This window comes from Daucus carota, chromosome 6 (genome assembly GCF_001625215.2).
Source record: "Daucus carota subsp. sativus chromosome 6, DH1 v3.0, whole genome shotgun sequence".
NCBI classification, from domain to species: Eukaryota; Viridiplantae; Streptophyta; class Magnoliopsida; order Apiales; family Apiaceae; genus Daucus; species Daucus carota.
The window spans coordinates 4,398,686-4,542,181 of NC_030386.2; the positions used below are offsets into that span (position 1 = coordinate 4,398,686).

At 34.2% G+C, this 143,496-nt stretch overlaps 13 protein-coding genes, 1 long non-coding RNA gene and 1 pseudogene across 19 annotated transcripts; 7 read left to right on the forward strand and 8 right to left on the reverse strand.

Moving 5' to 3' along the window:
* Positions 1-366: 366 nt before the first annotated feature.
* Positions 367-4,918, reverse strand: LOC108225650 (receptor kinase-like protein Xa21). Its single transcript, XM_017400577.2, has 4 exons — positions 3,996-4,918; positions 3,132-3,494; positions 1,016-3,019; positions 367-807 (listed from the first exon to the last, which is right to left on the reverse strand). The coding sequence occupies exons 1-4, from the start codon at positions 4,909-4,911 to the stop codon at positions 458-460; spliced, it is 3,633 nt and encodes a 1,210-aa protein (XP_017256066.1). The 5' UTR covers positions 4,912-4,918; the 3' UTR covers positions 367-457.
* A 1,632-nt stretch (positions 4,919-6,550) lies between these two features.
* Positions 6,551-10,383, reverse strand: LOC108225651 (probable LRR receptor-like serine/threonine-protein kinase At3g47570). Its single transcript, XM_017400578.2, has 3 exons — positions 9,429-10,383; positions 7,340-9,340; positions 6,551-7,141 (listed from the first exon to the last, which is right to left on the reverse strand). Exons 1-3 carry the CDS (start codon positions 10,330-10,332, stop codon positions 6,759-6,761), a joined length of 3,288 nt encoding a protein of 1,095 aa, XP_017256067.2. The 5' UTR covers positions 10,333-10,383; the 3' UTR covers positions 6,551-6,758.
* Positions 10,384-15,040: 4,657 nt separating this feature from the next.
* Positions 15,041-15,999, forward strand: LOC108227067 (inactive RHOMBOID-like protein 8). Its single transcript, XM_064079558.1, has 4 exons — positions 15,041-15,194; positions 15,296-15,459; positions 15,679-15,809; positions 15,927-15,999. Exons 1-4 carry the CDS (start codon positions 15,041-15,043, stop codon positions 15,997-15,999), a joined length of 522 nt encoding a protein of 173 aa, XP_063935628.1.
* Positions 16,000-16,844: 845 nt separating this feature from the next.
* On the reverse strand, positions 16,845-26,608 carry LOC108227460 (putative 1-phosphatidylinositol-3-phosphate 5-kinase FAB1D). The gene is made up of 13 exons (XM_017402605.2): positions 26,384-26,608; positions 25,258-25,356; positions 25,133-25,166; positions 24,371-25,045; positions 23,856-24,000; positions 23,430-23,771; positions 22,049-22,876; positions 21,589-21,923; positions 20,707-20,833; positions 20,200-20,364; positions 18,134-19,543; positions 17,796-18,059; positions 16,845-17,508 (listed from the first exon to the last, which is right to left on the reverse strand). Exons 2-13 carry the CDS (start codon positions 25,307-25,309, stop codon positions 17,212-17,214), a joined length of 4,674 nt encoding a protein of 1,557 aa, XP_017258094.1. The 5' UTR covers positions 25,310-25,356; positions 26,384-26,608; the 3' UTR covers positions 16,845-17,211.
* Positions 26,609-37,287: 10,679 nt separating this feature from the next.
* On the reverse strand, positions 37,288-38,736 carry LOC108225652 (uncharacterized). The gene is made up of 2 exons (XM_064079559.1): positions 38,731-38,736; positions 37,288-37,749 (listed from the first exon to the last, which is right to left on the reverse strand). The coding sequence occupies exons 1-2, from the start codon at positions 38,734-38,736 to the stop codon at positions 37,483-37,485; spliced, it is 273 nt and encodes a 90-aa protein (XP_063935629.1). The 3' UTR covers positions 37,288-37,482.
* Positions 38,737-46,639: 7,903 nt separating this feature from the next.
* On the reverse strand, positions 46,640-53,046 carry LOC108224460 (uncharacterized). 3 transcript variants are annotated; one of them, XM_017399094.2, is made up of 9 exons: positions 52,844-53,046; positions 50,388-50,506; positions 50,187-50,315; positions 49,622-49,737; positions 49,247-49,328; positions 48,817-48,876; positions 48,624-48,731; positions 48,296-48,341; positions 46,640-47,084 (listed from the first exon to the last, which is right to left on the reverse strand). In XM_017399094.2, the coding sequence occupies exons 2-9, from the start codon at positions 50,451-50,453 to the stop codon at positions 46,876-46,878; spliced, it is 816 nt and encodes a 271-aa protein (XP_017254583.1). In that variant the 5' UTR covers positions 50,454-50,506; positions 52,844-53,046; the 3' UTR covers positions 46,640-46,875. The 3 variants fall into 3 exon arrangements, with proteins under 3 accessions (XP_017254583.1, XP_063936045.1, XP_017254584.1); XM_064079975.1 differs by lacking the exon at positions 52,844-53,046 and adding an exon at positions 51,177-51,215; XM_017399095.2 differs by lacking the exon at positions 52,844-53,046 and adding an exon at positions 50,818-51,078.
* Positions 53,047-70,959: 17,913 nt separating this feature from the next.
* LOC108226576 (uncharacterized) lies at positions 70,960-73,625 on the reverse strand. Its single transcript, XR_001807681.2, has 3 exons — positions 71,847-73,625; positions 71,458-71,766; positions 70,960-71,385 (listed from the first exon to the last, which is right to left on the reverse strand). It is a non-coding gene; the product is annotated as an uncharacterized LOC108226576 (long non-coding RNA).
* A 4,719-nt stretch (positions 73,626-78,344) lies between these two features.
* Positions 78,345-80,447, forward strand: LOC108226522 (GDSL esterase/lipase At1g29670). The gene is made up of 4 exons (XM_017401491.2): positions 78,345-78,908; positions 79,290-79,523; positions 79,747-80,005; positions 80,088-80,447. Exons 1-4 carry the CDS (start codon positions 78,489-78,491, stop codon positions 80,333-80,335), a joined length of 1,161 nt encoding a protein of 386 aa, XP_017256980.2. The 5' UTR covers positions 78,345-78,488; the 3' UTR covers positions 80,336-80,447.
* Positions 80,448-81,123: 676 nt separating this feature from the next.
* On the forward strand, positions 81,124-102,899 carry LOC108225654 (GDSL esterase/lipase At1g29670). The gene is made up of 6 exons (XM_017400580.2): positions 81,124-81,543; positions 82,554-82,787; positions 83,041-83,299; positions 83,381-83,503; positions 101,269-101,359; positions 102,442-102,899. Exons 1-6 carry the CDS (start codon positions 81,124-81,126, stop codon positions 102,458-102,460), a joined length of 1,146 nt encoding a protein of 381 aa, XP_017256069.2. The 3' UTR covers positions 102,461-102,899.
* Positions 87,001-88,880, forward strand: LOC108226683 (GDSL esterase/lipase At1g29670). Its single transcript, XM_017401678.2, has 4 exons — positions 87,001-87,464; positions 87,667-87,888; positions 88,166-88,421; positions 88,522-88,880. Exons 1-4 carry the CDS (start codon positions 87,048-87,050, stop codon positions 88,752-88,754), a joined length of 1,128 nt encoding a protein of 375 aa, XP_017257167.1. The 5' UTR covers positions 87,001-87,047; the 3' UTR covers positions 88,755-88,880.
* Positions 92,638-99,788, forward strand: LOC108227608 (protein WHAT'S THIS FACTOR 1, chloroplastic). 3 transcript variants are annotated; one of them, XM_064079242.1, is made up of 3 exons: positions 92,638-94,902; positions 95,645-95,803; positions 99,548-99,788. In XM_064079242.1, the coding sequence occupies exon 1, from the start codon at positions 92,708-92,710 to the stop codon at positions 94,841-94,843; it is 2,136 nt and encodes a 711-aa protein (XP_063935312.1). In that variant the 5' UTR covers positions 92,638-92,707; the 3' UTR covers positions 94,844-94,902; positions 95,645-95,803; positions 99,548-99,788. The 3 variants fall into 3 exon arrangements, with proteins under 3 accessions (XP_063935312.1, XP_017258340.1, XP_017258341.1); XM_017402851.2 differs by having other exon boundaries at positions 95,675-95,803; positions 99,548-99,787; XM_017402852.2 differs by lacking the exon at positions 95,645-95,803 and having other exon boundaries at positions 99,548-99,785.
* A 258-nt stretch (positions 102,900-103,157) lies between the features above and the next one.
* LOC108224849 (disease resistance protein RUN1) lies at positions 103,158-109,345 on the reverse strand. Of its 2 annotated transcripts, none has more exons than XM_017399587.2 (5): positions 108,591-109,345; positions 105,962-107,075; positions 105,519-105,806; positions 104,205-105,425; positions 103,158-104,083 (listed from the first exon to the last, which is right to left on the reverse strand). In XM_017399587.2, the coding sequence occupies exons 1-5, from the start codon at positions 109,121-109,123 to the stop codon at positions 103,634-103,636; spliced, it is 3,606 nt and encodes a 1,201-aa protein (XP_017255076.1). In that variant the 5' UTR covers positions 109,124-109,345; the 3' UTR covers positions 103,158-103,633. The 2 variants fall into 2 exon arrangements, with proteins under 2 accessions (XP_017255076.1, XP_063936368.1); XM_064080298.1 differs by lacking the exon at positions 108,591-109,345 and adding an exon at positions 107,876-108,584.
* A 9,669-nt stretch (positions 109,346-119,014) lies between these two features.
* On the forward strand, positions 119,015-120,161 carry LOC108225655 (GDSL esterase/lipase At1g71250-like; annotated as a pseudogene).
* Positions 120,162-121,252: 1,091 nt separating this feature from the next.
* LOC108225656 (GDSL esterase/lipase At1g29670) lies at positions 121,253-123,147 on the forward strand. Its single transcript, XM_017400582.2, has 4 exons — positions 121,253-121,728; positions 122,066-122,299; positions 122,490-122,742; positions 122,835-123,147. The coding sequence occupies exons 1-4, from the start codon at positions 121,306-121,308 to the stop codon at positions 123,065-123,067; spliced, it is 1,143 nt and encodes a 380-aa protein (XP_017256071.2). The 5' UTR covers positions 121,253-121,305; the 3' UTR covers positions 123,068-123,147.
* Positions 123,148-128,411: 5,264 nt separating this feature from the next.
* Positions 128,412-132,088, reverse strand: LOC108225305 (protein DETOXIFICATION 54). The gene is made up of 3 exons (XM_017400141.2): positions 131,769-132,088; positions 130,641-131,507; positions 128,412-129,267 (listed from the first exon to the last, which is right to left on the reverse strand). The coding sequence occupies exons 1-3, from the start codon at positions 131,820-131,822 to the stop codon at positions 128,719-128,721; spliced, it is 1,470 nt and encodes a 489-aa protein (XP_017255630.1). The 5' UTR covers positions 131,823-132,088; the 3' UTR covers positions 128,412-128,718.
* Between the last annotated feature and the right edge of the window lie 11,408 nt (positions 132,089-143,496).

Sequence of the window (143,496 nt, forward strand, 5' to 3'; positions counted from 1 at the left end):
TAAAAACATATTAGGACTAATTAATGTTAGAGTGAAGACGGACGAATAGATATAAACAAGAGATAACTCCTCTTGTCCCAATACTTCACTGAGAATTTTCTTAATGTCCCATGGCTATTACAACTCCCTGCTTATATAGAATAGAATACCAGACTATTTATGGACAATAGGAATCATCTTCCCTGACATATGGGATTTGATTCTATCTCCATATTAACTAGTATCTCCACATTTATTTATTTATATCTACGTACTTAATAAAAGATCATATAGCAAGCGCAATCTTTACATATCTTTCTTAGGGCGTCTCTGATAAACTAGAACTTTCTTTCCTGTAGTTTCGCCATTAGCTGTAACAGTTAAGCAGTTAGAAAGTCATTAAACAATTAATGAACTTATGAAGAATCTTCAAATAAATTTAACATTGTCTATGAAGCTAGTCTGTATGCAGAACTCATCACATCATCACTACCTGGATAAACTCTCTAGGGAATAGTGTTCTGATTTTCTGGAGCCTAAAGATAACTTCTTCCATAGTCGGCCTCTCAGCTGCATAAAATGCCGTACAATCCAAAGCCAAAGACAAGATAGAAGATGAACAATGTTTTTTCATAGGCAAATGTTCATCATCACTTGCTAACATATTCTTATCCACCACATCATATATGGAACCATGTAATGCAGCATTAACCCAATTCCTCAGGCTCATTTCATCAGTTGGCTTCTTTCTTGTAAATGTTTCCATCAATACGACGCCATAACTGTAGACGTCCCCTTTTGCAGACACTAGCCCTTCCCGTCCATATTCTGCATGGATATTAGTCATATATTAACATTCACTTCGCCAGAACATTCTCATCAAACTTTAAGTAGAAAATGACAGTATCTAGTACGAAATGTCTGGCTTATTCTGTCAATTTCATTCTGTAATCAAACTTTATTTTTTTCATTTACTATTAGTCATGGCAAATTTATCGAATGAAATATTATGACATGTATTAATTTGTGAGTGTACCTGGTGCCATATACCCTACTGTCGCCAAGGTTACAGTTCGTTCCATAAACTCTTCTTCACCCAATATTTTAGCAAGACCAAAATCACCAACATGTGCAACCATATCTTCATCAAGCAAGATATTACTAGGCTTTAAATCGCAATGGAGCATCGGTGTTACCTGACCATGATGTAGATACTCTATGGCTAAACCAACATCGATCATGATGTTTAAACGCTGAATCATATCCAGGTAATTGTTATGAGAGTACAACCACTTCTCAAGGTTTCCATTAGGCATGTATTCGAGTACTAAGGCACTGAAATCCAAGTTGGTGCAGCTGCTGATGATTTGGACAATATTTCTATGACGGATTTGATGCAATACATCGCATTCAGCCTTAAAACTTTTCATTGCTCCTTCGTGCTCCAGGTTCAGCACTTTTATCGCAACTATATTTCCATCTGAAAGAATTCCTCTGAATACAGATCCAAAACCACCAGTACCAAGTAAGTTGCTTTCACTAAAAGATTCTGTTGCTCGAAGAAGCTCAATGTATGACACCCTTCTCCATTCCAGTAGCATGGATTCTCCTGTGGTCAATGGCCTAATATTTCTTGCTGGAGAATTTAGTACAAAAATTATAAGTATTGCAATAAGTAAGGCCAGTGCTGTAAAAGGTAAGATATATTTGAGTAAAGGCACAAATTTGGATTGGGATCTATTGGCAGTTCTTGCTCTGCACAGAGGGACTTCTAGCCAGGGTGGGCCACAAAGTGCACGATTTCCTTTGAATGATAAAGCTGTAAAGTTCACAAAGCTTCCTCTGCTAGGAATTTCTCCTTGAAGTCTGTTCAAGGACACATTCAGATATTGGAGATACCTCAGCTTCTCCATAGATTTTGGAATACTTCCTGACAACTTGTTATCCGAGAGATCCAAGAATTCCAAGCCAATCAAGTTTCCCACTGATTCAGGGATATCTCCGCCAAATTTGTTATTAGACAAAAATAGAGAACTTAATTGTTGGGCACCTCCAATGCTTCTTGGAATATAACCTGATAATTGATTATAAGACAAGTCCAAAAGAGTCAATTCTTTAAAATCAGTTCCAATAGTTGATGGCAGCTCTCCACCGAAGAAATTCCTTGACAGATTTAAAAGGACCAGATCTTTTAGGCTCCATAATGCGGATGGTATCGTAGAAGTTAATTTGTTGGAATCCAGGTATAGCCTTTGCAAAGATTTGAGTCCACCCAAGCATGCTGGTATAGATCCATTTAGTCCATTCTGGCTAACATACAAGTCTCCCAAGTTTTCTAATGCACAAATATCATCAGGTATGTGGCCTTTCAGTTTATTTTGTTCGAGGTACAAAACTTCAAGATTGTGTAATCTTCCTATTGTTCTTGGAACTGGTCCAGTCAAATCATTGTCATCTAAACCAAGATACCATAAGCCGCTCAAGTTTCCTATTCCAATGGGAATGCTACCTATAATTTTGCTTCCGAACGCTTGAATTAGTTGGAGAGAGGAAGAGAAATTTCCTAATGAAGATGGAAGAAACCCGCCTAATGGATTCAATGCTAATACCACCAGTTTCAGGTTTCTGCAATTTGTTAACGAAGAGAGAAACCTTAACTCCGGAGTCAATTTTTCACATGTCAAATTGTTTACTCCAAGTAGCAGGCGCTCTAGGAATTCTAACTCCCCGAGATTATTTGGAACAGATCCAGAGAATGAGTTGCTACTCAAGTTTATTGTAACAAGCTTGGATGCATTTTTTGTAGACTCTGGAATTTTACCACTAAAGTTATTATGATTTAGAACGAGGCTTTTAAGATTAGGAAGCCAGTGACCCATGCTTGAAGGGAGATGGCCACAAAACTCATTTCTGTACAAATCAATTATCTCCAATGTTGATATATTGAAAAGATCACCTGGAAGTGGACCACTGAATCTACCTTCACGCAAATTTAGTTCCTTAAGATTTGTCAGGCAACCAATCTCGTCAGGAATTCCACCTGCAGTCACAGAAAACATCTCATACTCTTCATTCAATACAAGATATTGAGTCATCATTCCAAGCATTTCAGTATTTTATGCATTAAACATGCTTGGTTGTCTAATAGAAACCTGTCAAGTTGGTTGCCCCGAGATAAAGATACTTGAGCATAGTTAAGTTTCCAATCTCTTTTGGTAAGCTTCCAATCCATCCATTATATGATAGTGATAATCTCTCTAAGCTTCTCACTTTCCATATGCTGGAGGGAATTTGACCAGTGAATTGATTGGACGACAGATATATTTCCTTAAGATTTGAGTGCTCGTAATCAATCATGTCCTCCGGGAGACTTCCAGACAATTTATTGTTTGTGAGATCAATACTTCTCAAAGAAGAGATATTGAATGTGGTAGGTGACACAGCTGTTAAAAAGCAATTCGAGATGTGCAAATCTTGCAGATTGACAAGGTTGCCTAGCTCCATAGGAACTTGACCTGCAAACTCAGCACAATTTATATGTACCTTCTTGAGTCATTACATTTAACTAATCAAGTCTTTAATAAACTCAGCACAAGCAAGAAAATTTCTGTAAGTAACCCGCAGGCCAGTAAGTTCTTACGATCATTGAACAATCACGCAGATGCAGATAGAAAGGTAAGGCCTTATACATCTCTAGATTTGGAACAGAGGATGTAGTAGTTATAAAGGAAAGTACAAAGGAGAGGGTTTAGCTAAAAAGATTTCTGAATTTCAAGTCAGAAATTCACTGTCGAAAGTACTTTTTATCAGCGTTAATCTATGTTGGCCAAACATTATACTAGCTATATAGTCAAAACTTGCAGTTAGAAGTACTTTTTAGCTATATTTAAGAAAGAGATTGGAGAAAATGTGCTTATTTACGTTGTCTTTGTTGCCAGAAGTACTTTCTAGCTATTTTTAAATCTGTTAAAAAGTTTACTCAAGCGTGCTAATCTACATACTAGATGAATCCATACCTTGAAACTGATTATATCCCAGATACAAGGACTTCAGTGTTGTCACATTTCCGATCTCTCTTGGTATGCTTCCCTGAAATTCATTAATAGCCAAGGACAAGTACTGAAGCTTCTTGCAGTTCTTTATCGTAGAAGGAATTTTCCCAGAGAAATGATTCTGAGAAAGATTTAGCCTTTCCAGCTGAGGAAGACGATCACAAATATCTACTTGCAGAGTATCTGACAACTTATTAGCTGCAAGTTCAATTATTTGTAAGGAAGACATGTTGAAAATAGCCAATGGTAGTGAACCTGATAACTGATTATTCGTCAAGGATAAATGTTTAAGGCTCGAAAGTCTGCCGATGTCTTCTGGGATATTTCCTTGCAGAAAGTTAAAACTTATGTTCAACACTTCTAGCTTTGAGATATTACCAATTGAATTCAGAACTAGACCAGTAAAATTATTGTTCTCTAGATGCAAGTCCCGAAGATCAAACAGTCCACCAAACGATGACAGAATATCTCCATTGAATTCGTTATCATCCAAGTATAACCTCTTTAGGTTACATAAACAAGCCAGCTCCTCCGGGATTTTGCCATAGAATTTGTTCTGACCGATATCAAGTGAAGCAAGAGACGAAAGGTTTCCAATTTGTGGAGCTAGTGTTCCCCTGAGACCCATGTTGTGGAGATTTAGTGACACCACTCTATCATTGTCACGACTACAATACACACCATGCCAGTAGCAAATATCGGAGTTGCTAGACCAGTTAGTTGCCAAGATGCCATAGGGATCAGAAGTTATACGAGATTTTATGGCGACAAGAGCATCATGATCAGTACTTGAGCTCGAACCAGTCACAGCTAAGCACACCACCAAACAGATAAGCAACAGCACTTGAATGTTCAGTTTTGCCATATTGTGTTTCGGCATTCTAGAGTGTAAGGCTTGCAAAGAAAGAACATGTACGTAAAACATCGGGGCTGTTTGGGAACCAGAAGCAATTTCTGCTTCTGGCTTTTCTTGACCCGTTTGTGTAAAGAAGTAGAAGCACTTTTAAGAAACTGAGAATGCTAGCTTCTCTCTCCCAGCTTTTGCTTATTTTCGAAATACTTATTAACTTATTTACTTCTACTCCACTTCTTTACCTTAAGCACAAAAGCATCCACTTCTTTACCTTAACCACGAAAGCATTTTTTTTTTTAAGTTTGGCCAAACGGCACCATTGTAGTAGTATAGTGGTTATTTGAATCCCTTCTCTTGATAAGGTTACAAGAGTGAGTAACAGGGCTGCTCAAGAGATCTCGGGACCTTAGACCAATCATAAAAGTTAGGCTTGACTTTTAAAAAAAAAAATCTAATATTTTATTAATAATACAAATACATAAGTTTATAATATTTAAACATTACAAACATAAAATCACTCTCAACACAGTATTCAAAATTTAATTTTAGGGTTTTGATGTTAATTGTTAAATACATATTAATTTTTTTTGAAGTTAATAAATAAGATGTATGAATTAAAAAAAATTGGAGATGATTTGATTAAATAGTTTACATAAGTCCTGATAATGAAAATAAATTGTATTATTAAAATCAAAATTTAAAAAGTAAATAAGCTAAGGTGAAAACTGGAAATAAAATCTATAATTTTTCTTGACAACTAAAATTTATGTTCACGAAAACAGGTTACTGCTAGAATTTATGTTCAGCATAACCAAAACATGACTAATACTTCTAATATTAATATTTTAATATTATTTTTTTAGAAAAAGTTGATCACACAGAAATTTTTCAATTTTTCTACAAAATTTAGATATTAATTTTTTTTTGATAAAAAGACATTAATTCATTAATTAAAAGCCATACGGCATCTACAAATACAATCGAAATTGAAAAGACGCTAAAGAATATCATTGTTGAATCCTCCCTTCTTGAAGAGGCAACTAAGCGATTTGAATATTTGAATATACACACTTGTTTCGATCTTATTGGCTTTCACCTGACTGTTCTGAACAATCAACCATAGATGCGATCTCATAATAACCTTCAAACTTGAATCAAACTCATGAAAATCATACCGATCCATAAACTCGTTCATGAAGAACATCAAAATACACCAAAACAAAACAACCCAACTCTTACAAGAACGAGACACTAACAAAACCCAAATAAATTGAAAACTTATTAAATGAGAAATAAGATTTCAAAATAAGAAAATAGGAAAAGGGAATTAAGGCTTTCCACCCGTGAAAATTGATGTAAGCTCTCAAAAAATCTTTGATGGAGGCTAGGATTTTGAGGGAGAGGGGTGAGGGCGCTGAGGTTTGTTTGTATGAAAATTTCTCATGTCAGATATTAATTCCAATTCTTTTTTAATTTTTCTATTAATATCATGAAACTATTTTCCCCCCTACATATACGTCAAAATTATGGGCTTCTTATAAATGGGGTCTCAGGCCATCGCCTATATGTCCTGTACTATCAACCTGGCGAGTAATTGCATGCATTATTTTTCAAAAGTGACAATCAATTTCAATAATAGAGAAGTTATCACTTATGACACCGGTAATGAGTCAATGCACATATAATTGATGGCGGCTACATGCCAAAAACTTGATACTCTTTTGAAAATTAATATCCTTTCCAGAAGTTTGTTTACAGTTCTTCAAAATTTCACCAGGCCGCCAACAAGGTGTTGGTGCGGTGGTTGAGCTCTAGTACCTTTTTCGGGAGGTAAGGAGTTCGACTCTCTGATTTTCTGAAGCCTAACGACAACGTCATCCATACTCGGCCAGTTGAGCTCTAGTACCCCTTGCGGGAGGTAACGAGTTCGACTCTCTGATTTTCTGAAGCCTAACGACAACATCATCCATACTCGGCCTCTCAGCTGCATAAATCACCGTACAATCCAAAGCCAAAGACAAGATAGAGGACAAACATTGCTCTTTGGCAGCCAAATGTTCAGCATCACCTGCTAACAGATTCATATCCACCACACCATATATGGAACCATGTAATGCAGTATTAACCCAATTCCTCAGGCTCATTTCATCAGAGAACGTCTCGTCAGTTGGCTTCTTTCTTGTAAATGTTTCCATCAATACGATACCATAACTGTACACGTCGCCACTTGTAGATACCAGTCCTTCCTGTCCATATTCTGCAGAGAGAAAAGAAAATATTTTGTTTGTCAGAAAATTCTGTTTTCTATTAGTATTTCTTTTCTGTATGTTCAGATTGTTAGATTTTAATCATGCATGAAAGATTCATTAATTTTGGGTATATAACAGCAGTATTTGTATCAGCAAATTTCTTAAATGAATTATTCTGAAACTTTCTTGATAATCTCTGAGCTTACCTGGTGCCATATAACCAATCGACGCCAAGGTCACAGTACGTTCCATAAACTCTTCTTGGCCTAATATTTTTGCAAGACCAAAATCACTGACATGTGCAACCATATCTTCATCAAGCAAGACATTACTAGGCTTCAAATCGCAATGAATAATAGGTGTGCCCTGACCATGATGTAGATACTCCAAGGCTAATCCAACGTCGATCATGATGTTTAAACGCTGAATCATATCCAAGTAATTGTTGTGAGAATATAACCACTTCTCAAGGCACCCATTAGGCATATATTCGAGTACTAAGGCTCTGAAGTCCAAGTTAGTGCAGCTGCTGATGATTGGGACAATATTTCTATGACGAATTTGCTGCAATACATCGCATTCAGCCTTAAAACTTTTCATTGCTCCTTCATGCTCCAGGTTCAGCACTTTTATCGCAACTATAATTCCATCTGAAAGAGTTCCCCTGAATACAGATCCAAAACCACCAGTCCCAAGTAAGTTGCTTTCACTAAAAAACTCTGTTGCTCGGAGAAGATCATTATATGATACCCTTCTCCATTCGAGTAGCATGGAATCTCCTGTGGTCGATTGCCTAATATTTCTGTTTCGAGTTCTCAGTAAAGTAATTGTAAGTGCTGCAAGAATTAAGGCTAGTACCACAAAAGGTATGATATATTTGGATAAAGAAACGAATTCTGACACAAAGGTACTTGTAGTTCTAGATTTGCACCGCGGGACTTCCAGTCGGGGTGTGCCACAAAGTGCATCATTTCCCATGAACGATAGGGCTGTGAAGTTCCTAAAGCTCCCTCCTCCAGGAATTTCCCCTTGAAGTCTGTTCAAGGACACATTAAGATATCGGAGATACCTCAGTTTCTCTATAGATTTTGGAATACTTCCTGACAACTTGTTATCCGAGAGATCCAGGAATTCCAAGCCAATCAAGCTTCCCACTGATTCTGGGATATATCCTTGAATTTTATTATGAGACAAATATAGAGAACTCAACTGTTGGGCACCTCCGATGCTTCTTGGAATATAACCTGATAACTGATTATACGACAAGTCCAAAAGAGTTAAGACCTTGAAATTTTCAATAGCTGATTGCAACTCTCCACTTAAAGAGTTCCTTGACAGATTTAGAAGGACCAGATATTTTAAGCTCCATAGCGTTGATGGTATCGTAGAAGTTAATTTGTTTGAGTCCAAGTAAAGCCTCTGCAAAGATTTGAGTCCACCCAAACATGCTGGTATAGATCCGTTGAGTCCATTCTGGCTAACATACAAGTCTCCCAAGTTTTTTAAAGCACAAAGATCGTCGGGTATGTGGCCTTTAAGTTTATTTTTCTCAAGATACAAAACTTCGAGTTTGTGTAGGCTTCCTATTGAGCTTGGAATTGGTCCTGTCAACTCATTGTTATCTAGACCAAGATAACTCAAGTTACTCCAGTTTCCTACTCCGATGGGAATGGTACCTCTAATTTTGCTTCCGAATGCTTGAAGTAGTTGGAGAGAAGAAGAGAAGTTTCCCACTAAAGCTGGAAGAAAACCATCTAATGGATTTAAAGCAATCCCCAACATTTTCAGGCTTCTGCAATTTGTTAATGAGGAGAGAAACCTCAATTCTGGAGTAAAATATTCACGGCTCAAATTGTTTCCTCCAAGTAGCAGGCGCTCTAGGAACTCTAACTCCCCGAGACTATTAGGAACAGGTCCAGAAAAAGAGTTACTAGTCAAGTTGATTGTAACAAGCTTGGATGCATTTTTAGTAGACTCTGGAATTTTTCCACTAAAGTTATTGTAACTTAAAACGAGGCTTCTTGGATTTGGAAGCCAACGACCCATGCTTGACGGAAGATGGCCACAAAACTCATTTCTATACAAGTCAAGTATCTCCAATGTTGATATATTGAAAAGACTGAATGGAAGTGGACCATTGAATCTACCTTCATGGAGATTTAGTTCCTTTAGATTTATCAGACGTCCGATCTCATTAGGTAGTCCCCCTGCAGTCACAACGAACAGTATACTCTACATCAGATATACAATATCAAGTCAATGTATTACGGATGCTTGGTTGTTCAACATACATACCTGTCAAATTGGTAGCCCCGAGAGAAAGATACTTGAGCATAGTTAAGTTTCCAATCTCTCTCGGTATGTTGCCAGAGAATCCATTTTTGGCCAGGGACAAGTATTCAAGCTTTTGGCAGTTCTTTACTGCAGCCCAAATTTTCCCAGAAAATTTATTTTGAGAAAGAACTAGCCTTTTGAGCTGAGGAAGACGATCACACATATCTTCTGATAGAGTACCTAATAAGTTATTAACCGAAAGATCAATCTCTTGCAATGAAGACATGTTGAGGATAGCCAAAGGCATTGAACCCGAGAGCCGATTAGACATCAAAGATAAACTTTTTAGGCCAGAAAGTCTGCCAATACCTTCCGGTATACCTCCTTGCAGAAAGTTAAAACTTAAATTCAGCACCTCAAGCTTCGACATATTACCAACTGAAGAAGGAACTACACCACTAAAACTATTATTCTCAAGATGCAAGTACTGCAGATTAAACAAGTCCCCCAACGACGACAGAATTTCTCCATCAAATTCGTTTTCATCCAAATATAGCCTCTCTAAATTACTCAAATGAACCAGCTCTTCTGGCATTTTGCCATGGAATTTGTTCTGGCCAACGTCGAGTGAAGCCAGAGCCGAAAGGTTTCCTACATGAGGCGCAATTGTTCCCTCAAGACCCATGTCGCGGAGGCTCAAGGACACTACTCTTTCGACATTTCTGCTACAATACACACCATGCCAGCAGCAAACAGAGGTGTTACTAGACCAGTTAGCTGCCAAGATGCCATAAGGATCCGAAGTTATACTAGATTTGATCGCGAGAAGAGCATCACGATCAGTACTAATCGAGCTAGAATCAGTTACAGACAAGCACATCAGCAGACAGAGCAACATTGTTATTGTAAAGTTTGCATTTTCCATGATTTTATTTTTTTCGGAGTTCAAAGATTTACTCAGAAAGAAATGCAAAGAAACGAGATGGAGTGATGGACAATAACAATGATTTTTCATTGTTACGTTGTCTTTAGTCTAACGGATACCTCTCTTCTCGACAATGCGAGTTGCCAATCACTTAAAAAATGAAAAATGATTTGACTGCTTATTTGAACTAATAAATGTTTCTGTTAGTTGTGGAGCTACTCTGTAGTCATTACAATTATTACATTGTACGCTCCAGAATCAAAGCTCCAGACAATAAGGCAAAGTATGCACGCCATGTAACCTCCGGAATTCGACAAATATTACTCCCTCCGTCCCCTTTTACATGTCCTGGTCTTCCTGACCAGTCAAGTTGACTATATTTTGACTGAATTTTTTTTTTTTTTTTTTTTGCTAAATGAAAAACTATAGAAAACAAAGATTACAGAAATAGGGGCATACCCCGTCGGAGGAGACTAGATAGAAGCATCATAGTCTCAGGGAAAACTTACATAAAAGTAATACTAAACCCAGGCTAGACTAGCAGGCACTAAATAACTAGACAAAGTTAATAAAGCAGACAGATAAGGGTTGGGTCGTCCCGCACCCATTTTCTAAAAGCCCTACAGGTGAATAATTTTTCACGAGCAATAGTCTTCAGGTTGACAATAATAGAATGAGTAGCATGGGTGGAACCAGGGTGGTGCACTCTAAAGTTGCGCTCTTTCCAAGTGAGATAAACAGCCACAGTTAGATATAAACTTCCAATGAGATGAAGTTTACGATCAATACTTGCAGCAAAAATCTGGCCATCTTGACACATAGCCCAGTTAGAACAGAATTTAATAGGGCAAGCCCTCCGAATTAAATCAAAGAACGGACAATCCGAAAAAAGATGATGAGTACTCTCCAAGTTCGAGCAAAATAGACAATGCGGGTCAGTGTGCATCTGCCAAAGGATCATTTTATCTCTAGTAAGAAGGCGATCTTTCAATGCCAGCCAAGAGATGAATGAACATTTAGGGATGGTAAAGATGTTCCAAGTACAGTCAGACCATGGGATAGCAGGCTTCCTACATCGAATCGAATAGTATTGTATAGAGCAGAGTAAGATGCAAAATTGCTCTGTATACCATCCCATGTCACATGATCGCAGCTGTGAATCTGAGTACTACGAGCAAGGTCCTGAATTACCCTTACCTCCAACAAATTAGATGAAGGGAGGACCCAGGAACGATCATGAAGAAACACATTGATAGGGGCCGTTGCGTCAGATTCCATACTGCCAATAACATGAGCATTGTAATCCCAAATTAGTGGTCTATTTCTTACCCACGGATCAAGCCAAAATTTAAAATCAGAACTTGGGCCAATATGATACTTTATATACTGAAGCGCAGAATGGCGATAGTTCATAATTTGCCGAGTACTCCAAGAGAGTTTGTAAGGGAGTTTAGCCGTCCAGAACCCCTTGTTTTTAAGCAACACAGACTTGAACCACTGAACCCACAAAGAGGTAGAATTAGGTTGCACAATACGCCATAATTGATAAAAAATAGCCGACTTATTCCATTCCAAAATGTTCCGGATGCCAAGACCCCCTTCAATTTTGGGCAAGCAACAATCATGCCACGCAACTTTGTAGTGACACTTACCATTAGCTTTGTAGAACCCTCCCCAAAGAAATTTAAACATGAGGGAATTTAGCTTTTTGAGAACACTTTTCGGCAAAAAAAGGTGCATGCTCCAGTAACCAAAGATTCCACTGAGAATGGCTTTAATAAGTGTCAATCTGACATGTATCAGATAATTGAAAAAATAATAAAAAATATATTTAGTCTATATTAATATGCAACTTTCAGATTTTAGAAATAATGAGTAGATAATTTGTAATGATTAGTCAAAAATTGGTCAAATTAACTTCTCGAAAAGCAAAATAGACATGTAAAAGGGGACGGAAGAAGTAGGAAAATATATACTCCCTCCGTCCCTTTTTAGTTGTAACATTTGATTTTGTGCCGGTTAAATTGATCGAACTACTAAAATTTATTAATATTTTATTAATTGATAAAATTAAAAAAATATATCACCGAAAATAACTTTTAATTTATTTTAAGATAAATTTTATAATTTTTTAAATAATAAAAAAGTGACTTATAATCTTTGGTCAAAAATTAGTCAATTTGATCGATAAAAATAAATACTTGACAACTAAAAAGGGATGGAATGAGTATTTGTTGTGTTCGATCATGTTATAATGGTTGCCTGGATTGGATGTGCAAAAGTAAAAATGTAATGGACCTATAAGCTTCAATGATATTAATTATATATTAAAAACAGTATGTTAATATTATTACAAATTGTTATAAATAGAATGTACTCTTTTAATATTGTAATCAGATTACGTGACATTTGCTACAGTGTCATATATATATGTATTAGTTCGACAAATATAATCATCTTGGCATTACAGACAAGCGAGTATGGTAGGAATGTATAGTTAGAGACTTAGAGTTTAATTTTTTAAAAAAGTTATTTGTATTTTTATTTTTCATATGTCAAATTAGGGTTTTTCATAATTAAGATTGCTGCTATCAGGCCACATGCTATCTTGAAAATGACAAATATGGGTGATCATTCAAATCGTAATTTAATAATATATATAAACATATTAGTAAATGGTGATTTGACATCTCCTTTAATCGGTGTTCTTTGTCTTGTTAACTCTTGAGTTTTTGTCGTAGTCTTTGCAGGTGCGCTACCAAAACAAACTCCTACAACATCCCTGAATTTCGGACATTTTTTTCTCTTACGGGGTTTGACTTGATGAAGATTCAAATCAAACCATAACTCCGAAGACAATATCTTTGAGACATCAAGATTTGCTGTCACATAATGAACTTTTGATGACAGAATGATTCCGCTGTGAGAAAAATTAAGTTTTGATGTCATGCAGAATGAACAATTGAATGAACTTCTTCCACATATATATTTATTACATGATAGTTATTTTGGAACTACATAAATATACTCTGACTATGACAATATGTTATGCTTATGATAAACTAAATAACTTGTTAGTTGAGCACAATTGAATATCCTAAGTGGTTGAGGGCTTATTCTCAGTCGTGCCAGGTCGCACAATTCTGACCGTCACTGCGCTTTTCAGTCTCGGAAGCTTCTCGTTTCAGCCTCTCGCCGACAATCCGCTTATCGCTCCTTCGCCTTCAGCGTCAGTCCTCATCTCTCCCAAATTCTCGCTAATTTGATTCGATGTGGAGAAATTTCATCGATGTTTTGAGTTAACACATAACTAATTGCAAGTGTCTCTTTGAAAAAATTGTTTAATTTGATCGATTAAGGAGGAATTTTATCGAGTTTTACGTGTTGATTAACTGATCAAGTTCGAATTTTCTCGACTTCTCCTGCAATGTTTTTGATTGATTATTTGTACATTTTATCAAGTTTTGAGTCATCGTATAACCAGTGGCCCCACCAGGACTAAAAGTTAGGGGGGCTGAAAAATATTTCGTCATCCATAGTTGCATAAATAGCTTTCTCAATATATATCATCATACTATCATTCATTCATGCATCTTCCATCCTATTACACTGATAAGTATTGATTGCTTTCATAGCAAAAGACACTCTCGCAACAGTAGCAATGGCAACCGGTAAAACCAGAGCTAACTCAATCAGAAGATAAACTAAAGGATAAGCAGTGTGTCTGTGTGTTTTAACCATCATGACAGAAAAATTTCTTATATTTTGAAGTCCAGATTAATCTCCGCTCTCATATCATAGATAAAATTGTGTAACTGATTTGGCAACAACTCCAAGTCTAGTAAAGAGAAATCCTTTGCAATATAAAGTCAATGTGTGCATATGACTTATGAGAGCATGTCCAAAAACTTATTCGTATGGGCTCTTTAGCCAAAATTTGAAGAATATGGAGATGAAATGAACTCCAACAAGCTCCTAACACCTCTTCAAGAACTTAGAAGCTCTATTTGCTTCCTCAACAATGAGGAGCACACTTTCCCTCTTTAACTATATTATTTTTCTAATGCACAAAGTACTCAGCATGTATCATACAGTTTGCATGATCTAGTTGCTTTGGGTGTATCTATTTGAATGTATATGTTAATTAGACTCTCTTTAGACTAAAATGTCTTCTCTTTTCTTTTTCTTTTTTATAATAAATTCCTCTCTATGACATTTATAATTCAACAGGGCTAATAAAATTATATTGACATCAAATTCAATATATTAGTTTTGAATTGTGGAATAGATGAATCTATATGTTTTGAATTGTGGAATAGATGAATTGGATGAGTATCCGGTTCTAGATTAACCTATTATTTACGAAAATATGTTATTGTGTCGGTGATTTTTTGATTTATCAGCATATCAGATTATGTTCTCTCTTTTGTTTTGATGTTTATGATGCTTCCCAGTAATAACCGATTAATCAGGTAATTTATGTGTAAACTCAGACCTGTTTGATGGATGTATTTTATACTGTTAATTTAACTTTGACATTCCTGATTTCTAATTTTCAGAGAGCTTACAGAGAATCAATGTAATGAAGGGGCATAACTTAAAATGTTTGAGATAGTAACTACATTATCAATGAAGAAGATCCTAAACTCGTTTTGATGGTCAGACTTAGCTCTTATGTTCATATGGTTGGTGTTGCAGCCTAGACGAGATGGGAGCTCCACGGAAAACACTTTTGTTGAGAGATCATGAGGACTGGCGTCTTTTCACAAGCATGTGGTTGCATTCAGGGGGGTTTCACCTTATGATTAACCTCGTCACTGCAATTTTTGTTGGACTTCACTTGGAGCAGGAGTTTGGACCCTGTAAACTTTAAATTTTCACCTTAATGCCTCGGCTTGCTAATACAGAAAAATATTTGTTGCTGTGTTTGTGTATACGAGCTTTTGTTTTCTTGTTCATTTAGTAAGGATTGGAGTCATCTACCTATTCTCTGCTATCTGTGGTAGCATGGTGGCTGCGCTTTTTCTTCAAGATAGGCCAACTGTTACTTCCTCCGGAGCCCTGTTTGGATTGCTTGGTACCATAATTTCTGCTCTTATCCAGAACTGGAGAAGTTACTCTAAAAAGGTACTCTGCATTTTCTCCCATATCAGTACACTGGGTCTTGTTCTACTTGATGTAAGCATTAATTTCTTGACTACCTTAGTGCAGTCTGAAGCTTTTGGCATATTTTACTTCATCTTCAGGATAAATATCCTCCTTGGTCTGCTACCTTGTGTCAACAAATTTTCAAACATTGGAGGATTCTTGTGCGGCTTTCTTCTTGGCTTTGTTCTGCTATTCTAGCCTGATCTCAGAAACATGTCGCAAAGTACAGCAGGGTTGTTTGAGTATGAACTCCAGCATTCTTTCAAGCTACGACAGAAACTGGACAGGCCTGTGCTAAGGAGTGTTTTCTCTGTTCTATTTCGTCTTCTGTAAGTACTTGATATTTTACGCTGCCCCCCTCCCTTCCCCCTTTTTGTCCTTGTTCTATCACCTATGGGCGGGTACTAGTTCTGTTATCCTTATAAGGGAAGCTTTCTCTTGTGCAGACTTGCTGGTTTGACTATGGCATATATTTACGGAATCAATATGAACAAGAATTGTTCATCATGTGACACTTAGGAAAATTGTATAACACAAACTAATTAATTCTAGAAAATCTAATGGGGGCAAGTACCCCCACTGCCCCCAGTCTAAATCCGTCCCTGAATTCATGTCAGTATATAGACTTTATCCCCTCTAAATTGTGGACTTGCAGCGGCAAACAGATGCACTGTGAGGTATGCTAATTTTAACTGCTTTGCCTGTGCAGTCCTTTGGAACAACAATGAACTTCTAAGTTTCTATAGCTTCCTTATTAGTTATTTTCAATGATGTTCAAAAATATCTGGAACTAAACTCCTGAGATTAATGCTCACTCTCTACACTCTACTTTCAGACAATGGTAAATGAAGCGCGGCTGACACTGACATGCGATAGTAGTGACACGTTCAGAGTTTTTACCTTCAATCTATCACAAGAACGAATCAACGACGTATGCAATTTGATATGCTCTTAAGTATTTCTCGACATGACGAAATGATCATTTCTCTTAAGAGTCCATGTAAAGTATCCCGATCTTCCCCCTGCAGTACATAAGAATGGCACTGATAGAGACAATGGATTGTATAGCTAGCCTAAATGGGAATTATCAGAGAATACAAACACTAAACACTCTTGACTTCTGAGATAATCGCTTGTTTTGAATGTCTCTAAGCAAAGTTTTGTTGGAGCAGGAACATATGTGCCTCAAACTAGTTGCTTTTTGTTTTTAAGATCAGTACTGGATTCACTTGAGCTTGCTAATTAATACATGACAACTCTGAACTACACAGATTCTCTGAGCTGCTTGCATTATGTTCTATTGATATGTAAATTTACACCTCTATTGTAAAACGCCAAAAAAGAAACGGAGAAGTTAAACAACATTATAGGAATCTAAAGTATTTGATTTATAAATCAGTACTGCAATTAATTTTCATACATTACAAAGAATTGTAGGAGTTCACACTACAGCTTTCCATAATCGACTCGATAGAAAATTAGAATGTACAAAAGAAAATTATATTCCCTTCCGGTAATCCCCAGATATTTGCGAAAATAATGCAGAATGAGCGGGGTGGAGAGAACATGTAGCTTATACATAATAGAGAACTATGCACAGTACATTGCAAAAGCATCTACTAATATACTATATACGATAACCTCAACCAACAAAACCATTCTATTTCCACTTTCTCCACGGAGGTAACATTCAAGTAATCTTTATACTCCTTCCTCTTGTTACAATTTTCCTTAGGACTTACCATGGAAAGAATCGTCTTCTTCTCCTGAATTGGATAATATTTGTGAGCACCAATGATCAGGAACACTCACAAAATGGGTTGTGATAAACTTCCGGAACCTTTTCTTGTACTCTTTTGGGGAAATGACAGTTGGCAACTGGTTTCTTGGAACAAGTGATGACTTCACCCAATTTTCAAGTTGCTTGTCCCACGTGTACTGCCTTACATAGTCAATAATCCCGCAGACAAGCTCCCCGTTCTGAGTGTCCACTCCAACAAGTAGAGAGTAGTCCATGACATTGATCGACTGAGAATACATACAAGAAAAACTGGTTATAGCATAAGAATTGAGAAAAGATGTTGACCATAATATTAACCTTTACAATATTATAGTGGGGACAAACGTCATATAAGAGAAATGAGTAATATAAATGGATCTGACCCAATTCTATGAAAGTCACAACTTTTTACGAAAGATAACCTAAAACAGTAACAAGCCGTTTCCAGGTCAATAGATCAGTCAGGATTTATATGCTGGAGAATAACTTTAACAGTAGGGAAAAAATATTGTAAACATCAAATGGTAATACTCACATTGAGGAAAGTAGTGTCGTTCCACACTGCTCGTTGTAGATTTCTCTTTGCTTGCCTGCCAACATAGAAAGGTGAGTTATTCATGTCGTTGACAAAGTTTTGATCCAAGAGAACATCCCCAGATCCATCAGGAGATGAATTCAATCTAGCGTGCAAAGCCCCTTTGAGGTCATACTGTCTACTAATATTTCGCCCAAACATAAGGTTTTCCATCACCATGAGATCATGTTTTGTCTCCTTTCCGCCCTTTTGCCGCACAGTGACCTGCAAAACATAATTACTAAGGTCTGCATGAATTAAATAACTTACATAAACTATCATTGGCAATTAGTTATTACCTGATGAATCCCCAAAATCTTTGCCAGGCAAGTCTGGTTCCCCTGCTCAAAGCAGTCCTTCATATACTTGAAGTAATGCGGAGCAAACTCTAAGAATGATTCATACTCTGTCCTCTTAATCTCTTTTATAATGAAACGGTCATCCAAAGTTTTCGCGAAAAAGGACTTACTTTTTCCACCTTTGGCATCCCAGTTTCTACAACGGCTTATGGAGGCAATGTAGTCGAGTTCAGATGGACAACAACGCCTCCGCAGATCTTGAAATTGGCTGGCATACAGAGAGACTACAGAATATTTTCCCTTTCCAGGTAATTTACCCAACCCCATAGAGACTTCTAAATGCATATCCTCAAAATAAATTAAGGAATCTGATAGATATAGTCCATTAGTGCTCGACAAGCTCGAATCATCTAGACCGCTAGCTGAAGAATATATACCATCTGAAGTAAAAGAGCCAAATGAAGACCAATAAGAAGAATTTAAAGAAGAGGGTCGAGAAACACTATATGATTTCTCGTATAATTTAGAATCCAATCCCCTCTCTCTGGTTGGATCTTCATTACGATCTACCAAGACTGATGGGTCCTTTAACAAGGCAAGAGCACAAGCTACTATGCTTGATAATTCATCCTCGTGATCAGAAACAATAGAGTTGTCAATGCCAAGAGGAATGTGGAGCCTGGAGCCTTCATCATTTATCACATTTTGAATTCTTGACCCTTGAGGATAGGTATTGACAGGCTCAAATTTCATTGAGTAACCTTTCTGGAGGTCTTTCAAGTACTCATTCCTTATGTCTTGAAACGGTGACCAGATCCATTCAGAATTCTCCGCACTAGATACCTTTAAAACAGAAAACTTCCTTTCAGATAGATTGGAATCATTAGCCTCCGCAGGTAGATCATAAGCAGTTAGAGCAATATTCTGGGCATCAGCAGATTGAGAATCGCTCGAAGGATCAGGATTTGATAAATATTGGTTGTTTGAACCATCGGAATTCGACATTCCTCCACTAAGCTTATGCATACCCTCTTCGTCCAGATATGTAGTCAGCAAGCTATATTGCCCGGAAGATCCTTGAGTATCTCCTTCAATGGGTACTTCGATAACATCAGTTGTTTGAACAGCTGTATCTTCAAACTTATCAAGATTAGTCCCATTGGTTTCGCATTCAACTGCATTATCCAGATGTTCACCAACGTAACCATCCTCCTCCACATTACTTTGGTCTTGCATCTGTTTATGACAAGTCGGAGCAGCGGTTGTAATCTCAGATGAGAGTAAAGAATGAAGACGGCGATCCCACACACATGATGCAACCAACATATCCCACTGTACACGGTTCAGACTGACAACTTTGTAAATAGGGTCACCTGAATCCCAATTCTTCGAGGCGTTTAAAAGATCTTCCTAAATTTGGAAGAAAAACAAATATAAGGAAACAATAATAATCTAGATAACCGGTATGTAAGAACTGCTCAATACAGTCTGTGTGGTATAGAAAATTTTAGTGTATATAGGTAATACATTACCTATAGTAAATTTTATCAAGGGACCTGAGCTGTTGTCAGCTAATCATATGCTCGATCATCACTCACCCATATTAAAATTTAATAGGCACTTGACATCTTTGAAATTTTACAAGTATCTATTTGATAGATAGACCACAAAGATACAACTTCGAGCACCTCAAACGATTACTAACTGTCTTCAAAACAAAAAAAAATATGAATTTACAACATAGTATTGCGTATTTGCTTCCGAGAGAAGACAGCATGCAAGAGCTCAAATTCTATTAGTAACAATTTGCTTTTATAGTTAAAATCTCTATTTGATACACTATCTATCTACTACTCTTATAGTAAAGAGTGCCTTTATGCTCCCATTTCCTTATTTCGAATACCTATTACATTCATCAGTTAAAACTTAAAATCAATATGCTTGCGTGGTGTGTAAATATGCAAATTTGAAAGGTATTGCAAGTCTGCTGAAATCAATATATTTGCAGGCAGAGCTGTGTAGATATGCAACTCTATAAGAAACCAAAAACAAGTAAGAATCGTAACCTCAAATTGCCGTCTTTCCTGCTTCAACATCTCCGCAATATCAGAGAATTCTTTCAATGATCCTTGAATTTTAAGTTTTGACCCTATAAAACGCGAACCAACGTCCTTCAAAGATTTCTCAATCTCAAGAAATACTTCAAGCCCTTTCTCATACAAATTTGATATCTATAGAGGGAAAAAACTATCAGTATTGGTTGAAGAAAAGCGCAAGAGTATATATGTCTAGAAGCACCGTCTCACTAATTAAAGAAGGGTGTTGGTACGGAACAATCAACTATTAGTAAAATATGTCCGGTGGAAAAAAAGCGCTGGAGAGTAGAAACCCTAAAATGAGTCAGCTTTCCTGTATATGCATCAAAATTTTGGGTTAAACCATCCAGCGGTTTTTTCCCGCCGATAGTATGCCCAGACATACGATTGTCAGGGACCCGGACCCATTAAAGAAACGTCAGAACAGTAGAACACCACTAGAATGTAAAAAGAAAGCTACTCCTCAACATTACTTACACTGTCAAAGGCTTTTCTAAGCCGCTCATCACTTATTTGACTATCAAACTTTAGCTTTTCGGGAGGCAGTGACACAGTATACGTTGTGACTGGTGAATATCTGAGCATTGCAATCATTGGCCCCAATCTGCAAAGCAGACAATGATATAAGACCAAGATAGCAAGGTATTTTACAAAACCGGAGTAAGACAAGCAATAATGAGCATTCATTCAACAGATAAGTCGATGAAACAATATATCCACAAATGAGCACAGCCACACACAATAAAAACATTTAGGGAAATTCTTGATGGTACACTCATAGAATTGGCTTTTCTCAATGATACCATCGCATTTTTGACTTCTACTGATGGTACGCTCATACTTTTAATTTACTCTCTATGGTACCCTTGTGTACTTTTAATTTACTCTCTATTGATTTCACACTGTAAAACAAATTGCATATTTGAAATCCTTGCAAAAAGTTACATAAAATAGACAAACTTCATAACCAAACTTTGTCATTAATATCTCACTCATTTTGACTCTGTTTTACATGATTTAAAGGTCTATTTTATGTAACTTTTCGCAAGGATTTCAAATATACAATTTATTTTACAGTCTGAAATCAATAGAGAGTAGATCAAAAGTACACGAGTGTATCATAGAGAGTAAATTAAAAGTACGAGGGTACCACTGGTAGAAGTCAAAAATGTGATGGTACCATTGAGAAAAGCCAATTCTATGAGTGCACCACCAAGAATTTCCCAAACATTTAACTATAGAACGATAATTTACCCCCCCCCCCCCCCCCCCCCACACACACACACACACAAGAAACTTAAAAACTCAGTTATAAAATAGTCCATTCTGCAAAACGAAAGAACACACAAATATACATACCCAAAGAAGTAGAGGCAGTCAGTATGCAATGGATGCCCACATATAGAGAAACTACAAGACGACAGGTGGTTCGATAAGCTAAGTTCCAGAAACTTTCCAAATGACAACCCACGGGCATCAGCTGATATCAAGACTCTTTTTGTGGATTGTGTGTTGCCACTTTGAGGTTTACAATTACCACAGCGACTCCACATCCAAATCTTCCCATCGGTTTCACCAGGAAGATGCTTTTCCATAGGAAAATGTTTCACTTGTATTGTTAGCTGTTTATTATGATGTGCATAGTAGTATATATGAGCTTCTGGCGATCCACCACACAAGCTGCAAAGGAGTCTCTGCAAAATGCAGCAGTATGAGTACATAACGGAAGCAATTCATGCAAAACACAGGTGCGCGCGCACACATACATGGGAATATTACAGTTTTTGGAAACACACAAGCACACAGTGTTTTTTCGAACCTGATTGAGCAAGTTATCCCGCAAAAATATCCCAAGAGGAACATCAAAATTCCGATAGAACTTGATATGAGAAAAATGACTCTGCTCACATATACTTCCGGTGGAGGAATTTCTGCGTGACATTAATATCAGGATACTGTCAGCATTAAGCATTTTGCTACTGCCGTCCTTAAATTGAGATTGATCTTCATTTTCACCAACAGAACTTTGTGTTTCCAATTGGGGTTCGTTATGAACTGATATACCATCATTATCAAGAGCCTTCTCTTCACCAAAATCATCCTTTGTTAGAATATCAGAATGACCATTTGCCACTGAATGGGTTGAAAGCTCGTTAGTGGATTGGATCTGACTGTTAGTAACCTCTCCATTGATGCCGGTATGTGTAGAAAAAGACTGCTGAGAAGATAAGAGAGGAACATTATTGCCAAACGCTCTCCTTAGGGAGGCTGATATAGATGAAAATCCAGAAAACACTAGAGGGTTGTATGGCTCATAAGGGAACATGGTATCACTTTCTAATCCTACATCACTGGGCATTTTGTTATGAAATCCATTAGAGATGTGAATGTCAATCATTCCTGATGAATCACTTTCAGCAACAGAATCCTCTGGCATAGCAACATCTGCTTCACGGGGGGATATACATGGTGTTTGATTAGCATCTAATAAGTTCACCAGTCCATCAAGGGGGAGGGTAGAGTACATAGCCCTTTGATCTAGAAGGAACGCCGTCTCTAAAATTAAATGATATGCCACAAGGACTGCATACTGGACCACAAGTTTGATCTTCTTCAGCTCTTCGCTGTTTGTTCCTTTCAATAAAATCTGAAATTTTCATAATTTGGAGAATTAGATGGAATACTTGCGTTCACAACGGCTAGTGTCAGTCACCAGCCGAGATGACATAGGAGAACCACTTCAGCTAATCATAGGAGCTTTCATGAAGATGGAGTCAAGTTTCTATTTAAGTGTTACAAGTCTTAATTTATGTTACTCTTAGCCATGGTTACAAGCAATTTCTTGTAATTATCGTATTTTACACCAACATCCAAAGAACAAACACATCATATGGTTAAAACAAGAAAAGCGGGCAACAAATAAAGGACATAATGAATTGATATAGTGAAAGAAAATTTATTTAATCTATATAGATTTCTGAGACGTTACAATTTACCTCTCATAAGAGTGAATAAAGTAAGAACATGATTTAACCACAAACATATTTTAATATATTTATGTTCCTATTTCTTTTTATCCTGTTCATAACAACTGAAAGCTGATAAACAACAAGAAGAAATCTGCTTAGTTTTAGAAACTCAAACAAAGTAAGGTAATGGCTTAGACCAGATGTACATTTTAAAAACAGAGAGAAACTCACTGTACAACCAAGGCGTGTAGGACAACCATCAAGGAACATCAAAGTTTTGCTGGGTTTCTTCCCACTCTCACCAGCAGTAGCATGCTCTTCCACAAACTTCGCAAAATGAAAGGAATCACATTGTCCAAGCTTTTTCCCAGTCAATGTATCTGATGACAAGATTGATGAACCAGTACAGCGAGCAACTCTCTGCAGGCGGTGGAGTTTCATATCAATAACTAGTGTCATTCCTTTTGCAAGGATGGATTCCTGTATATCACGAGAAACAGTCTTTTCAACTAAAATCACGTTCGGATTGCACATGTCTAATGCGTCCATAATGGATTTCAGAGTTTCCTTCCCCTGTTCAGAGGACACGTTATTTAACACGAATTAGAGGGTGACTAGTAAGATACAAAAGGCAATTTATTTTTTGAATTTTCTAACCTGATTCATTGATTCAAAGGATGACAATCCACTCAAGGAGAGATCCAGTGCACCCTGGATCAACAGCAATCTAGGTTTCTTGTAATTTGTTGGCATATGCTTGTGTGCTGCATGCTTTTTGAATACCATTCCTCTGACTAATTTACTACACATTGAAAGCAATTATCAGACTCCAGCTTTAACCTTTTCCAAACAATGGTTATTGACATTAGACGTTCAATTTTTCTCATCAGTATGCGTTATCACAATTTCCACGTTTAAGAAAAGAATATATTTATGTAGTTGTCCAGCTTCTTATCTTACAAAATGTTAAACCTAATAAGGAAAACCAAACAAGAAGCGAGAGATGAACAAAATGAAGTATTGATAACCAACAACACAAGTGAAACATAGTTTAATGACCAGAAGCTAGTTTTTCAGAAATATATAATGCAAATGAACAGTAAGCTTGAGGCAATTAACAATACTCTGGTGTTAGGTCAATAGAAGAAATAAATATGGGTTCATGTCATCACCTTTCGCTTCGAGAACCAGTTGCAACACATTTAACCTTCACATATCCATCAGGATCCATTGCCTTGCCCTCGCCAATGTCAGGCTTCACAAACGAAGCAGCTTCCCAAGACAAAGAAGTCACGATATCCACCCAATTGTCGCCATCTTTGCCCGAAGAAGCAACTCCAGCGTTTTTAAGAAGATGATGCACAACGGCCTTGAACTTGTTATTCCTTACTTTGTCCATTGCTATTTGCTTCTCTTCTTTATAACTGAAGCTCCCACTACTTTCCTCTCCAAAGCTACCTAAAGAACTAGGCATACCCCATTTTGTACCATCATCACCTTCATCATCATCATCGTCAAAATTTGCCAGACTACAATCCATGTCATTTTCTTGATCTTCTGTTTCTGGGGGTAACCAATATTGAAGATCCATTTCACCTTTATTGAAATGATTGTTCTCCCTCTCCTCGTAAATGGGTAAATTATTGGCCTTCTGCATAAATTCATCATCTTTACCTGTGCGCCCATCAACAAAATTTGCGCTTCCATTTAGGCTGTTCTGCTCAACCATATTCGATGGGAGGAGCCCATTTCCAGGAGGAGGTAGGCTCGTCTCACGGAGACTGTCCACTGAGCTATGATTGTATTCATCTTGAACACTGCCTGAACTACCTACTTCTTGGGAATCCCTGTAAATGTACAGAGTATTAATTAGTTTCTATTTGTGTATTTTAACTTTCAGATGTTGATTTCACACAGATGGTACAGGCAGATACCTGCGATTCGAGTATCCATCAACTGAAAAGTCACCTGGAAACAGGAAAGAGACAATAAATACAAAACTTACTATTATTACACATTAGTCGTAGAGTTGCCAAATGATAGGAATAGTAAACTTCACTGGATGTGGAGACACTGCTAGATGTGCTCGAGAGTAAAGCAACTGAGCTCATCTAGAACCTATGTTAACTTCTTTTAACCTCTGTCAAGAAGCTCAACCCTGTTCAAAGTTGAAAATCTTGGTAAGAAGAAAGACAAGCTACTTCTTTCTAAAGAAAAAAAACTACCATCACCGAAGATACAGACCCCCCCCCCCCCCCCCCCCTCCTCATGCTATGATCAAATCTCTAAACACCATACAATTAAAGAGAAAACTACTAGCTATAACCATATATAGAAAAATTGAAATGTTGGCAAATTCTTTTAATTAGTCATAAACTAGATAATCATTGAAATTGAAAATAAATGATTATCAGCAATACTTAAATATATGATACACCAATTAAAGTTTAGTACAGACTTGTCAAATATAACTTAAAATTTTGGCAGAGAGTCTAAACCAAGACAACCACAGCATCTAGTCACATCTAAGGAAATTAGCTCAGGCATAAACAAGAATCAAGAAGTGCAATACAAATCACCAGATTTTAAAAGATTAAAAAATAGGCATGGACAATAAGAGTGAACAAGACCCAAAGTTCCAACCCGTAAACATTAAGCACTTAATATCGATGGACAATACTCAACTGAACAAATAATCAAACAAAACAACAGCAGCCAACAATTTGATAATCAACCATTTTCTTAGTGCCGACTGCCGACTTAAAACAGGATTCCATTGCTTTACAGATGCAATGGTGATCACAACAATAAGCCCTTAAAATCAACAATTCAATCCAAAAGTTGCATCTAAATCTTATGGGAACCCACAATTATAGCAAAAAGATTGAACCTTTAGCTCTAATCAAAAAACAAACTTGAAATTAACATTACAAAAACAGTCAAAATTACTCAAAAATGATCAAAATCATCAACAACTCAACAGAGTCCAACATCATTTTTTTCCCCAAATTATAGTGCAAAATCCAATGCAAACCCTTACACAAAATTACCCAATAGGTTCATATAATTTGATAAACAGCTAATTAATAATAAATTATAAAATTAAACAACTTAGCTAAATAAATTACTAAAAATCCAAACTTGGGCTTGCACAAGGTTCTAAAAAACATGTAAAAAAAACTTACAATTGCAGCAAGGAAATCTTGAACAACCCAGAAGCCAATCTGTAAATATAGGATGATCTTATATGTGTGACTAAAAAATAAATAAATAAATATATGTGTTTATATATCTGAAAAGCAAAGCAAAGAATGTCTTTTGATAACTTAGTAATTCAAATAAGTGAGAAAGAGAGGATGATGAGTCAGCTGGAGAGAGAGTAAATATAGGGAAAAAGAATGAGAGTTCTTGAAGAGAGAAGCAACAACAAGAAGAAAAAGCAAGTTCTTCAGGTGGGTCCCACTGTGTTTCTTGAAGGTAGGTCCCACTGTGTTTTTTTACTGCTCAGACAAGTTCAAATGTATGTAAATCGTTATACATAGCTCTGCGAATCACCTAGATTTTGAAAATAAATTATTACTCCCTCCATCCCTCTCAATAGTTTACATTGAATTTGGCCACGGAGGTTAAAAAATATGTATAAAACAGTGGAAAAAAAATGAAAAGTGGGTGAAGTGGTGGGACTCATTGACTTTTTATATATAAAAAGGAGATAGTGGAGTAAAAATAGTGTGAAAACAAAGAAAAAATAGGAAAGTGGTGAGACCCATTAACTATTTTAGGAAAATTTTGTAATATAAAGAAATGAAAGGAACATCCAAAAGAAGAAACCGTAAAGAATCGAGAGGCACAGAGTAATTTTCTAACAAAGGTTTTAATAATATTTTTCATCTTAATAAAAGTATTATATATTTTTAATATTTTATTTTATATAATATATAAATCAGTGTTCTAAAAATCCCCGATTTAACCGATAAATCCCCGATTAATCCTCTGCAAGGTCGGTCACCGATCCGATTTTTGAAATCCGATTAATCCTTATATATATTTCATAATCGAAGTATATGTGATAAATTATTAAAATTAAAATACTATATTACTTTAAATATGAATAATTATAGAGTTTATGAATATAATAAATATATTAGTTACTAAATAACTAATATAATAATACTTAAATATTAAATAATATTTTAATATTAAAATAAACCCGATTTTAACTCCGATTAATCCTTCCGATTAATCCCCGATTTCCGATTAATCCTTGAATCGGTAGCTCAACCGATTAGGTCCGATTCCCGATTTCTGTAACACTGATATAAATACGTAATTATGTGCAAAAATAAGTCTCTATATCCTTGTAATTAAATTATCTTTCTCGACAAAGATGTTTTACTGGATTTTTTTAGTGCATAAGTATAAAAATATATAATTTTTAAACTTACAATTTTTAATACTTTTTAAAAAAATATAATATCCATACTTACACCTCCATATTTCATATATATTTATATATTATTTTATGTGAAGGAACCCTTATTTTTCGGTGATAAATTTAACCAAACACGTTTTCTATTATTTAAAACGGTTTTTCTATGGTGTGTCTATTGGCACATGCTAAGCGCGGAAAATTTTGTATTTGAGAGATTTTGATTGGTGTAGTTGGTGATAAGTTATATCCAGAAGCGTCCTATACTCCTATGTCCTGAAGGTGGGTCCCGCCGTTTTTTGTTACTGCTGAAACAAGTTCAAATGTATGTATGTGCAGAGATGCATGTGTATGTCTGTATGCAGATGTGAAAAGTCAGGAGATTTTATGAATGTAAATACACGGTAGATTACTCGGCACAAAATCAAGCTGATTAATGCCTGGATACTGGATACGCGTCATATTTATAGCGTGACATGCTTGTGTGTGTATGTATTTTTGTTCTTGTTTGATTTGATTTGTTTTTCAGGAGTTTTCAAATCTTGGTAATCTTGGTGAAATTACATAATTGCCCCTGATTTAATTCAAAATATAATTTTAAGTTTTTCTTTCGTGTAATATATTTTTTATAATTATTTTTTCATAACATAAGCCCGTTTTCCTTATCTTATCTTAAAGAATAAATCACTTTTTCCGGAAATGTAAAAATGTGTCTTTTTGCATAAATAAGATTATTTTTCTTAAATATTTAGTGTAAAATAATAACATATGAATGTGAATCTTTTCACTCGATACAACACCCCCAGAACCGTATAGCACAATTATAGGGATATCCGTTACAACTACGATAATCACGGTTAGCTTTTAGGGGCTACCATTGACATAAACTAAAGAAAAACTAATGTGTTTAGGGGCTGAGTTCGCAAAGGACCAAACAACGAGGCCGGAATAATGGAATTCCGTCCTGTAATTGCCCGGAAATGTACGTCACAAAGGTTACACGTGCCTCTCTTTAGAGTGTAGAACTCGTGAGTATCGATCCAACCGTCCCTTTGCAAGGTGCCTACATACCCTATTTATAGGGATCAAGCCTATGTAGTTCTCGATTTAGGTTTGTGAAGAGATAAGCTCTTATCCCCTCTAGTTTAGGATAAAACAACCTTCTCTTGTAGTTATCTAGCGGAATCCCACTCTAAATAGGTCACGTGGAGCCTTCATCTTGCATGCACATCCGAATTATTCATGAATTATCTCCACATATCGTAATTATCCCCAAAATAGATGTATTTATCCTTTAATTTGTAGATAAATAACAGTTGATATACTCCTAATCCACCTTCCATTCGTCCTCCTAGAAATAAGGAAGAAGAGCCCTGCTAGGAGTCTGCTTGCCGTTCTGCCCAGGCGGCGGAAGCACTGCAAGCGGCATCCCCTAACTGCAGCCCCGTGGCTGCAAGCCAGGATGTACTTAGCGGTAACCCCTCGCGGAGGTAACTCCCAAAGCGCTTTCAGGTGCAACCCCATCCTGATGGCAGCCTCCATTATACTTCCAATGCAAGTCCCTAAGCCTTCTTGTATGCCTTCTACAGTTCACCCAGTCGTGGTGAAGCCCAATACCACTTACCAATTGACTCCTGTAAACCCAAATAAAGCCCAGATAATATGATGGGCTATAAAATAAGCCTAGGAAGATTTTATGGCACAACAGTAATATTAGCTAGGTCAAATATATCCATAATATATAATAGAAGTATCCGATTATTCGTCAAATCAAAATTTTATATGATATTCTCATCCCATCCTAGGCTTCTAAATTGTAAAATCTTAGGCCCTATTTGGGGATTAGCTGTTAGCGGATTGGATTAGATGTTTTGACTAGCGGATTGAATTAGCAGTTTTTCATAAAACTGTTTGGTTAATAGCTGATTGATTAGCTTTTTATGACACAAACCAAAACCTCTAACCCAAAAAGCTCCTCAAAGTAACTTTTTCAAAATTAGCTTTTTGGGTCCAAACTTCTATTTCAATCCGCTAACTACCAAACACTTATATTAACGGATTCCAGTGGTCAAACCTCTAAACCACCTCAAACCTCAAACTTTCAAACAGGGTCTTAATTTAAAAATAAAATTGAGATTACTTGAATCACATGACATCTTATATTTTAAATATATGTTATAAGAGATTAAAAATAAATTATTTAAATATAACTATAATAAATTTCGTGTATGATAGGCAGTTCGGTTTTAAATTCATTTTCACTTTCAAATTGTCTTGTTGATCTTTAAATCTTTCCTTTGACGATGTAAAACTATATATCACAAATACGTTTAGAGAACTGGGAAAAAAAATTAAAAGCTTTCTAAAAATACGAGTGTTTGTACTTAGCCCTAGCCGGCCGCTCCATCTTCCTTTAACCCTAGCCTCTTCCATCTCATTCTCCACCCCTTATATCCATCCATATCTATCTCCCTTCCTCCCATCTCAATTCTCTATCCGCCCATTCTCCATTCACACAACACATCTTCTTTTCTTTTCAATTTTCCATTTATAATCTTCTTTGTATGTTTTTTTCAATAAAATCGAGTTTTGTTCCACAAAATTCGGAAAACTCATTTGAGTTCTTCGTTGTCTTATGTCTGAGTCATTATTTGTGTGTTTGAGTGTCTCGCTTTGTGCGACGTGTCTCGCTTTATGCAACGTATGTGTATTGAAAATGAATTTTACGGTGTATTGGGAGATCCGGAGAACTCGCATCAACAACACTTTCGGCAGGTCTATAACTGGTATCCGGCAGGTAGATGGCTGGGTTGCGTTTGGAACGGTAGTAAAAATCGCATGTGCTCACCTCTCACAAAATATATTTGTTCATAACATGAGGCCAACCGAGTCCTCTGAACATACTATCCATGAAATTACTGTGAAGGTCAATTGTGAAGCTACTGATTTCGGAGGAGATGCAGGTTGGATTGCACAAGAAACCATCATCTTCATTTTTAATTTTCAGAATATTTATATTCAGTTAGTTAAGTAATCCGGAAACAAAGCGGCTAATTATTTAGCTCGTTTATTTATTTTTCAATCTGGTTGCATGATCAATTGGGGGTTTGTCTCGATTGAGTCTCTTTTGTATTAATGAAATTTGCTCTAAATTTTGGGGGGAAAAAAAAAAACTCAAGATCAAGCTTCATTCCTGACACAAACAAAAATAAACAAAAATCAATCATCACTAAATTGCGGAAGTTGAATAATGTAAAACTGAAACTCGTCTAATAAAAATATTTAAACATATGTATTCCAGCTTGATTTAAATCAACATTATCGAGATAAATTTAAATATTTGAGTCACGCGAGTTCAAAAAAAAAAAAAAATATTTGAGTCACGCAAATACGCGTGTTTTTAGACCTAGATCCGGAGCGAACCCACCTCGGGCGGCTTTTTGTCTCGTCGCAGGACACACAGATTTTGTGCTTTACAAATTTTTCTTTCTCCTTCGTGAAATCCTCGTTTAGAGCGCTTTCAGCGTAAGATTATAATATCAAAGTATCAAAGTATTATAGAATAATTATAATATCAATTTCAAAAAAAAAATTATAGGGAAAATAGATTTTTTTGCCACTCAACTTATAGTGTTTTTAGAAACTTACCACCCAACTAATTTTTTTATTATTTTAGTCACTAATGTTAGGTTCGGTTTTATTTTTAGCCACCAACTTAGGTTTGGATTTGATTACCGGCATTATTATAATTTTTTTGTCACTAAACTTATTGCGTTTTTAGAAACTAACCACTGAACTATAATTTTTTTATTTTACTCACTAGTATTAGATTTAGCTCTTTTTTTTTGTCACTGAAGTTAGATTCAGATTTGATTATTAGCATTACATTTTATGTGTATCATTATTAAAATATAGTGGTAGTCGGTAATATTTTGATGATTTGATATATGTTTGTATTTTTATATGTATTACTTTTTATGTCTTCAAGGTCGCTTACCTTGGATGAAAAGAATTTTACTCGCATTATATGGCCTTTAAAAGATGTAGTTTCATATATAACTTTATTTTTTTTCTTCCGAATGAAAATTCAGCGTTTGAATTTTTACACACAAAAATAAGTTATGAAACTATGTTTTATAAGAATCTTAAATACATGCTAAGCACTAGAGAAAATTTGTAAACTAATGAGAGGGACGGAGGGAGTAATAATAATATAAAATGATGCATTATATATAGAGGACAATCATCGAAAATTAAGTTTTCCTCTCTATTTATTTATCTCGAAAATTATAATAAGATAAAGTTATTAAAATTTTTGAAGATAAATTTAAAAGAGATCTTAGACTGAGCTAGTCCATTGAAAGTTTAATAACGAAAGATGATGCGTCATATCACTCAATTACACTTTATCTTATGAGAGAGGGTGAATTGTTTAAAATCATTGATTTCATATTCATGATTTATTGAATTTTTAGAATCTAATTACTATTTTTCCTGATTTTAATTTTTCATTGGCTCATATTATATTATTATTGCTATATATAAGGATATAAACATACGACACATCATCAAAGATTAGATACTATAACTATATATAAATGATGCTACAAAAAATTATCATAATGCAAGTAATCAAATCCAAACCTAAGTTGGTGGCTAAAAACAAAACCAAACCTAACATTAGTGACTAAAAGAATAAAAAAATTAGTTGGGTGGTAAGTTTCTAAAAACATTATAAGTTGAGTGGCAAAAAAATCTATTTTCCCAAAATTATAATATTGAAAAAATTCTAGTACATCCAAAATGATGTTAAACTTACATCAAATTGACAATATCATCAAATTTGGTATAAAAAATATAGTATTTGATGTAACTTTTACGTCAATTTTGATAATTTTTATAGTTCCAATAATGATCTTAATTTTATTAATAAGATAAATTTGTTCTTTTTAGAGAGATCTTTTTGTGCGTAAATTAATAGCACACAAATAAGTTTGTTCATTTCAAGTTATAAAAAATTCATTTTGATGTATTTTATATTGTTAATAGGCTGGGATGCATTTGAATACTATCAAATTTAATAGATTTTAAATAACTGTTTGTCTAGTGTGTGCTAATGGACACATTCTAAACTAAATTTTATATGTTTTGTTTATTTTGTTTGATGTGATTATTGTATGTACAAGGGCTTCATCATTATTAATAAACAGGAGCACATCAAAATTAGTGAAACTTATAAATTTCAGTGATTAGTACGTGACCGTGAGCATATTATAAAAAACCATTTAAATGATGTCAATTTGAATAACACCATATTCCTATGTATAATTTAAAATCTTAGTTGAATACCACTTATTTTTCATAGTATAATTTAAAATTCTAATTGAACAATTCTAATTTTTGATATATTTTTGAAATACGAACTGAATACACGTGAATTGTGGCGCGTTGGTTGAAGTCTGAATCCATTTCGGGAGGTCAGGAGTTTGACTCCAACTCCTGGGTGTGCCGTGTGAGTGTGCTTGTTAAATCAATTAGTAAAAAAAACGGGCAAATTAATTTATAGGTGCTTGAACTATTGACGTTTATTGTCTGGGTCCCTGAACTAAAGATTTCGTATTTTAGGTCACTTAACTTTTCTATTTTCTGATCTAAGTCCCTCCGTCAAAAAGATTCTAACGGTGTTAACTAGGGTTCTTGAGTTTCTTACAGATCAAAGCAATTTTGAAGGTGTTAGTGATATCCAAACTCAAAGTTCAAGTAGTCAAATTGAATCTTGAATCACTATCGACACTCATATGACAACAATTTTCACAAATTAGATTTAATTTTAAAAAAGCCCAAATTGGACCATAAATTTAAGGTTTTTTTTATCGAATTTAGTGACCTAAATTTATAAAATTTTAAATTAACATAATTTTTAAAAATTGGTGTCATATGAGTGTCGCCAGCGACCCAAGCTTCGATTTGACTACTTGAACTTTGAATTTGGATATCACTAACACCTTCAAAATAGCTTTGATCTGTATGAAACTCAAGAACCCTAGTTAACACCGTTAGAATCTTTTTGACGGAAGGACTTAGATCAGAAAACAGAAAAGTTAAGTGACCTGAAATACAGAATCTTTAGTTCAGGGACCTAGACAATAAAACGTCAATAGTTCAGGGACCTGCAATTTAATTTTCCCTAAAAAAAACGCATGAATAAAAAAAATTTAAAACCTTAACTGAATTCAACCTTGTGATATCTTCGATAGGTCTTATAATTTCTAGTTTTAGGCCCTTTTTTGGAAGTTAGAGTTTTAGGGTAAAATTAGAATTCTGACAATTTCTATCCGCTAATATTAGTTTTTGATAGTTAGCAGATTGATGGAGGTAGGGCTCAAAAAACTAATTTTTAAAAAGATATCTTGAATAATTTTTTGGGTTAGCGGTCTGGGTATGGATAACAAAAAACTCATCAAACTGTTATTACCAAACAGTTTAACAGGAAATATCTATTCAATCCGCTAGTCAAGATATCTGTTTTAATCAACTAGTTAAAACATTTGATTCAATCTGCTAACTGCTAATTTCTAAACAGGATCTTATATTTTTCGGAATAAATTAAGATAGGGACGAATAATTTATCCAAGTATAACATATATAATGGGCATAATAGAATCGTTCCGAGGGCAAAAATTAATCCTTTTGGTTTTACATCTTAATCATAATTTAATGGTAGAATTGTATAACAAGAATCGGTTATTTTTAACAAAAATTAGTTAGTGCGTATAAGTATGGGTTTATGTAACATCTTTGTCATAAGTTCCAATTAAATACAATATTTAATTTAATCTAACTATAGGTTTACATCTATTATATAGAAGCGTAGAGAATGCGAGATGTGTGTTTAATACCAATATTGACGGTTATGTTTTAGCTAATGTTCGGAGTTAAAATTTGAAAAAATAGCATCTACACATAAAATTCACTAATTACCTGTTTAATTACGCATAATATGAAAGATATTAGATTATGAATGCAAAATTGAACTATTTCTAAATTATATAATTAAATAAATTTTATTTGTGAAATATGAAAATACCTTAACTATTTTAGTACGTGATTTTCATATTTAGTTTTTAACGTTATTGGCCACATGAAAAAATTTGAATGTTTTTGAATATAAATTAATAAATTATTCTTGTTTATAATAAATATTTTCGCTAAAATTAAATTCCGGATTTTATTCAATTCCAAACCGATGAATCCTATTAATTGATTCCAAACGGAATCAATTGAGGATTAATGACAATCATATATTTTACGGGATAATGGACAGACAAGTGAAAAAATTGAGATTTAATGATTGATGTATATATAAAAGAGTCTCATTATTATTGTATTGTAGTAAATACAGTTAATTATATTTCGACACATGATTTGGGAAATTTTTTTGAAAAAACCTTTATGGATACTTAGCATTTTGCTAGTTTAAATACACCAGGTCACTTATGTAATTACAAAAGTACTATATATAAAGATAGACATATATCAAATCATCAAAATATTACACGTTATCATTATATTTTAATAATACTATAAAAAATTAATATAATGGTAATAATCAAATTCGAACCTAACTTTAGTGGCAAAAAAAATTCCGAACCTAACATCAGTGATTAAAAGGAAAAAAAAATTAGTTGAGTGACAAGTTTCTAAAAACATAATAAGTTTCTAAAAACATAATAAGTTTGGTGACAAAAAAATCTATTTTCCCTTATTAAAATGGAAAGTAAAAATATGCAAGAATAATTGAAAGACAAAAGACTGATTCGGGGCCCACAGCATATTATGCTTTGATTATGGCAGACTCAACACCAGCTTTGATTTATTTTCTTGGTCTACAATGTGTGCCGGTGGAAAAAGGGAACCGAAGAAAAGCCTTTTGTACTACTCCCTCCGTCCCCTGAGTTGTATACATTGGGGGACGGGGACGCGGCACGGATTTTAATGCTCCTGTTTTACATAGTTCTATAACTTATTTTTAAGATTTTTCTTTTCTGAATAAAAGTTTGAATGTTATATTTTTATTCAGAAAAAGAAAATTTTAAAAATAAATTATAGAACTATATTTTACAAGAGCATTGAAGTGCGTGTCGAGCAGTGAAAAAGAAACGTATAGAATTAAATGGGACAGAGGGAGTACTTGACAAAGATATTCAGATCTTTTAATGATTTTTTACTTTATATTACATATTTAATTATTTAATGAATTAGTGAAGAAAAATATATCGAGAATGAAGATTAAAAAATAAACGTATCTCTAATATTGATACCACTTAAGAGATGAGAAATCTAAAAATACATAATGTTTGTATAATATTTGTTATGAATAAATAATATATTATTCTCCCCGTCGTATTTTGATTTTTTGAAACATGTATCAAAAATATTTTGGTTATAAAGTTAATAATATTACATTTTGAAATTTTCATTTCTTGAATGAAAATATTATATCAATATTTTTATTTACAAAAAATATAAAGATAATATATGTATATACAGATATTCGAAAACCGATCGCACAGTTACTAAATCAGTAATCAAATTTAATTTGTAAAAACTTTTCTTATTTTATTTACCACTCGTTATGGAGACTAATCTAGAAAATGGAAAAGTTCAATCCCGAAGAATATTGAAAAAACATGGTATTGTTTAGTTATTTGTCAACTTCTTTATCCAAAAGGGTGGGACTCACCACAACTTGACAATAAACAAAATTTTCATGTTATTGGTTTCACAACCAAAGCCAATTAGAATTATGTTTGTTGTCATTGTCACATAAATATAATACTAATTAACTAATTATAAACCTTTAATTTACTGATGGTTGGTGCAAACAAGTATCTTGGAAAAAGTACAAAACCCAAGAATAGGAGGACGGTGACGATTCTCTCAATATTATTCCATCTTTATACAACTAATAATAAAGGGTTGTTTAAAGAATTGCTTTAAAATAATAAATAAATAAAAGATAATAGAAAAGCAAGGGAAAGTTGCAATAAAGAATGGAATAGATATTGGTTTGTGCCTTTTTAGTGTCAAAGGTTACATCATGGTTGCCCCATTCATGTTCTACATGGAGTCTATATACCTTGGAAAAGTCATTCACCAAAATGATGCCATATGGTAAAATTCAATGAGCGTTTGAATATATAACATAAAACAATATCTTTTGGTTGTTATTTTGTGTCCACTATGGTAGTTGTGTTCACAGGACTTGGGGTCAGGCCCAAAAGTTTACATGTGAATAGATCCACAACTTAAGATGTGAAACCCGGTTCTAAAGAAACAAATTGTTATTAACATAATTAACATAATTATGATAATAAGGTTTTACTAAAAATCATATTTTCAACTAATGATGTCTTAATGCTATGGTATCATCTCTCTATATATCAAAAAGAACATTCAAATATTATCAACTTTAGTCGTTTTAACCAATAACCTCTTCATACAATGGTATCATCTATCTGCTTATCAAAGAAAGCGTTCAAATATTATCAACTTTAGTTATATTATACTCGGTTCCTTGCCCGAGTCGTCGACCTCGTACGATGGTATCACCTCAGTCGATCGCAGGTCGAGAGTTGTCAACATAGGTGCGTGAATATATTTAATTATAAAAATACCATTTTATAATTACTAGGATGTAAAGAAGACACTATGACAAAGGTGTGATACAGAGACACATAAAAGAATAGATGCTTATTAATAGCAAAATCTTTACATAGCACAAGCCCCATTATCAAGAAGAAACTACAAAAGCATTGGAGAAGCTGGAATAACTGACAGGCTTAAATTTGATGTTTATTCTGAGACCATGACAATAGATTCATTAAAATTCCAGGCCTGCACAATGTCTCTTCTAACTGCTCGGCTGCGGACTAACCTTGGTGGCCCTGTCGGTTGAGGGGACACCTTTGACGATGATAAAAAGTTTATGTTTGCTAGTTGCTGGTGAAGGGTCAAGCAGTTGGTTATAACAGAACATCTTCCATCATTGTCTGAACTAGAAGTAGAGTAACTTCTCAATGAGTGAGATGGACTTTCAACGTTGTGGGTTGCCTCCAACAACTCTCAAACTTACCCAACTAATTGCTGTAGTATACATGCCAATATTCAACAGGAAACACAAAATTCATATTAGTACGGAAACGTGAGGCCTTTGAGACGATGACAGAATATAATATCCAGTACAATACAAAGGAGCTAGATTCATGAGTCCACATATTTGCAAGCCACGGCTACAAGATTACCAAAGACAAAATGGATATGATAAACAGGAGAACGAAGAATTAGTGACTGGCGGTAAGGGAGGAATTTGTTCTTGATTCAAACAATTAAGAACACTCGACACATGGTACTAGCAAAAGAAAATGTCCCAAAAATTAAAATCACTCTATAATTCAGTGGTCTCAGGTCAGTTAAAAGCTAAAAAGGTCAAGTTTGTTGCAAAAACCTTTAGCTATGGCCACCGTTGTTCACTACAGTAATATGCCAAATATAGAAACTAGATAGATACTTCTCTAACGTTATTTCAACATTCATATGATCCCCCCTCCCATATAACCAAGGTTGTAAAAATTGGAACTCGGTTTGGTTCCGAAAAAAAATGAGTACTCGGAATGAGTTATCGGATAACTAATCGTTTTTTTTTTAATTAATTATTTCTCTCATATATAGTTATAGCTTATAACTCGTGCCATGCACGGGCGGTTATAATATTTGCTATTTTATCGTATATATTTTAACTTAAACTAATATTATTGTGAGAATAAAATTATGATAGAATAATATGATTAAATAAATTTTTTATTTAAATGATGATAAATACTTAATAGTTAATTTCGTCAAATGGCAAATAAAAAATTAGGTCGAACATATATATTTTACTTAGAATGTTAAAATACCATTTTTTTCATGTTATAATTTAAGGAGATCTATAAAATCAGATGTAAATCAACCAATCAATCTTTTAATATTTCATTATTAATAATTAATAATATATTATGAAACATATTAAGTTAAAAAAGACACATCAAACCAAATACTGACCCCCATCATACTAACCTAAATGTTTTGGTTTAATAGATAATAAAACATATATTATAACATGTTATAAATTAAGGAGGTTCGTGGGTCGAATACCAACCGGCTCACCAAACTCGACTGACCTACCGACTAACTGAACTTTTCATATTTCAGATGTAACAGTATTATAGTATATTATAGATTTATAATATTACTTTTAAAATAAGTCCATTAGTGTATTTAAAAATAATTTTAATGTATTTTGGTTGAAAAATATCACAGGTTATTTATTAATAATTATATATAATAATATTATATTTTTTATATATGTAGCTCGTGTTAATTGTAGAGATCCGTTTTTTAGTTAGAAAATATAAAAAAGATAATGTGTTTTAGTTAAAAAGGTAATTACGATGTTTCTCAATGTTATTTTAAATGATGGAGTTTTTTTAGTTAGAAAATATAAAAAAAAAGATAACATATTTTAATTAAAAAAAATAATTAGTATATACAGAGGCCCGTATTTTGGCCCAAGTACCGACTGGCCAAATTTTCAATATCTGGGCTTTAATAGTATAATAATACAGATATGTAATATCTTTTTTATATGAATGTTGCATTTGCTATTTTTGGAAAATCGATTTTTAAGTTAGGATTCCGAAAAAGATAATGTGTTTTAGTTAAAAAAAGTAATTGCTATGTTGTCTAAAATTATTTTTTGAAAATTGAGTTTTTTTAGTTAGAACATATAAAAAAGATAATAGATTTAGTTAAAAAGATAATTGATTATATAAGTAGGCCCATAATTTAGCTCAAGTAACGACCGATCAAACTTTTAATGTTTCGGCTTTAATAGTATAGTAAACTAATATTATTGTGAGAATAAAATTATGATATATGTAGCCCATGTTAATCGTAGAAGATCCGTTTTTTTATGTTTTGATCTTATATTTGTTTTATATTTTGATTTGTTTATATTTTGTTTGAAGCCCACTAATTTTGTTTGGAGCCGGCTAATTATAAAAGTCCGTATAAAAACCCATGTACCAACCGATTAAATTTTTAATGTTTCGGCTTTGATAATATAGTATTTTTTAAGATTTGACTTAAGTTTTGATATAGTCAAATAAGTTTTATATTTGTTTTATGTTTTGATCGTATATTTGTTTTATGTTATGATTTGTTTATATTTTGTTTGAAGCCCACTAATATTGTTTAAAACCCGCTAATGATAAGAGTCTGTATAAAAGCCCGCGTAACCGACCAAACTTTTTATGTTTCGGCTTCAATAGTATAAAAGCGATTGTATATTTGTTTTATGTTTTGATTTGTTTATATTTTGTTTGAAGCCCACTAATTTTGTTTGAAGCCCGCTAATTATAAAAGTCCGTATAAAAGCCCGCGTACCGACCGACCAAATTTTTAATGTTTCGGCTTCAATAGTATAGTAAGTATAAAAGCGATTGTAGATTTGTTTTATGTTTTGATTTGTTTATTATTTTGTTTGAAGCCCATTAATTTTGTTTGAAACCCGCTAATTATAAAAGTCTGTATAAAAGCCTGTGTACCGACCGACCAAACTTTTAATGTTATGTTGTCTAAAATTATTTTTAGAAAATTGAGTTTTTTTAGTTAGAACATATAAAAAAGATAATAGATTTAGTTAAAAAGATAATTGATTATATAAGTAGGCCCATAATTTAGCTCAAGTAACGACTGATCAAACTTTTAATGTTTCGGCTTTAATAGTATAGTAAACTAATATTATTGTGAGAATAAAATTATGATATATGTAGCCCGTGTTAATCGTAGAAGATCCGTTTTTTTATGTTTTGATCTTATATTTGTTTTATATTTTGATTTGTTTATATTTTGTTTGAAGCCCACTAATTTTGTTTGGAGCCGGCTAATTATAAAAGTCCGTATAAAAACCCATGTACCAACCGATTAAATTTTTAATGTTTCGGCTTTGATAATATAGTATTTTTTAAGATTTGACTTAAGTTTTGGTATAGTCAAATAAGTTTTATATTTGTTTTATGTTTTGATCGTATATTTGTTTTATATTTTGATTTGTTTATATTTTGTTTGAAGCCCACTAATATTGTTTAAAACCCGCTAATGATAAGAGTCTGTATAAAAGCCCGCGTAACCGACCAAACTTTTTATGTTTCGGCTTCAATAGTATAAAAGCAATTGTATATTTGTTTTATGTTTTGATTTGTTTATATTTTGTTTGAAGCCCACTAATTTTGTTTGAAGCCCGCTAATTATAAAAGTCCGTATAAAAGCCCGCGTACCGACCGACCAAATTTTTAATGTTTCGGCTTCAATAGTATAGTAAGTATAAAAGCGATTGTAGATTTGTTTTATATTTTGATTTGTTTATTATTTTGTTTGAAACCCACTAATTTTGTTTGAAGCCCGCTAATTATAAAAATCCGTATAAAAGCCTGTGTACCGACCGACCAAACTTTTAATGTTTCGGCTTTAATAGTATAGTATAGATATACCGAGTAATAATAAAACTATCTAATAATATTAATATTTTAATAACTCACTTGAAATAATGAAGTTCAAATAAAAGTTACTTATTTGATAATTTTTGACATAATAATCATTCACAAATTTTAATAATAAAACACATATACTTTCTAATTAATGTCAATACTTTGCAAAAGAAGACCAAAACATATATAAATTCACGTTTAATCTCTTTTGAAATAATTTTCAAATAAAACAATAATAAACTGAGAAGTCAAACTCGGATTTGACCTCGAGTACTCGGAGTCAAACCGAGTTTTGACCGAATTTTTAATAAATCGATTTTGAACCCGATTACTCGGAACTCGGATTGGACGAGGGGTTAAAAACGAGTACTCGGCCGACTCGGCGATTTTTAGAACACTAATATAAAGTAATATTATTATAGAGTTTTAAGAAATATTTAATACAATTCATTTGTGAGTAAATCCTCAACTTTGGCACTGTTACATTTTAGCAGTGTTGTGAGTCTTGTGACACATACATCTTTTATATACTATTCATTCTACAAGCACAATTTTGTTACTTTGACATCTATAATTTGTTGGGTGGCACATCACATTCCTTAACTTGAAAGCTCTTCACTTTTTGCATCCTTATGTTTAAATTCTTGAAAGCATTTTGTATGGAAAATCATCAGACGGATGCAAACTACAGACAAGATTAGTCCTACACTGCAGAGAAATTGGTAAACAGTAACCAATAACCACTATCTACTCACTAAAATAAAGAAAAATATAATTCCAAAATCCTCTCTGAAAATTTACTCTTGATCCTATTCTGAGGCATCAGAATTTGACAAATCATATATACTCGATGCAACTAAAAAAATCAAATTAGATGGAGAAATAAAAACTCTCTCCTACAGTTCCAGGCGTCCAACCAAATCAGAAGTGCTATGTAACATGGAATTAATAATTATATGGCTTTATGAAGGTGATAAACCTAGAAATTTAGTCAACAAAGAAGGATAAAAATCATTCAACTGCCTTGCCTAAAGCTGCAAATTTAAAATGTTAAGAAATGGATCAAGTCACGAACAATAATATCTACAGAAAACCACCAAAAAAGAATACAAAAGGGTCAAAAGAAGAAATTTGTTGATTTGTCTGAGCAGGTCTTATATAATACTCCCTCTGTCCCCCTAACTTCTTTACGTTGGCACGCATTTTAAAACACCTATAAAATATAGTTTTATAAATTATTTTTAATTATTTAAAGTTTAAATTTTTATACAAAAAAAGAAAATTTTAAAAAGAAGTTATAAAAATATACTTTATAGGAGCCGTAAAATGCGTGATGAGCAGTGAAAAAAACCCGTAAAGAAATGAGGACGGAGAGAGTATCACAGAACGGAGCAGCAACTCTAGAACAGTAGAACCAAGTACTGACATCAATATTGAGTGACTAAATTTGAAATATGAACATTCATTTTAGGTTTACCTGTAATTCAGCCGATAGTAACCTCAAGTAAAAATAGATTAACAAATTTATACAGAAAAGAACATATTTATATAGTCATTAATCAATTTAAAATGACAAAAGTAGAATAAAATCTAAACTTTCCTAAAGATGTTTGTCTTCACATGCAATTGCCCAGTTAGCACTATTTGCACTGATTTAATAGTTCTCTTTTTTGCACTAATTTAATAAACTACTCTTTATAAAGGGATTGGTTCATTATAATGTAGCTAGGAATTTATATAGTTACTGATGTTACATAAATTCCAAGCCCAAAGATATAACACAAAGCCCATAAAAAAAAGACGCAAAGAAAACAATAAAACTAAACGAGACAGGGTCAGGCACGGGACCGGACACGTGGCACATGTAGAATTCTACGGCAGACCCATACTCCCTCTGTCCCCGCCAATTCTTTACGTTTGGTTTGGGCACGGAGGTTAAGAAATATGTACTCTATAAAATAGTGGAAAAGAGGAAGAAAAGTGGGTGAAGTGGTGTGACCCGTCAATTTTTAATGAATAAAAGAGAGATTGTGGAGTAAAAGTAGTGTGAAAAGGGAGGAAAAATTGGGAAGTGGTGGGACCCATTGACTAGAGATGTTCAAAAAATCTGAAATCCGAAATCCGATCCGATCTGATCTGGAAAAAAATCTGAAAAACCCGATCCGAAAAAAACCCGGTCTGGCCCGGCCCGGTCCGAGGGCCTAAAACAGGCCTAGTATTTTCAAAAAAATCCGGATAAAATCCGGATTTTTGAAAAATCCGGGCTTTTTATAACTAAACCAGGCCTAGTATTTTTGGAAAAGCCCGGCCCGGTCCGGCCCAATTTTTAAAAAAACCCGGCCCGATCTGGTTATAAAAAAATCCGGATTTTTTTGGCCCGGTCTGGATCTGGCCCGAACAGATCTTTTGTGCATCTCTACCATTGACTATTTTTGGTAAGTTTTTGGAATGTAAAAAATTAGATGGGACATCCCAAAAAAGAAACTGTAAAGAACCTGGTGGGACGGAGGGAGTATAATATATATTACGAAAGCGGCTCTAACACCTGACAGACACAGAATAAGATATTGGGGGTGTTTGGCATTGAGAAGCAGAGCTTCTTTTCCATGAAAAAGCAACTTCTACATTTTGATGACTGTTTGGGTAAAAAAGTAATGCCAACTTTTCTTGAGCTTTTGCAGAAGAATTGAGAAGTTAGGAAGTCTAACTTCTCTTCCCCGGCTTTCAGCTTCTTTTTTTTTAACTCGTATGTAAAACAAAAACTTACCTACTTGCATGTAAAACAAAACTCACCTATCTTTTCGTTAGTAATTTATTTTTTAATATGTACTTTTAATAATGATTTTTATATTAATAATAGTTTGATATTTTTAAATAGAAAAAAAAATTATGTTTAAAATTATCAAATCTACCATTTATTATAAGTCAAGTTATCCAAACACCTAAATACTTAAAATTCACCGCATCCAAACACCTCTAATCCGAACAAACTTCTCACTCCTCTTCCACTTTTTTACTTTTAAGTAGAAGTCACTTCTTTTAAACTTAGCCAAACGGCCCCATTGTTTTCACCGACTCATGTTACAGCCATTCTTCCAGACAGCATTATTCATATTGGGTCCAGCATCTTGCTTCCCGAACCCGGGTCAACTTACGATCAAATATCATTGGTTCGGCACAACCCCAAATCCTAGTTATAAACCCCTTCAACTAGGGGTGAACACGGGTTGGGTCGGTCGGATTAGAGCCGATAAAACAACCCAACCCAATTAGTTCGGTTTTTAAAAATCCAACCCGTTAATCCAAAAATATATGTCTAACCCAACCCTACCCTTTATATATTGGGTTGGGTTGGTTCGGGTCGGTTTGATCGGTTTGGAATTTTTATATTATGATGTCAAAAAAATTAAGGACTATACTTGTGAAAAGTATTAAACAATTAATTGTTTTGTTTGAGACATGATAATATATAAATTTATATTTTTATAAATAGAAATAAAAATAGATATTCCTTCTGTTTCAATTTACATGTCCACTTCTAAGAAAAAAATTTGTTTCAAATTAGTTGTACACTTCGATTTTCATATTTCCAAAATCAACTCTACTTCACATATCTCTTATCTATATTTCCTATATCAATCTCATTGCACATATTATGGGCATAATGAGTCCCCAAAGTAATAAAATATTTATATATTATGAATATATGGATGCACTTAATATTAGGGAGCTTGATGTTTAAAAAAAGCACTCTGCTAGCTTGATGTCATTGACACTTCCAGAACATAACTAACAAGTTTACTAAAAGAAGCTAGCACGAATTAGACAAATACTCCTTCCATCCCTCTCATTTCTTTACACTTTCCTTTTTGTGATGTCCTATCCGATTCTTTACATTTCAAAACTTACCCAAAATAGGCAACGGGTCCCACCACTTCTTCACTTTTATTTCCTTTTCACACTACTTTTACTCCACTATCTTTTTTTATACATTAAAAATCAATGGGTCCCATCACTTCACCCACTTTTCTTTCTCTTTTCCACTACTTTATACATATTTCTTAACCTCCGTGCCCAACCCAAACGATAAGAAATGGGAGGGACGGAGGGAGTATTACTTAACAAAACAGATTATAATATCGAAATACAATCAAATAATAGTGCACAAAAAAATTTGCATTATTCAAACATAAAAATGATGTGAGGAAAACTAATTTATTTGTTTTGTATATAAACGGGTTGGGTTGGGTTGGTTAAGGGTTATAATATGTTAAACCCTAACCCAACCCAATTTATTCGGGTTTTTTGAAAATGAATCCATTTAACTATCGGTTTTGGACGGTTCGGTTTAATCGGTTCAAAAGAGGGTTGGTTTGGGTCGGGTTTCGCGGGTTGGGTCGGTTATGTTCACCCCTACCAACCATCACTGCTTCCTGATTCTTGATTTCCTCCTGATCAACTGTGGTGTTAGATCATGGGATTTTGCTGATTACCTTTCAACTTTCTCCCGATTCATCTAGGGTTTTGATATGAAGAGGTAAAATTGAAGAAGGTAAATGTAAAAAGCGGCCGTTTGCCCTTTCGTTAATCTTTTTTTATTTCTCAGTTTTAAAAAAAATAATTATTAAAATGTAAAAATCTAGAAATTCACAGAACTTGAAAGGAGGCTTGTGAGACATGCCATGTCACCCCTTCCAAGAACCTCCTTTATATACTATAAGATATAAGATTATTCGTAATTGATTTATCTTGAATATATATCCTATCAAGTTGATAAGAGATATGTACGTAGATAAACAGAATTAGGATCGAACCTGGTTAAGTGTTTCGTATCTTCTTCACTTTACTTCAACTTATATTAAACCACATTGCATTTATAATAATTTGTGGTGCTACAACTTCTTCTTCACTTTGCTTCAACTTATATTATATCAAATTGCATTGTATTTATAATAATTTGTGATAATACACTATATGATTGAAAACTGTAAGACATTTTCTGGACAGAATACACTAATATGATGATAGTAATTTAAATTGTCTCAAGCTAAGGAGAAGCCAGAGCGGTGGTTCTTATATTAATAGATGAAACATCAGCAAAAACATTGTTGGGTAGAATAGACTAATATAATGATAGTAATTTAAATTGTCTCGAGCTAAGGAGAAGCCAGAACGGTGGTTTTTATATTCCCAAATAGACGAAATATCAGCAAAAACATTGTTGCTCCATAATATAGCATCCTCCTAAGTCCTAATGTAATGTATGTCTACACTCGATGACTAGTATAGGTTATATACTACCCTAACGATGCATTTCCAAACATTGTTGCTCCATAATTATGCTTCTGTAAACTTATTGCCTGTAATTACAGATCAAATTTCAAGAAACCGAATCATATAATAGTAGGCCGGGGCATTGCAAATTTCTACTTAAAATATGCTGCAATTAATCTGTAATCCATAAAGGCAAGTGAAGATCTATTTATAAACATTTATGACACAAAACTACCCCAAACCGAGCAAAGATTTCAAGCATACAACTGTAAGTCTAGGCTATTAAGGACATGTAGTATTCACTAAAATTGTAAGCACACCTAGGCTTCAGCTTACAAACATCTGACAGCTATAGGAGCTTTTACTGCTGTCAGTAAATAATAGACTATAGATTGGTTAAACGCTTCTCTTCTTCATCAAGTCTTTTTAACCATCTGAATCCGAGATCACATTTTGCTTTAGCAGCAATTTCAAATTGTTCTCTTGCCATCTCAAGTGCATTTTTTTTAGAGTTCTCTGCATTTTTCCTTGATGTTCTAGTAGATGAGTCCTTCCTCACAGTAAATTTGGTTAGACACTCTGGAACTTGAAAACCTGTAGAAAGAGACACGACCTAGCATGCTTTATAACAATTTCGACTGAAGTAAAATACACTTGCAAGGCAGAAAAGTGGAACAAAAAATAAATTATATAATACAAATTTCAGATTCTCATGAGATAAAGTGACAAGTCACGCTATCCATCTTGGATTTCAAAGTAACATATAAATCTTATTATAACAAGCATGAACCACCATAGTTTGAAATACAACACTAGAATTTAAAAATTATATAACAAGTGTATAGTTGTCATTCTCCACATGTAGTGTAATTTGATCTGATAACAAAGCTAGTAAAAACAAATACTATGAAGTTTATTATCTAATAGTTTCAATAACTTTATAATTATTACATCCTTTAATAGTATAATAATAATATTTTACAAACGATCCTAGTCTGATCAAAATTAGATTATGTTTAAACGTAAAACTATTACTCCCTTCGTCCCAATGAATAATATACATTGGGATTGGACACGGAGACCAAGAAAAAGGGTAAGAAATGAGTAAAGTTAGATGAAAAGTGGCGGGACCCATTTATTTTTAATAATAGATTTGAGATAGTGGAGGAAAGTAGTGGGTGTAATAGTGTTTTTATTATTATAGAATGGAGATAGTGGAAGAATGTAGTGGGTGTAATAGTGTTTTATATTGTAAAAAATTGCTATTTTGGGAATGTATAGAAATGATGGGACATCCCAAAAAGGAAACTGTATAGAATTGACTGGGACGGAGGGAGTACAATATTGTACCAAATAACACAATTCTAACTTTCTTTTAATATATAAATAATTGTATCTAAATTTTAAAGCAACTAGTTGTGCTAAGAACAAAATGTATACTTGTATAGTATGGTAAAAAGTATAATTAAATTATATTGCTATTTTATATTTCATCTTGGTTTGCATAATCAATAAGACTAAATTATTATTTTTGCAACATAGTGTTATAAATAAACACAAGTAAAACACAGGGTTTTAATAGCTACACTTTCAAAAAACTTATAGTAAAAAAGGTATACAGTATTAGCCTAAAATTACAATATACTATACATTTTCTCCTCAGGAGATAGATATTAGCTGAAATGATGGGTAGACACTATACACAATGAATAGTTAAAGGACAAGTACATATTTCTCCACTAAGTAAAGGAAAGAAACTTAAAGAGGATCCACATGTAGTAATGCTAAAACATATAAAAGCTGACCTCTAAGAAGAAGGGATCCATATGCTATAGCAGCCCCAGCATGCCCCTGCATTTTGGCACAAAAGTTGATATGTGTAAAAGTTGGTCAAATAACCGAGTGAGTCTGATTTGCAAGATCGAGTTCCATGTATAGAAGTTCAAGCATACAACTTAGGTAGCTTAGAATTAGCTCTATTTCAATACAAAATAAATGCAGAGGTCAAAGATACTGGAACTCGGTAGTGAGTCTAGTGACCCTTAACTTTAGCAAGCCATTTAGGCAAACAGTTTTAATACATATTTGAAGCCCATCCAGCACAAGATTGACAAAAAGAATCACTGCTGGTACCTTTTGTGATGCTCTGTGAAAACACCATATTGCTGACGAAATATCTTTTCTCACACAATCCCCCGTCAGATATACAGCTCCCAGCATGTAAAGTGCAGCTGGATGTAACTAGAATATAATAAGTTTCATTAGGGTTACATCTATGGAGAGTCGAGACTAACTCGTGAGGTGGTGAATCGTTGGTTTAACACACCTGGTCAACTGCCATCTCTAGATATTGGAAGGCTTGCTGATCAGCTTGAACATAGTCATTCTATTCAAAAACCACCAAGAGGATACTAGATTTAGATAAACTCTACTGAAAAGGTGAGAGATTAATCCTAGAAGAATATTTTATAACATTGCGCAACAAGAGAAAATCCAAACGTTTAAACCAGATTTTAGAGCATCAATCTAATGAGAACATAATTTTTACTGCAGACCAAGAAGAAAAACAAAAATACCAAGAGCATGAAGCCATCGACTCTGACAGCTGTCAGACTGCTTCAAATAAATTATAATTGACAGTTGATGGGCCACGAAATATCATACGAAGAATTAACTAAGACACTAACAGGTCTCCAATCACTAATCACTTTCACCATATTTTCACAATAAAAAGTAAAGAACTTGAGGAATCTGACCTCAACTCTTAAGCGGCAAGCCAGTTCATACTGTGCATCTGCATCACCCATGTCTGCGGCTTCTACTAATAACGCAGCCCCTCTAATAAGACAAAAAAGTCAAGAAGTTTTAGACTTAGAGCGTAAGCAACATATGAATAAATGAACAGTAATAAAGGGTATGGTGAACAACATGTGACCATGTGGATAGAAATATAATTAGTATTCAAGAAACTTCGAACACTTAGTCATTCTCTACCTAGTTCAAATAATCTAGACCGGGGAGGCAGTACAACCCAAAACTTTAGTGATCTAACGAAATGTGAACGGCATAACATGCCGTGAAACTGATACTATCAGAATTCATAAGATGAAAGGAAAAAAAAGATTTCATACACTGCTTTGCATGCCCCTGGGACATGGTACTTCAAATGCAGCTTGGAAAGCCAAAATCTTGCATGTGTATTAGAGTTGTCAGTCTCCAGAGCCAATTCAAAGTTTTCCTTTGCTGTCTAACATATAATTGAACCAAATGCAACTGTAAGCAACCAATGTCAAACAATTTTTTTTTTATTCAAATGAAAAAGAATACAGAGGAAGACAAAGAATGTTTCTCCCGGACGGGAAGTCCAATTTTATTTAGCTAGAAACCAGGGTTGAAATAAAACAAATAACTCAATGGAAGCTGCAGCTCAAATATTCATTGATTTACAACCAAAAGAGACTTTACAAAAATGAATTGTAACAGAGAAAGAAACAAATACTTTATTTCTCATTAGCAAAGAAGAAAGTACTCCATTTTAAAATGGCTTCAGATCTTGTTACTAAGAACGTTAATAAAAAATTTAACAAACATAATGAATTTCACACAGTTGATGTACTTGCCAGGAATTATATATATGACAACATAAACAACCTAGAATGATAAATCAAGACACATTGAAATTTTGGTAAACATTACCCTAAGTAGAGGAATGAGACGTTTATCATTAAGTTCACAATAATCAATCACTCTATCAACTTCCTTCAAGGCACTCCAACCATTAGCGATGAGCTCCATTGCCTTTTTATTTCTGGTGTGCATCCCTCTCTGCGACAAAATCATAGAAATTAACAAATAAACGAACATAACTACATAGGCGGCGAAGATAAAAAAAAGTACCTGGCAATTAAGTTGAGCAAGATGAATGCTGCGTTTAGCAGTAGCATTAATTAACGACCGCATCATCTTTTCGGCTATAAATTTCGAGATTTGAATCAAGCACAACAATCTTTCAGAGTCTGTAAAAAAAGACACTGTTTAGCAAATAATCTCGTTAAATAAAAAATTTCAATTTCTTCCGGTCCAACTTTACTAATTGAATAATCACGATAAATGAGTAAATTTTTCGATAACTCACGACACCATTTGATTTGTAACTGTTTCTAATTCTTGGGTTATAATCTAGTTTTTGAGTTTACAATTTACACAACTTGCAATTAAGTGAATCAGATAAGCAACCAGAGCCCCAAATTAGAAATCCAAGCTACAAGCAAAATGACAAGCCAAGAAAAAGAGAAGCAGCTTAACAAATCACAAGAGGATAGATTGCCTGCATACGCCGCCGGAGTTGTGTAGCGCCGTCGGCATACTATTCACAAAACACGGGACTGAAAATTAAGGGATCCCAAAATACAATCCGGCCAAGTAGGCTTATTTCTTCGGGAAAATTAGATTTTTTTGCCACTCAACTTATTATTTATTTAGAAACCTACCACTAAACTATTTAGAATTGTAACTGTTTCTAATTCTTGGGTTATAATCTAGTTTTTGAGTTTACAATTTACACAACTTGCAATTAAGTGAATCAGATAAGCAACCAGAGCCCCAAATTAGAAATCCAAGCTACAAGCAAAATGACAAGCCAAGAAAAAGAGAAGCAGCTTAACAAATCACAAGAGGATAGATTACCTGCATACGCCGCCGGAGTTGTGTAGCGCCGTCGGCATACTATTCACAAAACACGGGACTGAAAATTAAGGGATCCCAAAATACAATCCGGCCAAGTAGGCTTATTTCTTCGGGAAAATTAGATTTTTTTGCCACTCAACTTATTATTTATTTAGAAACCTACCACTAAACTATGATTTTTTTTCTTTTTTGTCATTAATGTTAGGTTCGGATTTTATTTGATCACTAACGTTAGGTTCGGATTTGATTATCAACACTATGTTATTCTTTTTAGCATTATTAAAATATAGTGTTAGTATGCAATATTATGGTGATTTGATATGTGTCTATATCTTTATATGTAGTACTCCATATGTGTCCTAGGTACTCTATATCTTTATATGTAGTACTCCATTTATTTGTTTTGTATATAAACGGGTTGGGTTGGGTTGGTTAAGGGTTATAATATGTTAAACCCTAACCCAACCCAATTTATTCGGGTTTTTTGAAAATGAATCCATTTAACTATCGGTTTTGGACGGTTCGGTTTAATCGGTTCAAAAGAGGGTTGGTTTGGGTCGGGTTTCGCGGGTTGGGTCGGTTATGTTCACCCCTACCTTCAACTACTTCACTAGGCCTATGTAAAGGCCAAAGGGTGGAGTTAAACCGAAGGTCCAGAACCAATGACATCATGCCTCCAAAAAGTTAACCTTGTTATCAGAGGCAATGCACTGGACCTGGTGCGAATGGTGCTTAGGAAGACCTTTGAAAGGTTAGTTTCTGTCTGGCCATGGTTTGACAGAGGGCCGGGTTCAGCACCTGGCGGGTGTCAGCGCTAGTTCAGTCTGCAGTAAGCAATACGTGTGTTGGGCTGTACCTTGTGTCCAGATATGTTCCTCATATTGCTTTAATTGATTTAGTGGGGAATTTAATAGGTTTTGACGTTTTGCGCTGTTACATGTCTGGGGTTGGATATTCGATATACTACCATTTATAGAATTCAGGTTGCCTTCAAGGTTAAAACATATAATTCACAGGATTATATGATACAGACATAATAAAACTGGAGCTTTCTAAGCTGACACAAGCTGGTTTTTTAAAAGCAAAAACAAGAGTAAACAACACTCTCTTAGTCTCTTACCCAAACACGAATGAGAAGTTACAATGTACCCAACTTAACATCCAAACACCACAAAAATATACCAGTAACAGCTGTACTTATACACAAAACTATGGTTGGACTTGGACTACACTAAACCAAGGAGAATGAAGACCGAGGTCATTTTTACGGATTCTATTACCGTCAACCCTAGCTTACCAATAGGTCCATGGCACCCAAAATCTAAGCAGTGGCAACTCATTTCAAATTACTCAATAAACACTCCAATTGCTTGCATCTATAACAAAAATCACTGCTAAAACTAAACATTCTGTGCCAAATAAAGCACAAAATCATCACAGAAAACAATAATAATCCAAAAAGTTAAAATCTTGAGCAACAAGAGCCTACCCAAGAAGGATCTGACTCTAAAAAGGCCACAACCATATAAATTCCACCATAACAACTTACTACTTAAGTCAAAAAACATCAACAATACACTAATTAAACAAAAGGTATCAAAAAGATCAAATGGGAATAACTAAAAAACAAAAAGTTTCAATCTTTAGATCCAAGAAACATAACTGACCTTGTTGCTTTTGTCTTTATGTATGTATGTGATGTATTGATAATGTACTTGCTTTGATTCTTTGAAGCTGAAGACTTAGGAGACAGTAAAGGAGGGATCTTTATTATCAGAAGATGAAGATTCTGTTTAGATATGTGTTGTGTATACATGTGACCTGGAAAGAGAGAGGATGAAACATGAAATGTACTTCGTTTATGTTAGTACAAGCATAAGAGGCTGTATTGGATCCGGATTTTAAAGCATTTTTTTGCATTCATGAAATCCGAGGGTATTCGATTGAGATTGTTTGAAATCCATTAAAATCTCAAGGTATTCAATTAGGATTTTAAATTATGCTACAAAATCTGGTGGTATTCAATTGAGATTTCAATTGAGATTTTTCATTTTGTTTTAAAATCCGATGGTATTCAATTGGGATTGTTTAAAATCCATTAAAATCTGATGATATTCAAATGCTCATGGATTATTTTTTTACATTTCATAAAATGATGGATTTTGTGGCATTCTTCGGTATATTTTAAGTTTTTTGAAATCCCACCAAAATCAGTGGGATTTTGAAGCATTGTACCTAAATCTTATCAACTCTGCGATATTTGATCAAGAATCCACACAAAATCAAAATCCCATACAATCTATTAAAATCCATAGACTAAAAACAATCTATTAAAATCTCAATCGAATACACCTCGGTACCAACTAGCTTCTCTAGACTTGCATCGAGCACAGTTTTCAAGTCAATGTAAAAAGTCAACATAATTTGAAGTAAAATAATTCTGTCCTAAAATAAGTACTACTCCCTCTGTTTTTTAATATACAACGTTTGACTTTTTGACACAAACTTTTAAGTACTTTGACCGGATAGTAAAAAGTATTATTTTTGAATTTTTTTTTTGAATAAAAAAAAGCAATCAAAATTTTAATTCACAAAAAAAATCAAATAAAAAGAATGATTTTTACTACCCGGTCAACCCACCTAAAGATACGTGTCCAAGTCAAAAGTGTCATATAAAAAAAACAGAGGGAGTATGTATTTTTATGTTTTAAAAAAAATTCTATATTGCCAGTTTGATCAAGCATTTTATAATTTTCCGGACTGTTTGCTTCAATTACATACTCTCTCGGTCTTATATTTTTTGGTTGATTTGATTTGTGTACATGAATTAAGAAAATTTCAAATGCCTTGTTATCTTAATTAATAATGTCTTTTCTTCATAATTTTTTTTCACAATCTTTCCTTCATAATTTATTACTATTAGTTTTCTGAAACTTTGACTCTGAGAAAAAATAAGTGATTAATGATGTGTTGATAATATACAACAACCTATAAACAACATAAATTTCATTTTTTCCATATACATGTTATCAAATAAACCAAAGAGAAAAATATTTTTTGTTCTCAATGAACCATCACGAGTATCTAAAATACTTGATGCTAATGAACCTGAACCACTTGAAAACATGTCTATTGAGAAGCAGCAGTTCATTATCCAATGGATAAACATATTTATATATTGCTGTGATGGTTAGTCTTTTTTGTTTCTTATTGTTTTTTTTAAAATTTTAAATGAATTGTTTAAATTTTCATTTTTTTTTATAAATATGCAAATTAATACTATAATATTCTGGTTTAAGAATATTTATATCTTAATTATTGTGATTTAATAATATGTGGATTTTAATTGTTCCCTTAATTTTTTCTGAGGTTGCTGCTACTAGTAAGGCTTATTAGATGAATAAGTGGAACAAGCATTGTTGTGATCTGTGTGTTAATTGTATTAGAAAAATGGATGTAATTTATGAAATATTGAAGATTTGAATGTTATCGGATATATTTGATTGTCACAATTTTGATTAAATTTGTGATGTTGTGATTCTTTAATAACACATTTGTTTAAATAAGTAAAATGATAAAAAAATTGATAGAATAAATGCATATTTTATTTTATTTTATCCTTAGTTTGTTTAAATGTATATTTAAAAAAATTGAAATATTATAACTAAAGCTGCTCCTTTTTTTATAAAACCTCTTTTGATAAAATAACATGAAAATTCTCAACATTTTATAAATACAAATAAGATTTAAAATATCTTACTTAAAATTTGAATGATTACACATCAGAGTAGCTGTGAATGGAAAAAATTGTAGGAACACACAGATCTTGGCCCTGCGTTTTATGTTATCAATTAAAAAAGTTCGACAGAATATTAACCTTAATCGCTACGGTGCAAGCGATTGAAATCCACGTCTTCTACTGTATTCCCTGATTCTCTTTGGACGAAGTGTGGCCTTCGATCTCCCAAGGTGTGTCTCTTCTTAAAGTTCCGAAAACCCTAGCTGGCCCCTTGAGAAAAACGGCTGCCTCTCTCAAACCCTAGGATGAATTCGTTTTTGTGTATCTCATAGCTTTAGGAGAATGAGAATATATATAGGTTATAGTAAGGATCATGGACCATTAGGTCAGACTTTCTAATGACATTCCGGGCCAAGCCCAATGTCATTAAATATTAATTCAATCCACTAAAGAATTAATATTTGCACTACTTTTCCTAATTCCGTAAATTATTATTTAATTCGGCTCCCATATTAATTGCTTATAAATTCCCCATGTTTAAGATATCGCATGTCCATTAATTAAATTAATTTTTGACAATTAATTTAATCAATATATTTCATCCTTGATCATCCACTCAACCTTATAATTATGCAAGAACAAATCTGCCTGCAGGACTAAAGAATAATTATCTCTATGAGTTTTCAAGAGGACATCATCACCCGAATATATTTTTCGGACACGGTTTCCTTTTATAGTTAATATCCCACTCTGTATATAATGTCAATGCCCAATACATAAATTCGTAATTTAAAATATATTACTTAACGTATGAATCAAGGAATGTGCATTAAATACAAGTGTCAATCACTATATCCGGATTAATAACCTAAGCAATAATAATATCATAGAATCTTAGTTCTTTATTGTCAGAATAAAAGAAACAATTATTCTACTATTTTGATCCTGTTCAATATACACAAAGTATATAAGTAGTATTCAATAGTCAAGATAAACTATTTCTAAAAAATACTTCAGTCGTTCAAATGGTTTGTCTAACACCACTTCGACTGTGAACCTTTATTATATTATATAAGGAATTTGACAATCTAACCTTCTGCTATCCCATTTGATACTAGATTGTCTATAATATATAATATATAGACAATGTGAAAATGTGCATTCAAGATTCTCAAATAATTGTTATATACTTCAAACGAATTTTTCAGTATAAACCCTAACAAAAATAACATATGCCTAAAGTCTGGACAACTCATTGTCAGCAAAGTTGATCAGTTCTTCCTCACACATTAACTGCAGGGGAATGGTTCCACTTGGACACTGATTATCATCAAAATGAGGTTGCTCGACATTGTTGCCACCACCAGCCTTCATAATCGCCATCATATTTAGCTGTAGCGTTAATTATATCTTGTTAAGCTTATCATGGTGAAGTTCTTCAAAAGCTTTTTCAACAACAACAATAAGTCCATCTATACTTGTAGGTGCCTCTTCATGCTGCAAAGTTTGAATGGCTCTCAATAAACCTAGGTCTAATACATTTAAATCAGGACTATTAGTCGGTTGAAAGCATAAACGTATATCAAATCCATCCTTTTTAGCGGCTTGAACAAATTCCAAATCATTTACGTATGTGGTTTTGCATTGTCTTGTTGGACAAAAATGATACCACCTGCATTTTCTTCTGGCCATTTGGATCTAATATCTGGAATCATTTTGTTTATCATATATTTCTAGTCATATCTTTGGTTATAGAATTTATTGGTTTAATCTCTAATGTGCCCGCTGGCCTGTTTTTACTTCTTCTCTTCGCGGGTTCCCTTGTAACAAATGGATATGTACCAATTTTTCTTTAAATATCATGTTACGAGAAGCATCAAATCTTGGACGTGCAACGGCACATAGAAACATTATGTTGTTAATAAAAGTTGAGCTTTTACAAGTACGCAATGGAGGACTCTCATCGGGAAGAAGATAATATCTTTGACATTTTTTTGTCATGGTGAACCATTCTTTAATCTGTGTGAATAAAATTCATCATGCTTGGAAATAATGAAATATTGGAATTAATGTCATGAGTAAGCATAGGTAGACAAAACCTGAGACGGGCTTTCTTGTTGTCGTCGGTCAAAAGTGGCTTGATGGCATTTGTATTTGGGCGCATAAATCCCTCTCTAACCCGGCGATGTAGAGTAGACTTTGATACATTGATAGCACTCGCTAAAGAACGGATGTTAGTTCTTCTCCTGAAAGGTACTTCTCTGATCATGTTACTATCTATATGTACTCTTTTTCTTGTTGCATTTCTTGACTTACTTGAAAATTCTATTCCATTAGATATATGTTGTTTACCAAGTGCTCATATCCTTGTAATTGTTCGAGTTGAAGTAGAAAACTTTGCTGCTGCAATTGTCTTGAAACCCTTTTTCACCTTCATATTTGTTGAGTTTTCAAGCATATACTCAAACACTATTCTCTTTTCTTCTGTTGTCATATGTTAAAAACCATCAGTTCTAATTTTATCATGTTCCATAACTTCAAAAAAACCAAAGAATATAAATGTATATTTGATGTTTATACTGGAGGTGTATGTACATATGAGTCTCTATTGTCATCTTTTTATATAGGCTGGAAAAAGAACAAAAGCGGGAGGAGAGGAATGGAGAGAGTTTATTTGAGTTTAAACTAAATTTTCAATAGTACATCACCATTGATTTGGTGTAAACTTGAAAATTTAGAAGGGAGTTTACGCGACAATTTTTTTTGTAGTGGTGTAAATGAATTTACTTTGATTGTAAAGTGTTAAGTTTGATTGTAAAATTTAATTTAAATGTATTCAAGAAAATAATGTTTTTGTAATTTGAATTGGATATGTATATTTTAAAACAATTCTCATTTACTCATTTTTCAAAAAAATAAAAAGAATAAAATTTTAAAATCTGTTTGATTGTAAGATTTAATTTAAATGTTTTCAAGAATATAATGTTTCTTACTTTAAAAATATTATATTATTACTTAAATAACTTTTTATTTAATTTGTTTTGTTATGAAGATTAAACTTAATGTGTATATTGTTTGGAATATATTTTTGTAATGTAAATTGGATATGTATATTATGAAACAATTGTCATTTAATCAATTCTCAAAAGAATAAAAAATAAATAAATTTTGATAAATTGTTTAATTTTAAAGATTTAAGTCTGAATATAGATAATTTTAAATGTACTTAGAAAAAATTTTCAGTAATTCAAATTGTACATGCATGTTGTAAAAAGGTTGTTGAAAAATGTATTTATTATGGTATTGGTTTGTAAGCATGTTAATTATTCACATCAAAAAACTAGGTTAACAACATTGATTAGTTAAAGATGTTAATGATGTTAAAGTGTACAGTAAAGGAAATCAACCAGTATTATGGGACAACTGTAAAATGTAATTCAGCCAAAATATATGGGACGGAGGGAGTATTATATATAAGTCAGATTTCGACTTATAAAACTGAAAAATCAAAAACCCTAACTTATGTAGTGATTTGTTTTAATATTTGAAACTTGTTTATTAAAATGTATAACACCGCTAAAAAAGATAATTTATTATTATTTATTATCATATTAATAATTTTTATGCATGATATGTTGTAAATACCATAAAAATATATTTAAATACATAATTTAAAAATTATTTCTCACTTAATAACTAACTTCTGATGTGTAAGTAATAATGACTTTTTTTGAGTTAATTCGAACAACTCTCTTATCTTTTCTTTTGGTAATTCTGGATTTTGATTAATAATGTTGTTAAGAGTTTTTCGATTAAAATATTGTGAGCATAGATTATGTGTTTCATAAAATAAAATTTATTATTGACATATTTTCATTATTATCCTTATGGAATTGGCTTTTACCAATGATACTATGACTTTATTGACTCTATTCATAGTACTCTCGTAGTAATGTTTTACACTCAACTATACACCTCTATTAATAAAATATTATGAAAAAGTTGACTTTAAGCAAAATATTATTATAAACAATTAACATTGATTTATAAAATATAAATAAAATAAAATAAAATAAAACAAAGATATATAAGACCAAAAAAGACGCAGCTCCGTTCATTTTCTCTTCTCTCGACAATAATTGATTCCCTTCTCCATTTTCTTCCGTTATAACAGAGGAGACTAGGTTCACTCACATCTTCATCTTCTTCCGAATTCGAACTATTAACAACAGATATATCTTATTCGTACTTCGAGTGATGTGCTTAATGTCTTACCTTTTTTGCGCGATATATATATATGTACATATATATATATATATAAGTGATGTATTGTGATATATATAATCGGTTGTGTTCGTTCATTGCAGATCTCTATCTATAGAAGTTGATCTATGTACTGTATATTATGGGGCCATTTTGCCAAGTTTAGAAAAAGCGACTTCTTACTTAAAGTAAAGAAGTGGAGTGAAAGTGAAAAGTAAATAAGTTAATAAAGTGTTTGGAAAAAAAAGCAGAAGCTATGAGAGAGAAGCTAGCATTCTCAACTTTTTAAAAGTGCTTTTACTTCTTTATACAAATGGGTCAAGAAAAGCAGAAGCCAGAAGTAGTTTCTGTTTTTGGTCCCCAAACAGGCCCTATATGTATGTAGTATGTGTTTAAAATTAGGATTTCTTATTTGCAAAATCGGTGATGATCATAAAATGTTGAGAATTGATTGAAGGGATAATGTTGTTGAATTGAGAGTGGAGGTGGATAAGTGTACATTTTTAGATATCGTAAAGGACTATGAGGCATAAGCTAGGACAAAGGAGTATAAGTTGGACCACCACCTTACGATATCCGTGTACGTATATAGTATGAAGCACCAATATTTAATTGTAGATAGTGATCTTGTGACTATGTTTCAGACACTATTCATAAAGAAGTCATTGACATATGGACCGTGAGAGTATTGAAACCAAGTCCCCTGTATTCATTGATCCTGAAATTAAGAAGAAAATTGAGAGTAAGAAACTAGTGGGGATATGGCATGCATTTTTTGGAGTTGCTCGAATAAATAATGACATAAATGTATTAGACCGAACACCAGTATTTGATGAAGTGTTACAAGGTCGTGCTCTAGAGGTAAATTATACTATCAATGGGAATAATTATAGTATGGGCTACTACTTGACAGATGGAATATATCCTGAATGAGCAACATTTTTTAAAACAATATCATGTCCACAAGGTGAGAAATGAAAATCATTTTTGAAATATCAAGAAAGTCAACGAAAAGATGTTGAACGAGCGTTTGATGTGTTACAGTCCCGTTTCGCAATTATACGTGGTCCTTCACGCTTTTGGGACAAAGCAGATGTTGAGAGAATTATGAGAGCATGCATCATAATACATAACATGAGTGTTGAAGACAAGAGGGACACGTACGCCACTCAATTTGGGCCTTACCAATTTATGATGATGCAACGAATGGCTTAATGCAACCAAATTTAGGTGAAGAACCTTTTATCCCGTACGAAAAAGATATTTAAAATATAATACAGATTCGTGATGAGTTACGTTTTCTCTCCATGACATACATGTGAGAGTCTTAAGTTTCCTCTCCATTTGATTTCATCTCATTGGATTCTGAATTGTGTGAGTAATTTTATTATCAATATCATGTCTTGAGTTGCTGATTTAGATGAACAGTTGTCTAATCTGGATATAGAAGAGGAATAAAATGAAGCTTTTGTGCAGGAAGGAGAAGCTGAAGCGGAGATTAACAAATATGAATTATGCATTGTTGGAAGGTTCTTGGATGAGAGAAACATCGATGTTCGGGCTATGAAAACCAGAATAACTAATATGTGGCGTCTTGCAAAAGGGATTAACATCAAAGAGATTGAACAGGGTGTTTTCTTGTTTCAGTTTTACCACAAAGAGGATATGAATTGGGTGTTAAGAAGAGGACCCACTGCTACTAAAAATGCTTTTTTGCAATGGCTCTTTTGCGTCGGTTCTGTTAATAACCGTCACTTAAAACTCTTTCTAGCGTCGGTTCAGTACTTAACCGACGAATAAAATAGTTTTTTTGATTCATCGTCGGCTCTTTGAAATGTCGACACCTAAAGACTACTTTTAGTGTCGGTCAACAAAACATCGACGCTTAAAAGGTGTTTTATGCGTCGGTTTTCAAAACACCGATGGTGTAGATTATGTTATTGCGACGGTTCACAAAACATCGACGCTGTAAGTATACTCTTTTAGCGTCGCTGGGAATTACCCGACGTTAATAAAAATTATATATTGAGAAAATCTAAGTATCATATATTTGCTTCATCGGGTGTTCTAAAAACCACCAGATCGATTTGCTTACACGATACACTGGTTTGCTCTTGACGAAAAACTCTCAATTGCTGCAATACGAGCCTCTCAATCTCTCAATCGCTCTTGATTCTTTCTCAATCTCTCTCGACAGGCTTCTCTGGGTTCGCTCGATCTCTCAATCGGAATCTTTGGGTTTACTTGATCTCTCAATTACTTTATGGGTCTGCTGCAATCTGAGTCAATTCACTTCTTCTTTGGTCAATAGAATCAATCTGAATCTCTGGGTTTGCTTTCTGGACATATCTCGGAGATTATTTGCTGGGTTCTTTGGTCTACTGCAAAACTAGGGCTCTCTATCAAATTCCTAGTATGTACAACTTATCATACTTTTATTTGCTGGTAATTGTGATTTGTCTGAATTTGAGTTGTTCCTTGAGATTATTTAGTGTTCCTGGCATGATTTGGGTCTTTTATTTGAGAGTTGGGTATGAAGCTATTAACAAGTATATAGCTCTGAATAACTCTGAAGTTTGGGTATATTACAATTTGCAATATATAACTCTTAATAACAGAGTTTTGAGAACTTGTAATTTAATATTCCGAATCCATTTTATTTGAATAATACATAATGTGTATTTTAATGTGGTATAGTACAACTTCTATATTAAATAGAACAACTCCCAACCCACATCGATAAAAGAAAAGAGCAAGGATAAGAATATATAGCAAGAGTCGAGACAATGTTTAACAAAAACTTGTTGATTTTGGCCATGCAACTCTTGTGAATCTTCAGGCACCTTGCTAGCGCCTTTGAAACTTCTTTTCTTTCTTACCTTGCCTTCGTACCACATCGATGACAATACATTATATTATCATGAATATAATCAATGACTTATTTTATAAATAGAATACACGCCATCAATGCCTTGCTAGCGCCCTTGGAGCGCCTTGCTAGCGCCTGTAAGCCATCAGCGTCTTGCTAGCGCCCCTGGAGCGCCTTGCTAGCGCCCATGGAATTTCTACCTTGTCCTTGTACCACATCAATGACAATACATTATATTGTCATGAATATAATAAATGACCTAGTTTTTAAGTTTATATAATATAATCCAAGGCAGGCGCTGCCCCATCGTTTCGCTCGGCGCCGCCCCCGTCGCCGCCCCTGTCGCTTAAGCGCCACCCCTGTTACCAGTTCAAATCTTATTTTATTTAGACCACCTTTATACCACATCGAGAATATAATGATATATTCTCATGAATATAACCAGTGGTCTAGTTATTAAGTCGACTAACTATGTAAGCCAAGCGCCGTCCTAACGCTTAGGTTCAAGCTTCGCACCTGTCGCTTAGGCGCAAGCGCCACCCTATCGCCAATTCAGATCTTATTTTCTTAGTACCACATTTGTGCCACATCAAGAACATGATAATACGTTCTCAGGAATATAAGCAGTAGCTTAGCTATTAAGTTAAAAATATGTTAGCCGAGGCAGGTGTCGCCTTGTCGCCAGCCCCTAGGCGCCGCCCCTATCGCCCAGCCAAATGTTATTTTCTTAAAACCCACTAACTGTACCACATTGAGAAGAATAAAAAGGAAAGTCACTCCTTTCTTTATATATACACAACACATGTTGGCTTACTAAAATGAGGAAGTGCAGCTACTATATTTGGAAATGAAGTTGTAGGACTCGAGAATGTTGTGCGCTGTAAGTATATACCGTACCCTTCACTATTGATATTTTGATAAACATTTTTGTTGATGATTTTCTGATGAGAAATGAGTATTCTTACATTGGTTCTGTGTGTGATGCTTCCTTTGGGAAGTAAAGTGTGATACTTCCTTCGGGAAGGAAAGTTAAACTAATTGTTTAGCTGGCCGGGATCCCCAACAGTAGAACGTGTGAACTTGTGAACGTGTTTGAATACTCATACTCATCTTGATGTGTGAACTATTTTGATGACTCAGATGAAACATTGATTTGGTTTTGTGAAGAAAACTCAGTTGAACCGTACTTATATGCTTACTCAGCTTTATGAGCTCATCCCTTTTCATGCACTAACTTTACAGGGAAGAATTCTAGAGAAGGATATTTAGGAAATGGTAAAAGTGTGTTGAATTAAAGCTAGACTTGGTTGGATTTTCAAGTAGAAGTTTATAAGTAGAAGTGTTATGTAATCGACAGAAGTATTTAAATGTGTATTTCGTATTAGACTCGTGTCCTGCACATTAAAAGAGCGATGTAAGACTTCTGATGTAAGGTTATATATAACTTTAAGTTATACTATGTTTAAGATTAAGAAGATATATTTCAGTGTGTTTAGTAGAATGATACCCTTGGGTCGGGTTACTGAGGTCATCCCGGGCCGGGAGCGTCACATGGAAGTTATATAACTAAGTATATAGCCTTTAGTGGTTGTTTCCTAGCAGATGATATATAACTATTAGCCTTCAGTGGTTGTTCCCTAGAAGATGATAGATAACTAGCTAATAAAAACCATCTAAGTACCCAGAACTTATTCCACTGGGATTTAGAAGTTATCTTTTTTGTACTATTCCTTAAAGTAATTGCTAGTATACTACCCAGAACTGATCAGTGGTCAGGGGATAACTGATGTGTCCAAAATCAGTTATCTTTCAGTTGTGTCTATGGAGACTCTGTTCCATGCTATTCATCAAATACTATATTTATTTACCTTCAACGAGAGAATTAACTAAAGCAACTATATGCAACTTGGATATAAAGGATTGGAATATATTAGCAAAAAGTATCCGGAAAAAACAAACTTTGGATTTAAACTAAAAAGGAGAATTCTACTTGAACATGCAACTGTAAAGAGTTTGATACCTTTCGTCTAAATCAATGTTTTCATCATATGACCGGTGTTTGTTTTCCCATTGCTATTTTCTTTTCTTGGAGAATCTCTATCTTGATCACTTTCAATTGCAGCCTGTTGAATATTGGTGTTGATAGTATTTTCGGGTCCACTTTCAATAGCAAATCAATGATACTGTTACATATTTGATGATGTCACATCTAATTGACTTGTTTAGTGTGCAGAAATGAAGATCAGAGTTTAACTGGAAATCAGAGTTTGTAGCCTGCAGACGTCATCAGAGTTTATGCTGATCAGAGGATAAAGGCGCCTGATTTCTACGAGAAGATCTGGATAAACAAGGCAGATAAAGATCAAGGAAGATTGTGCAGATCATGACAGCAGAAGATAGCTATTGATTGAATTATCTTAGGAAGTAGATCAATATAGAATCAATCAGTAGATATCTTGTAACTGTGTATATAAACAGAGCGTAGGGTTTACTCTAGAAGAGTTAAACAGTCGAGTATATTATTCTTGTAACCTAGCAACTCTTAGTGATAAGTTATAAATCACTAAGAGATTATTTGTAAGCTACTGTGTTTGAGTTTTGATTAAGTTAATAAGAGTTTAGTTGTTTTATTCTCTTATTCATGTGATTGTGTTCACTATATACATCTAAATAGTGTTCTTATTCGGCCTAACAGATACATACATTAATATTTTTATTTCTTCATTTCAAATCTACTGAAAATAGTAAACAGAGAAAATATTAACGATTCATTAAATCACTTTCTTGATTACTTTGGTTTGGAAAGGGGAAGTGGAGACCTGGCTTTCGTTCAACTTATAATATCTATGATCATGTGGTCCACTATATTGTTCAGGTCACCTCATTCATTCTCTCACTATGTCAGGGATAGGCACTGTTCTTTTAGATCCTTTACAGGGTCAAGTGCCTTCACAGGCATTCGGGGGAAACTTGGGTGATATGGCACTTTCTACATCCTTGTCTACCCCCCGGGTGGAACATTCCTAGATCCTCTACGAGACTCTTCACCTCTCGAAAGTGAACGTCAATCTGTTTCTGAGCCCTTCATTTCAGGAAGTGTGCCAGCTACAGGGGACTTGTCACAAAGTCTTTCACCATTAAAGGCAGTTGTGGGAAGCCAGGGCGCTTCACCAACTCAAGGATTACATCCTTCGAGCCCTATGTCTACCCACCCTTAAATTCCAATTCAGGATCAAACTAAGGGCTCACTACCCTCGGGTAGTTGGCAACTTGTTCTTAATGATTCAGATTCATCTGATGACGAGAATGAGGACGAAGGCTTATGAACCCTCAGTGCACCTTTTGTGACCTCTCATAAGGGGCTAAGAAGATTTTCTCTACAGGTACATCTCAACCTCTGGATGCTGGAAATTTGCCGAGTGTGAGTGAAACACAAACAGAACTCGATAAACAGAACCTCACAGCCCAACTGAGTGACAAATCTTTGAGTGTTATGAGAGAAACACGTATAGAACAAGCTAGTGAGAACGCTACTATTGCCAAATCTACACCTGAAACACCTATTCCAACTTTATCTTTGACAGAATAAGAAGTGCTGAAATTCAAAGTTCAACACTTAGAAGCTGAGAATCTTTTTCTACGGGAGGAATTGGCAAAGTCAGAACTACTTTGGAAGCAAGATTGGCTACACTAGAAGCTCGACTACTTGTTTCTCAACTTTCTCAAGAGGATTACTCAACTGAGAGGGAGAGAGTAGTAGAAAAAGCACGTGGAAAAAGGGTGATCACTCTCTTTGATTCTACACTGGGAGCACAAGTTCAACATGAAGATTATATTCCAATGCACATTGAGCCTGAGCATGTTATAAGAGTTACAATAAATAAAGATGATTTAAAAGAAGGTGAAATTCTACCTATCGATGAAGTCTTTGCTGACGAGCTAGCATATCATAATGATATTCTTCCTGTTGAAGAATATGAAATTGCAAATCCTCAGGACATTACTGAGTTCAGAAGGGAGTTTGCAGAGCAAAGAAGAGTAAAGGAGAAGATTAAAAATCAGAGACGAAGGGAGCAAATATGCATAAAGTTGGAGAAGAATTGGATAAGGCAAGATATGTGTTTGACTATCCTGAAGTTGAAAAGAAAAATAATGACGAAGAGGTGAAGAATATCTTTGATGCTTTCAAGAACAACCATGAGAATCTTCATGACTATCACGAGGTATTGAATGACATTATCTCTTTTGTCTCTATCGGACAACTTCCTAAGAGAGGATGAATGGTGAACATCACCTTTATGCTAAAAGGGGAAGGTCATCGGTTCAAGCATGTGACATGCAAGCTACTAAGGAATCTCTTTGTAACAGAGCTGTTTCTGGTAAGAAACAAAATCATCTCTACTGACAGGAAACATAATGAGGTTTTCAGGGACATAGTTGAAAGGTGGATTGCTGACATCGGAGTTGATGTACATAACAACCCTCTAGTTATTAAATACTTCAAATATGGGATGATCCAGAGCATTGGTTTAACTGATGAAGCTCTATTTGGATACCCTCCTCGAATTCTGAAATATCCGTAAAGTGAAGTGAGAATGAAGTGCTCTAACACAAAGAGAGGAAGACAAGTTGCTGAAATCCTCTATGCTTATCGTCTGAATTTTGCTGCTGTTAGAGACTTGGACCTTGAAGGAATCAACCGTCAACAACCATATCCTCTGCCACCTCTTGATCTTGAAAAACCTGAAACTCCAAATTTTGCTTTTGTCTCATTCAATCCAACATCCATTACATTCAAGAAGAGGAGCAACTCTGAAGCTACATATGTGCCACTTGATGAGATTGGTGAATTTTTGTCAAAAAAAATTACTCGAGCAATTGGTCGAGTCAAGTGGTCATTAGTGAAAGAAGACAAGGTTGTACTCAAGCCTCTGTTAGAACTTCTGGAGATAAGGAAAGCTGTGGATACAATGCACAATACCTCGGGAGCTTGTGCCCATCCATCTCGGATTATCATGATAATCGAAGGTATGGAACTTAAAAGCTCTTTCAAGAAATTGAAACAAATGGTGCATCTCACATCCTTAGAAAATATGAAGAAGAAGCTTGAATAGCCACATCCTGACAATGCCTTGGAGCAAGTGGAGTTAAACATCATAACTGTCAGGATTGAAGAAATTGAAGAAAAGATGGCACAAAGGAAGGAAGAATAAGCTGCTAAGAAAAGAGCAAAAGAATTACTTATCAATGCAAGAGCCAAGAAATCAAGGATTGATTAGTTCAGTCAAGAGGAATAATGGCTACTTCTACTTACTTTTGATTTTTGGAACTTGTAAGATATAATCCAGATTATACTTAGTATTATTCCCTTTTTAATTAGTGTTTCTTTTTGTGTCACTTGAGTTATCCTCTTAAAGGATTTGCTTGTCGAACTCTAACAAACAAATAGGGGGAGATTGTAAAGCATAATATAACTCGTAATGTAATTGTGATAACTCAACACAACAAAAGAACAGGAAACAATACGTAAGTATACTACAGGTTGGAGATCAGATTCGTACAGACAATGACAATTGAGATATCTAAGACGAACATCTGTCCACTGAAATTTGATTAATATGTTCAGGTCTCAGTGAAGAATAAAGTCCAAGTAGTTTCTGCTATCGAAGATTGTCTAACGATCAAGTGTCAAGAACTAGAAGATTCCAGTACACCTATCCTAATTATTTGTAATCAGAATTATTGAAGCAACATCAAACCCGAAATGACTGATCAATTATTTCATCAAGGAAAGAATTCAAAGAATCGCTTTAGTATTAATCGTTCGTGAACCAGACCAATTCACAAGACGTCAGTACGTACGAAGTTGTTCAGTAGATTCAATTAACGGATTATCGATCAAGTCAGTCAAGCTGTTCCCGAAAGCTGCGCCAAAGATTTAATTTCAAATATTATATATATTTTTATTGTTACTTTTTTTTGTAAGGAGTTTATTGTTACTTGGAGCCACTTGAATTAAATTAATTCAAGTGACTAACCAATTAATAATATACATATGTATACTATGGACCAAGGAGGTGCCAATACAAGTAATAGAGTGAAATTGGGTAAGTAAAATATGAAGTTGCGCCATACACACTTCTTGTATATACAGGTGCAAGTTCAAGTCAACTTGTGAGTTAAAGGAGTGACAACTGGGGGAGCATTACAATGGAGGCGCAAATTGAAGTGTTTACTTAGAAAATCTAATTGAAACATTGCACATGGTGACTACAAAGGCGCAAACTCAAGAGGAGGCGCAAGTTCATCATATAAACTTATGATTATATACATATATAATCAATTGGCGCCATCTCATGTCAATGAGGCGCCAATTGAACTTATATATTTATAATCTAAGTAAAAAAAACCTCTCCACTACATGCATAATTTGATTCCGGCGCCAATTCATGTTCCAGGGACCAATTCAAGATTTAACCACACATGGTTAAGTTTGAATTGATCCATGATCAATACAGTGATCCAAGACCAATTGGTTAAGCTTAACTAGTCGTAGTTAAAAGGGATCACAATTCAGATCCATGACGACAACTCAAATCCGGGACCAACTCGTTACCCATGATTAGATGTTGAAGCCTATAAATAGAGCTTGGTAGTTTCATTAGAAACTAACTACACACTTTGTAAAGTGCACAGACTACACACATTCGAGAGCAAGTTAGAATATCCGAGATATCGAGCGTTTGTGTTTAGTGTGGATTGTAGTCTCTGTAGCCGACACTTGTGTTGGAATTTGTAGCACCCGAGGATTATTTCTAATACAAAAAATATTACCCGACTTGCTGGAGTTGTTTAATTACGATTGAACTTTGAACTGAACAGAATTATATTCCGCAATCGAATTAATCGACGAATTGGTATAAGACGTATTCAAACCCCCCTTATACGTTTGATTGGACCTAATATATAATTATTAAACAAACAATAAACTAACTTATATACAGTACCAAAGCAGCAGCAGCTTGAATTCAGAAGCGGGCTGGCCACTGCCCTAGGCCTAGCCAGTTTTTCGGCTTTACTCCAATGCATACATATGCAGGCCGCGCCACTTCACGCGTCTCAAGGCACCAAATGGATTTGCGCTGGGAATGCTCTGGCACGAAGTCAAACGTCGTCTCGAAGGAAATAACTTCACATGCACAGATTCAGCCAAGCCTCCAACGAAGAAATAACTTCTGAACTGACCCACCAAAAACCAAAAGCTCTGATACCAATGAAGGAATTAAATACCTGTAAAAAAACATATATTTGAAAATATAAGATAAATATATATGAGATTCCGGATTGTGGATTATACAAACTTTCTTCATCTTCTTCTCTTTTTTTTTGACAGAAAACTTGCTCCATCTTCTTGAATACATTTTCTAGTAGTAGGATATTATCCTCTATTTATAGGCAATTCCTCCTCCTCCACCCCATAAAATGTAACTGCCTAATTCACTTAATTATATATTAAATATAACTAATACACACACAGATGTAACTTACAAATACATCAATTTATGTATTTAATTCTTTTGGAGTTGTTTGGCAAAAGAGCCAAACCCAACAACATTTTATCTAATATACATAAATTATTATAATATATAACAAACAAAAAAACAGTATGCATGTACAAGATTAAAATACTATTTAGATAATTTGAAAAGTTAACTATCAAAATTATTCAATATTTTTCTTAACAAATCTTAAAAATTATTAATACTAAGTGACATGCACAACATAATCGTGTCATTTTAAAATTTTATTTATTAGCTTTGATAGAAGAGAATAAGTTTTAAATATAAAAAATATAATTAGATAATTCTCTTTTTTTGGAAGAATAATTAGATAATTCTTGTAATATAATAATTAAAATTTGACAAGTTTGATAAGAACTTCCTGGTTTAAGAATTCGCTAAAAAAGATCGACAAACTCAAAATATGAAGAAAAAAAACCCGGTAAACTCGCAAACTTAAAAACAAAACTCGTCAAATTCGAAAAAGGGTAAAATGGCTTAATCATAATTAAACTGGCACTCAACTTGCAAGTGGGTGACTGAACTCAAAAAACTTGCAGTCAACTAATCAAACAATTAAACACTTGCAATCGGGTAATCGCCGTTAACGGGACCAACAGAAAAGTGATGTGGCACGCTGATGTGTGTAAAAAAGTACACACTATATGCTTACCTGGTGGAGAGACCCTAAATAAACTATCCAATATAACTAATATCTCCAACCCGATCCAACACATACCACCATTAATTGTTCCAAAACATCAGTACATACTTTCAAACTCAATCAGCAGCATTCGTGCAAATGATTTATGGATCGCAAGTGACTCTGGGCTACTCATTTGACACATATAAAAACCCACAGCAGAGTTCTCAAATCTTGGAGCCAGGATTATATAACACACAAAGGCTGGCGTCGGAGCTAATGAGAAAATCCAATTAAATAAGCTGGTGCTTCCAATCACGTGAAAGAATTAAGAGTGATTTTTTTTAATGATTGACATTGAATGTATACACTATCAAAACACGGAAGTCACGCAGAATCAACATGATATTAGAAAAATATAACACTACAAAATTGACATTGAATGTCATTGTATAATGCACTCACAAGCTTTAAATGAAAATCAACTCTGTCTTTTGTAATATAGTCTTATCAGAGACAATTCGACAGAACATGTGTATGCACTATTATAATCCCGAACATAGTTTCTTGCTAAGGTGAGCTTATAGAGTGACACTATTTCTTAGCACCAGAGAGCAATTTAATTTAGAAAGAAATTAACATGTGTATGTTTTTTGTAGAAAAAATCTAAGAAATTTAATTTAGAGTGCTAATATGTAGGACTAAAGATATGAACTAAATGTTGAAAAGCTGGACATTAAACATCATCCTTACAATAACTTAAGTAGTTGCAACTATTGCACTTAATCAAGAGTATCAAAAGAGAACCAAAAGCATACATAAGCAAATTGTCCAGTGAGTGACAAAAGCATGTAGCAGGGCCGCACACTGGTTTTAGACTACCAAAAGCATAAATAAAGTAGTACTCTGTTACACAATAAACTAGCACTGCACTTCATTTTTTACATTGTCTTGGAGGTGTAAACTTCTGTACTTTCTTCAAAATTCTTCCACTTTTACTCTTTGTCATAACTTGTCTTGATTGAGATGCTTGATTCCCTTTTTTTTTTTCCTTTATGAATTGTCAGCAGTTAGAGGTATTGAAACAGGTGGGTACTTCCAGTAATAGTGTTACCCCTTTTTCCTAGTGTAGGCATCTACAAAGATACACATTATATGATGTTATTGTGTCTTGAGACAATAATAAAAATAAAAATAAAATAACTCACAAATATCATTGAAGATTTTGGGTCCTTTTGTGTAGCATCCTGATTACCCATCTCATTTAACAATTCTTCCATCATTTGATCTTCACCAGTTGCTTGCTCCCTCCTGTGCATTTCAGCCTCATCATGTGTCTCATCAACCTCAGTAGGCACTATATTGAAAGCTAGGGGATACGTGGCCGTAGAAGCTTTCTAGAAACAACTAACAACTGCCTCTGATGTGTTCTTACTCTTCAAATTACTGCACAAATGCCTTGTACAGAATCTATGTTCTACAAAAGACATCAACTCTCTAATTGCTTTATCCAAGCCCTGATGAAAAAAGAAGCATACATGAACAGAACTAACATTACATGAACTTTAAATGCTCAAAATCAAGTGTAAAGCCATACCTTCTGCTGATCTGAGATTAGTGTCTTTCCAGTTCCTTGTCCCAAGTCCAAATCATCGATCAATAACTCTAAAAATCACTTCCAACTGTCGTAATTCTCACCTTCAACAGCAGCCATGGCAACAGGCAAAATACTGTTATTACCATCTCTTCCTACCGCACTAAGTAGCTGGCCTCCACAAACAGTCTTTAAAACACACCCGTCAAGTCCAAGCACCGGCCTACATGTTTCTTTCCAAGATTTTTTCAGTCATGCATAAAAAATGTAGATCCTTTGAAATCTAGGTGGATCCCCATCTTGCAACCTGGTTGTTGTAATCTCGACAGTATTTTGAGTGTTGCTTCTTAATATTTCACCACCAAACTTTCTTATGTTAGAATAATGATCTCTCATTTTTTCCTCAACTCCTTTCAAAGCTCTCTGCCTCACTCTAAAACACTTCCACTCACCAACATCCACCTTAAGTTCCCTCTTAAATTCTTCTTGCATTTCCCCTAATTTCCAACTAGGATTTTTTCTTATTCTGTCCCCGTATTTATCAGCAAGCCATTTCACAGTGACAAGCCTCTTGTTATAATTCCACACACAATTATGGTCATCTTTTAGAGTTTTTATTTGCCAGCCTTGGGTAGCTTCAATTAAGGTGACCCACATCTTAAAAGGACAACTTTTTGCACATCCCACTTGAATTCTTTTTTTTTTTTTATCATCAATAATGTAATGGTAGGTTCTACTAGTCTCCATTGAGCTTGACCTAACAGCATTCTTTAGTTCATTTTTATCACTAAATATAAGCCCTACCTTCCACTGTATATCTTTTGCAGGGCTATTGTCATTGAATTTTTCATCTACACGTTTTTCCTTGACAAAAGTAGGTGGTGTTGCATACTCCCTCCGTCCCGATGATTTATATACAAATGATTTGGACACGGAGACCAAGAAAAAGTGTAAAAAGTGAGTAAAATTAGAGGAAAAATGGGTGAAGTGGTGGGACCCATTTATATTTAATGATAGATTTGAGATAGTGGAGGAAAGTAGTGGGTGTAATAGTGTTTATATTATTATAGAATGAAGATAGTGGAAGAAAGTAGTAGGTGTAATAGTGTTTTATATTATTAAAAGTTACTATTTTTGGAATGTATAGAAATGATGGGACGGCCCAAAAAAGAAACTGTATAGAATTGATTGGGACGGAGGGAGTAACAAATATCAGTATCAGATTCTTCTTCACTACTCACATAATTTAAGGACCCACTATTAAATGAACCATCTGACTCAGCCCCTTCATCAATAGAGTTTTGCTTTGCAAGTTCATCTAATTATTCCTTGTCTGTCCTACTCTTCCTCTTTATTTCAATGAACTCTTCATCACTACAATCTTCATCATCTAAATCATTTGTATCATCTCCAGTGTTATCATCATCAGATTCTATTTCAGGAGGGGTGACATGGTACACAAAGAGCATAGCCATATATCAAGTAATTGAGCAATTTTAATGACCTCACCCATTGACTCATTATTAAGCAACTCTATACTTGATGCAGTCTTGTAGTAGATAGAATCATACATTCCAAGTACATCACATACCTTGAGTTCTTGGATATTAAGACTTTCAAGATCGACATTGTTATACACCTTACACTGTCTTGATGTGTAGCCGACCTTAGGGACGTGCACAAATTTACCTCCATAGAACAATTTGATTGTATACAATTGCTTCCTGAAAATATACAAACATAAATGTAAAAGTATAATAAGAGATTAGTTTAATTGATTTAACCCTAGATATAAGAGGATAAAGTTTTGGCTTAATCGATCTTACATTGCATCCTTGTTGTTTTGATCAGGGCCGGTTTTGAGCAAGTACATCAAGTGCAACAGCACAGGGCCCATGCAAAGTCAGGCCCCCAGTTTATGACTACTTCTTAAAGTATAATATAATATTAATATCTCTTTAATTGCTAACATTATTTTATTTAAACACTAATCAATTCCCAAGACCCAGCCATGTATGTCTCTTCTTATTCCTTCTCTCTCCCCTACAAACTAGTACACACAACTGTCCACTCCACTCCAATGTCATCTCATTTCTTCTCAGGACTCCATCAAAGATTTAAAGCTCCGGTGTTCACCAAATGGGTGTAGAAATCGTCTGAATTTTATTTTTTGAAAGCCTCCAACCAAGTTATCTATCCGTATTCAAGTGTCACGTTCAAGTGATAGTTGATGTTTTTTGTAATAGTTGCAATCAAACAATTTTTGAGTTGTAGTAGTACAATTTTATGGATGATATCTTGTTATTTCAAATATATTAAAATTTTGTTTTGTCATTTGGGAGGGCCTCATTCTTAAAGTTAGCACAGGGTCTCAAAAAAGTCCCGGCCCTGGTTTTGATGTTCACTGTTCTTGGTTAATCGATCAGGCTTGTTCATCAGCCCTAGTTTATGTGTTTAATCTAAGCCATGTGGGTGAAATTGGGGAGGGTTATACGAGCATGGTTAAATTAATATCGAGTTCGGGTCAGTTGGCTTGGGTTTGAATTATTATCGGGTAAAATTGTTGTGTGGCATCTGACTGGACAAAAAGTAACGGTGCTCTGTTAGTAGTCAATGATTTAAATTAGTTGACCGTAAGTTTTTTGAGTTCAGTCACCCAATTGCAAGTTATGTGTCAGTTTAATTATGATTAAGCCATTTTATCCATTCGAAAAATCATTAAAAAAAACTTGTCAAACTCCAAAATTCACAAACTGCTAGAAAATTCATATATACACGACTCGAACTCAAACACACATTTGAGACTGGATTATTTTTAAACTCGATACAACTTGTCAAAAGAAAAATTGGAGATTGAAAAAAATTCGAAATCTGCTGGAATCAGTCAGCCCTCTCGATACTACATTAGTGATTTGCAATGCTCGAAGCCACAGCTGTTGGACGTAATAAATGTGGAAGCAAGTAAATTTATTATGCAACCCTCACAGGGTACATACATAGGGCCGTTTGGCTGAACTTAAAATAAGTGCTTCTTGCTTAAAATAAATAAGTGGAGTAGAAGTTAGAAGGCAGACAAGACTTATAAGTGATTAAAGTGTTTGGCAAATAAGCAGAAGTCCTGAAACAAAAGCTAGCATTCCTAGCTTTTTATAAGTGCTTCTTGACTTATTACACAAACAGTACGAAATAAGTGCTTCCAACTTATAAGCCCAGAAGTCGGCTTAAAAGCCGTAGCCAAACACCACCGTAATTTACCATTGAATGTAATGCAACAAGCAGCCTGCATCTCCATCCTTTTTCAATCCTACTGCAGCACTTCATTAAAATTTGGCATGGGTCAACTGTGCATTTCATCTTTCTCTGTAAAGCAGTACATACTTGTAAATTCGACATGGAGTTATTATTAATATTCTGACATTTTGACTTTCATTTATAAGCTCAAACTAACCACTACCTACCACAAATTTTCTTTCAATATTTATTACTGTTAACTTAACTATGAAGCATAATTTTAAAATGGTAATTTCGTGTAAATTTTAATCTTATACTCTCTCCGTTTCAAATTATATGTCCACTTTCAAAAAATTACATAGTTTAAGAAAAGTGTATTTTGAAAAAAAAGAAATGTATTAAATTATTGATTGAACCTAATATGTGGTATATGGTTGATCTTGGAAATATAAATTTGAAATATGTGAAGGAGAGTTGATTTTGGAAATATAAATTTACATTGAAAGTTGGAGTGAACAAATATTTTGAAACAATATATTTTTTTAAATGAACTTGTATTTTAAAACGAAGAAAGTATATTGAATTTTAGAGTCGCAGGGATGAGTTCCCGACATTTTACATGCACCCTAGCTAATGTATAAATATTTATGGCTCGCCCGCGTCAGTCTAGCATAGTCAATGAAATTGATGCATTTGTCCTTGCAGGCAGGGACGGAACGGGGGCTATGCGGTGGCCATGTCCTTCCAAAACCCTCTTTTATTTGTCGATGGAATGGAATGGAATGAAAAGTATTGAAATAAAATTTATATTATCAATTGTGAGTGACTAATGAAATTGTTTATAATTTTTATTTCTTCTATCATTTCATTCTAAGTATTTTAATTAAAAATCTAACAGACATATTCTGAAAAGAATGTTTATTCCATTTGTTTATCATATTTTTCTATCATCTTCTTCATAAAATTTTAACACACTCTTAAAAAAATCACATTTTTTAAGTAGAATTGGATTTATATACACACATGCAAGTAGTTTCTTATTCTTTGACGGTCAAGGTAAGTTATTAATTATTATATATGTTTGGCTAAATTTATTTTTCATAAATAAGAATTTATTTTCGAAAAAAATTACATGAAGTTCTACTTTTTCCCCTAAAATAAGTTTTTTTTCTTCACGTAATGAATATTAATCTTTTTAAAAACCCGTAATTAAGAGACAGGCTCGGGTCCAGGAGGCATAATCACAAATTCTGCTCTCTTTGGAAGTCGAACATGTGATCAAGAGGATACAAATCCCTTTTTTTAACCAGTTGAACCAACCCTTGCGGGCAAAGAGGATACAAATTATTTAATCTTGATTTTTAATGAACAAATTAAATAACTTTTGACCGATGTTATATTATATAATAATTTTTGAAATTAAAAATTAAATTTTAAAATATATATATATATATACCTTTTTATTAATATACATTTATTTGAATCATTTAATATATAAATAAAAGATAACTAACGGAGATGAGAGAAAATACAAAAGGCGAGATATCACGCGGTGGGAATGTAGATAAATTCGACTCAAAAGAACAAACTCAGCCTAAAGCGCTTCAACTTTCACGGGACTCCTCATGTCGTCGACTTTTCCACATGTTTGAATAAATTACAACACGGTTTCAACTCTAAATATCATTTAATTTAGATTTTAATACTTACTCATATAAATATTTATCAATATACTATTTTAATTTGTGTACTTCTTATTTTCATTTTCCGATTATTTTCTTAATAAATATTTTCCTCCACATAATACTTTTTTCGTTTATGTGTCGGCATTTTTTTCTAATTTCACACATATTAAGAAATTTTATATAATTGTGCCTTTTTCAATTATATCGTATTTATTATATTGACAAATAACAGGAGATAATTTTTTTGATAAAATATATATTAAAAGAAAAGTGACTTAATTAACTTTTTGTCAAAAGATTTTGTCGGATAAATAATAGTTAATGATCGGTGATAAGGTAGTAAAAACTAAATTTGTTATTTTTGTTTAATGTTGAAAAGTCAAATTGACTAAATTTTGACCACAATTTACACATACAATGCAACTTAAAAGATTAGAAAATTTATTTTATTAGAAAATATATCTAATCCCCTTCAAATTTTGTTTTTCAGATTTTTAAAATAATTAATAAATTTTTTTACTACCAATCAAAGTTTAGTCAAACTGATCACTTAATATTCAAAAGGAGATAAGGAGTACATATTTACTGGGCATATAGGGCCGTTTGGGTGAGTTTTTTTTGTTTTTCTTTTTTGGAAGGACCGTTTGGTTGAGTTTAAAATAAGTATTTGTTGCTTAAAGTAAAAAAAATAAAATAAAAGTTATAACCAAGTTAAGACTTATAAGTGATTAAAGTGTTCGGGAAAAGTAGAAGCCGTGAAACAAAAGCTGGCATTGTCCATTCCTTTTAAGTACTTCTTGACTTTTTACCTGAATGATACGAATAAGGGATCTTGACTTATAAACTGAGAAGTCGGCTTTTTAAGTACTGGCCAAGCGTCCCCAAGATACTTTAATACGAATTTTTCTTCAATTGATTTTTCCTAAGTTGCGGATTGAGTCTACTAATACTAAATGAAAACTCGTTGCCGATTAAGTCTACTAATACTAAATGAAAACTTTAACGTGGGAGTCCAGCGGCGTTATTCAATTATGATTTTAATGTATTGTTTTTAATTTATGATTTTGATTTTATGTTAATTTTTGATAAAATATCGTGAAGTTGAAATAGATTTTTTTAGAATTTAAGCATAATACTTTAAAATCTCATAGATCTTATTGGGATTTAAAAAAACTCAAAATACACTAAGCAATGCCACAAACTCCACCATCATTTTATGAAATCCAGGAAAATCCATCAAACATTTGAGTATCATCAAATTTTAATAGATTTTAAACAATCCTAATTGAATGTCATCGGATTTTTATGCATAATTTAAAATCCCGATTGAATACCACTAGATTTTGTAGCATAATTTAAAATCTAATTGAATATCCCAAAATTTTAATAGATTTTAAACAATCCCAATTGACTTTAAAATTTCAAGAACGAAAAATATATACTTTAAAATCTCAATCGAATAAAAATTCCTTGAATATATCATATAAGAAACAAATTTCTTTATGTTCTTTCAAGCACATAACATATCATTACTGGATTGAATGTTTAACATGGCAAAATAAGTTGAATTTATTGACAAGGCTAGTGTGACAGAGTGTACCAGTAAATTACACTTCTATACTGTTTTGGACATGGGCAACAGAGCAAACTCAATTCAGACTTATAAATAAAAGCTAGCACTTGCTGCACTTCACCCCAAAAATACAAGCTCCCTAGCTTCTTGAAAGCAATGGCTGCAATCAATCTCCTTCCTCCAATCCTTTTCATCTCTTTATGTTTTAGTTTCCTCCTTTTTTCGAGTTTTTATCCACACCAAATTTTCGGCAATGCAGAAAAGACAGGAGATGAAAATAATAGTATTAGAGGAATGTTTGTGTTTGGGAGCTCTTTGGTTGACAATGGCAACAACAACTTTCTGCAGAACTTGGCTAAAGCTGATTACTTGCCTTATGGCATAGATTTTCCACTTGGTCCTTCTGGCAGGTTTACTAATGGAAAAAATATCATCGATCTTCTCGGAGACCAGCTTAAATTTCCAGCATTCATTCCGGCCTTCACTGATCCGTCTACCAAGGGAAATCGGACACTTCTTGGTGTCAACTTTGCATCCGGTGGCTCTGGAATCCTCGACGATACTGGCTCCATAGCGGTAAACGGATCAATTATTTTATATGCATTTTGCTGGTAGCCAGTAGTAGGTCAAAATTTTGACAAGGGTCTTGCCTTTTTATTTACACACGTTTACTACCTTAGAATATAATGCTCGGGATTATGTCAAAATATGTCTAGTACAAAAGAAATAGTGACATTATGAGAGAACTTCTGAGATAATAATAATATGATTAGAAGACAACAACCGACAAACTAGATCATTGTTTAAAGATGCATCTCAGAGCATAGACATCAAGCATACATGTTTATTAGATTTAGTTCATCTATTATGCCATTTTCTTGCTGTGCACTAGTTTTTTCCCTAATTTTTCTTTGATTTTTATGAACAATATTTATGAAAATTTTTATGGTATTGTAGGGAGAAGTGATGAGTTTGAATGAGCAGATCAAGAAATTCGAGGAAGTCACATTGCCGGAGATGGAGAATCAGCTGGAGAGCAGCAGCAGAGAGTCATTATCCAAGTACTTGTTTGTAATTGGAAGCGGAGGAAACGACTACACTTTGAATTATTTTTTCACTAAATCACAAGCTAATATCAGTGTTCAAGCATTCAGCGCGAATCTCACTAGTACTCTCTTTACTCAACTCAAGGTATAATTCATCAATTTGCATGCTTTATGTACTTACAAATATATAAGTTCATGTCAAAGTATTTCTTCTCTGAAAAGAAATTATGTTTAGGGTTGTTTGGACGAGTTTTTTCCCCTTTCAATTTGCGAGGCTGAAAAATAGCTAAAATTGTACATATGTTAAAAAATTTCAACTCAAAATTGTGAAAGAAGGATTTTGAAGCTAACTTTGTATAAAATTGCAGAAGCTGTACAATTTGGGGGCACGGAAGTTTGTACTCATGTCTTTATACCCGCTAGGCTGCAGCCCCGGAACCATTTCTGCGTCCGCACAGCCACAGAGGAAGGGCTGCAACCAGTACCTTAATGAAGCTGCTCATATTTTCAATACCAACTTAAGATCCTTGGTAAATGACAGTAGGACAGAAATGCCTGGTTCCGACCTTGTTATTGTCAATGCATACAAAATCGTTCGAGATATAATTAAAAACCCTGCTTTAAAAGGTAAAAACAGATAGTACCATTTTACCCCCTGACAGACAAGAACAATCTTACTAAAAGCAAATTCTGATTTTGATCCGCTTAGGTTTTACTGACGCGACACAACCTTGCTGCCACGTGCCATCGTTGGAAGAAGGGGGCAACGGAATTTCATGCAAGAGAGGAGGATCAACATGTGAAGATAGGAGCAAGCATGTGTATTTCGATGGTTTGCATCCAACAGAAGCTGTGAATGTTGTGCTAGCTACAAAGGCTTTTGCTTCCAATTCCACAACTGAAGTTTATCCTTTCAACATCAGGGAGCTAGCTCAAATTCAGGGTCATTACCTCTGATTTGTTTCACTAATCTAGATCAGTTCCTAATCAATTTTATGCCAAGTCATGTAAAATTATCTTATCAATAATGTTACAGTCTTGCATGAAAATTTTAACATATTTTGTTCCAGATATTTACAGAACTGTGCAAGAATCTACAGATGGTAGCTAGCTCAGACTGAAATAGCTGGTAGCTGGCTATATTAAGCTTTTGCCAGATCTCTAATTACATTGAAGGGCCTGGACTTGGTCAGGGAAATTTTTCAGGGTTCGATAATTTCGTTTGTAATGCTAGCCTTTCTATGTATCTGTTTTTATATTTATAAAAATGTAAGAACTATCTCCGACCCATCGAGATTCTTAACTAAAAAATAGTTAAATAAATATTAAGTACCTGAACATGTCAATAGATATCTATTAAAACGTTCCACCGTCATCTATTATCATATCAAAATAATATAATTTAATTATAACAATTTGAATTCATAATAAAATATATTGTTTTTGAAATATAGTCGGCCATTATAATTAGTTTCGTCAGAACTGAACTCCTTGCACATTCAATAAATTTTATATAATCATAACAATTTTAACCAACACGGTTAGAGATGGGAGATGCCCGTGATATCTCCATTTATCTAAAATTACTTGTAGACTGTTGGGGACAACTCATTTAAGACTTCATTTTCAATTCAATCAAAAACATCTAATTATGTTTGTCAGAAAAAAAACAGAAAAACATCTAATTATGAACAAATTTGCATTAAAAAGCCCCCAAAAAATACAAGCCACCTAGCTTAAAAGCAATGGCTGCAATGGATCTTCTTCCTTCAATGCCTTTCATCTCTTTCTGTTTTAATTTCTTCCTTCTTTCGTGTTTTTATCCTAACCAAATTTTCGGCAATGCAGAAAAGATAGGAAATGAAAATAATAAAATTAGAGGAATGTTTGTGTTTGGAAGTTCTTTAGTTGACAATGGAAACAACAACTTTCTGCAGAACAAGGCTAAAGCTAATTACTTGCCTTATGGCATAGATTTTCCGCTTGGTCCTTCTGGGAGGTTCACTAATGGCAAAAATATCATCGATCTTCTCGGAGACCATCTTAACTTGCCAACATTTATTCCAGTTTTCGGTGATCCGTCTACCAAGGGAAATCAGACAGTTCTTGGCGTTAACTTTGCATCCGGTGGCTCTGGAATCCTTGAAGATACAGGCTCCATGGCGGTAAACGGATCAATATTTTAACATGCATTTTGATAGCAGCCAGTAGGTCAAAATGTTGTTCTTCCTTGTTATGGCAAGTTAGATTTTTTTATAAGGGTCTTGCGGTCTTATTTACACACGTCTTCTCTGAGGTTCGAACCTTGAACAATTCCCTGAGTTTAGGACCCTCTTCTTCAGGGTTCTAAACCTTCAACCTCTTAATACGGATATCCACGAGGCTACAAATTAGAGGCGGCAAAATATGGTTTTGGTTTGGTTTTAGTTCTTACAAAATGGATTTGGTTTGGATAAATGAACCAAAACCATTTTCAAACTATATATTAATAAATGTGGTTATGGTTTTAGTTTGAATTATGGATAACTAGTTTAGTAAGTAAAAATAAGTATTATATAATGAGCAAAAATTAATACACTCAAGTGACAATATAATGAATACTAAATATAACAATAGTGTGTTTGAGTGTGTGAGTTGGTGTAGTGGTTCAAGCTTTTGGCTCTTCAAGTAAGGTCATGAGTTCGAATCATGAGATGTGCATGTGTGGTAACTAGCAAAACAAAAGAAAGAAAAGGAAAAGAACATAATAGTATGTGGAGAGTTATAAAAAATCTTAAAAGTGAGACAAAATGTGGTTAGATCCATATTTTGTGAGAAATGTGAGACTAAAAACCAAACCAAATCCATTTTTCTAAGTGTGATTTCAAATTGATCCAAATCCACAATTTTGGTTTGGTTTGGATTGGTTTAATGGTTTTGCAACCATATTGCCACCTCTAGCTACAATGCTCGAAATTATGTCAAAATATGTCTAGTACAAAAGCAATTGTGACACTATGACAGAACTTTTGAGATAATAAGACCATAAAAACACGACAAGCACACGCGATCATAAAATTTTGTTCATCTATCATGCCATTTTCTCGCCATCCACTAGTTTTTTTCACTTTTTCTTTCGATTTTTATAAACAAAATATAGGATTTTTATTAATTTGTAGTGTGCATGGTGTCATAGGGAGAAGTAATGAGTTTAAGCAAGCAGATCAAGAAATTTGAAGAAGTAACATTGCCCGAGTTGGAGAATCAGCTCAAGAGCAGCAGCAATGAGTCGTTATCCAAGTACTTGTTTGTGATTGGAGCCGGAGGAAACGACTACACTCTGAATTATTTCTTGAATTTTCCAAAAGTTAATCTCACTGTCCGAGCATTCACCGCGAATCTAACAAGTGGTCTCTTTACTCAACTGAAGGTAAAATTCGTCGATTTGCATGCTTTTACATAAAACTGTATCAGTTTATGTAATATGCCCTTCTGAATACATTCCCAAAGTATTTGTTCCCCAGAATTGAGTTTCTTAAACAAAAATTCGGGTTGTTTGGACGAGTTTTTTAGCCTTCTGATATGCAGAGGCAGAAGAAGTAGCTAAATTGTAAATTTAGTAACACATTCCAACTCACAAATGTGAAAAAAGGATTTTGAAGCTAATTTCTGTAAAATTGCAGAAGCTGTACAGTTTGGGGGCACGGAAGTTTGTACTCATGTCTTTATATCCGCTGGGCTGCAGCCCCGGAACCATATCTGCGTCTCCACGACCTCAGAGCATGGGTTGCAACAAGTTCCTTAATCTAGCTGCTTATATGTTTAATACCAACTTAAGATTATTAATTAATGACTGTAAGACAGAAATGCCTGGTTCTGACCTTGTTATTGTCAATGCATACAATATTGTTCGAGATATAATCAGGAATCCTGCTTTAGAAGGTAAGAATATACACAGTTCACCCCCCCTAATATACATAATCAATAGTGCTGAAGGCAAGTTCTGTTGTTTATTCTGCTTAGGTTTTACTGACACGAGACAGCCTTGCTGCCAAGTGCTATCATTAAAAGAAGGGGGGAATGGAATTTCGTGCAAGACAGGAGGATCAACATGTGAAGATCGGAGCAAGCATGTGTATTTTGATGGATTGCATCCAACAGAAGCTGTGAATGTTGTATTAGCTGCCAAGGCTTTTGGTTCCAGTTCCCCAAGTGAAGTTTATCCCTTTAATATCAGTAAACTAGCTGAAATCTAGGTTTAGTTTCTCTGGTGTGTTTCACTAATCTAGATCAGTTTCAAATCGATGTTATGCTAAGCCATGTAAAGTTATCATATCAGTAATGTTGCAGTCTTGCATGCAAAACTTAACAATTTTAGCCGGCGAAATCTACAGAATTGTAAAAGAAATTACAAGAAATAAAATTTAAACGCTAGCTCAGACTAAAGTCCTTTAATGAACACGTATCTTGACGATTAATAAATTTATCACTGCCACTAATTATATCAGTAGCTAAGTAACATATTTCTATTGATTAATCCCTTATCCTCCAATTAAGTGTCTTCTCAAACTTATATGACTTTTTGGCTGCAGAATAACACTTCCCTAGTTAGCTTCAAGAATCACCCAACCAAGTCTACCATGCTTCTAATCTGTGGCGACACACTACTGCCACAGCTATTAATTTACATTCAGATGAGAAGTTAGAAAACATATTCGTTGAGGCCGGGAATGACACAGACTGGTGATAACAAGATGAGAAATTGGTATATGAACACAAAGTATCCGATTACTCAAATGGAAAATGCTTCATGCACAAAATTGGGTACAAAATCATTCACAAAATTAGTATGTGTTAAGTTTTGATTGAAATGGACTCCCTGTATATATGCATTAATAGCACCAATTAAAACATCCCATCTAAATTGTCATGTCATTTTGTGCAAAATTTTGTTTCCAGTTTTGTGAATTTAGCTCTACTCTACTCAAATTTTGGCGACAGAACCAGATTTCTAATTTTTACAATCTTGCATGACAGGAAATTCAGATAGGAAAATTCAAAACCTAACCTCCTAGCCTGAAAGCTATGGCTCCAATGTATCTCTTTTCTCTTGCACTCTTTCACAATATTTTGCCAGTCAGGTCGCCCTTAATACTTTATAGCTGTAATAAACAATCACATAGACTAATAGTAAACTCTTATTTTGTGTTAGTTTCAAATACTGGATGAAGAATCATTGATAAACAATTCATGACTGCTTATTAATGCTCAAACGGTTTCATCCCAAGTAAACAATGTACTTTCGTTTTGTTTTAGGCTAATCAACCATTTCCGAGATACTATAGTTGCTTTTGTTCTTTCATCAGATACTCCGGTTTTCTTAAATACTGTCTTCATTATTTGACACGCACTTTAAACTGATTTGATCATGGAATTAAACATAATATTATTTTTAATTTCTTTTATTCATATAGAAAATATTGAACCAATACTTTCATTCATGACTTTAGACAATGACATTTGTAATTATACGGTCATTTAATCATAAATTGTCTAAGAACAAACAAAGACATGGAGAAGTTTAGACCTGAAATATCCGAATCAGGGGGAGTAAGAGTTTGGTGTGATCTCGATCCACCCCGGATCTCTCATCGACTTTGTATTTTTAAATAAGCATGGCCTCGACTGAAATTCGGATTATAATCCGGACTTTTGCGGGCTATATATTTGCATACTACAAAAAAGTTCGAACAAAAAGGGGAACTTTTTAGAGTTCATCCACGCGTGCTGAGATAATTGCAACTTTAGTTTGTTAAACTAATAGGAACCTAAAAAGAGGCAAGTTGGCTATGTCAACAAACAACGAGAATTCAAAAACTGAAGTAAATTGGAGCTAAAATCTCAAATAATAATTTTTCAGTGGATCGAATAATTTATTCACTGATTATTCTGAGGTTAGTTGATCAAATAAGAAATGTGATATGAATAAAATAAATGAAGTTCATTAACTTTTTTTTATAATTAAGTCGGGACTTCGGTCTAGCCAATGTTCAGGTTTCGTACCATCTTTCTCTTGTTGGAGATTGGTTATTAATAAAAGGTCTTGCGTTTCAAAAAAAAAAAAAAATCGGGACTTCGGTCTGAATTAGCCTCCCTTCCGTCTCGTCGATGAAGTCAAAGTCGTAATATAAACCAGATTTATTCCAAATATGTCCATCGCCATCACCATGACATCCCCAATTGATCCCCCTTAAGTGTGGGACTATGCAGATCCGAAAGTTGACTAGAATTGCTGTTGTAACAAGTTGTTCTGTTATAACAAGTTCAACAAGAGAAAGTCTGTTGCATGGGTTCAACTATGCACTTGGATAGGTCTTGTGTGGAGACTCGGGACCTGGGGGCAGAGCTCAGTCGAAGAGAGTGCGGGTGGATAAACCCCCACTCCGCTTGCTTACCAGAAAGAGATGGTTGGAATCCTGTCAAATGAATTAAAAGTGCGACGGACGTTTAATTATCAAATAAATCATTTGCAAGTTGTAAACAGGTTAACATCAATTAGGGGATTGACTGCAGACTGATTGAAAAGTTGCCTCAAACTTATCATCAACTAACTTAATTTGATCATTCCGTTAAAGTTGAAAATTAAAATTACCCAAAACTGAAAAGTGATAACATAGGTGCTCGTTTTGTGCTTCAATATGGTTATTAAAATTTGTTATTTGACTCACGGAATCATGGTAAATTCTGACTTTGATTATTCGAAATTTCAAAAATAGAGAGAATCAAATATGGATTTTGTCGTGATTCCATAAGCAGATAGCAAGTTTTAGTAACCATATTGAAGTCCGAAACCAGCTCTACTCATTATTTTTCAATTTTGAAAAAATTCAATCTTCGACTTTAATAAAATAATCAAATTTAGTTAATAGATGATTAGTTTGAGTCGATTTGCAATAAATGACCTATTTGAGTTTTTTAAACTCAGCTAGTCACTAAATTATATTACCTCGATCCCCTTTTATATGTTCATTTTCAAAATAAAATTTTGTCTCTATTTACATGTCTATTTACACTTTCAAAATAAATTTAATGATAATTTTCCAAATCTATTCCTATAATTTGTATTTCCAAGGCTTGACTTTTTAAAAATTAGTTAAATTCATCATTTTTAAGACATTATTAATTAGGGATATTTGTAGATAAAAATTCATACAACTAAATATTATTTAATATGTGTGTTTTTTTAAAATAAACATTTAAAAGAGGACGGAGGAAATATTTAACAAATATATTCATATTCTCAAGTTATATACACTTACTTATAACTGATGTTTTTGTTGATAGGATATGGGTTCGATTTTAACTTTTTTGGGCTTGATTTGAAAATTCTAATACTTAGGAATCAAATCAATTTGTAATCGCATTACTGCGTAAACAAACCCTTAAAATAATCTAGACTTATTAATAAAAAAACACATATAAGTATAATATGGTTCTGCCAAGTCCTCGCATAAGACATTGAGGTATCAGAATAAATAATAATTTAATGATTTTAACCGTTTCAACTTAAGGTATAATTTTATGATTTTAGAAAAGATCAGGTAACATTCTTACACTCATAACACTACAAATAGAAGCAAACCCCTTACTACACTTCATCAGCATTTCATTGCAGTACCACTACACAGCAATGACTCTAATGAATCTTCCCCCCTCAATGCTCTATATCTCTGTGTGTTTTAGTTTCCTCTATTTCTGTTTAAATCCCAACAAAATTTTATCAAATGCTGAAATCATAAGAGATGGCAATAATAATGTTAAAGGAATGTTTGTATTTGGAAGCTCTTATGTTGACAATGGTAACAATAACTTTCTTCCAACCTTAGCTAAAGCTGATTACTTGCCTTATGGCATGGATTTTGAATCTGGCCCTTCCGGGAGGTTTACTAATGGGGAAAATGTTATTGATCTTCTCGGAGAATATTTTGGCCTTCCAGCATTCATTCCTCCTTTCCTTGATCCATCTACGAATGTAAATCATTCAGACGTTGGTGTAAACTATGCATCTGGTGGCTCTGGCATCCTCAATAGTACTGGCACCATAGCGGTACAGTTTTAATATGTCTCTTTACTTAAATTTTGCTAGCATAAAGTATGTTCATTTTCTTTAGAGAGGTGTTTACAATGCATATCAGATTTCTGTGCTAAAGCGAATTCTCATACCATATCTATGTAATCAAGAAAATTTTAAGGTGTTTAGACAACAACTTATTATGGATAATTTACAAGTGGAGCATATTGTTTTGTAGGGAGTAGTGCTGAGCTTAAATGAGCAAATCAGATTATTTGAGGAAGTGACATTGCCGAATTTGAAGAACAGCAGCAGAGAGTCATTATCCAAGTACTTGTGTGTGATTGGCAGCGGAGGAAATGACTACACTCTGAATTATTTTCTGAACATATCACAATCTAATACAAGTGTTGAAGAATTCACTGCCATTCTCATTAGTACCCTTTCTTCTCAGATCAAGGTAAAATTTTCAGTTAGCGTTCATTTTCTTTTGCAGAGTTGATAAGGCAATGTGAGAACCTCTTCACCGCTCAGGCCCTCCTTGATAGTCGATTCTCCTGTTTGCATACTTTTGCTAATTCAGTTTCATTGTACTTTTTGCTTAGTTACTTCACATTAGTTTACACAATCTGGGCTGTTTGGCCTAGCTTTTCCCTCTCCCGATTCACGACTCTTAAAAAGTAACTACAAAGTAGTCCTGGTAACATGTTCTTACAAGATTCTGAATATATTTGCAGAAGCTGTACAGTTTGGGGCTATCAAAATTTGTACTAATGTCATTGTATCCTCTGGGCTGCAGCCCCGTAAGCATTGCTGCACAACAACCACCATCAAATGCCTGTGTTCAATACCTTAACGACGCTGCTCAGTTATTCAACTCGAACCTAAGAACATTAATAAACGACATCAGGCCGCAAATGCCAGGTTCAAACCTCATTATAGTCAATGCATACAACATAATTCAGGACATCCTCGGATTCCCTGCTTTAAAAGGTAAAAAAACCATAGCCAATGACATTTTTTCTATTTTTTAACCACCTGATATGCTAGATCAATATTACTAACACCAAGTTGTGATGCTCGATTCATCTAGGTTTCACCAACACGACGAAACCTTGTTGCGAAGTGCCATCGAGGGCACAAGGGGGCAACGGAATTTCATGCAAGAGAGGAGGATCAACATGCCAAGACAGGGACAAGTTTGTGTATTTTGATGCTCTGCATCCAACAGAAGCTGTGAATGTTATATTAGCCAAAAAAGCTTATGCTTCCATATTAACAAGAGAAGTTTATCCCTTCAATGTGTGGATTCTAGCACAAATCTAGCATTCAGTTATCTGATTTGTCCTGGAACTTGATGGTGCTGCTTCATGTAATACTGTTGTATCAATAATGTCACAATGATCTCCAATGTGACAACTTCGTTTTAAAACAGAGTTAAAATAATGATTTAACATGCAAAAATATATTACAACTAGTTGACAATCCGCGCGTTGCGGCGGCCTATAAAAATTATATTATTAATTCAATATTAATATTTGTAGAAAAAAATAATTTTGTGGCTGTCTATAAAAAGTATATTAACGTTTCAAAATTAATATTTGTAGGATAAAATAAATTTTATATTATAAAAATCTTCATATAATACCAATACTAATATATAAAATTGTAAAATTGGACTATAATTTATGGTGAAAAAATGAAAATAAATTTATATACGTAATTAACAATTCAAAGCACGACGAATCTTTTTTTGGTAAGGTGACGAATCTTAATTTTATTTGTGTTTTTTTTTTGAAAAGTAATCATGTTCTTACATTGTCACCCTCCTCCAATTTTTTTGGATTGATTGCACAAAAACATCTAACTTAAATCCGTGAGATAGCGGTCTATAACTTCCCTTACTTGTAACAACCTTTATTTTTTAATACTATATAAACAACCTTCACTTAAAAGTTGCTTGAACGGAGCAAACAGATAATGCATGAATAGAACAAATTTTTCCCTTATACAAAGTAAATCATATAAAAATTAACAACAACAAACATGTCCGATGAACAAAACAAATATTATAAAAGAATAACCAACAAATATACATCACTAACAGTTAATTTATTGATATCATCCATCAATATCATGTCAAGACTATATTCTTTTCCCGCGTTTGGATTTGTCGACTCCAACATAGTGGTCTATAACTACCTTTGTTTGCAACAACTTTTATTTTTTTAATACTGTATAAACAGCCTTCACTTATCGTTGCAGAAGAACGGCACCACCGAGTTGAAAATCGAGCAAGAGAACTATCACCAGAGAGAGGTAGAGGAGGTTGTGTTTAGATGATACAAAACCTATAATCTATAGGGATATTTATAGGTGCAGAAAGACTTGTGTGCTAATCTTTCCCATAATTAAATAATCCGAAACAAAATCAGATTAAACTTTCAAGCTACTATATTTCATAAATAATTTGAAGAAACTTGCTTAATTAAATAATCTGAAACAAAATCAGATTAAAACTTTCAAGCTACTATATTCCATAAATAATCTGAAACAAAATCAGATTCTGAAACTTGCTTCTAATATACCCAAAACTAAAAAAGGTAGTTCTAATTTTTGATATTTTCATCCAAAAATTCCAGAAAAATAGAAAAATAGAACGGAGCTATGTGAGAGACGCCACCTACACGCCCCTCGCTTCTCCTTTATATAAGTATATTGATGATTTTTTTTTTTTGAAAATGAGAATAAATCTCAACGAGAATCGGCAATTCACCGTGATAATTCTTTCATTCAAGAAAGCTTATTATCTAACCGTCGGACATGCAAGATGACCGGGGAAATTTAGACAATAAAACTTTAATGTCCGAAAAGAAAACCGGTCTTCTTCCAAGAATCCTGAAAATAAAACAATAGAAACAAGAAGAATATAAGTCGATATATTTAACAGATTATATCAAAATATTCCCACAATCATGAAAACTCATGATTGAGACAATTAAGCTCTTAATTAAGGCATAATAATAAAATATTAATGTCCTTAATTAAGACACAATTAAAGCCCTCAAATAAGGCACAATTAACGCCCTCAATAAAGAGGCACAATTTACACCCAAGAGTCGCAATTTACGCCCTCAATAAAGAGGAGGCACAATTTGAGGCACAATTAGCGCATTCCTTTCTGGAACCGGATCCCGTCCCGAAACCACTGTCACCGCCACCATCGGCCACCACCTCTATGCTATTGGTCAAGTTGCCTCGTCGTATGCGAAGCGAACAACGAAGCGTCTCATTTGTGACACGAAAAATCGCCAAAAACACCAAAAACCAAGCAAAACACAAGGATTAAACAAACAAATACTCACAACACAAACAAGATTAAAGTCAAACACCTTTTCGCAATTCCACTCAAAATAAATCAGTAAATGAAAGTAAGAAAAAAACGAAGTATACCTGAAAAACAGAGTTGCAATAGCAAGTATTATCGAAATTCTCAAGACAAAATAACGTTTGCCTTCGAGAAAGTGATCGCCGAGAGATTTCTCGAGTTTATAATCCGTAGCGGATAAACAATAGAAACTTTTTTTTTTTTTTTTTTTTTTTTTTTTGAAAATGAGAATAAATCTCACAAAAATAAACCGGCAATTGACCGTGATAATTCTTTCATTCAAGAAAGCTTATTATCTAACCGTCGGACATGCAAGATGACCGGGGAAATTTAGATAATAAAACTTTAATGTCCGAAAAGAAAAATCATTCTTCTTCCAAGAATCCTGAAAAATAAAACAAAGGAAACAAGAAGAATATAAGTCAGTATATAACAAATTATATATATTATAAAAATAAAAATATATCCGGTGATTAATTATTAATAAAATCACGTGTATATGCATGTGGTGTTTAAAATATTCACACAATTATGATAACTCATAATTGAGACAATTAAACTCTTAATTAAGGCACAATTAATAAAATATTAACTCCCTTAATTAAGACACAATTAACGCCCTCAGATAAGGCACAATTTACGTCCTCAATTATGAGGCACAATTTACGCACTCAATTACGAGGCACAAATAACGCCCCCTCATTATGAGGCACAATTAACGCCCTAATTAACGTCTTCCTTTCCGAAAATGAATCCCATGCTGACCGTACTGCAACCCTCAGCCGTCACCGCCGCGCTATCTCTTCCGCACACGACCGCCAAGAGAATGATGACCACCCGAAATATATCCATCTCCATATCATTCCAAGCAGCTCCGCTATTCGCCACGTTCGCGACCATGTCACGTCAACCGCGCCGGAAAATCAACGAACTTTATCGGAACAACACTAACAGTGCGCGAAGCTGTTAACGGAATCGCCGGAGATTTTTTGCCGGAAAAACAAGGCGTTTTTCGATGAAGAAATGGCGGAGGCAAGCAAGAATATCGATGTGTGTGTTGTGTGTGTATAAGTGAGAGAGAGAGAGAGGAAGAGAGAAAATAGGTGTCACAGGTTAATTAGATCAGTGAGTTCTTTGTTTAAGTGGGAGTATATCTTTTGGTGATGGATAGGAAGAAGAAGAAGCAAACAGCTGGGAAGGTGGAATCCGGGGGGGTGTTCGGAGTTGGTTTGGCGAAGAAATGGTTGATTTTGGGTTGAATCAACTTGTAGATGGGACTTGATGCTTAGGAATGAACAATGGGTTTGTGAAATTTTGATGATTGATTAGGGGACTTCAACCATATTTTCCCACATATTTCTGATGATTTTTTACTGTTTTTCTATTATTTATAGTATAATTGTTTTTTTCTTGAATACTATGGTACTTTGATAAAGAAGTTTTAGTTAAAAATCATAAAACCGTTATACTCTTGTAACTATGATATTTCGTTATGGTTTCGTCCTCTATATATATATGGACTTAAAAAATCCACTATAATCATTAAAATTATAAATTATTTTTATAAAAATTAATTAATTTTTATATCCGCCGTTATTTTGGACATGAGCTTATCTTCCTCGATCAGTATTGATTTATTCTTTCAATTTATTTTGTAAATTATTTAATTTTTTCTGCATATTTTCCACAAGTTTTAGCTAAAAATTTTAAGAAAAATTGTAAAATATACAGGAAAAAAGGGTATAAAAAAAATTATTATCTGTCTATTGATTAAGATGAAAAATTTGCAAAAAAATAAAAATTAATTAACACACAAGTCCTCCCCTTCTTCATTTCACAAACCCTTAAACCCTAAAACCCCCAATTCATTCCCTTAAACCCTAACCACCAAATGAAAATTCTCCTCCACATCCTCCAATCCCCCGCCTACCGCCGTCACCAAACCCGTTCAATCTTCGATTCCGCCGCCCCCATCAAATGGGTTCGCGACAGAGCCTTAGATCACGCCGTAGAAAAAGAAAGGAACCTAAAACCTATGATAAACCTCAAGAACTTCATCAAGTCTGAGCCCTCCAAAACCTCCCCAATCTCTCTCATTCTCCAACACAAACATGACCTTGAAACCCCTTTTAGGCCAATTGAGTTTATTCGCAAGTACCCTTCTGTTTTCGAAGAGTTTTTGCCCGGTGGAATCGGGGTGAATCCTCATATTAGGCTGACTAATGAGGTGATGCAGCTTGATGGGGAGGAGGAGATGGTGTTTTTGAGTGGAGGGCATAAGCAGGATGTGGCTGATAAGCTGTTGAAGCTGTTGATGGTGGGGAAGGTTAATAGGATTCCATTGCGTGTTATCGATAAGTTGAAGTGGGATTTAGGTCTGCCTAATGATTATGTTGAAAGTGTTGTTCCCGAGTTTCCAGATTATTTTTGTGTTAGGAAATGTGATGGTTTGGGGGTTCTTGAATTGGTGTGTTGGAGTGAGGAGTTGGCTGTGTCGGAGATGGAGAAAAGGGCAATGAGTGGTAAAGAGGGGTATAGTAAGGGAATGCCAATTGCGTTTCCTTTGCAGTATTCGAGAGGGTTTGAGGTTGATAAGAAGTTTAAGAAGTGGGTTGATGATTGGCAGAAGTTGCCTTATGTTACTCCATATGAGAGTGTGCTGAGTTGTCAGGGCAAAGGGGATGAGTTTGATAAGTGGGCGGTCGGGGTTTTGCATGAGATTCTAAGTCTTTTTGTGCCCAAGAAGACTGAGAAGGATAATATTCTATTGCTTGGAGATTATTTGGGGGTTAGGTCGAGGTTTAAGAAGGCTTTGCTTCAACATCCTGGTATATTTTATATTTCGAGTAAGCTTCATACTCATACTGTTGTTCTGAGGGATGCTTATAAGAGGGATTTGTTGATTGGGAAGCCTAATCCAGTAATGGAAATGAGGTCTAAGTATATTCACCTTATGACTGCGGTGAAAGAGGAGAGTAAATCAAAGAGTGCCCAAGTTGGTAATACTCGAAGGAAAAAGAAAAGTGTTGATTTAAAAGAAGGGGAGGAAGAGGATTCAAAGGACGATGAAAATGAGGAAGAAGAAGATGAAAATTCAAATAGGTTGTCAGATTCTGAGTTTGAGGAGGAGTCTGATGATGATGACTATGAGGACGAGTCTGATGATGATGAAAGTGAACATGAGAGTACAATGAACAGAGGAAGAGCAAGCGGAAAATCAAGTTTCGAAGAGAAGGCAAGAGCTTTGAGGACTGAGCAGAAACAATTTGATGGAAGACACCCAAGTAAAACTGGGGACAGACGGTCACCCACACATTCCAGAGGGAAAGAAATCCCCGCAAAATTTGACAGAGACGAATCAAATAGAAGGCACCAAAGTAAAACTTTGGATGGCCAATCGCCATCATATGAAAGAGGAAGACAAAGTCCTATAAGAAATGAGAGACATGAATCAACTGGAAGACGAGAAAGCAATTATAGACATGAGAGAGATGAATCAAAAAGAAGCTACCCTGATAAAGCTCAGGACAAAAGGTCATCAACATTTTCTGGAAGAAGAGAAGGCCCGTGGAGAGATGAGTCAGATCGTTCTGCTAGAAGACAAAGCCCTATTAGAAATGAGAGAGAAGAATCAAATGGAAGAAGAGAAAGCAATTTTAGAAATGATAGTAATGAATCAAAAAGAAGTTACCCTGATAAATCTCAGGACAAAAGGTCATCAACATTTTCCGGAAGAAGAGAACGCCCTTGGAGAAATGAGCCAGATCGTGCTGCTAAAAGATACCCGAGAGGAACTGAGGATAGTCAGTCACCTCAAAGTTTTAGAGGTCAAGAAGCCTCTCCCACAAATAGTCCAAACCAATCTGATAGACGACATCCCAGTAAAGCTCGTGACGAGCAGTCACCTACACACACCAGAGGTAAAGAAACGCTTAAAAACCAAATGGCTCGTAGGAAACCGCATGGAAGGTCAGATGTCTCGAGAACCAGAAAGAGTACTTCTCCAAACAAGACACCTACTTTTTAACGATGCAGTTTGTGTTGAAGTGTCATAGAAAGGTTTTGCTCCTACTTATTTATGTTGAGGTAATACGCTCAAATTTGAATTCTGCAATCTTATCATCCTATATTTGGTATGTCTAGTTACGGTTGTGGTGATGGGGGCTATGTTTTGACTTTTGCCTTCGTGCAAACACTCACTTGCTGCAAATATTCACTTTTTTTTGGGGCAATATTTCTGCATTTTTGCTTTGTGTAACTTGTCTTTTGGCAGGATTGCAATTCTTTATTCTCAGGTTAGTGTGAATTCTGAATTGTTAGATGGGTTTTATTAGAGAAATGTTCAAAGATGGAATCTTAATAAAAAACCAAATGTTTTGATTTCTCTGTTTCAATTCCTTTGAGGTTTTAATTGACATAAATGAAATGAAAAAATTGCATATATTTAATCTTGTCCATGGATTGTCATTTACTCTTGTCAGATCATCTCTGGGTTGCCTTATTATGAATCTAATGCAGATGTTTCTACTCGGTTGTATTATGTTGTTTCAGTGATATTGATAATTGTATACATATAAAATATCAAGATGAACAAATATATTGAAGGTTTTGATATTGTATATATGAAATTTTAAGGATATTAATAGAAATATAGAATGTTATTAAATTTCAAGTATAAAGATTACTTTCTTTTCTTCGTCTTTTGGAAAAAACTAAAAACAGGGTAGAGTTTGTGTGTAGTTGTGGGCCTTTTAGTTTGGTTTCTGCTTCTATGGATTTTGCTGCATAATCCCAAAGGACTAAGGTAAAGTTTGTAACTTTGTTTCAGTTTGTTTTCTCTAATTTTCTGAGACTTTAGATCTCGGCATAACTACAAGCGGGGTGTCACTTTTTGACCTGCATAGCTGCATTCTCTTGAAGTGTGTTTATCATTGCCATAGTCTGGTTTGCAATTACTGCAAAAGCACTTCTCTCCTCTTCCAGTCTTGTAAGTAATACTCCCTCTGTCCCTCTCATCTCTTTACAGTTTTTTTACACTGCTCGACACGCATTTTAACGCGCATATAAAACATAGTTTAATAACTTATTTTTAAAAATTTTTCTTTTTTGTATAAAAATATAAATATCAAACTTTTATTCAGAAGAAAAAAAAGTTCAAAATAATTTGTCAAACTACGCTTTACGAGAGCATTATAATGCGTGTCGAGTCTCCGTCCCCCAATGTAAACAAATGAGGGGACGGAGGGAGTACATGTATAATGCTGAGGTCAGACTCTCAGCAGTCCTTTTGGTCCAGTATTAACAATCTATTGTGATTTATTTAGCGTTTTGAAATTTCTTTGTTCGTTTGTTTTGTGCTGTTTGTTCATTTCATTACCTGCTGGAAGAGTTGATTTTTTAGACTTCATTTTCTTATTTTCTTGTCGCAGTCTGTTAGGGTGTTACTGCACTTCTCTTAAATTTGATTTTGATTCTGGCCTAGCTGCAAACGTCTGTCTATTCAGAGACTGTTTGCTGCCGCTTTTCATTTCTCTCGTCAGCTTCTCAGGAGTATGAAAACGTTTTAACCGTTCACATGAAAACGTGTAAAATATCAGGAGTATATATGATTAAAGTCTCGAAAACCAAGGCTATTCAAATATCACGGCCGACCCAGTCCCTCATTGTGCTATTGTTGGTCCTTTATGTATCATCATATCACATTGTGAGTGAAGTCTATGCTATAACTATAAGGGTCCGGGTTTGGGTCTCTTCCATTTGCATGTCAGGACGAGTGTTGTAAAAAGCGAAAATCGAATTATTCGATGGAGCCACATGATGATTAATAGGATAATAAATAGAATGGTTAATTGGGATATTAATCGGATATATTAAGATAATATAATAGTATTTAATGTATTAAACCTATTATGTTAGTTTTGAAAAAAATATATTGTGATTAATTGGATGTAAAAAATTGAATCAGCAGAATGTCTCGTAATGATTAATCGGTCAAATCACCATTCTTAGAATTATGGTCAAGGCCGAAAAAAATTGTGGTTGACTTAATCACAAATATGCAGGAGCGCCGCAATATCATAAACGGAGACCGGATAATTTTATGTCTCTCGTGCAATGCGTTTTGGACATATATTACTTATAATCGGTTGTTGCGGAACTAAGAGAAGTCCAGCAATGTTCTAGAAAGTGCCCTATATATATAATAAAAAATAATGTCCTAGTGATTTAGGACATCATTTTAACATAACAACTCCAACAATATGCCTTATTATTGTGCTTTATTATTTAAATAATAGTATATTTGAATTATTGTTGGAGGGAAGTGAAAAAGAAAGAGAAGAGAGGTGTGTTGGAATGTGAGTGAGCTAATATTTTATTGATAGAAATGATTTAAGGCATGCATGATTGTGCCTCAAAAATAAGACATTTGTTAGATGTCCTAGTGTTTTGAGGTACTACTAGGACATTGTTGGAGCACCATTTTACTTCAAAATGTCTTAAATTTTGATTTAAGACATGATTCTAGGACACTTTTGGACTTGCTCTAATACTTTTTTGAGACGAAATTGATAAATTGTTTAAATTAGTTTTGTGGCCTGCTCAATCAGCAGGTGATTTCCCCCTTATATATGAGATTAGTTCCTGTATGGTTTGTGTTTATATATGTGAGCAATTGAGCATTTTTATATATCTGTGTATTTGTATGGTTGGAATATAATAACCATCACAAATCTAGAATACAATTATTTATTTGATTTTCATGAGCCAAACGACCCTAATATTTATCACCGTGGTTGGAATATATTAACCACCACAAATCTAGAATACAATTATTTATATGATTTTCATGAGCCAAACGACCCTAATATTTATCACCAAAATGACGGTTCAGAATTTGACGGTCCAGAATTTGTAGTTTAGTATTCAGTGATCTTGAGAAATAAATATATATATATATCTCCCAGTGATTTTACAAATATCAATTAAAACACAAAGTTATATTTATTTTTCGATTTATAAGCTATTTGGGCTCCGATTGACATTAAAATTGTAAATAGTATAATAACTTTTTAACCTAAAATCAGGGGAAAATTATTTAGTAAATCTAAAAACAGTATTTTCGGATTTTAGATCAAAAACTGCTTCCGGAAAAAATAGGTCCCCATATTTTTGGACAAAACTGGTTTTGTGCTTGCACAAAATTGTCATAAATTTCATCATCAAAATCCTGCCAAAATATTATTTTATTATATTATAACTCAAAATATGCAAAAATCAAAAATTTATTAAACAATAATCTAATTTATACAACAATACCTTTTTAACGAAACTTTTTCTAATACCGCAACAATTTTTAACGCATTGTCAAACATTTCCTTACACGAAAGACATCCGAAATTACCCTTAAGATTCTCATATATAATCTTATTTAACAGAGTAGTTTCAGAGCATTTCTCATGAGGTTGACTATAACGATCGATTAAATTGAACTTGTAAGATATTATGTAAATTTGCTGAATTTGTAATACATTTTGTTTCGATGGTATTAGCTACATTCATTGGACATGTTTTAAATATAATATGTTATTATTATTTTAAGTTGTTATAGATAGAATGTATTGTTCTAATAAGGCGAAGTGGTTCGACAAATATAGTCATCCATAGGAGCTTGGCTAAAATTATATACAATGGTAAAGTTTGATTGAACTGATATTTTCATGAGATAATCTATATTTTTTATTTTTTGGTAAATGAACTATTTTTTAGTTAAGGGTTTTTCATGGTTGGACTTGCTCTTCCATGCAAAAAATTGGATATAAATTTTGGAACAAAATGACATGATAATCAAGGTGATGTGTTTTATTGGTACTATTTATGTGAATACATAGCTCATTCCAATCAAAATTTAGCCCATGTTATTTTGTCAAAAAATTTATATTCGATTTTGTGCGATAAAACATTTTTCTTATAAAAATATGTAGCACTTAGTCCATTTATCAGGCCTCACCACCTTTTCACTGCAGTAGCCACGGAGAATTAGACATTTGCATCAGAAAAATAGCATGCGGAAACTTTGAGCTTTCTAGCTTAAAAACAATGGCTTCAATGCTTTCAACATCTTTCTGCTTTAGTATCCTCCTTTTTTCTTGTTCAGATCCAGCTAATATTTTCTCCGATGCATAAATGAAGGCGATGAGAAGAATATTAATATCAAAGGAATGTTTGTGTTTGGGAGCTCCTTATTTGACAATGGTAATAATAACTTTGTTGAAACCATGGTAAAAGCTGATTACTTGCCTTACGGCCTGTATTTTCCACATGGTCCTTCTGGGAGGTTTACTAATGGCAAAACTTTCATCTATGTACTCGGAGAATTGCTCAACATTTCTGCAATCATTCCGCCTTTCAATGATCCATCTACGAAGGGAAATTGTACAGCTGTTGGTGTTAACTATGCAGTCAGTGGCTCTGGAATCCTAGACTCCATAGCGGTGTTTTAGTGTCATTCTTTATATACAATTTGCTAGCATAAGTGTGTTCAAATTGTCGAGCTATCTCACTTGAGATCTTGATATCTTAAATTGTTAGGATAAGGGCTTAATGTGATGTGTGCATATCATCCCTATGTGCTGACCGAGTTCTAGTAACATGTTAAGTCGTCAAAAAAAAAAAAAAAAAACTTAAAATGTTTTGAAAAGATTTTAATATGTTTAGTTAACATGGTTTGTAGGGAGGAGTGCCGAGTTGAATGAGCAAATTAAGAAATTTGAGGAGGTAACACTGTCGGAGTTCGAGAAGCAGGGGGAGAACAGCAGCAGAGAGCCGCTATAAAGTACCTGTAATGTAATTGGAAGCGGAGGAGATGACTACACTTCTAATTATTTTCTTGAAGGATCAAAGTCTAATATCAACATTAAAGCATTCACTGATAACCTTATAACTAGGGGTGTGCAAACGGTTCGGTTAACCGAAAACCGAACCGAAAAACCGAAAAAAATTCGGTTCGGTTAACCATATTTCATAATTCGGTTCGGTTTTCGGTAGGAGTTTTTCTGAAATTCGGTTTTTCGGTAATTCGGTTTTTAACCGCGGTTAACCGAAAAACCGAATAAAAAAACCGAATATACATTACTTAACAATTAATATATTCATTCGGTTATTCACTTAAGTCCATTCTACCCTAACTTACCTAAAACAAAACACACTTACACACCCAGAAGCGAGAAGCCGCAGAAGAGATTCCTCACTGCATAAACCCTAGTTCCTAATTTAGAAGGCAATCTAACTAAGATTTCGAGTCCAAATCTGAAAGACGACGCAGACTCTAATACCCAACAAGGCAACAGACGACGCTCGGAGCTTGAATCAAGTCAAGGTATTTTCGTTGCTTCAATCTTGTAATATTTTCGTTGCTTGGATCTTGTAGCTGGCTGGTGTTTCGTGTTTTTGGTTAAAGATTTGCAATTTTATTGATTTTAGTTGTTAGTTTAAAGGTTATAGTTTTAGTTTTCAGTTTTGTAATTTAATTGATTTGTAATTTGTAAGCAATTGCCAATTGTATTGATTTTGTATTTGAGAGGCTTTAGTTTGTTTTCAAATCTTTGTGAGGCTTTAGTTTTTGTTCAAATATTTGTTAAATTGCAAGTTACAAGTTCTTAAATTTTCAAATTTCGGTTATAATATTCGGTTTTCGGTTTTAACCGAAATCAACAATTCGGTTCGGTTCCAAAACCGAACATAATTCGGTTCGGTTTTCGGCAGCACTTTTTCCATTATTTCGGTTTCGGTTAACCGAAATTCGGTTCGGTTCGGTTCGGTTTTTACCGAATGCACAGCCCTACTTATAACCACTCTGTCTTCTCAACTCAAGGTTGACTTTCAGTTGCCATGCATTTCTTTTTTCGGCTGGTATAGTCGATTACAGGAGTTAAATTTAGATAATGTCATCAGTTTGCTTGTTTTCCCCTTTTTTTAGATCATAGATGTGTTATTAAAATAGTTGAAAGTCATTGCAGAAATTGCACATTTGGGGGCATAGAAGTTTGTAGTCCTGGCTTTGTATCCTCTCCGCTGCAGCCCCTGCAGCCTTGCTGCATAGCCTCCGGGGAAGAAGGGTTACAATAAATTCCTTAATAATGCTGCTCTGGATTTTAATTACTAGTTAAAATCCTTGCTAAAACGCATTAAGCCAGAAATGCCTGGTTCCAATCTTGTAATGGTCAATGCATACAAGATATAACCAAGTACCCTGATTCAGAAGGTAAAAAGACTTGACGTTCTTACTACTGATCATTCTTACTAAAAGTAAGCCAGCACTGATGTTTAATCCAATGGCTTAGGTTTTACTGACACGACACAACCTTGTTGCCATGTTTTGACAAACGCGGAAGGGGGAAATGGGGTTTTATGCAAGAAAGGAGGGTCGACATGTGAAGACCGGAACAAGCATGTGTATGCATCCATCAGAAGCTGCGAATGTTGCATTAGTTACAGAGGGATTTAGTTCTCAGTTGGTCAGTTATGTCTATCCCTTCAATATCGGGTAAAATGGCTTGATCATTACTAAACTGGACTTCAACTTGCAAATGGATAACTAAACTCAAAAAACTTGCATTTTAATAACTTAACCAGCTTTTACTTGCAATCACATAACTAAACTAAACTTCCGTTAAATCAACTAACGCGACTAACGGAAAATCTACCCCGCAGTACATTACTAGTTGGATCTGATGCAAACTTTAGTTTATTTTTTTCTTCTTTTTTTTGCCAAATTTATTTTTTTCTTTTTAATAATTACTAAATCCTACAATCACATTTTTAAAAAAAAAGTGATAAAAATCGAGTAAATATTTTATAAATTAAGCAAAAAATAATGTATGCAGAAGAAATTAAACGAAATAATAACTACTTAATACAGAAGTCTTTAATGATTTAATGAAAAGAGAGAGACATGAAAGGAGGCACACTGTTAATGAACAAAAAGTATACGTTGGGGACAACAGTAAACCTGAACAAATGTCACTGTAGTAGTCTCTGGGGGGACCAAAAATCTGTCCAATTTCATGACCATATGTACTTGTTCCACTTTAAATAATACGCTTAAATAAGCCTGTAACATGATCAGGCATTAATAAACTACTATTGCTGCAGAATTAGACAACTGATTTGCACCACATGCTTTCCTCCATTTTTTCTTTTTTTCTACAGCAACATTGGGTGGAGTTGTAGTTCCAGGTGTAGGCACCTATAGATATACAAAAAATATTACAGCACATGTACACTTTAATGAGCAGAAGTAATGTAAACTTATAAGAAAAATATTAAAACTCACAAATAGCATTCTCGTAATTCCCGGTTCCCTCTCGTAATTCCCGGTTCTCGAATTGGGGCGGGTTATAAAATAATCGAGCGGGTCAGATGAATTTGGGTTATTGGGTATTAACGGGCTTCCGTTAAAATTTAACACCACTTAATGAATGTGCAAATTTTAGTTAGTTTAGTTATGTGATTGCAAGTAAAAGCTGGTGGAGTGAGTTGAATGCAAGCTTTTTGAGTTTAGTTATCCACTTGCAAGTTGAAGTCCAGTTCAGTAATGATCAAGCCATTTTACCCCTTCAATATCAGGGAACTAGTTCAGATTTAGGAGTTTCCCAAATTTGCTTCAAACTTGATGGTATGCTATACTAAAGATAAAATTATTGTATGTAATTGTGAATAATGTCATTTTGGAGGTACCATTAGGAACGAATTCTTACATATCAGTTTACAAAGCTTAGCGCAAATGTCAGAGGTTTAGAGAAGTAGAAGTCTGAAGCATTGATTAAACAAAGCCAGGACTAAAACCAATGATCATCACCATCGCTAAAGACCCGAGGATACCACCCCCGCCAATGACCACCAGCATTGACAGCCACCTACAACCTCCACAACCCTCGTCGGAAGAAAGGCCATCAAAGCCGGAAACACACCATTCCGACACCATCTCAATACCTTCTTATGTGTATACATAAATAATAACTTTGTTATTCGTTCCTTTCCGGATCCAAACCAAGCACCGTAAACAATTCAACATCATTCATTTCTTTCTTGTTTTCCCGCTTATATTCCAATTTCTTTATCTTACGCGAATCAAACGTGCCCTTATCTATAGATCCATAGATACTAATAAAAGAAAAGCTTAATGTCCCTTTTAACCCAGTGTACCGATGCTGTCTTAATGTTTTAACTCTGTCAATTCAACCCTCCAAGTACCTGGTATATTCCGACTAGCTATATATCCATATATAGTAATAATAATTAAAAAAAAAAAAGACGATCAATGTTTTTCGGCAAAATATGAAGAAAAGAAAAGGAGTTCAGGAGTTGATACCCCTTGTTTTTGGACGAACCCAATCCCATATATGTTGTGAAAAGTTATATACATGAATGCAAATGGAAGACATTAATACACAACACATCATTATTACATGAATTATCATATGCATTATAACGGTTTTTCTATGGTGTGCCCATGGGCACATGCTAAGCGCGGAAAATTTTGTACTTAAATCATTTTGATTGGTTCCTCTCTTTTGATAATGGTGGACCCCCCTGCAAATACACCAACCACCCCAATCAAAATCTCCCAAATACTAAAATTTCCGCGCTTAGCGTGCCCATGGGCACACGCTAAACAAACCGGCATTATAATACTCGTAACGATCGATGTTTAATTGGCTCCCAGAATGTTTCCAGTATTTGAACAACTATCTTTTTCTTGCACTGGGTGAAAACAAGCAACATCTTGAATGTATCTTGTAGAACTTGATCAACCACTTTAGATGATTCGAAGATTGCCTCTCACAACGTCGTCAACTTTGTACAGAAGATGAATCCCGAGAATTAATGCATTATCAGCTGTTACTTGAACTTTGCTATCATCATCTCTGACAGAGAATACTGATTTCGGCACTATCACAATCAACGAGTCGCGGACAGAAGGAACACTAAGCTTGTCGCTCAATATAAAACCACTTGTGGTATTATCAACAGAATAACCAAATGTTGGCCTATAATTGTACAGGTGGCTTTTAAAACATAGAAGCATCCCCATGAAATCGTTCGACTCATTTGGCAGCAAATGTGCATACATTGTTGAGTCGAATTTAGTAGACTGACCACTGCAATTCGGTGATTCAAAAATCCAATCAGGCCATCGAGTATCACCTTTCCAGTATAGAGGTCGAGGACCGTAAACACTAATCTGATGCCCAAGTTGAGAATATACCTGTTAGAAAAGGATACATGCTATTATGAAAGGTAATTTTCATATATTTCTACAATTCGTTATATTTCAGAGCTATTTTTCTTAATTACTCAATTCAAATAACATAGTGAGATCAACAAACCTGAAACAAACGTTTCGTGAGATGCTTATATGCCAGAAGACAGCAGTGACCTCCCATTCCAAGTGTTCTAATAGAAGTAAGTTCCGCTAAGCCTTGAATCTCTGTCAGACCAGTACAATCTGTCACATCAAGCTCTCTTAAAGCAGTGAGTTCTTTCAAGACTAGAATCTCTTTCAAGCCCCTACAACCTCGTAAGTTCAATTTCTCCAGCTGTTTCAAATCACACAGATTTGGTAATCTTTCTAGAGACTTGCAGTTATTTGCATCGATATGTTTGAGAGAAGGAGGAAGTTTTGGAATGGAAACCAGATGGTCACAGCAACTAAGAACAAGAGATTCTAAGTTTGACAGCTGACTAAAACCAGATGGGAGAGCAATGATGCCACTATCAGATAATTTCAAGTTTTGCAATGATAACGCAATCTGATTTGATCCTACGTCAGGAAGCTCTTTTAACAGAGTAGTAAAACTTGCATCCAGCTCCGTTAAGCTTGACATCATCCACAGATGATCTGGCAATGTTTCTAGTTTTCCACATGCAGAAATATCAAGACTTTCCAGGGTTGTTAGGTTGCCAATGGTGTCTGGAAGGGTTTCAAGGTTCGGGTTTCTACTCAAATCCAAATTAACAAGCTTAGAAAGTTTCCCAATGGAATCTGGAAAGTTTGAAACAGTTAGTCCCCTCATATGAATTCTTTTCAGGGTTTCAATCTCCCCAATTGTGCTAGGCAAAGCTTTCAGACCACTGCAACTATCAATATTAAGATTTTCCAATGATCTCAGGTTGCCAATCGTGTCCGGAAGGGTTTCAAGGTTCTTGTTATTGCTTAGATTCAACTTAACAAGCTTAGGAAAATTTCCAATTGAATCAGGTAATCTTGAAATATTTAGTGTACCAGCATCGAGCTTTGTTAGGGACTCAATGTAGCCCATTTGTATAGGTAAAGCTTCCAGATTACTGCACCAACTAGTAGTTAGAACTTCCAATGCTCTCAAGTTGCAAATGGTGAACGGAAGACATCTTAGCTTCACACACCCCATCAAATTTAAGGAAACAAGTCTGTCCAAACTTCCAATTGATTTGTCGACCTCCTTCAAGTTTTCACAGCTTTCAAAATTTAAAGTTTCAAGACATGGTAATTTACCGAAGTCTGGAGTTCTCACTAAATCTTGGGAATATGACATGTTAAGAGTCTTTAACATTTTAAAAGTATTAGACACCTGTAATAATGAGTGCAAATTGGAGAAATTAAATCAGAACTTTATACAGAAATTATCATAAATATATGCAAGAAAAATTCTAGGAATACCTACCATGTTAGGGGACCACAATGTTCTCATATTGCTTTGCCCCAACTCAAGAATAACAAGTTTTTCCGGGTAAAAATCAGAAGGGAAATATTTCAAAGGGCAACCGTCCCAGACGAGAACCCTCAAATCTTCAAATATCTGTTCGAAGCTACCACTAAGATTTACCTTGCTGATGCAAAGAAATCTTAATTTACTCATCTGTTTGAATGTTTCAGTAGTGAATGATTGTCCCTCAAGTTTATTCTGGAAGTAAAGGTTGTGAGGGATGATAGCTTCAATCGCTTCTGTTCCCTGCCACATGCACACATTTAAATAAGAAACTTGATGACCTAAATTTAATACACTTATAAGAAGGAAAACTGAGGAGTGGTTATTTATAAAATGTCATATATAAGAGTTAAGAAATCTGAGACCATTATATATATATGACAGAGTAATAAGCTCACTCTGTGATTCTTCAGAACATCCAGTATGTCTTCTGGAAGCCACAATCTACTAAATTCTCCAGGCTTTGTAGAAGCATTGTTACGCGCAACATTCCTTCCTGTATCCCGAAGCAGATCATGCATCTCCAGCTCATCTCTATCATTCACAGTGAGTAAACATCTTTTTTTAAGAGTGTCGATCTTTACATCTGTGTAGGAATAAGAAGTTTCCATTACTTTAACCGCATTCTCTTTCTTCCACCCGATGAAAAAGCAAGCAATGTCTAGGAATATTTCCTTTAGCATAGGATCCTCCGAGTGTAAGGCATCCAAGCTAATTACAAGTTTCTGCCCAACAGTGCTATTTGGATGTTGGCGCAAAGTCTCTATGTATGATTTCCAACCTTCCTCTTTCTTAGTCGATAAATGGGATCCAAATATCTTGAGAGCCAGAGGAAGCCCACTAGCAAGATCTAGAATGTCTTCAGTCAAGGCCAATAGATTGATGTGTCTCTCAGCCTTTTCAAATGCATATTTGGTAAATAGTTCCCTTGACTGAGCTTTATTCAACACCTTTAACAAGTATCGATATTCTGGTTCTACGTGAAGTTTTTCTAGCATCTCTTCATCTCTTGTAGTTATAATAACTACACTCCCAGAAGCGAATGGTCCTGCTAAAGATTTATATTGTCGAAGATCGTATATATCATCAATAAGAACCAGAACCTTTGCTGAACTGATCCTTTCTCTTATAAAAGTAATTCCTTGGTCAACATTGTGAACCTCGACTTTTGTTTTACCATTATGAACATCAACAATAAGTTGTTTTTGCAAAGAGACCAGGCCTTCTGTTGTCTGAGAAGTTTCCCTAACGTCAGCGAGGAAGCAGCTGCCCTTAAACCTTCCACTTTCCAGGAGCTGATTATAAACAGCTTTGGCAAGTGTTGTTTTGCCCACACCTCCCATACCATATATACCAAACTTAGTGACGCCTTCTGTGTCACGGCTCAACAATGTTGCTATGTCTTTAACACGAGAATCTAATCCAACTGCATATCTGGTGACATTCATAGTCTTGGGATTAATTTTGAGTAGAAGCTCATCCACAATTTCTTTGATAACAGAAGCTTCACCCCTGCAATGCAATTTTTCTTATTAAGAAACCAGAGAATGGTAGTAAATAAGGACTACATTATTACCGGTAGCATGTGTGGAAAGCTCGGAAGAATGACTGTGCGTGTGGGGTGCAGGTTCGCGGCACCGGAATAGTGGAATTCCTCTAATTCAAAAATATGGGGATATGGATGCGGGGAAATGACAAATATTAAAATATCAAAAATTATATATATAACTTAAATTTAACAAATCTGCAATTGCAAATCAAATTTATAACAATTCCAATGTTGCACATATAACCAACCAAACCAAATCTTCTAATAACATCCAATCAAATGGTATCAATCAAAATTCAAAACCTATGGATTATTATCAATGAAAAATGTTAGATATCCCAAAAAGTATTCTCAAATATTTTTCACAAATCTAGTTTTGTAATTTATGACTAGTTCCACTTACACTACTAACAATGGACCTCCTGTATACACATAAACCACTCAATTGAAATTAATCATCCGTCTGCTGTCACATCAGTTTATGATTATATACAAGTATACTAGAGATATACAACTTATATATGCACATGAGCAGTTATCTCAGTAGACAACAGCTGATAACTGATCATGGACTCGCACTAGACCTCATGGCAGCAGTTTATTGATCTTAACAGAACTTCCGGTGTTTGTCACAATTTATAGTATAGTTTCTGGGACGTGCCTGAAAGTGTCCAAACTGGATAAGTGTCCAAGTCTCGGGCTTGATAATATTTTGAAAATTTTAGATGTTTTTGACCTAAAATAAGTGTTGGAGTGTCTATACCTATATCCTAGTGTCCAACACAAGTACTCTGTGTCGAGTGTCAGAGTGTCCGACACAGGTACTCGAAGCAAAATAAGAACTCAGGGTAACTTAAATTTACACATGTTATATAGATTGATTAGTCCTCTGCTCTCTCACTCTCTCAATTAGGTCATTTGACATGTCTTTTTGTTTATTTTGACTACTTTGACTTCAAGGTTGGAAACAACAAATTGTTACAAATTACGAACCCGCACCCCAGTAACCCTCCTTTGACTCCTCCGATACGCCATGTAGGACTTAAAAGTTAAAAGTGATTTCCTTACTACATTTGAACTAATAGTTAAAATTTGGAAAAAAAATATATCTATTGAATTATTGAATTCAGTCATGTCTCGAGTTCACAAACTCTAAGCCGTTGTATATGTATTAAACTTGATAATAATACGTATCCTAAATTTTGTCACAAATTTTGTCCAAAATTCAATCGGGCCTTGAGTTCAAAAATTCTTAGCCGTTGAATATGTATATAAAATTATCAACAGTGCACAATTTTTTATCTAAATAGCACACCATATTAATGTCTGATTTTAATTGAACGGTTTATGTGCACACAGGTTCCATTATTTAATAATACAAGTGTAATCGATGAAACATTATCAAATAAGATTTGAGAAAAAATTTTGAAAATAATTTTTTGGGTACATAACATTTTCCAAATAAATATTTAAATTACCTGTTAATGGAAATATGGTATCCAGAAAAGTTGGCAATTTCCTTGAGTGCAAGCCGCCAATTCTTCGCTTTCTCTGTTTCTTCCCCAAACCAAGTTCGATGTTTCTTGAAAGCTTTTTCAAAACTCCCAGTTTGCCGTCGCACAACTGTCGGATCAATTCTGTAAAACACAGGAATGACCAATCTCTGCGTTGTCTTGCAACAATTGAGTATCTCTACCAGCTCGTTGAGGCACCAAGTTGAAGAGGCAAAATTTTCAGACAAGACAACAACGTAAGTTTTGGATTCTCTGATAGCAGCTAGCAAAGCATCTGAGATGACTTCGCCCCTGTGCAGCCCCAAATCATCCTTAAATGCTTGAATTCCACGAGCAAGTAGCGTCTGGTGCAGATGGTCGGTGAAGTTATTACGAGTGTCCTCACCGCGGAAGCTCAAGAAAACGTCCCAGCAAGTAGGAGCCGAGTGAGTTGGAGAATCAGAAGTGGATGGAGTTTGAGGATTATGTGTCCCAGCTTTTGTGAATCTTTGAAACATGTTGAAAACAGAGGGGGAGATGTAAAACCAGATATATTGGTGATCCTATTTATTTAAGTACTTTGTTTCTCAATACTTTCACGTACAAGAATACAATTTCCGAGGAATTTCTGCCCAGCATCCGAAAGACCATCACTGTGAATGCAAGGTGCTGGGACGCCAATTATTACCAATAATAGGACGACTTAGATGGCCGCCAGACAAAAAAAATCTTGTGCAAGAAAATTCTGCAAATTAAAAAGTGTTCTGCTAATAAATACAAGGGTCCTATTTGTCACGGACTTCTAGTACTCCCTCCTTCCCATTTTAATTGTCCACTTTGCTCAAATCACACATATTAATAAAAATTAAATATGATATGTTGTTATCATTGTTATGCATTAATTATACAAAAACACTACTAAATTTTCATTCATTTTGTTAAAAGTCAACATAGTTTGCATTGTAAATCATGAAAATTGTACATGCTAATAAATGTTAACATTGAAACTTGTATAAAATTGTATTGGACAAAGAAGTAAGACAAATAATATGGGAAATTTTTTCTTTGCAAAGTGGACTATTAAAATGGGAAGGAGGGAGTAGTATATATCATATTTTGGTCGTTAGGTCAATATTCAGTGTCAAGATTATAATATTTTTACTATAGTACCGTAGACAACGTATGTTCTGCAACTATAGAATGACATAAAAACATTGCAAAATGTATGAAACTTGTTATTTTGTGAAATACATTCTATAAATATCACTATTTCATAAAAAATATTGAAAATCATTTATGTTCAACAAGTAGAACACATATGTTCTGTAATATGTAAATATGTTCTGCAAACTTAATATGTTTTGCAGAATAATGTGTTTTTCACTATTTAACTTGTAGAATGTTTAGGATTGTCAAAATTTTTAAGAAAATAATGATGTTGATAGAACATGATTTGCAAAATAACACATTTTGCAATGTTTTTATGCCATTCTATAGTTGCAGAACATACGTGGTCTACGGTACTACAGTAAATATGTGGACCACATGGAACTTTGTTCTATTTTAACATATTAAAAGCTTTTTGTTGCTAAACAAGTAAAATGATTATTTGGTTTTTTAACAATTTTTTTTAGCTAGATGGCAAAAATATATTTTTTTACTTATTCAACAGAAGAAAACATTGAACACAGTAAAAAATTTATTATAATTCTAATGGCCAGATATCCTTAAAAAAAGTATTATATATTATATATGAGGTTCTAATTTGTCTTAATCCCTCTGTCCCTCCGTCCCACCAGATTGTTTATAATTTCCTTTTTTGATGTCCCACTTATTTTTTGCATTACAAATTTTCCTAAAACTAGGGAATTATGTCCGCGCTTTACGAGCTCCCATTAAAATTGTTTAATAATTGATAAAATTTGTGCATTACGAATTTGTTTTAGAAAAATACTCCCTCCGTCCCCCTCATTTGTTTACATTGGGGGACGGGGGCTCGGCACGCATTCTAATACTCTCGTAAAACGTAGTTTGATAAATGATTTTGAACTTTTTTTTCTTCTGATTAAAAATTTGATATTTAAATTTTTACACAAAAAAGAAAATTTTCAAAAATAAGTTATAAAACTATATTTTATATGCGTCTTAAAATGCGTGTCGAGTAGTGTGAAAAAATTGTAAAGAAATGAGAGGGACAGGGAAAGTAATACTCCCTCCATCCCATTTTAAGTGTCCTGTTTTGACTTTCAACGGTCAAATTGACCAATTTTTGACCAAGCGTAAAGAACAAATCCGTTATTATTTTAAAAAACTAAAAATTACATTTGATAGTATATTGTATGTACTTTATAATGACATAATTTTTTTTACTTTTAAAATTTATATTATGTTTGTAAATCTCAGTCAAAATTTGGTCAATTTGACCATTCGAAAGTCAAACTGGACACTTAAAATGGGATGGAGGGAGTATTATTAAGAACAATGACATCAACAACGATGGTCATGATTACGGTCATGATTACACTCCTTACTATGTATAATTCAAAATTATCCATATTAATGGCAAAAATTTATTGAGAACACTGCCAATAACAAACTAACAATTCAGCATGGCTAAGTAGTAAGTACTGAATATTAGTGTGCAGCGCCGAATGAACTTTGATACATCATGCTATGTAACTTGCTGGCATGAAACTTCGTATCAGTTCGGGTGGTTTCACTGGCACCTTGAGTATTTATACTATTGTTTGTAAACATGAATTTACGACTTCTCTATTTGATCCGTTCACGATGTATCTTCATCTACGCCTACATTAGAAGCTTTTAGATTCTAAATCCACTTCCTTCACATCAACAAAAGAGACGTTCCACTTCCCTCTCATCAACAAAAGAGAGGCCTGAAGACGTGCTGGACGTGAACTGCCACCAATTGAGCCAGGCTCCTTAGGAAGATGTCGGGTGAACTTATGCATAATAATTGCAAAACATATAATCAGAGCTAGCACACATGCCATGCCAATCCACATATTGCAAAAAGACCAGAGAAGCTTTTCAGTTCAAGCTTGTCCACTTCAAATTTTGTGGTTTGTGAAGTGCAAGCACTGCTCATCAGCTAATATTTGTCATGGATCCTCTAGAGGTCTCCACTCTCGAACAATTTCAGTATCAACTGTTACTGGAGAGTCCTATGGACAAATATTAAAAATGTCTAATTGTATCGATGGACAAATATTTCAAAACTGCATATCTATAAGTTCCTATCATATCACATTAGTAAAGGCATGTCATTCATCAACTAATGGACCATGGCCAACCCAAAGAGTAGAAATTTTTGCACTCTAGAAAAAATATATTTTAAATCACGAAAGAACATAGTTCAGGCCTGAAAAGAATAAAGAAAATGACAAATAAAATCCAACAACTGATAAACTAAAAACAAATAATATAATAAAGTGAAAAATTAATTGTTTTCTAGTAGTAAAGAGTCCTGGAAACGTGTCAAGCAAAGAAGGCACTGATGCAGGGATGTAGGCCCTGTCCTGCTTACTACTTTTGTTTATTTAGGGATATATTCCGCCGTGAGGATGACTCAAGCTAGAATTAGTGGCGTCACAACATAGGCAAAGCTCAGGCGGCCCTCTGTTATAATAGTAGTTGTGAAGACTGTATTTGTGTCCTGTAGAAAAAGAATGGATTTTGAATGTATAATTAGAAGTTCTATGATATGGATGATAGCATTTTGCTAGTGCATAATATAGCAATTTTCTCATTACCCATAGAATTTTATCAGCCAAAATCTAGTTAGAATTAAGTTACAATCACAGTAATATACTTTCATCATTTAAATCAATATTTATTAACAACATGATGCACTATCGCTAGTAGAGTTGATGATTCATTCATAGTGCAGTGAAGTTATAGCACCAAAAAACAGTGACATATAAAAATTGTAGAAAACCACTTCTAACGACTAAAACAAATAGGTACTTTGTGAATGAAGGTTCTCATTTATTGAGATGAGTATTTGGTTAACTTAAATCTAACCTGGTTTATTTAGTGACAAATTCCTGATAAGAACACTTTCAGCTAAGTAATGAGGTGCAAAAAATACTCATCCTATGAGTTCATTGATCATTATGCAAAAAATACTAAGGCCGTCCTTGCGCATGACATGGGTTTTCCTGACAAAATATCCTATGAGTTCATTGATCATTTAAAATGCACTGTAACAAAAAAGTCGCCAAAATCTGTGATACTAAGTAATAAGGCATAGAATAAACATATTAAGCACACTTCATTCCGCCAAATAGTAATCATGTCAGAATTGATAAGTCTTTGCCTATTGACACATCATTAGTATGGTTTGAGGTGTTTTGACAACTTGGATCAAACATGTCAAAATAAAAGACCGGTAAATATATGACAATGCCATGTATTCATACTTTTCCCTCGCCCGCTTAATTTTAGGGATAGAAGAGTATTAAAGTTATAAATAAATACTTTAATCGTTCAGAATCTGACGGTCGAAAATAGCCGCTTTTGTTGTAGTGCTTCGGTTCGCAGCTATTGAGAATCATCACTGTTGTTTGTGTGTAGAGGGAGTTTAAATTTTCGTACTACAAAAGCTGCAAGAAATTATTTGGTTTGAGCGAGTTTTTTAGTACCTTTGCTGTTGGTGCAGGAGATGTAGTTGTCGTTAATCTTGATAAAGATCACACAGCTTCCATGCGAATATTTAGATGCACAGGAGAACTTATGCAACTATGGCCACTCTTGTATGCATCTGCATACACAGCTGTTGATGAAAATAGGCAAAATATATAACATTTGGCCGCAGATAATGATGAAAAAGACATGACAATAATTATTTTGAGATATTGTCCCGAGAAATGTAAACTTATGATGTTGAAACACGCAAGGCTGTGTTCACTTCGTGGAATGGAATGAAAAATTATATAGAAATTTTAAGGAGAAAGAAGAAAGTATGAGATAATGATGACAAAATATGAATGTAGTTAATTTTTTTTGTGAGAAAGATTGTGAAGAAACATAATGTTGAAATGGAATGAGCATTCTTTCCAAAACATGTGGGTTAGAGTTATAGTTAAAATAGTAATGTTGGAATGATTGAAGAGATGAAAATGATATACATTCTCTTTGATCAACACCATTTTAGAGTACAAAATTCATTTCATTCTCCCTCTATTCCATTCACTCCAAGTGAACACAACCCAAGATTTTAATGGTAATACGCCTCCCCACCTGTTTATTTCTCACGGTTGTTTTATTCCTCATGTGGGTTATGCTTGGATTATGTTCTCCTCCGAGAGAGCTTTCCAATGCATGTTTATTCACTCAAAACAACTAAGGAATGGATGAGTTGTGATGATCCAAAGTTGCTTCATTGGTAGTAGAAAATTGAAAAAGAAACCATAAGTCCCAAATTGATTTGATAAAGAAGCTTTGAAGGTTTATATAGCAAGACACTTTGGTAGTGTCTAAATGTGTTACTAATGTATTGCTCCACTACCTACGTGCGCGCAGGGGTGCAAATCATGGGAGATGTTTTGATGACACAGGGAACTTCCAAATCCTCAATTATTTCATCGCTTACGATTATTAAACTAAATTTAATTATTGTATTTACAAAATCTCGCCTTCTTATTAAGGTGCAATTGCAAGACCACTTCTTTTTGATGCTCTAATACTATTCCATCAGAACACTTCTTTCTTCGGGGGATTACTAAAATAAGATAGCGAGCTACAAAAATCAGTAAGCATAGAGTGCAGAGTTTCAAACTTTATTGAAGCACCTTTGCACTGCTCATACACTCCATGATACTCCAGTTTGCAAGTTTTTTAAGCTAATTGAGTTACTTTGCATGCTGTCACATGTCCTTATATCACTTTATATAAATTTGTATCAATTAAAAGCACTAGAAATTCGAAAGATTATTGCAGAAATAGTACAATTGGGGGAATAGAAGTTTGTGCTGGTGTCTTTGTATCTTTTGGGGCGTAGCCCCAGAAGCATTGCTGCACAACCAAAGAGAAAGGGCTGCAATAATCTCCTCAGTAATATATATCAAAGATACGAATATTTAGTTCCCTTAAACAAAAATGTCAATGGCGCTACTGTTAAGAGCTAGGAAAAAATGTTAAACACTAGTTGAACTAATTTAAAACAAGGAAAGTGCAATTAATGTTGTACTTGTTTGTGGAAAAAAAAAAATCTTGCTCGTCGCTGTTTTAAGAAAAGCTAGGATTTGATGCATCAAGGAAATATATATGTCAAAGACATGCATCAGTTTAAAACAACCCCTTAATGTATTAACAGAGCATGCCCCTTGGATAAATCACAATGTTAGGCCGCGAAAAGATCTGGTATCAGACTAGAATGGACAGGAGAGATAATTTATATATTACCAACACTAGCTAACTAGCTTGAAACCTTTACTAAAGCTGATTACTTGCCTTGTGGAAAAACTTTTATCGATGCTCTAGGAGACTTGGTTAACATTCCAGCATACATCCGGGCTTTTCATGATCCGTTTATGAAGGGAAATCATACAGCTGCTGGTGTTAACCATGCATCCGGACTGTAGCTCTCTGGAATTATAGATGAGACTGGCTATATGCCGGTATAGTTTTGATATCTGTCTATATATACATTTTGCTAATGTCAAGTGTGTTAAAATTGTTGAGCTACCCGCTCATTTGGAATTTTAAATTGTTGGGAGAAGGGCTTACTTTGGCAAGTGCATATTATCTTCGAGTGATCAAAGAGTTCCCACAACATATTAACCTTTTGTTTGAATATTGCCTCAGTAATTGCAAAGGCTGATCTTCTGGCATAAATCATTCTAGGAATAAATTCAGCACTGATTTCTTGCTGAGCATTATCTATTTTATTTAAGTTTGTATTTCAGTTTTTGATTTGTAGCTTATTTAAATGCCTAAGTCTGGAGCAATAAAATAAATCAATCTTTAGCCTATCTTCTCTGCTTCTATATGTTTCAAGTATAGCAGTGTTTTACAATCTTAAACCAACAAATTGGTATCAGAGCGCCTCTTCTTGAGGGACCTGTGACTAAATCAAAATAGCCACACACACACCTTACTTCTATTTTTTCTATGGATCTTGAAAAACCATTCACATCTCTAGCACCACCGGTGTTCAATGGTGAGAATTATCAACTTTGGGCAGCGAGAATGGAGGCACATCTAGAGGCGAATGATCTCTGGGAACCTGTTGAGGAGGACTACGAAGTTCCTCAAGTAACAGATGCTTCCACCATGTCTCAGGCTAGGTATATACGAGAGAGAAAGCAAAGAAGTCAAGGGCCAGAGGTACGTTGCTTGCAGCGGTTTCAGCAGAAATTTTTACAAGGGTTATGACAAAAAAATCAGCATTTGAGATCTGGAATTTTCTCAAAACTGAATATGAAGGAGACGAAAGAATTAAAGGAATGCAAGTCTTGAATTTGGTCAGAGAATTCGAGATGCAGAAAATGAATGGGTCAGAAACAATAAAGGAGTACCCAGGTAAACTTGTTAACATAGCAAATAAAATAAGGATACTTGGCTCCGATTTTTCAGATTCCAGAATAGTACAGAAAATTCTTGTTACGCTTCCTGAAAAATTTGATGCTGCTATTTCATCTTTGGAGAGTACCAAAGATCTGTCAAAAATTACATTGGCAGAGCTAAACAATGCTTTGCAGGCTCAAGAACAAAGAAGATTAATGAGGGAAGAAGGTTCTGTGGAAGGAGCTCTTCAAGCCAAGTTACAAATCAATCACAGTGACAAAGATAAGAAGAAGAAATTTCAAAAAAAGAATTTTCATCCTCGAGATTCTTTTACAAATGCAAGCAGTACTAAAGGAGAAAGATACAAAGAATTTCCTCCATGTAAACACTGCGGAAAAAAAGGTCATCCTCCTTTCAAGTGTTGGAAAAGGCCTGATGTAAAATGTGGAAAGTGCAACAAGATGGGGCATGATGAAAAGATATGCAGAAGCGAGTATTACCGTAAAGAAAATGCTCAAATGGCAAACGAGCAGGAGGAGGAGCAGCTGTTCGTTGCATCTTGTTTTACAAGCAGCAGCTCTAGTGATTGTTGGCTAATTGATAGTGGCTGTACCAACCACATGACCGGAGATGAAGAACTTTTCAGAGAGCTGGACAGATCACAAGTTTCGAAGGTCAGAATTGGCAACGGCGCATATATTGCTGTAAAAGGAAAGGGAACAATCGCCATTGAAAGTTGTAGAGGTACAAAACTAATTTCTGATGTGTTGTTTGTACCTGAAATTGATCAAAATCTCTTAAGTGTTCGACAACTGACTAGCAAGGGATTTAAGGTTATATTTGAGAATGAGCAATGTTTGATCAAGGATGCAAATAACGTTGATGTTTTTAGAATCAAGATGAAAGGAAAAAACTATTCATTTGATCCAATGGAGGAGGAACAAGCTGTATATTCAGCTAACACAACTACTGCAGAATTATGGCACAAAGGATGGGCCATTTTCATCATGCAGCATTACTAAATATGCAGAGAAAAGATTTGGCTATTGGTTTGCCGCATATAGAGACTGAATTGCCAAATTGCAGGTCATGTCAATATGGTAAACAAGCCAGAACTCCTTTCCAACAAGCAACATGGAGAGCCACCTCAAAGTTGCAATTGATTCATACAGATTTGTGCGGACCTCAAAGAACTCCTTCTCTTAATGGTAGTAGATACTACATCATTTTTATTGATGATTTCACGAGAATGTGTTGGATCTATTTTCTCAGGTTCAAGTCAGAAGTTGCAAGTGTGTTCTTCAAATTCAAGCAATGGATCGAGAATCAAAGTGGCTGCAAGATTCAAGTTTTAAGGTCTGATAATGGCAAAGAGTATACCTCCAGTGAATTCAACAAATTTTGTGAGGATTCAGGCATTGAACACCATCTTACGGCTCCATACAGTCCACAACAAAATGGAGTCAGCGAGAGGAAGAACAGAACAATAATGGAGATGTCCAGGTGCATGCTTCATGAGAAGAATTTGCCTAAAGAATATTGGGCGGAGGCTGCCAACACATCTGTGTTTTTGCTAAACAGACTCCCGACAAAAGCCGTAAATGGGAAGACTCCTTATGAGGCATGGTATGGTTATAAGCCCTTAATTAAAAATCTTAAGGTGTTTGGATGTTTGTGTTTTACTCATGTGCCACAGATCAAGAGAGACAAGTTGGACAAGAAAGCCGAGGCTGGTGTATTTATTGGATATAGCTTGATATCCAAAGCTTATAGAGTTTTTCAGCCCGATACTAAAAAAATTATTATAAGCAGGGATGTAAGCTTCACGGAGAATGATGAGTGGAGCTGGAACAACGAAAAAGATAACTCTGGTGCAGATTATCAGCAACCGATTAATTTAAATCAAGATGAATTGGTTGATGATCCCGCTGTTCGTGGCACCAGGTCACTTGCTGATATTTATCAAAGATGTAATGTTGCTATTCTTGAACCTGATGGGTATCTACAGGCTGAAAAGGATCCTCATTGGATGGCTGCAATGCAGGAGGAGCTCTCTATGATCGAGAAAAATCAGACCTGGGAATTAGTTGAAAGACCCAAGAATCGGAAGGTGAATGGAGTGAAATGGGTGTTCAGAAAAAAGGAGAATGCAGATGGAACAATCAATAAGTATAAAGCGAGGTTAGTAGCTAAAGGGTATGCTCAAATTTTTGGAGTAGACTATTTTGATACGTTTGCTCCTGTTGCAAGGCAAGACACCACCCGAATGTTACTAGCTATTGCAGCCCAAAATAAGTGGAAAATTCATCAACTTGATGTCAAATCAGCCTTCTTAAATGGCTTTCTGGAAGAAGAAATATATGTTGACCAGCCCGAAGGCTTCGTTGTAAAAGGGCAGGAGCACAAAGTGTATCGATTGAAGAAGGCGTTGTACGGCTTAAAACAGGCACCAAGGGCCTGGTACGGCTTCTTGAAATAATCTAGGATTTTGCTTCTTGCAATTTTTCGGTTTAAGCTTTGGTTTGATTTATAAAATTTTATTCAATTTTCAGCTTTGATTGCTGAAAACTGAGTTTATATACTCCTGTGAACAAATTTGTTGCAACGAAAATGCAGACTGCTGCTCTGCACCTGTTTGTGGAAGAAAAAACGAACTCGTTGGTGTTATTCAAGCCTTATATATAGAAGAGCTGGCATTTGCTACACTTCATTACAAGACCTACATAGCTTGAAAACAATGGCTTTAATGAATCTTCTTCCTTCAATGCTTTCGATATCTTTATGTTTCAATTTCCTCGGCTTTTCTTGTTCTGATCCAACCAAAATTTTCTCTGATGCAAAAAAAATATAAGAGATGGGAATGTGGGAATGATAATATCATGAATAGGATGTTTGTGTTTGGGGACTCCTTTGTTGACAATGGTAACAGTAACTTTCTTGAAACAGTAGCAAATGCTGATTACTTGCCTTATGGGATGGATTTTCCACTCAGACCTTCTGGGAGGTATAATAATGGAAAAACTTTTATCGATGCTCTCGGAGACCTGCTTAACATCACAGCATTCATCCCGCCTTTCTTTGATCCATCTACAAAGGGAAATCACACAATCGATGGCGCTAACTATGCATCCAGTGGCTCTGGGATCCTTAATGAGACTAGCTCCACATTGGTATAGTTCTAATATCTACCAACACACTTATTATCATAAGTTGTTACATAAAATAGGAGTTGTAAAGTAGAATGTGTGCTGAAGAAAAACACAGCTAAGGAAAATGCCAAACACAAATTATCTATTTTTTTATATATGTCAATTTTCTAGCTATGTAGTTGCATTTTTCATTTGATTCTTTTTTTTCTTGTTGTTTTAAAACAATGTGGAAATTAACTAGTAGTGTACATAATATGATTTTCAGGGACGACTGCCGAGTTTGAATGAGCAAATTAAGAAAATTGAAAATGGTTACATTGCCCGAGTTGCAGGATCAGGCGGAGAATAGCAGCAGAGAGTTATTATCCAATTACTTGTTTGTGATTGGAAGCAGAACAAATGACCACATTTTGAATTATTATATGAATGGATCACAATCTAATGTCAACATTCAAGAATTCACTGACAATCTCACAGCTACCCTGTCTTCTCAACTGAAGGTAAAAGTTTTAATTCAATGCCTTTATTTGAGTATAGTTAGTAAGGTGAGGTGAGTATCGAACTTCACTGTTCCTCAAATACTGGAAGCACCTTGGAACCGCTCAGGCACTCCCTGATAGTTGATTATCTTGTTTGCATGTTTTTTGCTAATTGAGTTTGCATGCTTTTACATGTGAACAACATATTTGATATCATTTAGAGCTAAATTTGTTTTACCAAATATTGGATTGTCAATTTATTTTTACAGAATTTTCATAAAATATTGCAGAAATTGTACAATTTGGGGGCACAGACGTTTGTACTCGTGTCTTTGTATCCTCTGGGCTGTAGCCCCCTAAGCAAGGTTGCACAACCAAAGAGGAAGGGACTGCAATAGATCCCATAATGAAGTTCCTCAGTTATTAACTACCAACTTACAATCCTTGGTTTAAGTCATTAAGCCACACATGTCGGGTCCTAAGCTTGTCATGGTCAAATGGGTACAATATTATTCGAGATCTGATCAGAAACCCTGCTTTAAATGGTAAAAAAAATATGTGCCTATTGGTATAAAAGATTTACACCTGATATGCTTGATTAATGTAAATAAAAGCAAGTTCTGATGTTTAATACGCTCAGGTTTTGGTGACGTGAAGAATCCTTGTTGCCAAGTGGTGTCGACTGAAGATGGAGGGAATGACACTCTTTGCACAAAAGGAGGAGCAATGTGTAAAGATAGGAACCAGTTTCTGTTTTTTGATGGTTTACATCCTACAGAAGCAGTGAATGTTGTATTAGCTACAAAGGGTTTCAATTCAAATCTCACTAGTGATGTTTATCCCTTCAGCATCAGAAAATTCACTGAAATCTGGTGTCATCATCTCTGATCTGTTTTACTAGAGTATAATACAGTTACGAACTGGATGTTTTGCTACTTGATCAAAAAGTATTGTATTAATAATGTCACAGTGGCATGCAATGTCTATGGTCAAGGCATTTCAAACAAATGTTTTCCTCCCGAGAGGCTTAAACTCTTCCTTGATCCCTCCTATTCCAAAATCAGACTGTCTGCAGTCAACAAGTGGCTACACACCAATTAGTTTGATCAATTTTATGGAGAAATTCCTGCTCATATCTTTAACTACCAGACTTACTCAGGTGATGAGCAACACTGGAATGAAAGAACTCCTATTATAAAAGCAATTACGCAAGTTTGAGTATGAACAAAAAAATGATCAGTGTATAACACAATTACAAAGAGAATGACAAAATAGCAAATTCAAACAGAAGTACGCAATTTTTAACTCTTAATTAAATCATTAGAACAGAGGTTTGTTATTTATATATTATTGGAAAAATGGAAAAGGTTTTACTAAAATTGCCATCTTGTTGACAAAAATGGAGAATTTCTCATTCATAACCTTATAAATAGAAAAGTTAGCAATTGGCACACTTCATTACTTTCCGATGCAGTGCCACTTAAGTATAACACATTTGCATTAAAAGGACACCAAAATTACAAGCTGCCTTGCTTTAACATAATGGCTCCAATAAATCTTCTTTCTTCAATGCTTTTTGTGTCCTTATGTATTAATTTTCTCCGTTATTCTTGGTTTAATCCAACCGAACTCTCCTCCAGTGCAGAAACTGTAAGAGATAGGAAAAATAGTTCTATTAAAGGGATGTTTGTGTTTGGGAGCTCCTTAGTTGACAATGGTAACAATAAATTTCTTAAAACATTAGCCAAAGCTGATTACTTGCCTTATGGCATGGATTTTCCACTTGGCCCTTCCGGGAGGTATACTAATGGCGAAAACATTATCGATATTCTTGGAAAATTGCTTGATATTCCAGCATTCATACCAGCTTTCTTTAATCCAGCTACAAAGGAAAATCATACAGCTGTTGGTGTTGACTATGCATGCGGGGGCTCTGGGATCCTAGATGAGACTGGCTCCATAGCGGTATAGCTTTAATATCTTTCTTTATATACATCCTGCAAGCATCAAGTATATTTATATTGTTAAGCTACCCATAACTTATAATTGCAAGTTGTTTGGAAAAAAGTATATTAGTTTGCAAATTATGATTATGTTTTTGCACTTAAAACCACAGTAGTAGTATGAGCCGATCAAAAACAAATCTAAGAAAAGTGCCAAACACATTTATCTATGTTTTTTTTTTTTTGCTTTAATATGTCACTTTTCTTGCTATGCAGTAGCATTTTCCATTTGTTTCTCTTATTTTCTTATTGTATCAGAAAAAAATGGAAGTTTTACCAGTAGTGTACATGTTTTGTAGGGAGGAGTTCTGAGTTTGAATGAGCAAATCAAGAAATTTGAGGATGTAACATTGCCGCAGTTGCAGAATCAGGGGAAGAACAGAAGCAAAGAGGAATTATCCAAGTACTTGTTTGTGATTGGAAGCGGAGGAAACGACTATACTTTGAATTACTTCCTAAACAGATCAAAATCTAATGTCAGTGTTCATGAATTCACTGACAATCTGACAACCACCCTCTCTTCTCAACTTAAGGTAAAAAAATTACTTCTACTTGTGAATGTATCAGACAGTCAGCTTATGTGATATCTAAGAAACTTTGATCAAAAAATAATCCTTAGTTTTTGTTTGTGAGTTGACATTATATATTGTTGCGAGGTTCTTTGTTTATCAATTTTTTTAGATGAGTCTACATTATTTTACAAAATTTTGAAAATTATTGCAGAAATTGTACAGTTTGGGGGCAAAGAAGTTTGTACTTATGTCTTTGTATCCTCTCGGCTGCACTCCTCGAAGCATTGCTGCACAACCAAAGAGGAAGGGCTGCGATAAATCCCTTAATGATGCTGCATTGTTATTCAATGCCAACTTAGAATCCTTGGTAAAAGGCATTAGGCCACAAAAGCCTAGTCCTAACTTTGTTATGGTCAATGCATACAACATTATGCAAGAAATAATCAGGGACCCTGTTTTATATGGTAAAAATATGTAACCACTATTTTATATCTTCTACACCTGATATGTTTGATCAATCTAACTAAGAGAAAATCTGAATGTTCATTGCACTTAGGTTTCAGTGATGCAACGAAACCTTGTTGCCAAGTACCGAGGAGGAGAGAAGGGGGAAATGGGATTTCATGCCAGAAAGGAGGTACGACGTGTGAAGACAGGAACAAGTATGTGTATTTTGATGCCTTACATCCAACGGAAGCTGTGAATGTTGAATTAGCTACGAAGGCTTTCAGTTCAGATTCCATTAATGATGTTTATCCCTTCAATATTAGAAAACTCGCTCAAATTTAGGGTTCATATTCGGTAAAATTTGTAGGTAATATTACAATTTCAGAATTTGATGTCATGCTAGTTGATCTAAAACTTTGTATTAATAATGTTACAACGGCATGCAAAGTGACAACTATGTTATATCATATAAATAAGAAAATAATTTAATAATTTGATGAAATTAAGCTTGCATCCTAGTTCATAGTTAAATATGTTTTAAGATATAGCAGAAAGGGAAAAATGAGAATTTTACCTGAGCTCCCTGGAGTAACGAGTCGTTCTGCTGGTACTTATGCATTATAGGAGGTTTCGCAAAAATAAATTCTCTAGCTTAATTAGACAAGAAGTTTAATTAGCATGCCATGCATTGTTTGTCAAATATGATTATAGTTTACAAAGTTATCACTGCTGGAAACCATCCAAAGACTGCCCTGAAGAATGATTTGCAATCTTAATTTTGGTACATCGATTCAAAAATGTAAATGTAAACCACCACAGGATGATATGACAAGAAATGTAGATTGCAGCCCAGCCTTAATCAACAGATGTATTGATATAGCCCAGTGCACATATTCGGCTCATAAGCGAATGACACAGCTGACATATGCATATTTTTGATCCGACGCAGAAATTCCCATATCAGCTGAAAAATTTTGCTAAGAAATGAGTAATATTTTATTTTATTTTTACGGAGGAACCCGCAGCCGAGGCATAATCACATATTCTGCTCCTTTCGGGAGTCGAATCTGTGACCAAGAGGATACAAGTCCCCTCTTTTAACCAGCTGAACCCTTGCGGGCAAAATGAGTAATAGAACTCATTATTTTGAAAATGATATTCAAGCGTATCATAATGTACACTGGTGCAGTTCACTACTTGCTGTCTCTTTATTAAAGTTCTTCGACAGTCCATCAAGGCATGTACCTGGGAATTTTCTTAGCTTTTAACTATCGAATTTGAATAAATGAATCAGCATTCCGCACATCCAGAAAATATAATAAGAATTAAGAAGGCATTTTTTTATTCTTCATGCTTAATGTTATCAGAATTTCTTGATTCTTGTTATCAGAATGTAGGGGTGTGCATGGTGCGGTTTGGTGCGGTTCCGGATATTAACCGTTACCAAACCGATGAATGCGGTTCGGTTCGGTTAATCATCATTAACCGTAACCGCACCAATTAAAACGGTTTTTCGGTTGCGGTTAACCATTAGTCGGTTGCGGTTTTTTTTCGGTTTTTCCACTATTATTTGCTACTCTTGTGCATAATGAATTTTTTAAAAAAAATATAAAATTTTCATGAACATGTACAATATGTTCGGTTACTATTTACTATTGTTTCTATATAAGGATATAGGAAACATTACATACTTTCATCTAAAAAAATCTTAATACACAATAAAAACTAAAACATACGTATTTTGACAAGAAATTAGATGATGTCAAGTCAATAAAATTACCCAAAATCAACTAATCATGAAATTCAAATAAAAAAATGTTCAAAAAGTACATAAATAAAAAAAAGTAGAATAAGTTTCATAATAAAATTTGATCAGCAGATTAACAGCAGAAATATTTCTACTTTGTGGCAAATCACAATAGCCCTAGTTTTCGATCAAGCGCTCCTCCAAATATTTGGGTGCCCGGTTATTTAAGTGACTCAGCAAGTATGCAAGTACGAAGAAGAACCTACATATAAAATTAGATGTGAAATTTTAAAATGACTAAAATGCTTTATTACTATTTATATATATATATATATATATATATATATATATATATATTTCGGTTCGGTTAATTTCGGTGCGGTTTTAGTATAAAACCGAAAATAAAACCGCACCACTAATTTCTGTTTTTTATCTCGGTTATTTTCAGTTTTATTTGCGGTTTGGATTTTTTCGGTGTGGTTTTTCGGTTTTTTTAGGTTTTTTTTGCGGTTTCGGTTTTTCCTGCTCACCCCTATCAGAATGTTCCAAGTGTTTAAAGGCTATTGTTTTGTGTATCGAGCTGGAAAGTTGCTCAGATATCTGGTGATTATAATTTCTTTTTAATCCCACAAATGATTGTTTATTGTCGAATGAATTATTCTTTTCCTTTTTCATGAAAAGCAAGAACAAATTTTTGATCCAGAAGAAAGTGTTGTTATATTCCATCACAGCAAGTCCAATAGGTTACCTATGTTATTAGTTATTAATAATATAAAATAATGAATTTTCTTTAGTGAGTTTTAGTAATTTAGTAATCTACTTTTAGTGTCAATTCCAATAGCAATCCCTATATTTGTTCTCTTAAAATTATTTTAATAATAAATTTGAGAGAGAAGAGGAAAAGGAGGGGAAAGACAAAGAAAGAAGGAGATAGATGATTATTTTATTTATAAATATTAAATAGGTAATGGCTAGGGGTTACTTATAAATAGATAATGGTTAGGAGATTTGAAGTTATGCTAAGAGCATCTCCAACGGTGTTGGCTATAATCGTTGACTAAATTGGACCTGTAAGACATTATGTAAAATTTGCTGAACCTGTAAGACATTTTGCTTCGACGGTATTGGCTATATTGGTTGGCTATAATTTAAAAATAGTATGTTATTAATATTTTAGTTTGTTAAAATAGAATATATCAGTTCAGTATAGTAATAAATGATGTGTAATCTTCCTACAGATTTTTTACAGACCTGTAGAGGTTCGACAAATATAGCCATCCATAGGAGATTGACTAAAATTATAGACAACAGTTTCATGTGGTTGGGGTGCGCTTTTTTCAACAAATTGGCTATATTTTTTATATATGGTATGCCAACTCATTTTTTACCTAAGAGTTTTGTAAGGTTGGAGATGCTCTAATGTAGTGATTTAAGTAACCACTACTCCATCAGGAGAGCGTAAGTTTAGGAGCAAGTTTAGATAACTTATTGGACTTGCTCTCAGTCTCTTTACTCTTGTTGGAAAAATATCCTCTCATGGATCAACATTTGCTTTCAAGCTCGTACGTAACCAGTCGATATGATTTTGTACACTTTTATTTAGATCCGGTGGCTTATTATCGTGCAATAATTTCTATATTTTTTATCTCCGGGAAAAACTCGAAAAAGTCCGTCCATGTTTCTGATGATTTTTCGACAAGAATATTCACTTTCGGAGCACTAATAACACCGCGAAGGACATATGCTCGGTCCGGCTCAATTATTGACGAACCGAATAAATCCATCACTTCACGAATCTCTTTCGACTCAAATGTGCATATAATGTTACATCTGAGTTAGGGGTGGCAATATTGGACCCGACCCGACAACCCGACACGAATTCGACCCGCAAAATACGAATTTGGGTTAGGGTTTTTCGGGTTCGGGTCGAATTCGGGTTGACTCAAAATCAACCCAGAAAAAACGGGTCATTTTCGGGTTGAATTCGGGTTACCCGAAATTGACCCGAAATTACCCGAAAATTAATATATAATATAAATATAATACATATTTATATTATTTATATTATTTTTATAAATGTTATTAGTTAAATTTAATATAGAATTATTTAATTTAATAAAAATTAATTTATTTGGATTAAAATAATATTTATTTATTATTTAAAAATATTTTTATTAATAAATATTTATTTTCGGGTCGGGTTCGGGTTACCCGCGGGTAGTGCGGGTCAGGTTCGGGTTGGGTATTCTGACCCATTAAAATTTCGGGTCGGGTTCGGGTTGGGTAAATTTTTTAACCCGCGACTGTCAACCCGACCCGACCCCGACCCGAAACCCGAAATTGCTAGCCCTAATCTGAGTTGTACATTATGAAGAAAGAAGTGATTGCAGTAGAGAATCTTTTCGCACGGACGATAAAGTTAGAGGGGCAATTCTGTTAAAAAAAAGGGAAATTGGAGAGAGCATGATTGGAAATAGGGTCAAGAAGGGTCAGAAGACAGAAGCACAGTACATGGTGGTTGAGCAGGTGGTTTTATTTGAGCACTATGCTTCAATCAAACTCTGAATTGTCACATTCTATGCCTCCCACCCACAATCTCATTATTCATTATTCATCTCTTTTGTGTTTAAAATCTTCATCCCTATCCACTCACTTTCCCTCCCATCATTTCCAATCCCTCCCATCATTTCCAATATATACTCCATTTTTAGGTGCCCACTTCTTGTTCATAAAGTAAAAGATTTGGACACTTCCTCCATGCCCTTTCCCTCACAATATTTCTCGTTGGTTTTCTTTCATTTTTCCGACCCGCGTGTCGGAAGTCACGTACAGGGTGAAACGTACGCAGACCTTATTCTGACAATCGATTTTCGATCCGTAAGAGTTGGAAGTGGCATGCCGATTTTCGATGAAATACTAAATTTCTAAAATACGAAAAGAACGAGAGTATTTTGTGGCATTATCAAGTGTCATGACACCTGAAAAAGGAAAAAGAATATGAAAATATTCTGCTTGGAATTTAGGTCTGAGTTCTTTTAGTAAAGTGCTACTGTGCTAGTGAACTTGCCTTTAGAAAATTTCAGTGAATAAATTATTACAAGTGGAGGAACAGAACAGTTACACAGTCATGAGCCATGCTTCTTTTTGTACTTAGATAGTCTTTATATCTCTGTTCACAAGTCCGTATATTCTGTGTAAAAGTTTACAAAGCAACGTCACTATTAATAAAATCAACAAGATTTAAACATCTAAAGTGCATGTTAGAGATCTGATCTTGATTACTGTCCCGCTGTGAATATTCATTCTCTTTCGGTAATAAAATGAAACTAATCATTTTCAAAAAATAATAAAATGAAACTAATGGAGTTTTGGTGAAAACACGTGTGAAATTTGTACTGAGTGTAAAAATATCCATTTTCTTTCGGTAATAAAACACCATCTGGGTTTTCGGTAAATACACGTATAAATTTATGATGTCATAATAGCGAATATTTGTTACAATTCATTTTCAATATTTGTTACAATTCATTTTCTTTCGCAAATACTATTGGATGATTCAAGTTTCTGTTAAAGGGTTTGTCTAGTGTGTGCCCATGGCACATGCTAATCACCAAATTCTATAAGTTTGGTAGATTTTTATTGGTGTGGTCCGTGAATTTGCAAGGGGGTCCACCATTATAAAACATTAGAAGTCAATCAAAATCCACCGTACTAATATTTCTGGCAATAAATATTTGCTTTTTCCGGCAATAGTAATAGTTTGGTAGATTAGTAATAGAATGAAACTAATCGAGTTGCAATGAATATTTGCTTTTTCCGGCAATAAAATGGAAGCATTCGAGTTTCCACGTTTATGTGCAAATGAATTTTTTTTTTTTTTGTCAGGATCTACATATTCATAGATGAGTTGTATCATAGATATAATAGTTGCATCAGGGATTTCTTTCATCGAAAAAATTTTATCATCTAAAGTTTGAAATCATATGTACAAATCTGTTTAGAATGTGTCTAGTCGTTTGTGGTTACTGGTGTTAATATCCATGACATCTTAGTACAAATATATTTCAAACAAGATGTCAAGATCTGTGAAAACTCCCATGCTGCACAAGCACAACATTCAACTAAAACTTGCAAAAGGCCAAGAAAATGAACCTAAAAACAAACAAACATGGCCCACTATCTAGTCATTCCATTTCTTTCTCTGTTTGCTGAAACTTTGTTTGCTTCAATTCTGTAGGCAATAACATCAACAATTAGTATTGCCATTTGCCTTTGCCAGGAACCTGATATTCTCTTCACCATTCTCGGATTTCTCCACCATTTCGACTTCATTAAGTTTCAGAGCCTTCAGCGCCTCGCCTTCCCAGTCCGTGCTCACCAGAACAGCGTATAGAATGGAAATCGCGCAAGCTACTTGAGCTGATAAGAGACCTAGCCACAGCCCGGTGAAACCTACCCTGAACCAGAATGCTAAACCAACAGCTACAGGAGTGCCCACAAAATAAAATGAACCAAGATTAATGCGTGCACCCACTGCTGGCCTCGCGGTGCCTCGTAGGATGCCACAGCCGGTCGTCTGGGGGCAGTTCCCGAGCTCACAGAGCCCCATCAGTGGCATGACTGATGCAACCAGAGCTTTCAACATCTCATCCTTGGTAAACAATCCAGCCCATTTATCTCGGAAAATCGATGTCCAGCATACATGGATAATCCCAATCAAGAAAGCACAGACTAGAGCAACCATTGCAGCTAACTTGGCCTTGTACGGCTTTCCAGCTCCTAATTCATTCCCTACCTACAAAAACATTATACCTTAAGAGCATCATAATCACACTCAACGACAAAAAATCATGCTTTACATGTACGAATATCCTAGGCACCACAAATCAATCATAATGACATGCCAGAAAATTTACATCACTCAACCACATCGAGGCATTTCTTAAAATCGCAATCATTTGATTGATCCCCGGAAATTTCACACACACAGAAGAAAAAACCACATATATGTGTGTGTAATCCATCAAAATCGTAGTGGAAGACCTGTAGATGTGGAGGCCATAACAAGGGGAATCAGACATGCATGTCCCATAATTTTTCGAGTATAGTTGGTATGATGACTTGATTATTGTAAAGCCCACTTGCGCAGATCTGGTTTTTTCCAGATATCTTAGTCGAAATCTCATAAATTTTTCCACTATGCTACATGATTATTAATACAAGGCCACTAGGTCAACTTTAGTTTGTTAAATGATTTTGTCACAGCCAAAATGGGCACTGAACTTGGCCATAAAAAGCTCGAATAAGAAGTCGAAAGTGAAAGAATAAAGATTTATCCTACGCTAAAACCGTCCATCACTATTACATTCATGATCTGTGTAAGCCTACAAGTGGAAGTATGATGCAACCATATAACAAATCTTGACACTTATAATATCAAACACTTTGATGCAAATGGATGAATGTGTCACTTGCCCAGATATAACCATGTTCCAACTGAGTAAACAACTCCAATTTCCTATCATCGACCATAAATACTAACCCAGCAACCATATCTGAACATAACAAGCCGTGCAAGTATCTTGTTTCCATAAACACAACTAGTCTCTTTTACCAGTTCATTAACATGATCCTTTCCGTTTATTTAGGACTCTGCAAATACGCAAAACTGACTAGCTATCTAGTTATGTTGTCATAAGGAGCTTTTTTATGCTATTCGTGATCACCCTTTTCCGGAAAAATAATTATCACCCTTTTACGTGACACTACGCAAATCCACAAAAATGACAAGTAATGTTGTCATAAAATGATCTGTACTTCAATAAAATTAGTGCCCTTTCCAAATTTTGAGCCTTATGATTTAACTTATAAGAAACAACCAATAATTAGCCAACAGTGGACCATCGCAATTAAAATGATCTAATTAACAACAGTAAGCAGAGACAGATGGGCAATAACTAGTCACTAGATCAATGCATTCAAAGGAATTTCCAAGCATTAGAACGAAAGGGCCTAGACACTACAGTTTCGTGTTCGACCCCATGAACTATTCCTGATCTTAGAAATAATAAGTTGATACTACATAATCGCGTCAAACACAACCTTAACCAATCCAGAGCATTAAACAGAGCGGTAAAATAGGACAGAACATTTAAAAATAAAACTTACCCGAGCAGAAACGCAGCCAGCCAGGGCCATAGGAACAGTATACATAAGACTAGTTGTCTGAATCAAAATCCCAGTAGCCGCAACAGCAAGTCTCGGATTAGGCAAATATCCAGCAAGAACAGTCACAATTTCATACCACCACCACTCCAGACAAATCCCAATACAACTAGGAACCGCTAATCGCAACAGCGGTCCCACCCCCCCTCCCCCAATCCCAGCCGTCCATTTCCACTCCCACCTCCCATAAACATAAACATAACCGCACAAAAACAACAGCATATTAACATTAGTCAATACAGAGGCTAATGCAACTCCACTGACACCAAGTTTCATCACTACAACCATCACATAATTCAACGGAACATGGAACACAACCGCGACAAATGTGCACCACATCATCGGTTGAGTCACGCCCTGTGACCTCAAATAAACACGTAGCGGTTGCAAAAACGAATTGGTTAACAAATCAGGCAACGAAACAATACAATACGAAGCAGCCGTCGATGTAATATCAGGATCTTGACCAATAAATAGCATAATTGAGTTGAGATTGATCCACAAAAAACTAATAGGAATTATTGTGATCAAAAGAATAAAAATCATGCGGTGCAGTGACAGCGTGAGCAAGTCATAGTTCTTGTTACCATAAGCCTGACTACACACAGGCTCCAGCCCTGAGGCCAATCCTACTAACACTGAGTAGCCAGTAATGTTGGTGAACCCTATGGAGAGTGCACCACCGGCGAGCTCTAAGCTCCCGAGCCACCCGAGGAAAAGCACCGAGACCACCGCTCGTATGTAGACTAAACAGTTCATTCCTGTTATTGGTAAGGCCATGGACCATAGCTCCTTCATTTCTTCCACCACCTACGGAAACAAAATCCCACGTTAAGTGACCAGTTCTCGATCACATAATATATAATCCATATTTATAAGTCCGTTTTAATCATGTTCACTACAAACTATCTTAGCCTGCGAATTTTACCCACATATAATAGTAAAAATAAGAGAACTGTACTACAAAATTAAATAAAAATAAAAAAAACCACCGATCACAAGGGTACAAATAATCTGTTTCTGAACAGAAACCGAACATATAAAAAGATGTGTGCATATCATGTGATGTACCTGAGAGGGAGTGGGGAGCTTGTGGGAAGAAAAATCAAGGTCTTTATCAGCCATGTTGATGTTGAATACTTTTGAGTGTGTGTGTGTGTTTTAGTTATATGTTATTACTATGTGTTATAGTTTGAAGAAGATGAGAGGGTGAGAGATCTAGAAGGAGAAGCAAATATTAATTATGATGAAGTGAGGATGATAATAATAAAAATATGAGTTATTACAACAAGTAGATGGAGGGGTTTTATGGGGGTTTATGTATTGATGAGAAAATGATATGAAGCTAGATACAGAGACAGTCACAGACTCACAGGCCTCACTATGTGTGTTGTACTGCTAAGATATTTGGTAGGGGTATAATAGAAAATATAATATGATAAGATGTCATTCCCGTTTTATTTACGGATTAAAATCAGTGTCGTAAAAAGCGGGAATCAGACTTAATCGGTGAAGTCACGGAACAAAGATTAATCGAAGATTAACTGCATTGATCGGTGATTAATTGAGGATTAATTAGAATAATCGGATATTTAATCAGTTCGGCGAGCTACGAAACAGGGATTAATCGGTGATTAATCGTGATTAATCACCGACTTTTAGAAAAGAGATTAAAACCTTGATAAATAAATTTTATACATTTACGTTCTTATTATTCTCTCCGTTCCTTATTATCTGTGTATTTTAAAAAAATTACACATACTCAAGAATAATTAGTTGTATAATTTTTTTAAATATCCCTGCTTTGAGAGTGAATTCAATTAAGTTTCAAACAAGTCAAGTTTTGAAAATAAAAATTATGAGGATATATTTAAAAAAATATTAATAAATTCGCTTTGAAAGTGTAAATGAACATGATAAAATTTATTTTCAAAAAATCATATCTTTGTCCCTGTGGTTGAGTATCTCATTCAAGGTTTTATCCAACTTGTAGCCGTAGGAATCAATAGAAAAGATATTTATTACTACTATTGTTTTATAATTCTTAACTAGCATAAAAGCCCGTGCGAGGCACGAGACTTTAGTTTTTGCTGTATTTTAAATAATATTCATATGTCATTATATTGTTCTTGTACGGACCTTGAGTTTGTATTATGTTTTAAATAATATCCGTGTGTCATCATATTGTTTCGAGCGTAACTATTACGTTTTACTTTTTGACAAAATATGTAAACATGAAAAATGTAATATATGCAAGCTAATAGCATTAATAGTAATAATAAGTATTATTCCCTCCATTCCATTTTATATGACCGTTATTCTTTTTTGAGACATCTCTAAAATAATGAACTTACTATACTTACTATTTTTAAACACTACTTATCACTATTACACACACTACTTCTCTATTTTATACTCTTTTATATTAAATAAACACTATTACACTCACTACTTACCATCACTATCTCAAATCTATTATTAAATTTTGATATATTCCACCACTTTACCCACTTTCCAACTAAATTTCCTCTTTTTTACTACTTTTTTCTTAATCTCCGTGAAAGTCAAATAAGGTCACCTAAAATAGGACGAAGGGAGTATATTTTTTAAAAAAATTATAGATCAAAAACTACATTTGAACTGATATTTCTATATTCAAATTCGTTAGGATATAGAGACCATCATCATATTATCAATGTTCAAAATTATATTCGAAATTAATACTGAAATTTTAAATTTTAAATATATTATACATCATTAAAAGAATCTGTAATTTATTGTTGGAATTATTAAATTATTTCAACTAATATACCATGATTTTGATAAAAACCTGTTTTTGATATGTGAATTACGATATCCTAAATCATGATTAAATGAAGATGTGTGGTCCGCGTTGCCCTACATTTATTTCTTCTTTTTTGAGCGTACGTTTGCATAATTATTAAAGTGATACATGATGGAGCAGATCATCAACACATTCTTTTTAGCATATGTTGCACACATTTTGTATAAATAAAAATTGAAACATGTGTTATACGTAAAAAGACACGTACCTTATTTTATTATAAAAGTATCAATTGAACTACTAACCATATAATTGCACCCCAAAAATTTCTGACACCTTTGATGTGTCTTATCCTTTTATTTTTCATATCAATTACTCCCTCCGTCCCATTTTATGTGACCCTTATTCCTTTTTGGGACGTCCCAAAAAGAATGAACCTACAATACTTACTATTTTTTAACACTACTTTTCACTATTACACCCACTACTTTCTTCCACTATCTCTTTTCTATAATAATATAAACACTATTACACCCACTATCTTCCTCCACTATCTCAAATCTATTACTCCCTCTGTCCCTCTCATTTGTTTACGGTTACTATTTTGGGATGTCCCTCTCATTTCTTTACATTACCATAAATAGTAAGTTTTTCTCATCATTACACCCACTATCTTCCCCACTATCTCATATTTAACAATAAAAACTACTATTACACCCACTACTTTCCTCCACTATCTCAAATCTATTATTAAATATTGATAGGTCCCACCAATTTACCCACTTTTCATCTAACTTTACTCATTTTTCATACATTGTCTTGGTCTCCGTGTCCCCCTCCAATGTAAACAATTGAGGGGGACGGAGGGAGTATTAAATATTGGTAGGTCCCACCACTTTACCCACTTTTCAACTAAACTTACTACATTTTTCTTAATCTCCGTGAAAGTCAAACCAGCTCACTCTTTTTGGGACGGAGGGAGTATATAGTACTTCAATGTATTATATTTTTATTGTTAATTTAAAAATATTTGATGAATATTACTTTGATACAGTATGTTATAACATTATCTCGTTATAAAATTTTAATTTTCTATAATTAGTTTTTTGAGCTTGTCTATTAAGACTTTTAATGTTTTTTCATGTAATCGTTATAAAACAGATCTCAAACAAATGATTTTATGGAATTTCAAATAGCAAAAAGAGAGTAGATATGAGTTAGGCATCATGAAGTTCATAAAACCATAAAATATTTAGTTCAATTAGTCGTGTAGTTACTTTTTTAGCTTTGTGCAAACTCACATTTTTAATATTTTGATACTCGTATTTAATTATTAGGAGTGATCAATGTGGCATATCATGTTCAATTGTTAAAGATCAAGTTATATATTCGATATTTTGAATCATGAAAAAACTATTCTTGTTCTAGTCCCGTTTAACCAGATATTAGTTTCACCGTATCGCATCAGATTATCCGGTTCAGAATTAATTATATTTTATTAGTTTAATTTGTAAATGATTAATTTGACTGTAGTTTGAATCATTTTATTTAACTGGTATGTTATATATTGGATGATGGCATATTAAAAATTATAGTTTTAAGACTTTATTATATATAACTTATTTTTCTGTGTTATTTTATTTAACAAAGTAAAATTTATAACTTAAATTTTTTTAGTAGTTCTCGTAAACGCGTTTTATTATTATGTGGTTGACTTTTGATTAACAATATAAAATTTCCTTAAATTCACCTTCATATCACAAGTTATAGTATTTCAAATACATATATCATCAAAATTATATCATTTAGATATATTTTCCGACACCAAATTTGATGTATTGTCACTATCCTTATATCTATAATTTTTTTTAAAAAAGATTTAGTTACACATCAAATTCTGAATTCATAAGTTTAAAATAAAAAAATATTCTACATAGGAATATTCTTTCAGTCACCTTATTTCGTGTTCTCCAAAATATTGTAATCTCTTTGTAAATTGTCTTTTATAATAAAAGAAATTAATATGACATAGCCCATGTTGAAAGCCCATCAATTTTTACTTTCAAAGATGCTCGCTTAAACCTCAGTTTTTGTACTTATTTCTCACATTCATGACTTAAAATTTCTATAATATTGTATCGGTGCTCGTTTAAACTATTAAGTTAGATTTGAATTCGAATACGAATTATATCTATTTTTTGAAATCCGAATCATGGCACGAACCCGATTATTCATATTTTTTTTAATTTTAAATTTATTTATGTAAATAATTAATTTATAGATATTAATCTATCATGTAAACAATATATGAGACTTAACTGAAATAATAACTCATCTCAAATAAATAAGATATTGAGACGAATATAAATACAAAAGTTTTAAAGTATGTGATTAATGCTTTTGAGTAATAAGCTAATTGTTTGTGTAGCTCGAGTGGTTTGAGTGATGTATTTGTATTGGAGAGATCCCGAGTTCGAGCATCATGAATAACATCTTTTTTTTATATATATCAGAAGATGTTAGGTTCGGAGTTAGGCTCAGGTTCGGAGCTAGGTAATTTATTTGCTCAGGAGGGAGGCTTGACACGAACCTGTTGGGCTACTATATATATAAGTAGATTTGTTGATTTCATTTACTCTTTCCGTTCCATTTTAGTTATCATATTTTTATTTTTGCTGGTCAAATTGACTAATTTTTGACCAAAGATTATAAATCACTCACTCATTATTTTAAAAAACTGAAAATTATATCTTAAAGTAGATTAAAAAATATTTCCGTTGATATATTTTTTTTATTATGTCAATTGATAAAATATTAATAAATTTCAGTCAAACTTTGATCAATATGATCGACACAAAACCAAATATGACAACTAAAATGGGGACGAAGGGAGTATAACGAAACTCATAATTCAATGACACATGATAAAATTATACTCTCATAACCAGATGATCATGAAGACTCTCGAAAATTGACAATAACGACCGATTATCGATCGTAATTAAAAAGCTAGAACTGTAAGTGGTGTGACCACGAAAACACGTTAACACGAAATTAATCATCAAAATTCGAATATCCTACCATAGATGATAGAACATGATTTCCATTTTTTTTATTTTTTTTAGCACGATTGGATAACCTAAGCGGTGGGTTTATCTTCTATTGTCCCGGGAGACCCGGGTTCGACTCTGGCTCAATATTAGAATAGATACCAATTTGTAAGGCATATAAGTCTGCATTGTAAAAAAAAAAAAAAGTTTTTAAAAATTTTAATTTAATGTGCCTAGTAAATAGAACCTGATAGAAGTATCTTTTAGTGGCGGCGAGTCGGCGACAGTGAACAGTTAGCTGTAGAAGTGTCAAGTAAAACTGGTACTCCCCTCTGTCCCAGTCAATTGTATACGTTTCTTTTTCACTGCTCGACACGCTTTTTAAGGCTCTTATAAAACATAGTTCCACAACTTATTTTTAATATTTTATTTTTTTTTTTTATAAAAATATAAATGTTATACTTTTATACAAAAAAAAAATCTTAAAAATAATTTACAGAACTATACTATATTGAAGCATTAAAGTCCGTGCCGCGCCCCTATCCCCCAATGTATACTATTGACCGGGACGGAGGGAGTAAACACTAAAAAGTGCATTACAAGAAAGTGACGTTTGCATGCATAACAGCTCTGGCGTGGGAATTTCAGGATTTTATTCTTTTTAAAGATTTTAATTTTTAATTCATAGTCGTTGCCCTCCACTTCAATTTAAATAGGGAATAGTGCTGTCAATATCTTATATTGTAGTCAAATAAAATATCCTTTTTAATAAAATTATAATATTGCTTCAAAAATAAAATTATAATATTCATGTATTAGTATATTTTACTTGGTTTTATCAAATTTCAGTTCGATAAAGATTCAAGATTTTATTATAATTAGATTTAATGCAATTCATGTCAAAAAAAATATAATTAATACGATAATATAATTTTAGTACGATAAAGATTCGAGATGTTATTATAATTAGATTTAATGCTATAATACGCAGGATGTCATGCACATAAAAAGTATATGAAATATGTTTTAATTTTTTTATTAAACTGGCTAGCTTTAAACTCAAAAATTATGATATCTGTTTTACAATTTTAAGAAATTAAAAAATACTCTCTGTCCCAGTCAATTGTATACGTTTCTTTTTCACTGCTCGACACGCATTGCAAGGCTCTTATAAAACATAGTTTTATATCTTATTTTTAAAATTTCTTTTTCTATACAAAAATATAAATGTTGTAAAAAAAATCTTAAAAATAAGTTGCGGAACAATTTTTATTAAAATATTAAAACTCGTGCCGCGCCGTCGTACCCCAGTGTATACTATTGACCGGGACGGAGGGAGTAGTAGATGATAAGAAAATCACATGCATTTTTTATTGTTATAATTTTTAAAAAATTAAGTTATATTACATATACTAAATTTTAGTTATATTTTGCTCAATTTGATTAAAAAGTAAAAATATAGTAATAATTTGAAATAAATATGTTGCTGATCCTTATAATTTTAATTTCTTTAGATGATAAAGTTGCAGTCCTCCATGAAAAAGGACTGAGAAAATAAACAAGAACTTATAAATCTATATATTTGTATTTGTAAAATACAACTTTTGGTACGAAAATTAAATATTACTCTCTCTGTACCTCTCATTTCTTTACATTACTTTTTAGCATGTTTTTCCACACTCATTTAAAGTATAGTTCCATAATATATTTTTTAAATTTTTTTCTCTAAATAAAAAGTTTGATATTTAAATTTTTATTCAAAATAAAGAAAATTTTTAAAAAAAATTATGAAATTATACTTTATAATAGTCTCAAAATACGTGTAAATAATGAACGTAAACCACGGCGGACGCATGGAGTAATTACTTAACAATAAATTAAGCTTCGATACATATAATTATATATACAATAATATTTGTAATTATTATTGAAAAAGTTGTAATTCGTACTAGTAGACTAGTAGGTTGTTAGTGGAAGTTCTTGACACCAATTCAAATCAAATCAGTCATAAAAAGGGCATATTCCTGTTTATAATTAATACTCCCTCCGTCCCCCTGAGTTGTATACATTGGGGGATGGGGACGCGGCACGGACTTTAATGCTCCTGTAAAGTGTAATTGTGTAATTTATTTTTAAAATTTTCTTTTTCTGAATTGAAGTTTGGATGTTATATTTTTATTCAGAAAAAGAAAATCTCAAAAATAAGTTACGGAACTATATTTTATAAGAGCATTGAAATGCGTGTCGAACAGTTGAAAAGAAACGTATACAATTAAATGGGACAGAGGGAGTAATCTAATAACCGAGGTGATCAGTGGAAGATTACACAATTAGTGCTCCTAAAGATGTATACTCCCTCCGTCCCCCTGAGTAGTATACATTGGGGGACGGGGACGCGGCACGGATTTTAATGCTCCTGTAAAATGTAGTTGTGTAATTTATTTTTAAAAATTTCTTTTTCTGAATTAAAGTTTGAATGTTATATTTTTATTCAGAAAAAGAAAATCTCAAAAATAAGTTACGGAACTATGTTTTATAAGAGCATTGAAATGCGTGTCGAGCAGTTGAAAAGAAACGTATACAATTAAATGGGACAGAGGGAGTACTATCTAAGCTTTATTTTATCCTCTTTGTCAAGAGATCTTTCAAAACACTCATTATGTCTATAAAGTCTCAAATTATGCATCGGCCCCTACCAAAAAGTTGGGGTATAAGATCATTTCAAAGCATGTGTTAAGTGTCCATTTCATCCGAAGCATTTAGATTTTAATAATCGGGTATAAATACCTTTTGTCCAATAATTAAATTCACTGTTCATACATCCCAATAGCTCGGATTTTTCACAAGAGTCTAAAAGATTATACTCCTCCTGTGTAATTAGGTCCAGACGCCGATAGTAATAAAAAATTTAAAGAATAGATAAAATATTATTTAAAAAATTCTAAGAAATATTTGAGTTTTATGCAAACAAGTTGGAACAAAACAAAGAACTCAGTCAAAGATGATGACGATTCAGAAGATTTGTATAAGATAAAACATGAAGAAGCAAAGCATACTGACCCAAAAAATAGGAATATGTTGTTTTCTAGTAGGTTTTGTAAAATTTGAGATATATAACTAAGTTATGTCAGCACTTTAAAAGTGTGAGAAAACACTAGCATTTTCATATTTTTTGTAAACACAAAGTGATAAAAAAATCTGCAGCTGTGTATTCGTACCTAGTTCTTCTGAAATATATCATCGTGGGTGGAAAAATAATCCATTCAAAATTTTAAAATTGTTGTGCATTTCACTTGATTGCTAGACTTTAAATATTTACCTGTTCATTTCAGAAAATTTCAAAAATCTTTACTATCGTATTCAACCCCTGTCTACAATCTTTCTTTGATATTCAGTTAGAAAATAATAAGGTACATGCAAAATTAGACGATCAAGTAAACTGAAGCAATCACAGGTTCACTGAAAAAAGTTCATCAATATGTTCAATACTCAGTGAAGAATGTTAAGAATATGTAATGTTTGATGATCACTACTAGAAATTTGTTAATAGACATCGGCTAATAAGCGAAAGCCCTAAGTTTAAATTCATTTTCTGCTAGTTTAGTCCTAAGAAATTCTTCAATCTTTTTAAAGCAAGCTAAGTCATTCTTAAGCTTATCATTATCAGATCTTAATGAATCTAAAGAAATAGTTTTAAGAAGTAACAAGTCATTATCAGCAGTTTAGCTCTCATTCTTACTATTTACCCTGACTATTTCTTCATGAGCTGCAGAAAGACTAGTGTGCAGATTAAACATTTCAGCACTCCTATCCTCAATAGTTTTCTTGCACTCACCAACAGCATATCAAGTAAGACAAGTGAGGGTACCTGATTTGAAGAGCTTGATGCCTCATCACCCGAGTTTTCCATCAGAGCAAGATTCACCATCTGATCACTCTTTTCTTCATCAGTTTCTTCCCAGCACGTGCCTTCAGCAACATATGCTCTTCCTTGACCTTTCTTGCCTTGACTTCCAGACTCTTTGTCTCTTCTTCTAAATTGCTTTGGCTTTTTGCACTCTCCAGCAATGTGTCCAAGCTCTCCACAGTTGAAGCACTTAAACTTTGATCTATCCACCATCCTAGATTTATATCCACCACAAGAATTTTCACCAGTATATATCCTTGCTTGAACCAGTCTTGTTGAACCTTGAGTATTGACCCTGAGCTCTAAATGGTTTGTTCCTCTTGAACTTAAAGTTTTAAACTTCCTTGCCATTAATGCCATGACAAGGTTGTCCATACTTTCCATTTCCTCGAGGGTGTAATACTCATCTTCCTCATTATCTTCTAGTTCCACAACAACCTTGTCATCTTCATCTTCCACCTCCTCAATTTTTAGAGTGGGTGGTTGAATCTGCTAGAAGACATGACTAGATTCGCTTTGCTGACTGATTCTAGGATCATGAGCAATTAGAGCATTAGACATGTTAGCCATCTTATTCTTTAATTCAGACTGGATGGCTCTCTTTGGAAAGTATTCTAATTCATAAGACTTTAGAACACCATATAATGTTTTCAGAGAAACATTGTTGAGATTATTTCCTTCTCGGATAGCTGTCACTCTGCTTTCCAAATGATTTGGCAAAGTGAGTAATAACTTCAGATTGACTTCATTCTTGTCATAGTGCTTCCCATGGAGTTGTAGTTCACCTAACAGCTTGCTGAATCTTTCGAACATGATAGTCAGCTCTTCTCCTTGATTTGCCATGAAAGCTTCATATTGAGAGACTAAGATTTGCTTTTGATTCTCTCTGACTTCTTCACTTCTCTCGCACAGCAACTCAATCTTTTTTCACATATCGTATGATGAGCTACATGTTATGACATTGCCACACATGAATTTGTCATTTGAAAGTGAATCCAGCAGGATTAACTGTAGATGATCATCCAGGGATACTTTCTCTTTTTCAGTATCAGTCCATTCACTAGGCTTCTTTGGTACCCAGTGAGCTGGAACGATCCTGTCATCATCGGTGTATGATGGGATTTCTTTTTGTGGGATTAATGGGCCATTCTCCAATAAACCAGGATAGAGCTGGTTTAAAGACTTGATGAATAGCATTATCTTCCTTTTCTAGATGTTGTAATTTTCTTTTTCAAACGCTGGAATCTTAATGCTTGGCTTTTGCATACTTGACACGATCTCAAGATTTGTTTACAAAACTATGAAAACAACCCGACCTGCTCTGATACCAGTTGTTGGTCCTCGAATGTATTGCAGAAGGGAGGTTTGAATGTAATACTGATAAATTTAAATCTTAATTCAACAACCAATTAGAGATTTAAGAATGTCAGCAGAGTGAGATACAAACTAAGTTATGAACACTTGTAGTTTAACTTCACAAAATAAATGGTTTATTTATTTCGTTTCTCAAGGAATACACTTGTGTTTCACTCCCTTAGTGTTCTCTCTGTTTGATCTACTCAAGTTGCATTCATGCACACTTGCTCAAGCTTTGGTTCCTATACTTATATCAGAGTTTAACCAAACTTGGGCACCACGGGATCTCCAAATCTATAAGTAGACTTTTAATGGTCAAATATTGCAAAAGAAAACTGGTCAAATATTGTCAACTTCAATGGTAATTGGTGATTGGAGCAATAAAACTCTTATTTGGACATTCCAAATGAATGACTATTGTTGAATATAAGTTTACTGCTCATAGAACATGGAAGACTGTTAATGCTCATAGAACATTAACGTGAGAACATTGGCTACTAAAATCATTATTATAAATGAAACATAACAATTGAAAATATTTAAGATAGGTAGTATTGGAAAGTATTGTAGAAAAAACAATCATAGGTACTAACATGCTCACCTTCATCTCGCTGAGTATTTTCTGCATTGCTCCGAAACACATGCCTTCTTCTTTTCAATGTAGAACTTATTTCAGAAGCATTGTATCAAACATATCGTTAGGACTTTAACAAAAACAGAATCTTAGCTACTTAATTGAGAAGAGGACCGTGAAATCACCAGAACCCTCACTGTTTATGGTTGGAAAATTGTCAAGCTTAAGATGATTATAATTAGCCTGTAAAATAAAAGATTATCAATCAAATTCGCATATCGTGGTTCCTGTTGAATAAAAATTATCAATAAACCAAAAGGTGAGGAGATGATGTTTTTACCTTTTTCATGGAGAGCTGAGATAGATGAACTGCTCTTCTGGTGCAGCTTTAAAATTGAAATTGAACCCAGGATGTATTTTGAAATTCGAATTGCTAGTGAAATACAAACCCAGCTGCAAAGCGATACAGATGAGGAAACAAATAGACCTCCTTTCAATTTGACAGCGAATGGAAGATTTGTATGCATGCCAAATGAAACCATGGCAGAGCTAATTTGTATGTTTTGAATTGAAAATCACAATCAAATTGAGTCCACACTGGCAAAAAGTATAGAAGAGGAAAGGATCAGAGTTCGAGTACAATTTTTGATTGAATTTGCTATTTGTCTGGTAGCCAAAATAATTCACAGAATCACAGCAAAGAGATGGAAATGTTACTCAGCGGCACGTGATTACCCAATATTTGAGTAAAGTTTCGCCAAAGCCAGAAATAGAAAGTGCACATGGGTTGTAATATTGTGTAGTCAACATTGTAGTCAGTTTTAGCAAATTTGGATGACATTATTTGTAAATAGATATGAAGATTGGGGATAGGGGTGTAAAAAGGCTTTGAAAATGGATTCAAGATTTATGATTTAAGGGATTACGAGCTTAAAATATCATAAAAGTAAAAAAAACATAACGATAACCTAGAAATATACTACTAATAATAATCTAGAAATATACTAAAAATAACATGTTTGTTGGTCTTCAGAAAAAAAAAATATGCTTCTTGATATTATATGTAATACAATCAATATCAATCATCAATATACTTATATAAAGGAGAAGCGAGAAGCGTGTAGTTG

Excerpts from the sequence above, each read along its gene's own strand:
- LOC108225305 (XM_017400141.2), bottom strand. The coding sequence starts at position 131,822 with ATGGCTGATAAAGACCTTGATTTTTCTTCCCACAAGCTCCCCACTCCC. Across the intron at positions 131,508-131,768 it reads AGCTCCCCACTCCCTCTCAG|GTGGTGGAAGAAATGAAGGA; the intron begins GTACATCACATG and ends TTGTTTCCGTAG. Across the intron at positions 129,268-130,640 it reads CTGGCTGCGTTTCTGCTCGG|GTAGGGAATGAATTAGGAGC; the intron begins GTAAGTTTTATT and ends ATGTTTTTGTAG.
- LOC108227067 (XM_064079558.1), top strand. The coding sequence starts at position 15,041 with ATGGGAGCTCCACGGAAAACACTTTTGTTGAGAGATCATGAGGACTGG. Across the intron at positions 15,195-15,295 it reads GGAGCAGGAGTTTGGACCCT|TAAGGATTGGAGTCATCTAC; the intron begins GTAAACTTTAAA and ends TTGTTCATTTAG. Across the intron at positions 15,460-15,678 it reads GGAGAAGTTACTCTAAAAAG|CCTGATCTCAGAAACATGTC; the intron begins GTACTCTGCATT and ends CTGCTATTCTAG.
- LOC108225650 (XM_017400577.2), bottom strand. The coding sequence starts at position 4,911 with ATGCCGAAACACAATATGGCAAAACTGAACATTCAAGTGCTGTTGCTT. Across the intron at positions 3,020-3,131 it reads CGGGGCAACCAACTTGACAG|GTGGAATTCCTGACGAGATT; the intron begins GTTTCTATTAGA and ends CTGTGACTGCAG. Across the intron at positions 808-1,015 it reads AGTAGGGTATATGGCACCAG|AATATGGACGGGAAGGGCTA; the intron begins GTACACTCACAA and ends ATATCCATGCAG.
- LOC108227608 (XM_064079242.1), top strand. The coding sequence starts at position 92,708 with ATGAAAATTCTCCTCCACATCCTCCAATCCCCCGCCTACCGCCGTCAC.
- LOC108226683 (XM_017401678.2), top strand. The coding sequence starts at position 87,048 with ATGACTCTAATGAATCTTCCCCCCTCAATGCTCTATATCTCTGTGTGT. Across the intron at positions 87,465-87,666 it reads ATAGTACTGGCACCATAGCG|GGAGTAGTGCTGAGCTTAAA; the intron begins GTACAGTTTTAA and ends ATTGTTTTGTAG. Across the intron at positions 87,889-88,165 it reads CCCTTTCTTCTCAGATCAAG|AAGCTGTACAGTTTGGGGCT; the intron begins GTAAAATTTTCA and ends ATATATTTGCAG.
- LOC108225651 (XM_017400578.2), bottom strand. The coding sequence starts at position 10,332 with ATGGAAAATGCAAACTTTACAATAACAATGTTGCTCTGTCTGCTGATG. Across the intron at positions 9,341-9,428 it reads CGGGGCTACCAATTTGACAG|GGGGACTACCTAATGAGATC; the intron begins GTATGTATGTTG and ends TTGTGACTGCAG. Across the intron at positions 7,142-7,339 it reads GATTGGTTATATGGCACCAG|AATATGGACAGGAAGGACTG; the intron begins GTAAGCTCAGAG and ends TTCTCTCTGCAG.
- LOC108226522 (XM_017401491.2), top strand. The coding sequence starts at position 78,489 with ATGGCTGCAATCAATCTCCTTCCTCCAATCCTTTTCATCTCTTTATGT. Across the intron at positions 78,909-79,289 it reads ACGATACTGGCTCCATAGCG|GGAGAAGTGATGAGTTTGAA; the intron begins GTAAACGGATCA and ends ATGGTATTGTAG. Across the intron at positions 80,006-80,087 it reads TAAAAACCCTGCTTTAAAAG|GTTTTACTGACGCGACACAA; the intron begins GTAAAAACAGAT and ends TGATCCGCTTAG.
- LOC108225654 (XM_017400580.2), top strand. The coding sequence starts at position 81,124 with ATGGCTGCAATGGATCTTCTTCCTTCAATGCCTTTCATCTCTTTCTGT. Across the intron at positions 82,788-83,040 it reads GTCTCTTTACTCAACTGAAG|AAGCTGTACAGTTTGGGGGC; the intron begins GTAAAATTCGTC and ends GTAAAATTGCAG. Across the intron at positions 83,504-101,268 it reads CAAGCATGTGTATTTTGATG|GTATGCATCCATCAGAAGCT; the intron begins GATTGCATCCAA and ends GAACAAGCATGT.
- LOC108225656 (XM_017400582.2), top strand. The coding sequence starts at position 121,306 with ATGGCTCCAATAAATCTTCTTTCTTCAATGCTTTTTGTGTCCTTATGT. Across the intron at positions 121,729-122,065 it reads ATGAGACTGGCTCCATAGCG|GGAGGAGTTCTGAGTTTGAA; the intron begins GTATAGCTTTAA and ends CATGTTTTGTAG. Across the intron at positions 122,300-122,489 it reads CCCTCTCTTCTCAACTTAAG|AAATTGTACAGTTTGGGGGC; the intron begins GTAAAAAAATTA and ends AAATTATTGCAG.
- LOC108224460 (XM_017399094.2), bottom strand. The coding sequence starts at position 50,453 with ATGATGCGGTCGTTAATTAATGCTACTGCTAAACGCAGCATTCATCTT. Across the intron at positions 50,316-50,387 it reads TTGCTCAACTTAATTGCCAG|AGAGGGATGCACACCAGAAA; the intron begins GTACTTTTTTTT and ends ATTTTGTCGCAG. Across the intron at positions 49,329-49,621 it reads CCAGGGGCATGCAAAGCAGT|AGGGGCTGCGTTATTAGTAG; the intron begins GTATGAAATCTT and ends TTGTCTTATTAG.
- LOC108227460 (XM_017402605.2), bottom strand. The coding sequence starts at position 25,309 with ATGAGCTCAGTTGCTTTACTCTCGAGCACATCTAGCAGTGTCTCCACA. Across the intron at positions 24,001-24,370 it reads ACTGGTTCTCGAAGCGAAAG|TAAATTAGTCAGAGGAATGG; the intron begins GTGATGACATGA and ends TTCAATGTGTAG. Across the intron at positions 18,060-18,133 it reads AGATTTTGGGGATTCATCAG|GTCACTGTGCGGCAAAAGGG; the intron begins GTAATAACTAAT and ends TATGTTTTGCAG.
- LOC108224849 (XM_017399587.2), bottom strand. The coding sequence starts at position 109,123 with ATGTTTCAAAGATTCACAAAAGCTGGGACACATAATCCTCAAACTCCA. Across the intron at positions 105,426-105,518 it reads CATTGTGGTCCCCTAACATG|GTGTCTAATACTTTTAAAAT; the intron begins GTAGGTATTCCT and ends TCATTATTACAG. Across the intron at positions 104,084-104,204 it reads TCACGAAACGTTTGTTTCAG|GTATATTCTCAACTTGGGCA; the intron begins GTTTGTTGATCT and ends CTTTTCTAACAG.